Raw genomic sequence first — 144,179 nt, 5'->3', positions numbered from 1 at the left:
ATGATGGTAAACTACCTAGCAATAGACAGAAAAGAAAAACCATCGATCAAAATCAAACGGCACTTCGGCCCAATTCACAGCAGAAAAAAAACACAGCTGAAGAACCACAATCCCCATTGAACTCTGCTTTCTAATACTGATATGAACCATCCTGTACAGTCTCACTACAAAAACACATACAAGTAAAAGAACTAAAACACCCCTATGAGGGGGAAGGGTTACCTTGTCCTAGATTTTAACATGAACTCGAATTCGCTATTTCAAACAAAGAGTCTCAAAACATCCTATAAACGGGTGGCATCCTGACCTAAGTTGGGATGGTCACTATAGCTTACTATATGAAGCTAGGCCAAATGGTCAAAAGGGTACCTCGGCAAGATTACCTAATATACCTCTCACGCCTAACATCAAGAAGTGAAAGGAGGATCAAGCGTACAGTGGTATGTGTTTCCAACATGGTAGAGCCCATGACCAGTCAGCTTTTTGGCAAGCTTTTGGACAAGCTTCCGGCAAACCATCCAGGAATAGCAGATGGAAAAACACAGTGACTTATAGTAACAATGCAAATGCTATGCAAAGAACATATAGGTGTAGATAAAAGTCACATCATAAGTTCCAAGTCAAGTTCTCTAAATCCCCAGTAGAGTCACCAGAATCAGTCCGTCATCACCAAAGTGTCTCAGCTCGGGAACTTAGGTACGAGAGGGGAAGGTCATGAATTGAGCACCCCACTCGCCCGATCGAAGATCGCCCTTTACTAATCATGATGTGATTTTTGTGTACATTATATGCTCTTGTTCTGATTTATTAGACTAACATTATTATGTGTTGCACACAAGTATAGACTAATTTGCAAAAGTTAGAAAGTTTTGGTTTCATATTTGTTTGAAAATTGTTTTTGATACTCGACACTTGGAAAGGTGAGTCCGTGCATTAATCAATTTATCCCAATTTTAGCAATTAGCCTTCATCCACCGGTATTCAAACAGGTATATCATTTAAGCAAATAGCCTCATGGAAAGCATGCTTGATATGGCAACAATCACACTTATGCGGTATGCTAAAACAATAAGTGCTCACCTAGTACTCCAAGGCAAGCCAAATAAAGAAAACTAATTAGAAAACATGCATGTTCCTAAACAATGCAATATGACTAATGCAACGCACACATTCATGCAATTTTTTTGTAGGCTCAGCTATGAACATGGTATATGATCCAATTCAAGACAAGTGATAAATCACGTATTCAAGCAATGAAATCGATTTTGACATTGGTTAGTATGATGAGTCGAACCCAAATGTACATGAAATAAGTGTATGTGAACATGGTAATGCTAAGTAAACATGATGCTCTATACTACCATCATAAGCAGGTAAATAAAAGGGAGAAAGAAATGGGGGTTGGAAGACATACACCATTATTACATGTTTGCCCTCATGCAAGAGGGTGCGAATAAATGTCCGAGTGTTCGGATTAAGCTATCTATTACAAATTCGAATAAATGAATTAATTACTAATATCTAAGTTATCAACTAGCTATCTAAGTCATTATAACCAAGATGAACAATATAACTAACTAGCTGAGTTAACTAATTATGACAATTGCAAATACACAATGCTAACTATAATGATAATTAATGGATTACAACAATAATGGGAACATTAATTAACAACATTGATCTAAACAAGGATGCACAAGGATTGTATGCATAGCGTCCAAAAACTGCTCTGTCTGCCCAGACTTGCACTGTTTCACCTTCAGTCACTGCCTGTTATTTTCTGCAAAACACTCTGTTTACCAAACATTGGGAGCCGGCCGGCCCCAAATGAGCTCCGGCCGAACCCAAAAAGTGCCGGCCAACACCAAATTTTCTGCCAAAAGAGGTTTTGTGCTATGAGGTGAGAACAGTGCAAACAGAACCTTTCTAGGCCCTGTTTGTCCTCTCTGCTCTTCTCTGTCATGGAAATCCTCAAGAGAAGAACGAAGTCCTTTCCAAAACCATCAATGAGCAAGTCGACCGCTTGATGATTTCAGACATGATTTTGGACAAAAAACAATGAATGCAATGAACAATGACCACCCCTCCTTCCTATCATGAAGTGAGCTCAAAGAGGAGGTAAAGATGCTTCAAGGTTCATCAAAACATCATGAATTGACGTATGACGACCCTTGACACAATAGACTCGACATAACATTCGGCCAAACCTAGGCAATACGACTCATCTTCTTCATATTAGTTGGTTCATTTTAAGTCAATTTTCTTAGTCTTTTCCATTCTTTAATCAATTTGTCCAAAGTGATGTTTAAGTCCACTAAATGAGAAGCAATATCAAACAAGAAGCAACTCTAAGCATGAAAAAGGGACCATGCCATTGACGGTGAACCTCCGTAGAGATTAAATCATTGAGAATAGGTCTCTAGCTCATGCTTTGAATAACCATCAACTGGTTGAAATGACTCACAAACAAAAGAAGAAAAGAGGGAGGTTGCAAAAATGAATGCTAAAGTGATTATTAAAATGAAACTTTTGAAGCTAAGAAAGCTATTAACTCAAACAACTCGGTGTCTAAGGCCTAAACAACCGAAGCTATGAGGACTTACAATACAACAAGCAAAAATTCAAAGCATAAACTAATTTACTAAATTAGGACAGCCATAAACAGCCTCCAAACATTAAAAAAACAATGGCTAAAAGTGTGTTAAAAGTACACAAAAAGATAAACAAAAGCAAGGAGACACAAGCTAGTAAACAAAGACAAGGAGAGGTGGCCAATCCCTCCACCTTCTGAGACCTTAAACCATGTTTTCCAGCCCTTTTAAACCTCTAAAAATCAGTTTAAGAGCTAAAGAAAAGAGTGTAAAAATAAGGGCTTGAGCTATAAAATAAGGTGCAAGAGAAGGTGTTAACCTTCTTTACCCTTTGGTAGCTATCCAAACCCAAGTTTAAACACTTGAAAAGGACTCAAGACAACACAAAAACACAAGAAGTAGCTAACAAGCGATAGAAAAAGAAGGAAGAGAGGAGGTGGTAAGCTTATACCTCTCAAAGAAGCAAGCTCTTGTTTGTAACACAAACTTGGTTCAAGCACACTCTCCAGCTTGAATTGTGATGCACAAGCCTTAACCAAGGCTCTAAGGTTATGATCCAAGGTGGTATATGGTGTATGGATATTAGTCAAGAGAGATAGGTTTGCTCAAAGGTGACTTGTATAGGAAGAAGGAGCTCTCTCTTGTGTGTATAGGCTTTTTAGAAATTGTTCAACCCTTAAAATAGAGATATAACCTCGTTTTTATAGACTTTGAGCAAAATACATTGAAAATATCTTCAAAAATGGACAGTTGGCCCATTCCCGCCCAGAATAGTATTTCTCGCTATGGAGAGTCGGTCGGCTCCCAATAGCTACGGCCGGCTCCCAATGTGGTACGGCCGGCTCCCAAAATGTTCCCCTGTTCCACTATTTTAAACTCAGTGTAGGGTGACACAATGTTCAAAAATGAATTTTTGGGGTAAACACAGTAGAAATATGAAAGGTTTAGGATTGGTTTCGAAGCGCGAGCTTACGTTCCTCCGTTGAGAACTCGAATCACAATCAACATGACTTCATCATCGAGTGCACAGGACAAAGCGTTCAAGTCTTGCGGGCGGTCAAAAATGGAGTGTCTACACCCTTAAACTAATTATTACAACACCAAATGAATTTACTAAATTAACTAAATTAACTAGTTGTTGCAAATTCAAATAAACCCAACTAATTAATTACACATATTAATATTTAAAGCATTAATTTAAAGGACTTGAACGGGAAGTGAGGAGCCACATGCACACAACTGAGAACATCCTCCCAGAAACCCCTTTGTTTGCTGCCAGAAATTGCTCTGTTTGCAGTCAAAAAATTATTCTGTTTTGGGCTTAGGTTCTGCTCTGTTTTGCCACAAAAATGTCACTGCCTATACAAAAAGGTGGTTGGTCGGCCTTGGAAAGTGGTCTACCGTATAGAGTGGTGGCCGACTGACCACTACTTCTGGGAACTGCCTTACTGCTATAGAGTTGAAACAAAGCAAAAACATAGTGTTTCCAAGAGATGTTTATCCTATTTGCCCTTCCCTATCATGAAGATGATTAAGGGAGGAGTAGATTCAATTCACAAATTATCAATTGTCGCAAATTTGTTGCATGATGATCTATGAACCAATAGGACAAAAATTCAATAAAAGAAAAATGGAAGACCAACAACACCTCCCCCCTATCATGGAGTAACCTCAAGAAAAGAGGTGGACATTGTTTCATGAATCATTGAACATCACTAAATAGTATGCAATGGTTCAAGACGCAATAGGTTCAATATAACGTCTGATTGAACCCAACTCAATTTTATTACCTTTTTACCCTTTTTTACTCCAATTTTATTAGCCCCTTTTACATTACCTTTCCAATTCTTATCTTTTCTTTATTTTTCTCCAAAAGTGATAATTACGTCCACTAAGTCCAAAAGAGATACAGATAGCATCAAACAAGAGATTGAGCTTAGCATAAGAGAGATGTAATGCCTTGGTAAAGAACCTCCGAAGAGATTAAACCATTAAGCATGGAAGGTCTCTTTCTTATGCTTTGAACAACAATCTTTTGTTTTATTCAACTCTTTATCAAAATAAAAAAAGAACGGAGGGAGGTTGCAGAGATGATTATGCAAAGGTGATTACAATGGTATGAACATGTATTGAAAGCTGTAAAAAGGTGCAAGAAAAGACTATCAACTCAAATGGATTAAAAGCTATATCCATAAGGACTTACAATGACACATCCATAGTATTTAAAGCATAATTTAAGACACAAAACAATACTAAAACAACACAAAAACATTGCTGAAAATTGAGTTTTTGAGGTGGAAAAAGTGAGCAAAAGTGGGCTAAAGCCAAGGGGTTTCAAACAATCAACATGCCTAAGCAAGGGTGGCTAATCCCTTCTCTTTTTTGTGACTTAAAATCACATTTTTAAGCTTAAAAGCACTCTGAAAAATAGTGTGAAAAAGCAAAGAAAAGAGATAGTACAAAAGCTCAAAGATTATCCTTTAAAGAGAGGATGATCTTCTAGTTCACAAACCACAAGTTGAACACTCTCAAGAACTGAAAATTATGTTCAAAAATCTCAGTAAGAGGCCTCAAGTTTTGGCTTGGGAAGTGTATGGATAGTATATATATATATATATATTGCAAGAGAGAGAGGTAGTGTGTTAGAGAAGTTTTGGTTCTTGGAGAAATTTTCTAACCCTAAACCATGAGGGGAGGTCATGTATTTACAGAAAAAAGCTTTCTCGCGTCAGAAATATTTGTAATGAGACAGCTGGTCCAAGGTATGGTCATAGGGACAGCTAGCTGTCTCAAAATATCTATTGTCACTAAACATGGCCGGCTGGCCAATATTTTGTATGGCCTACTCATTAATTGGCCAGCCTATAATTTAATTGGCCCCGCTGCTCACTAAATGGTTAGGCTAAAAAAGGGTTTTGGTCCAAATCGAATTCTTTTGCTAAAGATTTGAACAATTTACATAATGTAACTTTCATTATCGAGTGTTCGGATTGAGGCACCCAAGTCTTAGAGGCGGTCAAAATGGGGTGGTTTGGACAATTTTAGGACCGAGTAAGATTCTATCCCTGACTTGTATCCAACAGACCGGTGATCTACATTTTTTTCCATATAAGGCTTCATACAGTGCCATGCAAATGCTGGAGTGGAAGTTGTTATTATGCGCATACTCTGCCAATGATAAGTAATCTTTCTAACTCCCTTGAAAATCTAAGGCACACATTCGAAGCGTATCTTTTAGAGTCTGTATGGTTCGTTCTGATTATCTTTCAGTTTGCGGATGGAATGCAGTACTAAATTTGAGTTCTGTCCCCAGTGGTGCTTGAAGGCTTTTCCAGAATCTAGATACAAATTTTGGATCTTTGTCCGACACAATAGACACTAGCACTCCATGTAAACGGACAATTTCATCAACATATATAGTGGCAAGTCTATAAGCATCATAAGTAGTCCTTACAGGAAGAAAATGTGCAGATTTAGTCAGTCTATCAACTATAACCCAGATAGAATTCAAACCTCTCAGGGTTCAAGGTAGTTCGACAATAAAGTCCATGGTTATGTGCTCCCATTTCCATTCCGAAATAGGGAGAGGTTAAAGTAGACTTGTCGATTTCTGATGTTCAGCTTTAACTTGCTGGCATTGAAGACATTTCGACACATGTTCTGTAATTTCCCATTTCATATTAGGCCACCAATAACTTTGTTTCAAATCCTGATACATCTTGTTATTACTCAGATGCATTGCAAACATGGACTTGTGAACTTCATTCAGAATTCTCTTCTTTAAATCAGAGATATTCGGAACACACAATCTGTTTTGGAATTTCAACACTTCATTCTCCACATTAAACCCTGGTCTCAGATTTGATTCAAATTCATCAATTACTTTCTTAAGGAACTCATTCATCCTCCCTTTGTTTCTGTTTGATCTCATCAGTAATTGCCGGTTTGGCTAAAATGGTGGCTGTCAATCCGCCATGTTCATGTAATACTACTTCAATCTCGAATTTCTCAAAATCCTTTAGTACTTCCTCTTGTTCAGTAAGCAACAAGTTAAGTTCCCCGCTGACTTTCTGCTCAAAGCGTCGGCTACTGTGTTAACTTTACCCGGGTGATACTGAATTTGAAGATCATAGTCTTTTATTAGTTTGAGCCATCTTCTCTGTCGCATGTTCAACTCTTTTTGGGTAAAGAAGTACTTCAAGCTTTTGTGATTGGTATAAACTTCACATTTTGCCCCATACAAGTAATGCCGCCAAATTTTCAAAGCAAACACAACCGCGACCAATTCTAGGTCATGTGTCGGGTAGTTCTTTTCATGTGGTCTCAACTATCTAGAGGCATAGGCAATTACTCTCCCATTCTACATTAACACACAACCCAAACCTTGTAAGAAGCATCACTAATTATCACAAAATTTTTCATACCTGAAGGCTATGTCAAAACTGGTGCAGTAATCAATCTAGTCTTTAGTTCTTAGAAAGTGGATTCCCTTTCATCATTCCATTCAAACGGTGGTCCCTTGTGTATAAGTTGGGTGAGTGGTACAACTATCTTGGAGAAGTTTTTTACAAACCGTCTGTAATACCTAGCTAAGCCTATGAAATTGCAGTCTTCCGTTACATTTGTCGGTGTAAGCCAGTTCACAATTGCCTCTATCTTTTGTGGGTCTACAGAAATCCCATCTCTGTTGATGACATACCCTAAGAAAATAACCTCATCCAACCAAAATTCACATTTCTATAGCCTAGCAAATAATTTATTTTCTCTAAGTGTTTACAGTTCTCAAATGTTGTTCGTGTTCCATTGTACTTTTTGAATATATCAGAATATCGTCAATAAAAATCACAACAAACTCATCAAGGTAGGATTTAAAAATACAGTTCATAAGATCCATAAACGCTGCAGATGCATTAGTCACCCCAAATGGCATAACCAGAAATTCATAATGTCCATACCTTGTTTTGAATGCGGTTTTCTCAACATCTTCTGCTTTCACATTTAACTGGTGGTACTCGGACCTCAAATCAATTTTTGAAAATACTTGTGATCCCTATAACTAATCAAACAAATCGTCAATATGGGGCAAAGGGTATTTGTTTTTGATCGTTACCTTGTTCAATTCTCGGTAGTCAATGCACAAACGTAAAGTCTCGTCTTGCTTCTTTACAAATAAAACAGGTGCGCCCCATGTCGAAGTGCTCGGTTAGATAAACCCTTTATCAACCAAGTCTTGCAACTGTTTTTTCAATTCTTTCATTTCAATGGTAGACATTCTATGAGGAGTTTTGGAGCTAGGCTAGGTGCCTGGTGGAATATCAATAGTAAATTCTATTTCTCTGTCAACCAATTCTCCTAGCAATTCATTTGGGAATACATCTGAAAATTCTCTAACAACGGGAATACTATCTATTTCAACATTCATAGATTGCTCAGTCAAGATACTACATAAGTAACCCTGACACCCCTTCCTAAGTAGTTTACATGCTTTCATTGCTGAAATTAGATAAGCTGGAGGCACTACACCATTACTAACAAATTCAAATTTATCATGTCCTAGCAGTCTAAACAGAACCCGTTTTGTTACACAGTCAATCGTAGCATAATACTTAGACAACCAGTCCATTCCCAGAATTACATCAAAGTGCCTAATATCCAATGGTAACAAATCTACACATAAGGTAACACTGCCAATATGAATATCACAAACACGGTTCACAAATGTACATAACACAGATTCCCCAGATGAAGCAGATACACACAATATCTATGGTAATGATTCTAGGGATCTATTCAATCTAGATGCATATATAGTAGACACAAAAGAATGTGTTGATCCAGAGTCAATTAACACAAAACTATCTTGATTACATATAGAAATAGTACCTGAGACAACGGCTTCTATGTTTCGCGTGTCACTTGGGACGAGTGCAAAGACTCTCTCTTGTCTCATTGTGTCTCTGGTAGTAGCAGGCCTCGTAGTATTCCCTGGATTTGGGATGGATCTGGTCGAACTAATTGCCGATTTTTCACTTCCCTGCTGTTTAATTTGAGTGCAATCCCTTGCCATATGTCCCATTTTACCACATTTAAAGCAAGCCCCGAAAATATGGTAACAAACCCCACGATGTTTCTTCCCATACTGATTACATGTTGGTGTTGTATCTCTGGTGGAGCCCGAAGTGCTTGAGGATCCCGTATTTCACTTTTTCGATGATCCCTTTTTTGAGAAAAAGCCCTGTCTCTTACTTTTCCAGTCAGTTGGTGGTTTACTCTAATTGGCCATATTGGTTTCTAACATTAAAGCTCAGTCTAGTACATCAACGTAAGTAGGCAGTTTCAATACATTCACCCTTTCCTGAATATCATTACGGAGACCGCCCTCAAATTTTCTTGCCTTCTTATAGTCGATGTCGACCATATGCGATGCGAACCTAACCAATTCTATAAACTTCACATCGTATTATGCCACAGTCATATTGCCTTGTTTAAGTCCCTCAAATTCAAACACTTTTCTATCACGGGCACATTGCGGAAAGTATTTGTTGTAGAAGATCTCCAAAAACTGTGCCCACTCAATACCTTTGTTATTCTAACGGATTAACATCCACCACCTCCTCGCTTCATCTTCAAGCTTGAATGTTGCCAACTATACTTTCTATGCTTCAAGGCATAGAAATACTTCAAATAGCTTTTCTATGCCGAGGACCTAAGCCTCAACCTTCAATGGATCCACTCCCCGTGGAATGTCGGCGGTTTCATCTTCTTAAACTCCTTGGTAAGAGCTATTATTCGGTAATCATTTTGCAAATCTTGCATAGGCTGTACCGAAGGTGAGGGTGGAGGTTGTTGTCGCTGTTGTTGCCTCAATGTTTTTACCATGTTTTGTATCAACCTGTCCATTCTATCCAGTCTAGCAGTAGAGGATTCCTTTATCTCCTAGGCTCTTGTTCTCTTCATTATCTGCTGAGACTTGCATTATATTTCATACAAAAATAATGTACACTATATCCATAGACAGAAAGAGCATGCATATACAGATAGACAACAGTTCATATATCATGTAGTCACATATTTAGCATATTCTTAATGCATTCAAGCATATATTTACTACATGAATGCAACTTAATTCTTTTCTAGACACTCTATTGCTCACTTGGACAAGTGTGTGAGTTATTAACTCGTGCTCTGATACCACCCTATCATGCCTTGAACCCGCCCCTATATATTAGGATCATAATCGGCCAGTAATCATGAGATTACCTATGGCCTCAGACAGTAATCAAATCATGATAAATAATAGGGGGCCACCGCGAAAGCACAATGTAAATCATTGTCCAATGAGCTTGTGCATAAATGGCATGGAACAAAAACTTAATAATAACTCACACATTCATACAAAACAATATCATACATGTCTAGGAACATTCATCACATAGTCTTCCAAGTCAAAAACTTATATACATAACGGTCATACGTGACCGACAACAGTAACCCAAGGACAAACACAAGATTAGGAATAAAGCCTCTTCTTTAAGGCATCTTGGGTTGACCTCTCAAAACTTGGTTTTCTCTCACATCACTGGAGCTGGGGCTAGACATCTCGCTGCTCACTTAAATACATATAAATAAAGAGTGAACTAATGCCCAGTGAATAATATGAAAGTAAAGAGGTTAATGAATGAGATTCATATTTAAATAAATCATACTTGTACTTAGTACATATGGAATGCAATTGCCATTCATAATGTACTTTAGAAAATCATAACGAAATGACCTCGGGTCCAATCCATTATACTTGGAACATGTTAAAGGGATGAAACGACCTTAGGTCCAAACATTTTTCATAACTGTTGATAACATATGTACTAAACGATCTCGAGTCCAAAATTTCCATATTCTTGTTCATGCGCATATTCACATTCAAGATTATGTTTACATTTAATGGATCCATACACAAATGACCATCTGGTTCTTCACATCATATGTACAAAACGACCTTAGGTCCATCATTTCCAAATTCATATTCACGCGCGTGTTTATAATCATGATCATGTTCATATTCAAAACGACCTTTGGTCTAATCAATTCTTTATTCAAAATGACCTTTGGTCCATTTAACACTTATACAAAATGACCTTCGGTCCATTTCATATGTAAGATGACCTTAGGTCTATCCTGTTAAATATTCTAAATGGCCTTAGGGCCATTCCGTGTCCTTATCAAATATACCAAACGGCCTTGGGCCCATTTCATATTCTCATAAAACATACCAAACGACCTTAGGCCCATTTTGTATTCATATAAAACGACCATCGGCCCAATCTTATAGGTTCGTGCTTATCAATCACTTTTTCAAGCTATTTATGAATTAGACAGTTAGAATACTCATTCATCATGTAAATTCATGAGTTCAAAAAGCTTAGCACATAGTTAGTCTTTCGAAAATAACATACATGAAAATATCTTTACAAAGATATTACTTGCAGTGTTTAGTTGGCCGATTCATCCTCAAAGTTGACCCTCGTAACACATACAGAAATTGGGTCATAATACAATTTTAATTCATTTATTTTTCTTAGGCTTCTTTCTAACTTTTTAGTTCATTTAGAATCCTCAATGTATGCCTAAGAATGCTAAAAAATGAAACAGAACAGAAATCGGAACATAATACAACTTTTCAAAGTTTCTTGAAACAGGGTACTTCGCTCGAGCGCAACCTTAGTCGCTCAAGCAAACCCCTCAGTCTGCAAAAGTACTGGATGCTCTCATTTTACGCTCGAGCCAACTTCTTGGTCACTCGAGCAAGGACTGAAAGTAAAAGGTGGTCACTCGAGGAATTTTTTTATCGCTTGAGCTAACCCACAATGTCTGCAAAAGTACTAGATGCTTGAAATGTACGCTCAAGCGACATTTCAATCGCTCAAGTGAACTGCACAAATTTTGGAATTTTCAGAATTTTGTTTAAAGTTCAAATTTACAATTCAAAGGCTCAAACCTTGCATGATTGGTACAAAATCATAGAAAAACATTATATAACATGAAAACATTCTCACTTCGAAACCAATTACTCAAAACTTCATGAATTTGACAAAATGAAACTCTCAATTTTCATGCATATGTGAATCTAACTTGAATTCTTGTTCTATAATTTTCAAAACATGAAATTGAGTTTCATAACCTCATGATTCATGAATGCATGTGTGTAGACACCCCATTTTTGATGGCCCTTTAAGACTTGGATGTTCTTGCAAGTACATCTAATGATGAGTCTATTTGCTCGCCAAGTAATCGAAGTCCTCAGCGGAACGCCATAGCTTTGAGCCTTTCAAACCCTGCATTCATTTTGTCTCATTTTTGGACCATATCTTGGTCTTTCAACCTTGCAATCTCTGGTGGCCTGCCGACCATCCCTGGATGCTTTCGGCCATCATTTCTTGTCTTCCAGCCATTGATGTGCCTTCCCAGCCATCAATGATGCCTTGCCAGCCATCACCAATATTTTCTGCAGATATTTTATGCCAACTGTGCCAACTGTTTGCACAGATGCTTGCATCTGTCCACATGTGGAGGGCTGGATCTCCTTGTATAGATTTTATGTTTTCTATATATAGGGATCCCCTCTCTCATGTTTTGAGGTTAGAAAATTTTAGACTCAAAATTTTCCTTTCTCTGTCTATAATTCTCTCTCTCTCTCTCTCTCTCTCTACAAATTCTCTACACTTTTGGCTACTTACACTACACTCTTGCCTATACTTCCTTAACCAAACTTGATCACCTTTGAGCGGAGGTTCCTTGGGGTCTTCTTGGAGCTTTTGAAGTTGGTTTTGGCTTGACTTGTTGCCTAGAATCACTCTTCTCTTGAAGAGGTATAATATTTGCTTTGTTAGCTTACTTTTCATGCTTGTTTTCCTATCTTTTTCTCCCTATTTTTGAGTTGTTTTTGGGTTATAAAAACTCTATTAAAGTGGGTTGAAATTTGTGATTTGAAGCCATTTTAAGGTAGGGGTGATTCACCCTTCTTTGTACCTTGTTTGTAAGGCTTTCCCACTTGTGTTTCCCACTTTCAAACTATCTTTTTTCAAGCTTTTAACCACTGAATCTCAGAGCTTTTTCAGTGGTGAAAATCATGTTTTGAAGTCCAAATTTGGAGGGATTAGCCTCCTCTCCTTGTGTCTTGTTTGATAGCCTAGTTGGTGCCATGCTTTAGCTTATTTTGCTAGCTTGTTGTAGCTTTATTCTAGCATGTTTTAGCCTCTGATTTAAGCTGTTTTAACTTTATTTTGGGTTGGTTGTTGCATTTGAGTCTTGTATTGCATAGTTATAGTGTAATAGTCCTCACAAGCTTAGTGTTTTAGGCCTTTAGACACCACTTGTTTGAGTTGATTGCATGTTTTTGGTGCTTTTCACACTTAATTTTAGCACCATTCATCTCTGCAATCTCCCTCATTTCTTGGCTTTTAATTTTTCATTGAAAGTAGTTTCAAGTCACTTCTTTTCCTAAGTGTGAAATTGAGGTTGCATACTTAATGGTTTAATCCCTTAGGGGGTTCATTACCAATGGTATGATACTTCTTTCATACCCAAAGCAACTTGTGTTTTGAGCTCTCTTTCCATTAGAGAAATTTAATTCACCTTCGAACTTAATTGGATTAAGGAATGGGTGGTAAGTTAAAAAGAGTAATTAAAACTTGGGATTAAAAGTGAGCAAGATAATAACTTGTGTGTTGTGTGTTCAATCGGACGTTAATTGAACACAAGGTAAATTGAGACATTTCATACTCAAAGTGATGAAATGTGTCAAGTTTCTTACGTCTCCATTGCTCTTGATCATACATGATAGGGTGATGGCTCTTATGTCTCTCACTTTGCATTTATTGAACTTGCACATCTTGAGTCACAAGACATCATGCAATGAAATTTCTTGAGTTGGTGGTTTGTGGCTTAAGTTCACAACTCCTTGGATTTGTTCATGAAATTGAGGGGTGAGTTGTGCAAACAATCTGTGGGAATACCCTCTTTTTGCTCTTTTTATCCTCTGTTGTAGCAAGATGAACCAGTGTATCAGGCCACTATCCATGGCCAGTAGGTGGCCGGCAGAGCACCATTGATTGCCGACAAGCCACTTTCATGGCCGGCAGGCTTTACCAGTGGGCGGCTAGCCACTGATGCAAACCTCAGCAGAATGTTGGTAAGGTGCAGTAAAATTGTTCTGGAAGTGTTCAATTGTGCAAACATAGGCTTTCAAGAGTGAAACAGAGGTCTTTTCGGGCAGAAACCGAGCATGCATATGCATATCTTTCATTTCCCGAGGCGGAGTAGCAAATTAGCTTAGTCCAGTTACTTGATTTAAGTATTAGTTGCAATTGTTTTGTAATTATTTAATTAGTTAGTTAACTAATTAGTTCATTTGTTGTTGTAATAATTAGTTAATTAGCTTAACTAGTTATTTATTTTGGTTTGTAATAATTAGCTTAATTTGCTTAGTCTAATTAGCTTAATTAGTTGCTTAATTAGCTTAGCTTTTATTCATTCAGACTCTCCTTCGTGAGAGCAAAATGTAATAATGTGTATGTCTTCCAACCCCACGTCTTTTAACTTGAGCAAACTAGTCTATACTTAATTAGCTTAGTCTATACTTCAACTTGAGCAAAAGAAACATGAAATTGAATTGTTCCAACTTGAGCAAACTAGTCTATACTTGTTCGTGCACATCACATAGTAAAGGTAGCCTAATAACCGGAACAAGAGCATAAAATGTTGATAAAAATAATATCATGATTAGTAGAGGCTGATATTTGATCGGGCGAGCGGGGGTGCTTAATTCATGACCTTCCTCTCTCGTACTTAAGTTCCCAAGCTGAGGCAACTATAATGATAACGGACACGTGGCCTTTGGCACTAGTCATGGGTTTCCTAAATTTCCCCAAAATAAATATTTAGGTGGCGACTTTATATCTGGAAAAAGCAGTCCAATTTTGGCATTTTGATCCCAAAATCGATTTTCCAAAAGATTTGTCGGATTTGGACTCTTTGGTGTTTATCAATTTCACATTGCACTTGTAAGATTAGATTCAGAACCGCGAGAATCCGAATTGTAGGGCTTTCTTTCAAACCTTCCGAAAGGGGGCACGAAAAAGGCGAGCTACAGTTTCTGGCGACTCTGTTGGGGACTTAGAGAACTTGACTCGAACTCATCATATGACATTTTATCTATACTTATGTGTTTCTTTGCATTTGCATATGCATTTGCATTGGTGCGCCTAAGTCACTGTGTTTGCCATATGCTATTCCTGGACGGTTTACTGGAGGCTCGCTTGGAAAAGCTTGTCAAAAGGTTGACCGGTCGCGGGCTCTGCCACAATGGGAACACAACCCTTGGATCTGGACTACCACTATATCGTTTGATCCTCCTTTCACTTCTCAGTGTTAGGTGTGAGAGGTATATTAGGTAGTCTTGCTAAGGTACCCCTTTTTTGATGAATCGGCCTAGTTGCATATCGAAAGCCATAAAGATTATTCCAAACTAGGACAGGTTGCTTACCCAAATGCAGGATTATGTGAAACCACTTTGCTTGAGTAGTTAAATTCTAGTTCCTGACGAAACTAGGATAGGGTAACCCAACCCCATCATAGGGGTGTTTTGGCTCTCACTTAACTGGTATGTGCTTTTAAAGTTAAACTCTATAGGAATGTATGTATTAGTTGCAAGTTTGGGTATCAGTTTTGGGGGTAGAAATCAGTGTTGAGTGCAGTTCTACAGCTTATGGTTACAACTGTGTCTTGTTCACATCTGAGCTAAGGAGCTATGCAGCTTTTGATTTTTTGCTTTCTTTTTGCTTTATTTCTTTTTACAAGATAGTTTCTCACAATTGCTTCGAACAGTTCAATTACCCCCCAAGCACTCTAGACTTGTGTAAGAAGACTTTACAGATCTGGGGATCTTGTTAGGGGATAGCCTGTGTTTGCTTCACTTCCATCGGTTACGAGACGGCGGAGGGTTAGGCATAATTCACCAGTCTAGCAGTCACCTTTTACTTCACCTACGCCCAGTCAAGCTCAGTCTTCTACTTCCACTCCAGTAAGACATTATTTGCTGGTTCTGATGGCTCAACATCCCCTGGTTAGCATGGAAGACTTACTTTGTCATCTCCAGCAAACCATTGAAACCATGCAGCAAGATGCTACCCACCAAGCTGAAGTTACAGCCCATCTAGCTGAGGTGATAAATAGGCTACAGCAACAGCAACCATAGCAAACAGCGGCTTCTGCTTCCCATGCACCTCCAGTGGGTATCCCATCACCCGGAATCACTACTAATGCTCAGAATGAAAATTAGTGCATTCTGGTAGACCCCATCCCACCGCAAGCCTCCAAGGTACCAGTGTACCAAACTGAGGTGCCGTTTGAATTCGAGGTTAACCCTATTGTACTAAAAGTCAACAAGCTGGAAAAACTTCTCAAGCGGGCACAGGGTGTGAACTCAATCCCTGACATCGTGGATGGATATACTGACTCCACAATAACTCTACCGAATAGATTCAAGATGCCACACATAGACTGGTTCGATGGCTCTGGGAATCCCATGGTCCATCTGCGGTTATTCTCAAACATCCTGAGGCCAATGGGCCTCACCAGACTTCAAAAGTTGTCACTTTTCGGCCGAACCTTGTCAGGGATAGCGGCTATCTAGTATGCAAAATCAGAAGGCTCTATGAAATGGAGTTTGGAGGAAATGACTAAGGCCTTCATCGCACAGTACTCCTACAATACCCAGATCGAGGTCACAACCCATGATCTTGAAACAACCCAACCGGAGCCAAATGAGGGCTTCTCGGACTTTGTGACCCGATGGAGGGCCAAGGCTTCGATGATGACTACCAGGCCGTCAGAAAAGGACCAAATCAGAATGGTGGTTTGCAATCTGCAAGGGAAATTACTGCAGAAGATGATTATCTTGCCATTGTTCACATTCACTGAGCTCTACGAAACAGGGGTTCAGATTGAAGATGCGATGAAATAGGGGTTGATCACTGATGAAAAGGAATAGCCTAAGAGGCCTTTCACACGTAGTTCTAATGCAACCACGAGTGGGAGCACAACTACACGGCCATCTGATGTGAATGTCGTCACCACGACACCCAAAACTACCAACCCTTTCGCCAATACAAATCGACAAACCTCAAACAGCCAGGCCCGATCTCAAAGGGTCTTTACCCCACTATATATGTCTTTATCTTAAGCCCTGAGGGTGCTAATCAAAAAGAGGCACCTTAAGCCGTTAGAACAACGCCCACTACCCAATCCCCTCCCACCTAAACACAACTCAGCCAAATATTGTGCCTTTCACCAGCAGCACAGTCATGACATTGACCAATGCTACAGGCTGCGTAATGAGATTCAAGATCTCATCGACAACAAGGTGATAGCACCACCCCAAAAGCCAAATGTAACCACCAACCCTCTTCCAGCCCACAACCAAGTTCCCCCATCTCAAAATCTAAATCTAATACATACACTAGCCATCCCATACGACCCCAGCGTATACATAACCCTTTCTCACCTACCCAAGCCGGCTGTGTTCATCCCTGAAAGCACGGACTTATGCATGATGAACACTTCCACTCTACAACTTGAACCCGTGGTGGCGACAATGGCAGAAGGAGAGAAGTTGGCCTTGGGAGAGAATGTCAGTCCATCGCCTAAGAGCTCTGCAGACTTAGTTGAGGAGATGTATGACTCGTGCTGTTATATTGTACTGGTTGACCAAGCCAAGCCTAAAGTGGCGCTGTCGACAGCAGAGGAGGTCAGTGTAGTTCGAAAGGATGGCCCAAGTCAAGGTCTAGATGATCTAGCAGAGCTGGAAGAAGACTTAGACAATCTGCAGTTCTACGACGAACAAGATCAGGGAGACATGCAGATTAACTGGTTTGATATGAATGGGTCGACAGACAACTCCGAGTGGCATAGTGACGAGCCTGACAAAGGGAAGGATAAAACTGAACCGAAACCTGAAGAAAAGGGAGTAAGAATAGCTGTAGTGACCAGAATGGCCGAGGACAAGGGGAAATTGCCAGAGAGCACTGGTATTAAGAATTTAGCTCAAGAATTGGGCACCGTGAGTACGGTAGAACTGAACAAGAAGTCGCATTAAAGCGGTTTGTGCAAGAAAGTGATCAATATAAACAAGAAGCTGGAAAAGCCCAACACCCTGCGGGGAATACTTCTAATGAAAGAATGATCAGACCGGAGCCAAACAATTGTTTGTCGGCTGCCAGAGGTGCATGGTAGGAGGATGATGATCTGTTTTGGCTCAAACTGACGAGGATTGGGGTGAAAACCTGCTAGACAACACCTGGTACTCTGAAGAGATAGACCATATGACTAGAAGTGGGCGGTACTTCAAGCCCCCACACTTGGACCAAGTTGAAGCCTCTGGAAAAGATAAAAAGATAGAGAAGCAGAGGGAAAAATAGTTGGAAGAAGAAGCGGTGCTGAAACAGTTGAAGAAGATCCAGGCCGATATTTCAATCTAGGGTCTGCTGATGGCTTCTCTCGTGCACCGATGGGCTGTGCTATCAACAATGGATAAAGCCAAATTGTCCATTGAAACTACTCTTGAACAGCTAGTCAGATTACTCTTCCCAGGAGGTGCTACACCAACTTTGACCTTCTCAGACAAGGAATTGCCACCAGAAGGCTCAGTACAACAACAAACCTCTGTACATATCAGTGGAGTGCAGAGAGAAGTGGGCGCCAGTGGTATTGGTCGATATTGGGTCAGCATCAACATCTGTCATCTCACACAGCCTATGCCATCGGTCTGAAACCAGCAGATTTCGTGCCTACAGCCTTGGTGATTCGGGCGTATGGCAATACCAATAGGGAGGTGATTGGCACAATACAAATCAGAGTTCAAGTGGGCCCAGCTCAACAAGATATCGAGTTTCATGTCCTGGATGTGCAGGCTACTTTCAATCTATGGGTAGGAAGGTCGTGGCTGCACCAAATAAAAGCTGTCTTCTCTACCCTCCACCAAATGCTAAAATATCCCCATGGGAAGAGGGTGGCTATTGTGTTCGGGAATTCATCTATACATCCTCCGCCAGAGGTAACTACGCCTATGTTGGAAATTGTTCATGGCAAGGAGGATGTTTTCCTTTTCTGGATTTACCCTAGCTGAGGCCCGGGTAGTGCAAACCATCTTGGCAGCTGATGAAGGCTTGTATGTCAGTGCCCAATCAATCTACTTCATGAACAAGCTTCAGCATGTGCTAGGAATGGGTTTAGGAAGAAGTGGCTGGAAAGGTGTTACTACATTGGTTGTTGTGCCACATAACCCACATGCCTTTGGTCTTGGCTATACGCTTACCAAAGAGAATTGGGTTAGGAAAAGGAAAGAGATGGCAGGCAGAACCAGAGCTAAGCATACTAGGGGGTGCTATGAGCTTGTGCACCGACCAATCCGGGGAACCCTGAATGGTCATTTTATTCGAGAAGGTGAAGATTTCCCATTCTGTGGTTTCCCTAAACCCTGATTCAACTCTGAGAAGCAGCATGTTCCTGGCTTTGAAATCTTCTTTGACTTGCAGCTGCAAGACAGTGATGCAGAGGAAAAGGTTGAACTGATTGCTAAAGCTGAACGGAGTACTGAAAGTGATTCTGACAGCAACAAGCTTGAAATAGGAACAACACTAGCATGTCTTCTTTCGGATCCTCTGACCTACTTAGAGAGCTTGGGGGATAACCTGATCGTTTCCATAATCGGGGATCAACTGGGGGTGAACCCTTCTAGTAGCATTTTGGATGCATCTGATGCACCATCCCTCGTTTGGTAGCTGGAGAAGGGCTACCTGTCTAGTAGTTCTAAGTTAGGTAGTGAACCAGAATTTGATTCCACAAAGTATGTGGAGTCAGAATCAGATTCTGGTGCTTCTAAGTCTGGGTCCAGTATTCCTGGGTTGATAACCCAGATGCCAAGGTTTTGTCCAGGTTGTCCTTTTCTTTTTCCTTTGAGTCGGTTGTAACCGTGGAACTAGATGAGCTTAACCTTGTGAATGAGAATGCCACTGCAGATTCTGAGTATTTCTCCGTACCGCTTGTTTATTGCATTGATCATGATTTTCAAAATTTTAATGAAAACGATTAGGAAGGAATTCTTCTGGTTTTGAAAAAATTTGATTAATCGGGAGGGCAAAACCCCTCGCTAATGAAATCACTGCTTTTAATGTGGGTACTGAGAAGGATTCGCGTCTGGTCCAAATCGGGTCCACGTTGTCTTCGGAGGAGCGCGACCGTTTAGTCGCTTTATTAAAATATTTCAAAGATGTTTTCGTGTGGTCCTACGAAGACATGCTTGGAATCAATCCTGAGATTATACAGCACCGGATCCCTCTCGACCCTGAGGCCCGACCCATCAAACAGAAGTTGAAGGGAATATGCCCAGATTGGGCTTTGAAGATTAAAGAGGTGGTCACCAAGTAGATAGACGCAGGGTTCTTGCTAGTAGCTGAGTATTCAACTTGGTTGGCCGATATCGTCCTGGTGCCGAAGAAAGATGACAGAACGGGTGTGTGTGGACTTCAGAGATCTAAATAGAGCTAGTCCGAAGGACGACTTTTCCTTACCGCATATTAATGAATTAGTGGACTTCACCGCAGGTCATGCGTTGCTCTCCTTCATGAACAGATTTTTTGGGTATAACCAGATTCTGATGGCGCCCAAGGACAGAGAGAAAACTGCTTTCACAACGCCGTAGGGAACTTACTACTGTAGGGTGATGCTATTTGGGCTGAATACCTATCAAAGGGTTGTAACCACTATTCTGCATGATATGATCCATAAAGAGGTCGAGGTGTACGTGGACAACATGATTATCAAGTCCAAGGAAAGAGAGGGCCACTACACTGCCTTGAAGAAATTCTTTCAACGGATCAGGGAATACAGACTGAGGTTGAATCTACAAAAGTGAACTTTCGGCGTGACAGCAGGGAAAATGCTGGGTTTTTTTATTACACAGAGGGGCATCGAAGTAGATACTTCTAAAATCAAGGCCATCGTAGAAATGCCACTACCAAGGACTAAAAAGGAGGTGCGAGACTTTCTGGGTAAAGTGCAATTCATAAGACGATTTATTTTACAGTTTATTTCAAAATTAACCTTGACTTGTGAACCACTTTTTGGTCTCCTAAAGAAAGGAAAGAAGTTCCAATGGGATGATCGGTGTCAATTCGCTTTCGAGCAGATCAAACAGTACCTTCAGAATCCACATGTATTGTCGTCGCCGGAGCCAGGGAAGCCTTTGATTTTGAATCTGTCAATAATGGACACAACGATGGGATGCATGCTTACTCAGGAACCTGAGGATAGGGTGGAGAAAGCCATCTAATACCTAAGCAAGAAAATGTTGGATTACGAGACCCGCTACACCCCCTGGAGAAAGCTTCCTTAGCCTTGGTATGGGCTACCAGGAAGTTGAGGCATTACTTGTTAGCTCACTCCGTAACTCTGGTTTCGAGATTAGATCCCATCAAATATCTCTTTGAGAAACCAACGGTTACGGGTAGGCTAGCTCGTTGCTTGCTTCTTCTCTCCGAATTTGATCTGAAGTATGTTACTCGCAAGTTGGTCAAGGGGAGAGCAGTAGCAAAGTTCCAAGTAGATTACCTAGTAGAAGGGGATGAAGCTATAGAATACCTGTTCCCAGATGAAGCTATTCTACAAGTCAAGGAAGAGATTTGGACAATGTACTTTGACGGAGCGTCTAACCAGTACTGTTATGGGATAGGGGTGTTGCTGATAACACCCGACAATTCCCATATACCCTTAGCCTACAAACTCTGGTTCAAAGTATCTAATAACAAAGCAGAATATGAGGCGTGTATAGCTGGTTTGGAAGCCGTCCTGGAACTAGGGGCAAAAAGGTTGGACGTCATCGAAGACTCGAACCTAGTTATTTCCCAAGCAAATGGAGACTGGAAGGTCAAAGAAGAAAGGCTGAAGATCTATCACCAGACCTTGGACGTTCTGATTCCTAGTTTTGAGAAGCTGATTTTCACGCATCTACTAAGAGAGAACAACAGGTTCGCTGATGCCTTATCAACTCTATCTTCTATGATAGACATCCCATTTGGTCCGGATACATCCGATCATCATTGAGCAGAGATGTACCCCGGCCTACGAGATTATTGCCGTAATAGATGAAGTTCAAGATCAAAACCCTTGGTATTATGATATCTGAAATTTCTTAGAAAAAGAGTTTATCCACCAGAGGGCAATACGGCGGATGGCTGTTCAATTTATCATTTGTAGAGGTAAACTGTACAAGAGATGTCATCTGGGAATGCACAAGTTGTGTGTCGAAGCAGAGGAATCAAAGCGCCTAATGGAGGCCATCCATGGAGGAAAGTACGGAGCGCACATGAATGAAGTAATGTTAGCTCGGAAGATTCGCAAGCAAGGTTACTACTGGTCTACTGTGGACGAGGATTGTATCGGTTTTGTTCAGCAATGCCACAAATGCCAAATCCATGCTAATCGTATGAATATCTCATCGTCGAAGTTGTACAACATGACTTCAGCATGGCCTTTCTCAGTCTGGGGAATCGACGTCATCGGTGCAAGCACACCGAAAGGGTCAAATGGGCATGAATACATTCTGGTGGCAATTGATTACTTTACAAAGTGGGTGGAAGCTCAGTCCTACGTAGTGTTAAAAGTAGCGTATGTGGCTAAGTTCATCCGAAACAACATCATTTGCCGTTATGGAGTCCCAAACGAGATCATTTCAGATAATGGTTCCAATTTCAAGAAAGAAGTGATCGACTTGTTGGAGTAATACAATGTGGCTTTTCATAAGTCATCTACTTACCGGCCGTAAACCAATGGAGCTGTTGAGGCTTCCAACAAGAACATCAAGCATATTCTGCCGAAAATGGTTAAGACCTACAGGGATTGGCCAGACAAATCGCCATTTGCACTCTGGGGCTATAGAACTTCAATCCGGGCGTCTACGGGGGCAACTCCTTTCTCTTTAGTTTATGGGATGGAAGCTATTCTGCCAATCGAAATAGAAGTCCCGTCACTGCGAGTTATGGTTGAGTGTTAAATAGCAGAGGCAGACTGGAAACAGAGCAGGTTCGAAGAACTAATGTTGTTTGATGAGAGAATGTTGAAAGCATTGTACCATGTTCAGGGTTATCAACGTAGGATTGTCAGGGCTTCTAACAAGAAAGTTAAGTCCAGGAATCTCAAGGAAGGGGATTTGGTGTTGAAAGACAACCGAGCTCCTATCCATGACCGTAGGGGCAAGTTTAGACCCAATTGGATTGGTCCTTACATCATCAAAACTATCTAGTCGGGTGGAGCTATTATTCTCATGGACCTGGATGGCCTAGAATTTTCTCAACCGATCAACATGGACAAGTTGAAGAAATACTCTCCCTAAGAGGCTCGCTAGGCCGAAAACCCGGAAGGGCGACCTAGGCAAAAGTTAGAGCACAAAAAATTGGAAATAAAGAAAAACTGAGCTCGCAAGGTTGAAAAACCTAAAGGGCGGCCTTGGCAAAAGTTAGAGTGCAAAAGGAGAAAGTTATTAGTTGAGTGAACCTGAACCGAACTACGTAAGGCCTGATTCCCATATTCGGGATACGTAAGCAACTTCACCATGAAGTTCGGCCATAAACACCTCCAGATCAGTTGTCATGTCCATCTGTTTGATCAAGTCATCTTTGTCTATTCTTTATCTGAATGTTCGGTTGTGATCTTCTCTGAGAACCAGTTACAGTGCTGGGCAGTGTTATTCAAACAAGGGGCAATTTGTGATCCTCGGATTCGAGGTTATACATCTCGAGGATAGATTCCGTGTATGTCAAGTACTGATCTTTATCGAAAATGGTTTTGAAAAGTTTTGATAAAAGTTGATTTTTGCTCAAATTTTACCTTTTACAACTTAGACTATTTTTGGACCAAAAGAAAAATTTTCAGTGCTCACAACTTTAATTTCATTGATTTCAATACAACGTTCTCCAACTCTTGATACAAATCAAAGTTGTTTTTATTACATCATAAAACTTGAAAAGTAAAGATCAAAACAATAAACTAGGGGCATAGATGAGTCAGGTGCTCCTGCATCCCCCGCTCGTGCTTGTGGAAGCTTCTGATGCTAAAGTGGGTCTGGTTTGTGCCTCATCATTGAGCCAAGTCAGGCATTCACCAGAAAGGGCGCAACTAAAACTCGGGGCAAGGGCCAAAAGCTCTCTCGTCCTCTAAGCAGTGAGGAACCTAGCCAAATGTGAACCTCGGATGGGGAATGAAACCGAGTACTTTACCCCCTCTTCTGGGCAGGTCTGATCATGTCCAAACTTACGTCTGAATCGGAATGGAAAGTAGAATATACAGTGTGTAAGGCCAATCAGCTGAATGCCAGGTTATCGAGTCATGTTGTAGCTCATTGTGGTCAGATTAAGCTAGGGGCAACGCCAAGCAATGTCACCAACAGACCTATTGCACATCCAGTGGCACCACCATCCTTCATTCGGGAAATCCACTAGCTGTCGGTGGAAAAAGTACGCTTGGGCTGAGTATGCGGGGCAAGAGTTCACTACCTTCAGCTTGTTCATTAGCCATATCTGGGGAGGGATGAAAGAAAAGAGAGATTAAAGAATAAAGAGATGTATGTTGAGAGAAAAGTGAGAAAAGGGCTTTGAGAGAAAAATAGAGCATGAATGTCGAGTGTGAGAAACACATATTAGAAAGGATGGGAAACATTACTTGAAGAAGTAATGGACTTCTTGCGAATTTGGTAGTCTCTCGCCGATGGAAGGCGTCTAAGCCCATCAAAGTCTTGGGCAACACCAAGCCAATGCAACTCCTGCCCTCTTTTAGGCCTTGTGCCACTTCAATTAGCCGAATACTAGACTCGCCAAATCTAGGGGCAAGAAGAAAATGAGCTAGCATACACAAACAAAGGGCGTGTTACCGAAAACCTCGCCAAAGAAGATTACCTCGGTCACCAACCTCAGAAAATCGACGAATCAGGCTGGGAATGTCTAGCTCTCCGTTGTGGACCATGGATCGAGCATCGTGTAGAGTGAACCCACACATCCATTCCAAAGCTTGGATGTGACCGAAACAAGGTGGAGGTATGATTCCCTCATCTTACCGGGATTCCATTAGTGCCTCAAATTCTTTGATTGTTGGGCATATCCCTTGTCCCCCCAAAGCTAAATACGTGTGTAATCGGGTTCCAACATCTAGCCGCGGCATGAAGGAACGGAAAACAAAGTGGAGAACGACTTAACGAAAAAAGTGTATTTATGCTGAAACCCCGAAAATTCACCTTTTCTGAGCCATCTAAACTTGCAATCCAATTCGAGAGTTTTTCAACAAGAAACGGCTTCATTTGTGACGAATTTGCAGCTGAAATGAAAAAACTATGAAGTTTAACCTTTTGTAGAAGACAAGGCAGTAAGTGGAAGCCAAGTGTCAACAATTTGGAGGTCCTGCACATTGATGGCCGGCAATCTGCATTGATGGCCAGCAAGAGGCATTGATGGCCGGCAGGCCACCTCTCATGGCCAGCATGTGGCCGGCAACCCCTGTTTGTGGCCGCCAGTCTCTCACTTTGACCTGCTGTCCACCTTTGTGCTGAACAGTGCTGAAAGCATGTGTTTTGTTCTACTTTTAGTCTGTTTTAAGGTCTTGTTTTGAGTCCTTTCGGCTTTAGCAAGTTTGTTATTTTTGTTCGTCTTTTGTTGTTGCGTTATTTTGCTTATTGAGTTATATGTTGTTCTGTTCATCGAGTTGTTGTCGTTTTGTTTATCAAGTTGTTGTTGTGTTGTTTATTGAGTTTGTATGTTGTATTTCACAGTTCAGTTGTTGGTCAGCTCATTACCGATTAAGAATGTTGTGCCAATATAAGTGTTCAGTTTTCATTATCAAATTCAATCTCATTTCCATATTAAGTGATGCTCATGATGCAAAATACAACACTTTTTCATAAAAACTGCTTTTCATTTCGATGATGGTTGTTTTTACAAAAGTACAGTACAAGTTTTTAAAGCAAATAAAACCTGTCTGAAACTATACAATGTGCTAAAACTATTATAAAAAAAAAAGAAACTAAGCAAAAATACAAAGATTAGCGCTGGTCACCTCAGACTCGAGAAGCCCTCTTCGTCCTCTTCCTCGGAGGAGAGGACTCTGGGGCACTGTCTCCGTCAGCACCGCTGTCTGAATCTCCCTCTGAACTAGAGTCCGAGCTGGTGCCATCTCCGCTCTCTACTCTAAAGCTCGCCTCGGCGTCGTCTCCACTCCTAGAACCCGAGCCAGTGTCATTACCTCCACTCTCATATGACTCTGAATGCTAACTCACTGCCTTTTCAAAGTCGCTCATCTCAGCATCATCATCACTCAAAATGGGCTCTAAAGGGCTGCTCTAGGCTCGGATGCCCCTATCTCTGCCTCGTCTACGTGCCGGAGCCTGTCTCTCTCTCCTCTTTGCTGCTGGAGGAGGTACTACTAGTGCAGGCACTGCAGTTGCCTGCCATCGGTATGGGTGGAATCTGAAAAGACAGTTGTCACCTATCAGTTATAGTATGCATATCAGATATAAGCATAGTATGCAGAATGAGTATATGTAGAAGTTAGATACAGTGTGTGAATACAATATGTGAGCGCGGTGTGTCAGATGCGGTCTATCGATGCAATGTATCGGTGCAGTTTGGGAAGTTTTCGGTTGAAATGTCAGTGTGTCAGTGGAAGTTTGATGCCTGAAGTGCAAACTGAAAAAATTACCTAAATACCGTAGAGACTGAGCAACGCCTCTCTCCTCTGTACCATCCCCATCAGGGAGGCTATCAGCTCAAGAGTGCCTCCCATGTACTCGATGGACTCCTATAAATGCAGTTTGAATGATCAGTATTTGCAAATGAATATATCTTAAATGGAGTATGGGGTGCAAATGCAAAATGTTGTTCATACTGGAGTCGGGCCTCAGACCCCGACAAGCTCATGACCAGCCACTGCGAGCTCAATCGGGACCTGGTAAGCATCCCCGGTGTGTCACCAGCAAGTCAGTGTAGTAGGAAGCTCTGGCCAATCAGCCCTCTGCCCCGCTCGGGAAGCCCCTCTACCACAGGCCCTGCTCGTCCGGGTCACTCTAGGTCTCGCTCTTGCTACAGGAGCTCTCGCCTCCTCAGCTCCACGAGCACCGGTCAGGGGCGGCATCAAGTGTGTCTGGATAAAAGCTGCATAATCGCCCTTCGCTCGAAAGAAGTCGACATCCAGGCCCACCATGAACTTGATGACCTCCTCAACGGATAGGCTATCTGTGGACCGCATGGATTCTGGCAGAGCCATCGGGACGATCGAGTCGAGCAAGTCCATAATCTGACGCACGAAACGCTCACCCAAGAACTAGGCCTGGCAGACTGGGCCCTCAAGCAGAATATGGTAGTGAGAGGTGGTCTAGGTCCTGGCATACTGGTCCCGGACCCCCTGGCATCAAGGCCCATGGCTGCCACTTGATCTGCAAACAGAAGTTATACAGATTATTAGTTGTTGTCAGTTGCTAAATGTGTGAAACAGAACAGTTTCAAGGCAAAAATGACTGTGTTTTGGATTACCTCATGGGCCACTACCATGTCGAAGTACTAACGGAAGAATGTGAACGGCTCACGGGTCCTACAACGGAGTCGACCGTCATATATCCACAAATAGAGGACTGTCAATGGAAGCTCCTCTATAGGCTCCAGGGCGAGAGTCGGAAAGTATACGTATACCCATAGATGTAGGGAAAATGCAGTGGTATGTGATCAGTACAGTATTGAGCAGATGCAGAAAGTGCAAAACAGAAAGCATAGTGTATAAACAATGTTTGAGCAGATGCAGAAATGCAAAGCAGAAAGCATACAGTGTTTAAGCAGATACAGAAATGCGAAGCAGAAAACATGTGTTGAAATAGATGTAAAGCAGAAACTGTAAAGAAACTATAAGGTACTAAAAGGAAGTTGAGATGTGTACCTCCCAGGCTCGCCAGTAACCTCCAATCAAGTCTCCCCGCAAATGAGAGGTAGAGCTCATGTATCTGTATAGCGTAGTGAGGTCGGCTCCGCCCCAGTCGTAAAAATGAACCCGAGGAAGGGTCACCAGGGCACTCAGCAAATGCAAGCCTACGATATTCCACCTGTTCGAAAATAAGGTGGTACCGAAGACGAACATCAGGAAGCCCCTGGCGTACTGCTCGATCTCCTCTATCGTCTCGGGCAAGGTCCATCTGAATCGCTCAGCGAACTAAGTATATCTGACCATCCTCGTCCGGTATATGGGTGGGTATGCCCCTAGCAGCTCGAACCAAGCCGTCTCTCACTCCTCCATATCTGTATCAAAAGGGATTGGATCGCCCCCTACGTCTAAGCCGATGATCATGGCAAAGTTGTAAGGAGTCATCATCATCTCCCTTGTGGTGGAAAAATGGAAGGAGTTGGTGATATCCCACCACCTCTTGATAAGTGCTCCTAGGAGGGAACGGCTCGCAGTGACCTGAGTCAAGCCAGAGCAGAAGAGGGCCAAAGCCTGCCTCGTCAATGATATCGCGAACTCCAGCTGGCAGCTCGTCATACCAGTCTCGAGCGATCGTAGCACCATAGCCTCTAAAGGCGCGAGACTCGCCTTGTGGCAGAGAACAAATGCAACAGATATAAGGCAGTGCATGAAATGCAGTCAGATACAAGGCAGTGTACAAAATACAGTCAAGTGAATCTGATAAAGGTAGTGCAGGAAATGCAAATAACTAAAGGCAGAAATGCATAAAAATAGAGTTTATACCTCAATGGCAATGGCTGACAAGTGAGAATCTGGCCCCCTCAACAGGAGGTCCTCCAATGCACCATGAGAAAACTCGATAAAACATCTGATGCCTCCGAAAGTGGGCAATATGTGTGTCTGAGGATGATATCTCTCCGGATCAAAAGGTCGTACCCTCAGCGGTAACGACTCTGGCTCGGCCTCGACCTCAGGTTTGAACTCTGCCTCTGTCCCTTCAATTAGGAATCTCATCCGCCATCTGAAAATGGGTGCAAAATGGGTGAAAAGTGAAGAAAAATGAAGAAATAAGGTAAACTTGGAAAAAGTCAACCCTATGAGAGAGAAAATGAAGGAAAAAGTCAAAGCCGAAAAAAGTGCATAGAACTCGAGAGAAACTCGAAGGGAATAAGCCTAGAATGGTGGAAATAAGAAAAGAAGCACCGAAATCAAATTTGTGTGGGGCATTGAAAAAAGCATAGAAAGTGCAAATCTAGAGAGAAGAAGTGTCTAGAGAGAGAGGGGGAAGATTTCGGACAAGAGGAAGTGAGGAAATGAGCCCTAGTGGCTCATATTTAAAGACTTGAGCCGAAAAGTCCCATTTGCCCCTACACTGCCATCGATGGCCGACAAGGTTCATTGGTGGCCGGCAAGGCTCACTAGTGGCCGGCGGCCTTCCCTTGTGGCCAGAGGTGGTTGGTGGCTTCCCTTGGGGTCCTAATGATGTTTTGTGTCTTTGCTTTCCAAGAATTGAAGGGATTGTTCACTATTTGGTTCAGATTGTCTCTATGGAAACTCAGAACCGTGTTTTCAATGCGCGATGGTTGTCACTTGTCAATATGAACGAGGTGTATCCTTTAAACATGTTGTAACTCTTTTGAGAGGTAAGTTGAAAGTTATCGTACATGGGTATGCATTCTTACGTTGTTGCATGAATATGCATCTCACTTCTTTGCATAGAACATGCATTTTATAAAACATGTATTTCACGCATCTTGCATACGCGTCTTGCATTCGCTCTTGAATCATGCATGGAATGTATATCCGCTTTTGAATCACGCATAGAATACGCTCCCGCTACGAATCACGCATAGAATATGCTTCTGCTTTTGTTTCTTGCATAGAACATGCCATTAACATTTTATCTCGGTTGTTTGTCTTGCATAGAACATGCATTCGTACTGTATCGCACTTGTTAAGTCTCTTTTCTACACACGCACAATATTGTATGTGCGGTTCATTCAAAGGAGCTCCAAGTAAAATCATTTGTGCCCTTCGAATCGCTTCCTTCCACTCTTCCCCCTCTCACGTGAGACGCGTTAGGATCCCTTCAGTTAAAAACAATCGGGTGCGTCCCGGTGTTCACACCATTCTTCCTCCTTTCGCGTGAGACGCGTTAGGATCCCTTCGGTTAAAAACATTCGGGTGCGTCCCGGTGTTCACACCATCCTTCAGTTAAAAATATTCGGGTCCATCCCAGTGTTCACACTAACCTTTTTGTTAAAAACATTCGGGTGCGTCCTGATGTTCACACCACTCTTCCTCCTCTCGCGTGACACACATTAGGATCACTTCGGTTAAAAACATTTGGGTGCATCCCGGTGTTCACACCAACCCTTCGGTTAAAAACATTCCAGTGTGTCCCGGTGTTCACACCAACCCTTCGGTTAAAAACATTCGGGTGTGTCCCGGTGTTCACACCAACCCTTCGGTTAAAAACATTTGGGTGCATCCCGGTGTTCACACCACTCTTTCTCCTCTCGCATGAGACGCGTTAGGATCGCTTCGGTTAAAAACATTCGGGTGCGTCCCGGTGTTCACACCACTCTTCCTCCTTTCACGTGAGACGCGTTATGATCGCTTCGGTTAAAAACATTCGGGTGTGTTCCGGTGTTCACACCAACCCCTTCGGTTAAAAATATTCGGGTGTGTCCCGGTATTCACACTAACCTTTCAGTTAAAAACATTCGGGTGCATCCCGGTGTTCACACCACTCTTCTTCCTCTCGCGTGAGACGCGTTAAGATTGTTTGTATCGATTAAAAACATTTGGGTGCGCTCGGTGTTCACATCATCCTTTTTCTCCTTCCGCGTGCAACGCATTAGGATCTCGATTGAGACCTCAGGTGCGCCCGATGGTTGTGTCGTTCTTCGCCTTTCCTGCGTAACACGTAATTAAGCCTGCATAATTTTCCTACATCCTTTCCGCATGAAATGTGGTTTGGCTCGTGATTCCCACACGTGGTGTGTTTATTTACTTCTTTTCATGATTAGAATTGTTGTACCTTGTTTCAGTTATGTGGCATTTCTTTGCATTGTATTTGCATTCAAATGTTTCATTGTATAGCCTCATCGCATGATCATAAATTATGTTCTTGCATCATACATATCATTTGCATTTTGCCCCAAAACTACGCTGGTTTGATTCCTTGCAAAGGGATACGTAGGCAGCTGTAGACGCGCCCGCGGGCCTCACTACAGTTCGGACTCAATTTGTGTCACGGTCCTTAATCTGAACCAAAGAGTCCAAATCCGGCAAATCGTTTTGAGAAACAAATTTTTGAAAAGAAGTGCCAAACATGGACTGCTTTGCCAGATACAGAGTCGCCACCTAAATATTTTTTATGGGGGAATTTAGGAAACCTTGACTCAGTGCCAAAGGCCACGTGTCCGTCATCACCAAAGTTGCCTCGGCTCGGGAGCTTGGGTACGATTGGGGAAGGTCAGCTATAAGCACCCCCTCTCGCCCGATCCGAAGATCGGCCTCTACTAACCACGATATCCATTTTTGAAAACGTTATGTGTTATTATTCCATTTATTAGCCTAGAATTACTATGTTATGCGCGCGGCAAACAAGTATAGACCAAATCGCCTAAATTGGAACAAAACATTGCATGTTTGTTTTGAAGATGGTTTGCTACTCGCAAGTAGGCTAAAATGCAGGTTTTGCCACCCTCGAGTGGGCTTTTGGAAAAGATGGTTTTGCCACTATCTAGTGGGCTTAAAACTCACAGTTTTAATGCATTATTCCAATTTAGGTAATTCAACCTTCATCCACAGGCATTCAAGCAGTTATATCACATAAGCAGCTAGCCTCATGGTAATCATGCTGTTATGGCAGCACTCACACGCATGCAGTATGCTAAAGCATAAATGCTTACCGAGTACTCCAAGCCAAAACAAAAACTAGTTAGTAATCATATGCATGATCCTAGTTTAAGATGGCTAATGCAACACATGCGAAATGCAACTAGAAATGGGCTCGGCTATTCTAAACATGGCTTGTGAAATGCTACAACTAACACGTATTCAATTTGGAATTGAAACACAATGCAGTTAGCATGATGTGCCGAGCCTGGTGCATGCAAGACAAATGTATGAATGCACGCATGCATAGCATAAGGTATGCTAATTTAAATATGCCCTAGTCTACCATCATAAGCGGGTAAGTAAAAGGGAGAAAGAAGTGGGGGTTGGAAGACATGCACACACGCACCCACACTTATTACAGATTTGCCCTCACTCGGAGGGATCGAAAGAATAATATAAGTTAATTAACCTACAAGATAATTAAATATTACAGACCAATTAATTAATTAAAAAATTAACTAATCTAATGAAAGCAGTAAACGGCCTCGGGAAGAGGACCCAATGCAATGTGCGCTCGGCTCCGCTCGGAAAGCCACTGCCATGCACAAGTTGCCTCTGCTTTGCCCTGCTATACTCCTCTGAAGACTGCCAAAATCCCAGGTATGCTCTCTGGATGCTGTGAAGAACCACCGGCTGAGGGGATTTGTCACCGGCCATGATAAATGATCGCTGGCCACTGTTTGAGATATCGACCATCCATTCTTTGCCAGTCGGCACTCAACACTGCCGGCCGGCCAAATCTGCCTGTTAAATCTGTTTTTGACAGCATTAGAGGGCAAAACATGGCATGGCAATGCATTTCAAGCAATGTATGCACCAATCACACCCCTTATCATAGTCATGACTCAAAGGGATATGACTCTCGATTCTCGGACCACCAATCGCACATTTCCATGCATGATGGCCCAAGGAACCAAGTATGCATCTTGATATGGGATGCAATGCACATAAACATATAAGGGAGCCTTCGACCTCTATCATAGCTTGATCAAGAGGTGAGGCATGCATGCTAATGTAATGCAACCTAGGCATGTGAACTAGGCATGCAACATGATCATGCGAGCAAGTAATGACGCTAGGCACACAACCTATGGAATCAATCATGCAAGGTATGGAATGACAAGCATACAAGATGTAATATGGGCATGTAAGTAGGCAAGGCATATGACAACGTGCTAGGCCACCTAAACATGCAATAACACACAAGCATGCAACAACACACAAGGTGAGCATGCATCAACATGCAAGGGAGGGACTTACACTAATTTAGGCAGCCCTCAAACAAGCCTAAAACAGTGGCCAATGCTATGAAAATGAGAGCCAACACACACACACACACATGCATGCGAATGGGCTAACACTTGAGCATCAAATAAGCAACCTTTAAGCACACTTGAAAGAAGACAAACATGGACATATGGCATGTATCATAAGCTCTAGAATTGCATGAAAGAGAGATGCCAAACCAAGTAGTCAAAACAAGCAAAGCATGCAAAAATGGTCAAAGTACTTAAGGCAAGCCAAGGATGCTTAAACCAAGGCTAAGTCAACCAAGCCTCGCAACGCTAAGGGGACTTAAAACAGGTCTAATGCAGACCTAAACAAAGCTAAAGATGCACCTAGATGGCATCTAAGTGGTTTAAATATGCAAGCATACAAAGAGGCACATTCATGGAGCATAAGGCAACAACCTTTTAACGCATTGAAGGGGCATCAAATGCACACACGTAGGCATGTTATAGGGACTGAAATAACATGGTAAGTGGTTCCGGACCACTGAAACAATGCAAGTAATGCATACTCATGGTTCATGCAATTAGGGCTCACAAGCCAAGAATACAAAGGGGCTATACTAAGCATGCCATGGTTGACCAAAGCGACCAAAAACCAAACTTCAACATGCTAAAACAAGCATAAAAGCTTCACAAAGCTAAGCCTAAAACATGCTTGAACAAGGGTCAAAGCCTAGATGCATGTTAAGGCTAAATGATGGCATTACAAGACATGTATGCAAAGCATGCAAGGTGTGTCCAAACCAACATGAAACAGAGGTAATACATGGCAAAATACTACCAAATAACAGTTAAGGCATGGTTAACATGAACCTAAACTAGGTGCTCACACATGAGGCAAAAATAGCCCTTTTCAAGGACAACAAGGAGAGGGGGTGGCCCTCTCCTTCCTAGGACCTCAAGGCACCATCCTCACCCCTGAAATCCCTCAAGATTTCAGTGGTGAGGAGGCCCAAACACAATGGTCCCGGAGCTCAACCGAAATGGCACAAAACAAAGGCCAAACAAGCCTTAAGAGGGGTCAAATAACCCCAAAGCTTAAAACACCCTCAACAAACTATTTAGAGCACTCAAAAACAAGACTTTTCTATGTTATATGTTAAGCTCAAAAATAGATGCAAGATAGGCTAAAAAAGCTTTGCAAAAAGGGGTAAAAAAGGGACAAAAGTCTTACCCTTGTAGCACAACAGCAAATCAGCAACTTTTGGACCAAGAAAAGGGTTCAAATCACCCCAAAAATCACCTTCAAGGACCTCAGCTCAAAAAAGGGAGTAGAGACCTAGGTGTTTGTATGCAAAAGTGCAAAGAAAATGCACTTTTGAGCACAAACAAACCCTAAACCTTAGAGAGAGAGGCAGAAAAATGTAGAGAGAGAGAGAGAGATTTTTTGCTCCTTTTTTGTTGTATATCTCCCCCTCTTTCTCTTGTATCTCTCCTCCTTTGAGAGAGCTTTATTGATATAGATATATCAATCTGCAGCCCCCTCAGAAGTCCCACGTCCAGGCATGGGCTGGTGTATGGCCTGGAATGACAACTGCCAGCTGTCTACAGAAATATCTGTTGAAAACCACATTTGGCCGGCCGGCCGCCCATCAAAGTGGCCGACCGGCAGTCAAATTGGCCGACCGGCCATCACATTTGGCCGATGGCAACAAGACACAGCCGGTGGCCTCAAGCCATGGCCGGTGGAGTGTGGGGATGTCTCACAAGGCATTCCCTACCCTCCAAAGCAAAACACAAGTGTTTGGTGCAAAACCAGACACAAAACGGTCGAGTCGAGAGATCCTGAGGCAAGGCGCGTAGCCGAGGCCTCCGGGAACTCAAGACGAACACAAACAAGGATGATCACCGAGTGTTCAAACGGTGACGTCCAAGTCTTGAGGACGGTCAAAAATGGGGTGTCTACAGTAGCCTGCGGGCACAACCATTTATTTCTGTCTTGATTGTTTCTCCAAGTCTTACGGCCTTGTCAAAATGAGTCGTCTCTGGGCATTGACATTCACTCACGTCATTTCATGACTCCGAGTTCTGTCAAAGAGGGGCAACTGTAGACACCCCATTTTTGACGGCCCTTCAAGACTTGGATGTTCTTGCAAGTACATCCGATAATGAGTCTGTTTGCTCGCCAAGTGCTTGAAGTCCTCAGCGGAACGCCACAATTTTAAGTCTTTCAAACCCTACATCCATTTCGTCTCATTTTTAGACCATGCCTTGGTTTTTCCATCCTGCAATCTCTGATGGCTTGCAGGCCATCCCTGGAGGCTATCGGCAATCATTTCTTGTCTACCGGCAATTGATGTGCCTTGTCGGCCATCATTGATGGCCAGCTGGCCAACCACCAGTGTTTTCTGCAGATATTTTATGCCAGCTGTGCCGCTGTTTGCACAGATGCTTGCATCTGTCCGCATGTGGAGGGCTGGATCTCCTTGTATAGATTTCATGTTTTCTATATACGAAGACCCCCTCTCTCATGTTTTGAGGTTAGAAAATTTTAGACTCAAAGTTTTCCTTTCTCTCTCTACAATTCTCTCTCTACAAATTCTCTACACTTTTGCCTACTTACACTACACTCTTGCCTATACTTCCTTAACCAAACTTGATCACCTTTGAGCTGAGGTTCCTTGGGGTCTTCTTGGAGCTTTTGAAGTTGGTTTTGGCTTGACTTGTTGCCTAGAATCACTCTTCTCTTGAAGAGGTATAATATTTGCTTTGTTAGCTTACTTTGCATACTTGTTTTCCTATCTTTTTCTCCCTGTTTTTGAGTTGTTTTTGGGTTATAAAAACTCTGTTAAAATGGGCTGAAATTTGTGGTTTGAAGCCATTTTAAGGTAGGGGTGATTCACTCTTCTTTGTATCTTGTTTGTAAGGCTTTCCCACTTGTGTTTCCCACTTTCAAACTATCTTTTTTCAAGCTTTTAACCACTGAATTTCAGTGCTTTTTCAGTAGTGAAAATCATGTTTTGAAGTCCAAATTTGGAGGGATTAGCCTCCTCTTCTTGTGTCTTGTTTGCTAGCCTAGTTGGTGCCATGCTTTAGCTTATTTTGCTAGCTTGTTATAGCTTTATTCCAGTATGTTTTAGCATCTGATTTAGGCTATTTTAACTCTGTTTTGGGTTGGTTGTTGCATTTGGGTCTTGTATTGCATAGTTGCAGTGTAACAGTCCTCACAAGCTTGGTATTTTAGGCCTTCAGACACCACTTGTTTGAGTTGATTGCATGTTTTTAGTGCTTTTCACAATTAATTTCAGCACTAATCATCTCTGCAACCTCCCTCCTTTCTTGGCTTTTAATTTTTCTTTGAAAGTAGTTTCAAGTCACTTGTTTGCCTAAGTGTGAAATTGAGGTTTCATACTTAATGGTTTAATCTCTTTGGGGGTTCATTACCAACGGTATGATACTTCTTTCATACCCAAAGCAACTTATGTTTTGAGCTCTCTTTCCATTAGAGGACTTTAATTCACATTTGGACTTAATTGGATTAAAGAATGGTTGGTAAGTTAAAAAGAGTAATTAAAACTTAAGATTAAAAGTGAGCAAGATAATAACTTGTACGTTGTGTGTTCAATCGGACGTTAATTGAACACAAGGAAAATTGGGACATTTCATACTCAAAGTGATGAAATGTGTCAAGTTTCTTAGGTCTCCATTGCCCTTGATCATACATGATAGCGTGATGGTTCTTGTGTGTCTCACTTTGCATTTATTGAACTTGCACATATTGAGTCGCAAGCCATCATGCAATGAAATTGCTTGAGTTGGTGGTTTGTGGCTTAAGTTCACAACTCCTTGGATTTGTTCATGAAAATGAGGGGTGAGTTGTGCAAACAATCTGTGGGAATACCTTTTTTTTGCTCTGTTTGGCCTCTATTGCAGCAAGATGAACCAATGCATCAGTGGCCGGCAGGTGGCCGGCAGGCTTTATTAGTGGGCGGCTGGCCACTGATGCAAACCTCAGCAGAATGTTGGTACGGTGCAGTAAAATTGTTCTGGAAGTGTTCAATTGTGCAAACAGAGGCTTTCGAGAGCGAAACAAAGGTCTTTTCGGGCGGAAACCGAGCATGCGTATGCATATCTTTCATTTCCCGAGGCGGAGCAGCAAATTATCTTAGTCTAGTTACTTAATTTAATTATTAGTTGCAATTGTTTTGTAATTATTTAATTAGTTAGTTAACTAATTAGTTCATTTGTTGTTGTAATAATTAGTTAATTAGTTTAGCTAGTTATTTATTTTGGCTTGTAATAATTACCTTAATTTGCTTAGCCTAATTAGCTTAATTAGTTGCTTAATTAGCTTAGCTTTTATTCATTCGGACTCTCCTTCATGAGAGCAAATTGTAATAATGTGTATGTCTTCCAACCCCACGTCTTTCTCTCTTTTATTTAATCTCTTTTGATGGTTAGATTAGGGACATATTTCAATTAGCATACCTTATGCTTGCATCCATTCATCTTGTCTTGCATGCACCAAGGCTCGGCGAACCATTCTAAACTACATTGTCATTTTAACACTTCGTTGAATACATGCTTAGACCGCATGTCTTGAATTGATCCATATGCCATATTAATAGCCGAGCCTATTTAAATTGCATATCGCATGTGTTGCATTAGACATTTTACATAGTTAGGAATCATGCATATTTTTCTAACTCATAACTTCTTAGCTTGGAGTACTAGGTGAGTTTTTAATGTTTTAGCATACTTGCATGAGTTTGAGTGATTGCCATGACTAGCATGCTTGCCATAAGGCTAAAGGCTTACTTGCTAAACTACTTGAATGCCTGTGGATGAAAGCTTGTTGTTTGAATTGGAACGATTCAATAAATGTGCGTTTAAGCCCACTATGTCTAGTGGCAAATTCACAGTTTTAAGCCCATTTTGTTGAGTGGAAAATTCACAAACTTTAAGCCCACTTGTAGTGGCAAATTCAAACCTTTTTCACAAAACAAACATAAAATTGAATTGTTCCAACTTGAGCAAACTAGTCTATACTTGTTCGTGCGCATCACATAGTAAAGCTAATCTAATAACCGGAATAAGAGCATATAATATTGATAAAAATCATATCATGATTAGTAGAGGCTGATCTTTGATTGGGCGAGCGGGGGTGCTCAATTCATGACCTTTCCCTCTCGTACCTAAGTTCCCGAGCCAAGGCAACTTTGGTGATGACGGACACGTGGCCTTTGGCACGAGTCATGGGTTTCCTAAATTTTCCCAAAATAAATATTTAGGTGGAGACTCTGTATCAAGCAAAGCAATCCAGTTTTGGCATTTTGATCCCAAAATCTATTTTCCAAAAGATTTGCCGGATTTGGACTCTTTGGTGTTTATCAATTTCACATTGCACTTGTGAGATTAGATTCAGAACCGCGGGAGTTCGAACTGTAGGGCTTTGTTTCAAACCTTGTGTTGAAATAACTCCCAATTCAACATGATTATCATGGTTTATAGTGATGAAAAATCATAGCAAATTATACATGCATGCATATATTGATTCTAATCTCAACATATTCAACTCAATTCTTACATTTGTTAACATGTACTTCTTGAATTCACATAGTTATGAACTTAAACTCATGAATCAAGGTTCAATCTCTCACCTTTAAACTTTAATGAACCTAGGTATAACAGATTTTTGTGTTTAGCTTTAAAATTCTTCAACCACTAAGTCAATTCTTTAAGAATTTGATCCCTTTCTTCTCTAAATTGAACTCTCTCTCTCTCTATATATATATATATAGGTTTCTCTCAGATTTGTGCAAGGTTAAGAGCTCAAACTTCTTGAGCCAAAGCACTAACTCTACCATTATATAGTGGATGATTAGTTTAAGCTAATTAACTAGGAATTAGTCTAATTAATCAAGGCCCATTTATTGAATTTAATCTAATTAATTTGATCCGAAACAAATTTTAATTAAATTTCACCATAGGGTTTAAAAATTATGCTAATCACAATGATATAGTTAATTACGATTTCTGTCACCTCTACGACCCTCAACTTTTCAAAGTTTCTTAAAACAAGGTACTTCGCTCAAGCGCAACCTTGGTTGCTCGAGCGAACCCCTCAATTTACAAAAGTACTGGATGCTCTCATTTTACGCTCGAGCCAACTTCTTGGTCACTCGAACCAAGATTGAAAGTAAAGGGTGGTCACTCGAGCAGTTTTTTGATCGCTTAAGCTAACCCCCAATGTTTGCAAAAGTACTTGGAGCTTCAAATGTATGCTCGAGCGACACTTCCATCGCTCGAGCGAACTGCATGGATTTTGGAATTCTGTTTGAAGTTCAAATTTACAATTCAAAGGCTCAAACCTTGCATGCTTGGTATAAAATCATGGAAAAACATTGTATAACATGAAAGCATTCTCACTTTGAAACCAATTCTCAAAACTTCATGAATTTGACAAAATAAAACTCTCAATTTTCATGCATATGTGAATCTAACTTGAATTCTTGTTCTATAATTTTCAAAACATGAAATTGAGCTTCTTAACCTCATGATTCATGAATGCATGTGTTGAACAACTCCCAATTCAACATGATTATCATGGTTTATACTCAATGATGAAAAATCATAGCAAATTATACATGTATGCATATATTGATTCTAATCTCAACATATTCAACTCAATTCTTACATTTGTTAACATGTACTTCTTGAATTCAAATAGTTATGAACTTAAACTCATGAATCAAGGTTCAATCTCTCACATTTGAACTTTAATGAGCCTAGGTATAGTAGATTCTTATGTTTAGCTTTGAAATTCTTCAACCACTAAGTCAATTCTTTAAGAATTTGATCCCTTTATTCTCTAAATTGAACTCTCTCTCTCTCTCTATATATATATATATATAGGCTTCTCTCAGATTTGTGCAAGGTTAAGAGCTCAAACTTCTTGAGCCAAAGCACTAACTCTACCATTATATAGTGGATGATTAGTTTAAGCTAAATCATTAGGAATTAGTCTAATTAATCAAGGCCCATTTATTGAATTTATTTGATTTGAAACAAATTTTAATTAAATTTCACCGCAGGCCCTAAAAATTATGCTAATCACAATGATACAGTCAATTTCGACTTATATCGCCTCTATAGCCCTCAATTGCAGATTATAACAAAATATCGTACAGATATCTCTACAATGGATAGATATATTCAAAGACACACATAACCACATGATTAGCATCCAAATCCACATTAAACACATAATCACAAGTATAATTAAAGATTAACGACATAATATAGAACAGGATTGTCACATTGAGACTCTTACCTTGGAAGGACTAGTGCTTATTTACTGCCCTTTATCAGTTGTGGTTTTTAAAATTTAAAATGCATTGATTATCATCTCTTGGAAAGGAAGACGCAAATGTTTTGGCATAGCATTACACATGCATATCCATGTTCATATCGAATAATTACATACTCTGTTAAATGTATTCCTACTGGGCAATTTTGCTCATTCCTACCATAACAAAATTTCAAGACTTGATGGTGTGCCTACGCGTAATCAAGGAAATGGTGGAAATTTTTTTGAATGGAGTACGAAGGCTTATCTGGTGTTGTTAAATATGGAAGCTCTGAGCTAATATGTTTTGGGATTGAATGTCCATCTTTTGTGTAATCAAGGGACTTGCCTTCAAATTTGAACGCCATTATGGTACTTTACTTTCGTATCTCTCTAACTCCTTGAATTGTATTTGTAATTGAATGTATACTCTCATAACAATTATGTACAAAATTTTGAAATAGTTTAATAGGAAAGAGATATCTTTTATATCATAGATAGTTATTCTTGAAGAGTTCTATTGATTATTTTACATTGATAAGAATTGTATATTATATCATGGAATTAAATTATCAGGGCGTTGTGGAGAGGGGAGAGAAAAAAGAAAAAGAGAGAGTCTAGATATATATATATATATATATTAATGAATAGTAAGAGAAATGAGGGAAGAGGCAACAAAAGAGCTAAAAAGCATGAAAATCGAGGCTATTTACGCCCCTGGCCGAACGTGCGGCGCCCCTCTTCTGCACGTGCAGTTTACTACAAGCCCCAAACCCCAACTGCTCGCCCTTACTGCACTGCGGCTCAACTTCCCACACGTGCGGTCCTCATTCTATACGTGTGGCTATAGCTCCCACACGTGACGAACTACGCCTAAAAATCCACACTCTCTGCTACATTAATCTAAACGTGCAAGCCTTCTTTGCTGCATCTGCAGGAACAACTACTAAGAAAATTTTTTTCTTAAGGTGTTTCCAAACTCCCTAGTTTCGTTCTTACATCCAAAACTCAAAAATTTGGTTGGCCAAAAATTAAAAGAGACGAGACAGAGTACAAATCGTAATTGTTAGGACAAAACATTATATACAAAACTCCGAAACTGAAATAAATAGTCCGAAAGAGTATAATCAACTCGGGTCTAAGGCCTGGGACATCACAATAACACCCCAATTTTTCATAAAACCAAATTGAATAAATCAAACCCGTAATCATTAGTTATCTCAAATCGAATTGAATTAATATGCAAAAGCCAATAATCTTATCAAGAATCAACAACAATCATAAGCAAAATAATTGTCTTTTCCTTTTTTTGTTTCATTTCATTATAGTTTGAGATTTACAAAAGAGATTAAAAGATTATAGATTCACAATTTTCGAGGAATGAATCTATGGCATGTGATACAAATGTTACATAAATATCCAAATTTAAATTTCCTAAAGGGTTACAATTTACAACGTTTGGAACCCTATTTGTGATTTCTCAAGTCTTAAAACGGGTTGTAACCACTTGTACGGATAATTGTTACACCTTTGGGTCCTCATTTCGATGGATGATGTTTGTTTGGGATTGGTTTAGTTGATGTTTAAAATACACTGGTTTCAATAAAATTCATTTTGAGTGATAGAGTATAAAATTAGAGCCTAGAATTTGCGCCCAATATGAGACCTTCGAAGGAGCCACAACACGTGCAACCACAGTGGCAGCACGAGCGTCCACCACTTGAGCAGCAGTGAGCTCCACTCAAGTGGTGGATGTTTAGATGTCTTCTGCTTGAGCTTCGTACGAGCAGTAGGCACAAGCGGCCAGATACCTCAACCTTAAATTTTGGAATATTTCTCTATCAGCTAACCTACTTCTCTTTTTGAACCATATCTCATATCTCTCTCTCTCTCTAAAACACTTTTTTTCTCTCAACTTTCTCTACAAAACTCTCATATTCTTCTCTTTTCTTTTAAATCTATCAAGATCTATGAAATTTTACTACTAGTTCTTAGGGCCAAAGTGAAAAGCCCAGTAAGGAGAGATATTTGGAAATAATATTTTTATTATTATTTCTTCATTTGAAATAAAGATTGTTTTTCGGCGACGTTGGTTGTTGGGGTTTTTGCTTTGTTCACCTTCTGTGGACTTGCCTTTTTCCGCACCCCATCTTTCAAAAAGGGTTTGAAAAGAAGGCCTCACAGTTCAGACTCTCGTGGTTCTGAATCTAATCTCACAGAGTGCAATGTGAGGGGTTGTTTGGGGTGCCCTAAATAAATGTACTTTTTGTCTTTTTGGACTAAAAAGTTGAGGGAAAAAATATGGATGTTTGGGTTAACTTTTTGACTTTTTATGGAAAAATGTGTAATAAAAAATTGTAAAAATTGGTTTGTAGAGGAAAATTAGAATTAGGAGTTGTGCAGCCGTAATTGTTGACTTTTGGTGAATAGTGTTAACTTTTTAACTTTTTGAGTAACTTTTTGACTTTTTGACTTTTTTTGCGTATCCCAAACTTGGCCTAATAATCACCAAAGAGTCCAAATCTGGAAAGCTTTTTTGGAAAATCAATTTTAAATCAAATAATGTCAAAATTGGACTGCTTTGCCAGATACAGAGTCGCCACCTAAATATTTTATTTTTGGAAAATTTAGGAAACCCTAACTCGTGCCAAAGGCCATGTGTCTGTCATCATCAAAGTTGCCTCGGCTCGAGAACTTAGGTACGAGAGGGAAAGGTCCTGAAATGAGCACCCCCGCTCGCCCGATCAAAGATCAGCCTCTACTAATCATGATATGATGTTTTATAAACATTATGCGTTCTTATTCCGGTTATTAATCTAACCTTACTATGTGACGCACACAAGCAAGTATAGAGTAGTCGCAAGACTTTGAACAATTCAACTCATATTTGTTTGCGAAAATTGTTTGAATTTGCCACCCTAAAGTGGGCTTAAAGATGCGGATTTGCCACCAAACATAGTGGGATTAAAACTTACATTCGTTGAATCATTCCAATTCAAACAACAAGCCTTTATCCACCGGCATTCATGCAGTTTAGCATTTAAGCACATAGCCTCATGGCAAGCATGCTATCATGGCAACATGGCAATCACACTCATGCAAGTATGCTAAAGCATAAAACTCACCGAGTACTCCAAGCCAAAACAAAAACTAGTTAGAAAGATGCATGATCCTAACTATACAAGATGCCTAATGCAACACATGCAATATGCAATTAATAGGCTCGGCTACTAATATGGCATATGAATTGATTCGAACAACATGCGATAAAACACATATTCAAATAAGATATTAAAATTACAATGCAGTTTGAATGATGAGCCAAGCCTCGGTGCATGCAAGACAAATGAATGGATGTAATCATGCAAGCATAAGGTATGCTAATTAAAATGTGTCCCTAATCTAACCATCAAAAGCGATTAAATAAAAGGGAGAAAGACGCGGGGTTGGAAAACATGCACACACGCACACACACTTATTACAACATTACGTCCTCGCGAAGGAGAGTCCAAATGAATAAGCTAGCTAACTAGCTACGCGGATTAAGCTAACTATTACAACAATTGAAACGAATTAACTAACTTATTCTAAACTAATTAAATATTACAAACCGGAAGTAATTAACTAAACAAAGCTAATTACGTACAAAGAAAGTAAATGAAGTAACTAGCTACCACTAATTAACTATGCAAAGCAACTAAATGGCCTCAGGAACGAGGAATGCATGCTCGGTTCTTCCATCCAAAAAAGCCACCGTTTTGTTACTGCAAGCCTCTGTTTGCACATTTTGAACACTAAAAAGGCCTGTCCACTTCCAGAACACTTCTGCTCCACCGCAGGAACACACTGTGCAATTTTCATTGGTGGCTGACAGGGGGCCTGTCGGCTACCAATGGTGGCCGGTCGGCTACCACTGGTGACAAAAACTCCTCCTTTTGCTGCAACAGAGAGCATACATGGCAAAGTAGTGTATTTTCACAGGTTTGTATGTACTATTTACACTCCTTATCATCACACAAGCTCAAAGGAGTGTAACTCTTGGCCCTCAAACCATCAACCATGCATGATGGCTGAGGAACCATGCTTGTACAATTTAATGAATGCACAAACAGGACTAAAACAACCACTACCCTATCATGCATGATCAAGGGTGACGGTGACCAAGGAAAGTGGTGCATTTCATCACTTCGAGTATGAAATGTCCCATTTTCCTCATGTTTGAATTAACATCCGATCCGAACATATGCAATGCAATACAAAAGATGTTTATGTTGCTTCTTTTACTTGTTCATTTTTTATTTACTCATTTTAGATTACCAATCCATTCTTTAATTGATTAGTCCAAAAGTGGGTGTCCTCTAATGGAAAAAGGCTTAAACCACAAGTGCCTTGGGCATGAAAGAGACCTCATGCCGTTGATAATGAACCCCCAAAGGGATTAAACCATTAATCATGAATGTCTCAATTTCACACTTAAGCCAACAAAAAGTTTAAAGCCACTTTCAAAGTAAATGCAAGAGTGAAGAATAGAGGGAGATTGCAAACATTTCAGTACTAAAATGGAGTGCAAAGTAACCATAAAACATGCTTTCAACTCAAAAGAATGATGATAAAAGCATTAAAACACTAGGCTAGTGAAGAAATTAACACTACAACCATGCCATACAAGGCTCAAAGAACTTAACCAGCCTAAAACAGAGCAAAAACAAGCCAAAACAGTAGCAAAAACATACTGGACTAAAGCCAAGTTAGGCTAGAAAAACATGCTAACATGTAAGGGAACTAGGCATGCAAGCAAGACAACAGGGAGAGGATGCTAACCCCTCCAATTTTGGACTTCAAAAGAAGGTTTTTGTCACTGAAAAAACTCTAACTTTCAGTTGTTAAAAGGCCCAAAAAGTTTGTTTTAAAGGTGATGAATAATAGCACAAAAAGCTTAACAAGTTAAGGAGCAAAAAGAAAGCACAACCCCCTAACTCACAAAGGCTCAAACCACCACTTTTATGCCTCAAAAATAGAGTTTTTTACACTTCAAAAAAAGCCTGAAAACAGTTGAAAAAGATGGCAAGGCAAGTATGCACAATAAGCTTAAATGAGGTAAGTTCTATACCTTTGAAGCAAAGTGCAATTTAGCCACAAATCCAAGCTCAAACCTCCTTCCAAGGCTCAAACAAAGCTCCAAGGGACCTTAGCTCAAAGGTGAGAGTGTTTGGTTAAGCGTTGATGTGCAAAAGTGTAAAGAAAACTAACTACAAAGCACAAACTATCAAGTGAGAGAGAGAAAGCTAGAGAGAGAGAAATTTTGGTCCCAAAATGTCTAACCCTCCAAAATGGGGGAGGACACCCCCTATATATAGAAAATCAAAGCTTGAACTTGTATACATCTTACCATACACGTGTATGAAGATGCAGCTCAGTGAGCAACAACTGGCACAGCTGGCAACAAATATCCAGAAATATCTGGAAAAAGAGATTGGTGGCCGTTGGCCACCAGTGGTAGCCGACCAGCCACCACTAGTGGCCGACCGGCCACATCCATAGCCGACAGAGGCTTCCCATGGCCGACAACCTTGGGAGGTGGCCGATAGGCCACCAACAGGTCCAGACTCCAAGTTTTGGTCCAAAACAAGGCAAAAAAAGAACAAGGTTCAAAAGCTCAAAGACAGGGTATTCCGCCGAGAACTTCGGGCGCTCAAAACGAACACAAAACAAACAAAAACATCGAGTGCACAAATGATGACGTCTAAGTCTTGAGGACGGTCAAAAATAGGGTGTCTACACCTTCTTTGCTTGAGATATGGATTTCTTAGTGATTTGCATGTTATTTATCTTTGTTATGCATTAATTTTGGTAGCTTGAGACTTTGAAAAGACTAGGGTTTGATTTTATATGTATAATGCATAAAATTTGGGATAAACTCTCTAGCTTTGTTTAAAAATTCAAACTTACACTTGTATGCTTAATTGGTGACTTAAAAAGGATGGAAAATTATGTTTTGAGAGGGAAGCCCAAATGTTTTTATAAAACCTAGAAAATGTTGGAATGAAATTGGTGGATGGAAATTGATGAGAATTTGGAGAGATTATTTAATAGTGGATGTGTTTGGAATTGTTGAGATCATTGGAAAATATGCCTATTTTGGATATTGTTGAGATCATTGAATTATGCTCTATTTAGAGATAATTGTTTTGGCTATTGGTGGAGGATATCATTACTATGTGATAGAAATTCATGTGATCTAGGCAAAATGAAAACAATTGTAACTCATGCATCTCATTGAACATTACATTACCTGACATTGAAATCATACAATTATATTGTAAGAACATTTTGGAAATGTGTTGAGAAAAGGTAAATATCATGTTGAATTAAGTTGGCTATTGGTCCATGGTGAAAGTCCTAAGACTTGTGCGATGTAGGTTCCAAGTTCCTTCAGGTTAGAAGCAGTTAAAGTGGTTAGGTAGTTCTCAAAGAGACTATTGGCAGACACATACCTAGAGAATACCAGAGTTGTATTTACCGTCCCGTGTTCTTTGATTTGAAAATGACTGAAATCATGGTTTTCAAATTATTGCATTGCATAAGTGTTTCAAATGTGAAAATTATACTTTGGTATGGCATTTATGCGTTCACCATACGATATCAATAAACATCATGCATGTTATTAAGTTATTCTCTACTGGGTGTCAATGTTCATCCCTATGTGGTCAAATTTCAGGCGTTGATAGCATGTCTTTACCAACGTGATGGCCTAGAAGGATTTTTGGAGCTTAAGGAATCTTTTTTTTATGAATGAATGAATGTCCCTTTTGTTAAATATATTTGTAGCATTCTTTAGTGAGACCTTTCCTTGAGGGGATATAATACCATGACCCTTTGATTATTCGATTTATAGATATCTCTAATGTTTGATCCAAGTGGTCCCTTTGTTAGACCTGAATGGTCCCTTTGTATTGATCTAGATGGTCCATTTGAATAGACCCAAGTGGTCCCTTTGATTTTTGCTTGGAAGGCCCCTTTATTTTGCTTTATTGGATGTTACCATGTATCATGCTTCAATAATGAATTTCGTTTATAAGCAAAGGTTTTGTTATGAATTCGATACATGATTCGTTTTGAGAATACAAGTTATGTTTTGTGATGTGATTGGATTTCATTCATTAACCACTTTATATTGATATTACTCATTGGGTTTTAGCTCACCACCTTCCCCTATATGTATATAAGTGATCATTTGAATGATCAACCTTAGAGTACACCTTGGGGGTCTACGATTTTGAGAAGCCAACCGTAGAGTGCCTCTGTGTTGAGGCTTTTGTTTTGGAGTTTGTTTTGGACCAAGCTTTTGTCAAGCTTTGTTTTGTTGAGTCATTATGTTTGAACCTGTGTTCGTATAAGGTTTGAACTTATAGTAAATATTGTAAGATATGATGCTATGCTTTATGGGTGCTTGTGATTTATCATATAAGTACAACATAATGTACTTGTTTAATTTCTAATTTGCTTTCTCTCCAGGCCCTGTTAATTAACAAATAAATATTTTGTATTTTGATTAAGAGGTCGAAAGTAATCTAAGATTACTAGCCGATTATATCCCTAATCTCTAAGTGCTGGTTGGGGTCATGACAATTACATTAATTAAAGTTAACTTCATTGTGATTTTATGTCCGACATCATATTTTTGGAAATAATTTACATACACATATAGCATCCAATTTGATATTGATTGATTAAAATAATAGAACTCAGTACTTTTTTTTTTGGTTAAGTTTTTAGAAAAATAAATTGATAAATGTCAAATGATATATAGTGTAGAGTATAATTTTAAAGAATAATGATTCATCAAAAATGATTGTATATAGTTAAGACACCTATTAATGTTTCTTGAATAATTTTTAAATAAAAATTTTGAATTTATAGTATTACTAATAATGCACTTTCATGAGCTTTGCCAGAAAAGGTATGCAAAAATAATTTGGCTGGAATAAAATTTTTGCGGTTATTATGATGTGTCACATTATTAATCAAAACCCTTTTGAGAGCATAAATTATCAAGGTTATAGATATTTTGTGCCTAATTCTTTTTGAGGACACTGCTTATGATTTGAATTTGTAATTTTTTATACATCAATGTGAATAACTCTTACAATTTTACTGATATAAGTATAAATCCTACCTTCGAGTCACCTCGTCTTAAGTACTTTTTTATACAATAAAATACTTAAATATTGTCATATAAAAATATTATAATAGATGATAATCAAATATAACTTGAAACTTAATTAAAGACCTAATACACCACTTTAGACATAACCAAAAACATATAGCAAAGACCTTTTTGATTAATAACCAAAATAATACACCATGAGTTCTAATCAAATTATAATTTGTATATTATAAAAATTTTCGTTTATTTTATTTTATTTTATTTTTAACAAAAAAATATTTTGATACAAGTGGAATTCATGATTTTTGATAAATTTGATTAACACAAATGAGCACTTAATTTCAGGTTGAGAATACATTTTTTTTTTTTTTTGAACTTTGAAAGAAATTATTTTTATGAGATTATTTTACATAGGATTACACACAATGACAACAATTTTTATCAGTCATTAGCAAATTTGTTTGTATTTGACTTTCAATTGTTAAAATTTTCAACACATAAAATATTAAGACTCAAAATCAATTTTCTATTTTAAAAATAAATTCACATGCATCACACGGGTTATCTACTAGTATATATATAAGTAGTGTTTTTTCTTTTTTTATGTGGCACATTCTAAGGGCTTACTGTAGACCATCCGAACTCTCTCCGCGCGCCCCCCTTCTCGGAGAGGACGCGAATTGGGTTCTAGCTACTACAGTTCGGACTCCTATCACGGTTCTGAATCTAATCTCACAAAATGCAATGCAAGACTAATAAATCACCAAAGAGTCCAAATCTGGCAAATCGTTTTGGAAAATCGATTTTAATCAAAAAGCACCAAACATGGACTGCTTTGCCAGATTTCAGAGTCACCACCTAAATATTTTGTTTTGAGAAATTTAGGAAACCCTGACTCGTGCCTAAGGTCACATGTCCGTCATCACCAAAGTTGCTTCGGCTTGGGGACTTGGGTACGAGGGGGGAAGGTCATGAAATGAGCACCCCTGCTCGCCCGATCAAAGGATCGGCCTCTACTAATCTTGATATGTTGTTTTGAAAACACATGTGTTCTTGTTTGATTATTTAGCTAACTTACTACGTGATGCGCACAACATACAAGTATAGACTAGATCGCCTAAATTGGAACAAAACAATTCGATGCTTGTTTTCGAAAATGGTTTGAATTTGCCACCCTCAAGTGGGCTTAGAAATGCGGATTTGCCACCAAACACGGTGGGCTTAAAACATGATGATTTGCCACTCTAAGTGGGCTTAAAACTCACATTTTGATGAATTGTTCCAATTCAAGTAATGAAGCCTTCATCCACAGGCATTCATGCAGTTATAGCAATTAAGCAAATAGCCTTATGGCAAGCATGCTATCATGGCAGTCACTTACACACATGCAAGGATGCTAAAGCGAAAACACTTACAGTGTACTCTGAGCCAAAATAGAAAACTAGTTAAAAATCAATGCATGATCCTAACTATGTTAAAATGCCTAAGATGGCATATGAATGCAAAATGCAAAATGCAAAATGCAACTAAGTAGGCTCGGCTACCTAAGATGGCATATGAATGCGACATTTGATACATGTATTCAAATAGGTATTGAAAGACAATGCAGTTCGAATGATGCGCCGAGCCCAGTGCATGCAAAACAAATGAATGATGCATGCATGCAAGCATAAGGTATGCTAATTGAAAATGATCCCTAATCTAACCATCGAAAGCAGATAAATAAAAGGGAGAAAGAAATGGGGTTGGAAGACATTCACACACGCACACGCACACGCACACTTATTACAATATTTGCCCTCTCAATGGAGGGTCCGAATGAAAGAAGGCTAACTAGCTACGCTAATTAAGCTAACTATTACAAACCAACTAATTAACTAACTATTCTAGCTAATTAATTACAACACAATTGAATAACTAGCTAATCTAAGCTAATTAGTTACAAACCGAATTAATTAATTAAACACTTAACTAATTAATTACAAAAATGACTAAGCTAATTAGCTAATTAGCTAAGCAATTTAAATGAACGGCCTCGGGAAGCGAGGGATGCATGCATACTCGGTTGCTCTGCTTTCTCCCGAAAATCCATTACTTTGCCACCGGTTGCCTCTGTTTGCATTCGCCTTGATTCCTAAACATCGAACCAATCTCCAGGCTATTTCTGCTCCAGAACCAGAACAACTTCTGACCACCTCTGAGCCTAAGAACTGTCGGCCACTTAAGGAGGCGGTAGGCCACTTGCTTCTGCATTCTCCAATTTTGCTGCAAACAAAGTACAATAGGGGCAAAGCAAGGTATTTGCAGGGTATGTGTGTACAACCACCCTCCTTATCATTTTTCAAGCTCAAAGGAGCGTGGTACTTAGCTCTCGGGCCACCAACCGAGCATCGCAATGCACGATGGCCGAGAAGCCAAGTGTGTACAAGTCAATAAATGCACAAATAGACTCGATAAGCCTCCACCCTATCATATACGATCAAGGATGTCGGTGACTAAGAAATGAGGCACGTTTCATCACTTTGAGTATGAAACGCCCCTCGTTTCTCATGTTTGGATTAACATCCGATCCAAACACGTGCAATGCAACACAAACATGTTATCTTGGCATGTTTTACTTTGATTCATTTTTTTACTCGTTTTAGATTACCGATTAAGTCCTTTAACCGGTTAAGTCCAAAAAGTGAGGAGTCCTCTAATTGGAAAGACGAACCAAGCCACAAGCGCCTTGAGCATGAAAGAAGCATCATGCCGTTGGTTAGTAGAAACCCTCAAGAGAAGGCTAAAACCATTAGGCATGAACGCTTCAATTTCGTGCTCGAACCAACAAAGGGCTTAAGACCACTTTCGAAAGTGATGTAACAAATAAAAGATGGAATGCAATGGCACATATTCCAGCACTCAAATAGGATGCTAAATGACATCAAAGCATGAAAATGATGCATGCAAGACATGCTCGGAGTCGAAAGCATTGAAGCAAGCAAAAAGCATAACACTATAGGCATACAATACTAAGCCTAAATGACTAAACCAACCCTGGATAGAGGTTAAACATGCCAAAACAGTGGCCTAAAATGAGTTGAGATGGTAGCATGAAAAGCAAGAAAAAACATGCTCATGTATTGGCTCATAAACAAGGCATAAGGCTCAACTCTCAAACATAATTAAAGAGTGATATATGCGAGAGTATGACAGTGATATATGCTTTGAAATCACATGAGAAATTGTGCTATATCATGCAAACATCACAAGCAAAACATGCTAGAGGCCCTAAAACTCAAAGCTAGTTAAGGCACTTGCACTATAGTTATGCAATACATGAGCCATATGACCAAAACAACCCAAAATAGTCCTAAAATAGCCTAAATGGAGTTCTAAAACATGCTTGAAACAAGTCAAGAAAGGCTAGACTTAGAGGCCAAAACAATAGCACATTGTAGGCAATTTAGCACAATTGCACTACAAGCATACAAAGTAGAGCTCGAGTGATCAAACCGGCTCAAAATAGACCTTAAACATGCCAAAATATTAGCAAAATGTGCTGGAGCTAAGCCAACACAAGCTAGATCGATAGGCTAAATCATCAAATATGCTAGGCTAGTAAGTATGGTTGCACTACAAGTACCAAAATCAAGCCACAAGTGACCCAACCAGCTAAAAACAGAGTTAAAGCTGGTCAAAATATAACCTAAAACATGCTTAAACTAAGCTTCAAAAAGGTAGAAATACATGCTCATTTGGTAGGCCATCAACACATGCAAACAAGACAAGAGGAGAGGGGACCACCCCCTTTCATTTTAGACCTCAAAACCACCTTTCCACCACTGAAATTCCTCTGGAATTCAGTGGTTAAAGGGCCAAAAAAAAGATGGTTTTAAAGGCTTTGAAAGATGGTACAAAGCTTAGCAAATAAGCTACAAGAGAGGGTGGGCCACCCCTAACTCCAAAAGGACCTCAAACCACCATTTTAAACACTTCAAAATAGAGGTTTTTGTAGTTGACAAGTAGGCCTAAAACAGCATGCAAAGGTGGCCAAGAGAATGTACAAAAATAAGCTTAAAAGGGGAAGAAGCTTACCCTTAAAGCACAGCAGCAAAGCAGCCCCAATTCTGAGCTAAAACCACATTTTGGAGCTCAAACAAAGTCCCAAGTTACCTTAACCCAAAGATGATCAACTTTGGTTAAGGAAGTGTATGCAAATATGTAGGGAATTCTCACTTTCAAGCCTAAAACAAGAGGAGAGAGAGAGAATTCTAGAGAGAGGGAAGAATTTGCTCACAAATCTTCTCGAGATAGAGGATTTTTAGAGAGAGAGGCTCTCAAAATTGCTAACCCGTTCTAAGCTCTCCAAAATGAGTGATATGGCTCCATATATAGCAAAAATGGAGCATTGGTCGAAATATCTGAGTTTGGAAATATCTGGAGCAGTGTATAACAGCGGGAGAAGAAAGATTTGAAAAAAAAATGAGTTTTGGACAAAAGTGGCCGGTAGGCTACTTCAACTGGCCGGTCGGCTATCTCAACTGGCCGACAGTAAAAATCTGCTCAGCAGGTCAAACTTCAAATGGGCATAACTCCTTCATTTAGACTCCTTTTCAGGTCATTCTTGTGTCCAAATTGAAGTCCCAGAAGTATGCTTTCCAATGGTGGTAGCCCCACTTCAAAATTCCAACTGTGCAAAAAGTTATGTTCCTTTTAGTGAAGCCGCTTAGTTTCGATCATTCCCGGATTCATGCTGAACTTCTTCCAAACTAGTTTTCTTCTCTCCTCTACTATTTTCTTCAACTCCAAACCCCTAAACAAGGTGTTTTGAAATATTTTTCAAAGATTTCACCTCTCTTTCATTCATTTCTACTTTGTCCTTGCTCGGTTTATCGAAAAGCGCAACATTTAATAAAATGCAAGCCTCGGAACATCGTAGAAACTTCTTTTCAAAAATATTTTGAAAGAGATGGTTTCAAGGTCTAAAATCTTTGGTCAAAATAGTTTTAGTTCAAAAATGGGGTGTAAGGTCGGATTTGACTCTCTATTTGCCGAAGAAATCGAACCCTTGCACTGCACAACTTTCATCACCAAATAAACGATCAGTAGTGCCCAAGTCTTAAAGACGGTCAAAACTGGGGTGTCTACACTAACTTTTTTTTTTAAAAAAAAAAAGTCACATTAGCTTATTTACATATAAAGTTCTACAAATTATACTAACTTTACCTATTTTAAATGAACTTTATTTGATAAATACTTATTTTTCATATATTTCCACCGTAAATTGAGATAACTCATAAACCTAATACAATCATGTTTTTCTTCTTAATTCTTTCAAGGGTATTAGGATTTTTTTTAATGCTAAATTGCCTTCTTTTATCATTATTATTTATTTTCTCGTGTATTATTCTATAGCTAATACCTATTCTATATTATGAATTTGTCGTTTAAATTTGTAGTGATTTTATATATGTAATTATACTTCATTTCCTACATTATTTTGTATAATCACAACTCACAGGAGGAAAAATTTGTACAATAATGATATTCTCGAAGAACCTCTAAAGTTTGGATTTACTACTTGAGTTACTTTTTCAATTGTTGAACAGTAAGTTTTTTTATGTTTTGATATCATATTCCATGAATGTTTTCATTATTATTTTTTTAGTTCCGTTTGTTTAGAAAGAAATAGATGATAGAAAGTAAAAATGGTAAAAAGTAAAGTGAAATAAAGGAAAAAGAAATGAAAATTTATTTTCTTGCATGCATTTGAATAGATAGAAAATTTTGCAAAAAAAATGATGGGAAGAAAATGTAATTACCGCATAACAAGGAGTTATAGAGAGAAGTATGGACAAAGAGGGAAACAAAGGCCTCGTTTGGTGTAGCTGTTAAAACAAATTATAGATTATAGCTTAACATATTATATATTATGACTTTAATCAGAAGCTGTTAATCTGTTTGGTGTAACTGTTGAATTATAAATTTAAGTTGCTAAGTAGTGTTTGTTAAATAAGTTGTGAAGTAGTTTTTTCAATTAACTTTTACTTTTGTTATTCACTACTTGTCTACGTTTCTCATAAAAAATAATAATAATAATAATCTATAATCCATTTGAGTCTTTTTCTATTTTTTGTAAAAAAAATAAAAAAAAATCTAAGAGCATAATCGTAAATTAATATGTCTACAGTAGAAGCTGATAATCAAAAGTAAGGGGTGAGCAGCTTCTCAGAATCAGTTATTTTGACTTAAAATAAGTTGTTAGAATCAGAAGCTGCTTGAAATAAGTTTAAGCAAACAATCTAAAATAGCTTTTCACAAGCTAAAAGCTATAAGTTAGTTAAAAAAAATCCAAACAAACACCCCCAAAATAAGCACTATCAAGTTTTGTGAGAAAAAATAAATCTCCTTGTGTATTTTGCGAGAAATAGTAAGCCTAACTTATAAACAAATTTGAGTTGTATAGAAAACTTTAGTTTTCATTATTTTCTAAGATTCTCTATCGAAACAAACACATAAAAAAATTATTATTTTTCTTTTTCTTTTACTTTTCAGTATTCTCTGTCTAACCAGATTGAATATTTGGGTTTAGATGTTATTATGTAATTCTTTCTTCGTTAGTCGTTGTTCAATTTCTTTTATATAGTTTATATTTTAATTTAATTAAGAGTATTTGTTTTATATTCTTATAATTTAATATATATCATATACAATTATTATATGATAATCCAATTACAACATATTTATATTTAATTTTTTCATTAAATTTTTTATAGTTTCTATTTCTACATATTTTTATTTTCCAAATGAATATAAAAAAAACTAAATAGTTAGAATTACTTTTAATTTATGTTACTAATTCTTCTTATAATTGAATTATTATTTTTAATATCAAAATTAGTATTTATTTTACTATTTTATAATTTAATATATATCATAAAAATTATTATATGATAATTATATTTTTATAATATGATATAATTAAAATTATCACAACACACAAATAATTTAACTAAAATTAATATATATAAGTATTTAAGTAACATTTTTATAAAACGATAACGTCAATATTATAAAAATAAATAATTAAAATTAAAATTATAATTATAATTTAATTTTAATTTTAAATTAAAATTATTCTTTTATAACACACATTGTACCATCATTTTTTTAAATAAATAAAAATAAATAATATGTGTATTGTACAGGTTAACTACTAATTGAAATATAATAATATTTTATTGACTAATTGGGATATAAGAACTTGAAAAATAATTTTCTAATAAATTTTTCAAATAAATATAAGAATAAATTTGCTTAATAAAAAATGCATATCTTCATTGTTTTAAGAGTTTTGTGGTTGCAGTGATTGACAAATAAGTTTTAAAATTGAATTTATTGCCGCGTCCCCTTTTTTACTCTTATTTAAATTATTTAAATATATCATTTATAATATTTAATATGTTAATATTAATCAAGTTCGAGTTTGGTTTGAAATTCGATAATAATTTTTTAACTATAATTTTTATTATTTAAATATATAAATATAAATAATATATACATTTTTTGTAAATATATTATTTATTTAATTATTTATACATATTTTTAATATATAAATAATACATTATAAATAATACATTAATCATATAATTTAAATAAATAATAAATAAATTAAAGTTTAAACTTGACTTGTTTAAAAGTCTAGTGTTATTTATTTAACAAATCAACTCAATTCATTTATAGGGGAAAAATTCATTTCTTATAAAATTTAAGGGGGATTTATTAAAAAATTATTTTTTAAGTGTTTGTATCCTAATTAGTTCATAAGATATTCTTATATTCTAATAAGTCCTATTATTTAGACATTTGATCTACCAAATCATAATTATCATATTTAAGGTATTTTATGGATATTTCTATCCTTACTAATATTTTTTGAACGGTTAACAATTTGGTGATGTGAACATTTATATTTTACAATGTGAATATTCACATTGATGGTGTGAACATTCATATCACGAAACATTCACAATGTAAATATAAATATTATTAAAGATATTTTGGTAACTATGTCACCCATAAAACTTATTAGAATATGAAAAAATAATGTGGACTAAATAAAATATAAATACGTAAAAATTAATTTATGAAAAAGTGTCCCAAAATTTAAACATGCAACTTCACTCTAGAAATAATGTCACGTGTTAGATGTCAAGAAAATGTAAATTTGTAATTCGAAAAAATAAATTTTAAAAGAATTTTAAATTAAAAATTATTAATTAAAAATTTAAAAGAATTTTAAATTAAAAATTTAATAAATAAGCAATAAAGTGCGCACGTGTGGCAACTTTCCAAGTTTTGAACATAACTCGTGCTGGCGCCTATATATGTGTACACGCGCGCACACACAGATACATACAGATTGCTTAAATCCCAAGTACCTCTCTCTCTCTCTCTCTCTCTCTCTCTCCGGCAGAGCCCAGTACAGTCGAACCGTTCGATTCTCTCTCGAATCCCCCTAGGGTTCCTCACACCTTCTCTGATACTCATCACCCAATGGTATGTGAATTCTAGTTACTGATTCTCTTGCGTATCCATTTTATCTTTTATATATATATGTGTGTGTGTATATGTATGTATGTGGTTTGGGTGAATATTTTTGAACTATTAGAGTGAGATCATTCTGGTTTTGGCCTGAAATGCATTGCTGGAGTTAAACACCCCTAACAATATAGTCCATACTTTGATGAATTATTGCTCGAGTGAATGATCGATTTCTGCAATAAGTTGATTGTTGATCATGCTTGTAGAAGTAACTATATTGGGAAATAATCAATTGGAGGAATGATATTTATATTATTTATTGATGAAGAGATGAGCCTAGCGCTTTATTTGGACTAGAAATTGTTGCAAACACAAATGTGTGTACGTAATACACACCTCAAGGAGATTTCTTGCTCTTTTGTACACCTTAATGGGTTTGAAACTGTCAGAGGTTTAGGGGCATGTCGGTTTAAAAATGCCAGATTTAACTATTCTTATGGTTTTTTTTTTTTTGAAAACAAAAAGAGCATGACATAGCTCCACCAAATTGAGTTGTTTGTTTTATATAATAGTATATATTTGCTTTGATTAGTAATCCGGTTAACTGTTACATACACCTTTAAAATGCAGCCAAAAGAAAAAAAAAAAAAAAAAAAAAAAAGTAACTAAGAAAGAAAGAAAAAAATACTTGCTTAAAGTATGTGCCCTCGTCAGAGAATGTTGGAGCTTTTTCAAGGGTTTTCTTTTCAATTAGGTTGTTCCCCTCTCTATTGATGATACCCTCATTCTTGCGCTGATATTATAAATTTATTTTATTTAATTGTTTGCTAAAAGGTTCTTTAGATTGTATATATGGATTTCAGGAAAAAATTGACTTGTTTTTCTTTTAGGTTGGGAACTAGGTGTAAGGGCTGGCTGAGGATTTGATGGTTAACACCAACTCAACGCTTCCTGAACGTGAACCTAGCATGGAAGCCAGCAATTGGAGATCACAACTACCCCAAGCAGCTCGGCGGAGGGTTGTTAGTAAGATGTAAGTAATTAGTAACATCTAAAGCTTGCGAAAATTGTCTAAAAATATGTTAGTTTATGTAAATGATGTAGGACAAGTGCGGTGAACAATCTCCTAGTAGTGAACCAAAACTAATATGATACAACCAAATAGTAGGCTTATGGGCTGATTTTAGTTGGTTTTTGAGGCTGAACAGGTGGTAAAAATATAGCATCTGTTACGGCTTATATGGATTAATCAAAGAGCAAGGGTTTGGGAATGCAAAAAAAGGATTCTGGGGCCTGTTTAGGGGCTGTTCTGGGCTGTGAACAGTACTCTTAAATTTTAGCCTTGGTTTGTGATCTTTTGCAACCTAAAGCTGATTGGTTGAGTTGAGAAATTATGATGCGTAAGGGATGAATACGGGTCTAGAGGCTACAAGTGCAGAAAAACTAAAAAGAACGAGAAGAAAAAACGATCTAGGAATCATTCCTAAAACTAGGCATAACACTTATATTCCTAGAGGCATCACACCTAACGTTGAAGTTGCATCACAAAACTGGCATGAAAGGTTCAAAATCTTTATCAAACTTTCTACAACTCAACTCTCTTGAATTGGAAATGTCACATGATTTTATTGTATATAGAGTTCGGAAATCATTTACTTAATAGGATTCTAATGCCCTATTTGGAAACTAAGAGTTTTGACTTTTAAAACGTATCTAGATTTAAATAAGATTCATAAGTAAAACCCAATTATATATCATGACCCCTATGATGATCCAAGGCTACCCCTACAGTATATTCAGTGATCAAGCCAATTACCAAAATATCCGTTACTTACAAAACAAAACACTAGAAAACATATAAAACATATTAGTTTGTTTATAAGCTAAATAACAATAAAATAAGACCTTGCTAAGACTAGAAACATGACTATGCACGGTTCATATAGCTCCTACCTTGAAAGCATGCCCACATCTGTTTTTAGCTGCTTGCTTAAATTTACTTTACGTTGTTCTTCTTGTGGACTATACATCATTATCCGAACCTTTGATTTAAAGTGTTAAAGTATAAGAATCCACAAGCTTTGCATTTGCATCCATGTCTGGGTATGAAAAACTTTAACTTGATACTCCTTTTCATTTGTCTGAGGTAGCATGAACAAAAAGGAATTTAGTTGGAATGACAAAATTAATTGGCGTAGAAAACACATTCTTGGGTTGAACCAAATCTTGCTGTTAGATCAGTGAGAATCGAGAGTTTGTCAAGGAAAAAACTAAAATGAGTGAACATTTGAGTCTTGGTGAAGTAAGCTGCAAAGAGGAGACAAAAGGTTGCTCAATGGTACCTAACCGAGGATGGCATTGGTGAACAAAATGACAGTTAATCTCAATATGCTTCATGCGCTCATCGTAGACAGAGTTATGAGCTATCTTGGTGACACTCTTATTATCACAATACATAGTAGGAGTTGATTGGGAAACACCCAAATTATAATGGAGCTAATAAAGCCAATCAATTTCAACAATGGCATGAGCCATAGCACATACCCATCCTCAACAGTAGAATGAGCAATAACAGGTTGTTTCTTACTTTTCCAAGAGATAAGAAAATCATCAAGAAAATCGCAAAAGCTAGTAGTGGACTTGTGATCGGTAGCCCTATCAACATCAACATGACGCCATGGATAAGTCTTAAGATCAACCTTGTCCAAACAACCACCCATGTCTGGCTCTCCATCAATGGAACTCTTAGGCTCTCTATCACGGGAAATCTCAGGCTCCCTCTCATCACAAATAATCTCTTTGAGTAGAAAGGAAAAAAGATGACTCATGCCGATATGACATCTCTTCTTCGATACGCTTTCCCTAAAGAGACGACTGTGGGGAAGAAAAAAAAGGACTTACATCCATGAAAGGTGACATCCATACTAACATATAACTGGCAGGTTGCAGGATCATAACATTCGTAGTCTTTTTGAGTAGCAGAGTAACCAATAAAGGCACACATCCTTAGGATCAAGCTTCCTATGAATTTTGGATGCAAATGTACAAAACAAACACACCCAAAGACCTTTGGGGGAGGAGAAGAAGTGAGAGAAGTCACCAAAAGAAGTTAAGAGGAATTTGGAACTATAGGACACTGGAGGGCATACGATTGTTAAGATAAGCAATGGTAAGAACAACATTACCCTAAAAGGATTTAGGAACATTTATTGTAAACGAGAGCGAGCAACTTCAAGGAGATAGCCATTCTTGGGTTCTGCAACTGTATTCTAGTCACAGGAGTGCCAACACAACTAGTTTGATAAAGAATGCCATGTTTCTCAAGGTATACCCAAAAAACTCTATCAATATATTCAATTCCATTATTACCGTGAAATTTTTTGATTTTAGCATCAAAGAGATTAGTCACCATCTTATAAAAGATTTGAAAGCAAGAGAAAACCTCACTCTTAGGCCGAAGTAAATAAATCCAAGTCACACGGGAATAAGAATCAATAAATGTGATATCACTAATACCCAAAAAGAGAAACCATAGGAGAAGCCCCCACACATCAGTATGAATCGGGATAAAAGGAAAAAACACTTCTTCTATTAATTGAAAGATATTAAGTACGTTTATGCTTGGAAAGTTCAAAAGCATCGCAAACAAAATTAATCCTAGGACAATTTCGAACTAATGAAGGAAAAAGATTTTCTAAAATGCCAAATGAAGAGTGACCCAAATGATGATGCCACTGATGGAGGAGGTTCAATGAGAAGCCAGTAGTAGTCTAAAGAGACATCAGCCAGAACGTATAGTCCACTATGTGCTTTACCACTACCAATTGTTTTTCCCGTAGCCAATTATTGAAAAACACAATGAGTAGGAAAAAAAAGTCACAGAGCAATTCAGAGAAGTAGTAAGGCTACTAACATAGAGCAAGTTAGTGGAAAAAAAGGGAACATGAAGAACAAATGAAAGAGAAATCAATGAGGAGCAATGAACAAAACACTTTTTGGATATACAGGATAAAGATTCATCATCCACTCTAATGTTATCCCTCCTAGAACAAGGAGAAGAAGAATAGAAAAGACTAGAGGAACCTGTCATGTGGTTAGTGACATCACCAAAATCAATAATCTAAGATGTCGACAAGGATGTACCAAGTGTGGTCAAGCCTAGACATCAAACACTTGAGAGTGCGTAGCTCTTCCTGAGAAAGGGTACCGGTGTCACTAGAAGTACTGGTAGTGATCTCTGATACATGTGCTTGGGGATGAACCGCACCACCATGATCACGCCGCTGAGTAGGACGTCCATTTAATTTCCAACAGTGCCTCCTATCGTTCTTTTCCACAATAATCACACTTTAATAGATCCCGATCAACAAGGGTACCCTTGCTGCCAAACTTAGACTGACTAGATTTGTTGTCTCATCATGAATTAGGAGTAACAACCAAAGCATACTAATCTTGACTAGATGTATGCACCATGGCACTATGTTGACTCTCCTCTTGATGAACAAGAGCGTAAGCGTCTCGTAAAGTGGGAAAAGGAGAACTACCCAACACTTGAACTCAAATATGATCATACTCCAAATTTAGACCAACAAAAAGTCATAATCTCGCTCCTCTATCAGTTTTTGGAACAAAGTGCATCCTTCGAACAGACAACTTGAAAGCTTTGGTAATAATCAAGTTCTTGCTACAAGTCACTTAACTCAGCATAGTACTCTTCAAGAGATCGATCCTTTTGATCCAAGAACCAGATTTTCTTCCCTAACTCATATACCTATGCGTCATTACCCTTGTGAGAGTACATTTATGCTATAGCTATCCAAATCTTATAAGTAATATCCAATAATACAAAAGTCCGACTAATTGTAGGTTACATGGAGTTAATCAACTGTTAGTCAACCAAGTCATAACCAAAACATTCTTAGAATGCCATTGAGTATGCAAGGGTCCATCTTCAGTAAGTTCCGTGAGTACATCGGTAATATAGCTAGTTTAATGATGCACAATGGTTGCCAGACTACAAGAGTGATACCAAATCTAGTAGTTTTTACCATCAAGCTTAATTAATGGGACTAATTTGAAGAGAGGGGCTACTATCTCCAAGAGTCACAACACAACTCAACTCACTCTCTTTGTTGCGCTTGGATGCCTGGCTGCCTTCAACCATGTTATTAGAGAAATAGCACAAAAAACCACTAGGGAGATATCACATGCCAACAACTCCCGAAAGTAGCAATACCAGGAGATCTGAAACCAAAAACAAACTTAACAATAGTAACTCACCTCTAGAAATTAGAGGCAGAGCAAGGCCACACAAGAACTAACAATCAGGAAAGACAGAGAGGCAGATGAACTCAGCTAATCTGTACCCAACACAGGTAAAATCACTGAAACCCCTAGAAAATTTTAAAAAAAAGACATCAAGGCCCTTTACTAATCCAGTTAGCACCCATGGCAGAGAGAACAAACAGAAAGTGTAGCCATAGCTGGCTTGATCAAGAATTTCTAGAACAATTACCAATTTAGAAAAAAAAAAAAAAAAGAAGGGAAAAGAGATCAGATAATGAGTAAAAAAATAACATAAAATTATAGGTAAGATGCCCATCTCTATCGATCGTGGTAGAAATATTTATTATTTTTTTTATTATTTTATACATATATATTTTTGACGACTACAATAGAAAAAAACAAAAAAAAAGAAGAGAAGAATGCGAATGAAAAAGTAAAGGTGAAGAAAGATCTTCAAGTAGGAAGGTGAAGCTCTAATACCATGTTAAGTTTACAAAACAGAGGAGAGAGAGAGAGAAGGTTACATAATATATGGATAACAAAAAGAGACTACCCAAAATCAAGGTTCTCCTCTTAGACTGATATATTTATATTAGTAGACACAAATTACATAAGTACTGTAAGTACCCTTGGACTCAAATAACCATAATACGAAACACTAGGGTTATTCACAGATTTGATTCACTTGAAAAAATTGACCAGCCCAAACTGACTTGACCAGAAACGGACTTTTTCGTGAAATCTGACGCTCGACTGTGGTTCCAAAGCATCAGATTCTTTGGGAAGTGGTCAGTAGAGGTTCTTTTAAAAAAAATTTGGTAGAAACCGAACAAACTGATGTATAAATAAATACACTAACAAATAAGATGCGCCTTTACATTATTAGTTGTACAAATTGCACAACAATTGCTCCTGCCATTATTCAATTGTAGTACCTGATGATTTTAGAGAGTAACCAGCTTAGGGAATGATTAGGATATCATCCGCTATTTATATTAATAAAGATTAATAATTACAAGGGTGCCCTAAGGCATAGGAAAATTACAAACTAATAACCCAAATAATAATATAATATGCTAACACTCCTCAAGTTGGTACGAAGATATCTCTCATGCCCAGCTTGCCTAATATGTCATGAAATGGCTTATTCCCAACCCCCTTGGTGAGAATGTCAGCAAGTTATTCACCAGACTGCACAAAAGGAGTACAAATGGTACCACTAGTGAGTTTCTCCTTAATGAAGTGGCGATCAATCTTAACATGTTTTGTCCTGTCATGTTGAATCGGATTGTGAGCGATGTTGATAGCGGCCTTATTATCACAGTATAACCGCATGGAGTCCGTCTGATCAATACCTAGATCACTCAACAATAACTTGATCCATATAAGCTCACACACGCCTTGTGCCATAGCTCTAAACTCAGCTTCTGCACTTGACCTGGCAACCACATTCTGTTTCTTACTCCTCCAAGTAACTAGGTTGCCTCCAACAAAGGTGCAATACCTTGAAGTCGATCTCCTATCAGTTACTGATCCAGCTCAGTTAGCATCTGTATAGGCTTCCACACGAAGATGATCATACTTTGAAAAATAAAGACCTTTACCAGGAGCAGACTTCAAGTACCTCAAGATTCTTATGACAGCCTCGAAGTGAATCTGATGAGGAGCATGCATAAATTGACTAACCACACTGACAGCAACAGCAATATCAGGATGAGAGTGAGATAGGTAAATGAGCTTACCCACTAATCGCTGATAGCTCCCCCTATCAACAGCTTCTCCTCCATCATCCCCCAATTTCTGATTGGGTTCCAGTGGAGTGTCACATGCCTTGCAGCCCAGCATCCTAGTTTCCTTCAACAGGTCAAGCACATATTTTCGCTGTGAGATAAATATCCCATCCTTGGAGCGAGCAATTTCAATTCCCAGAAAATACTTCAAGCTTCCCAAGTCTTTGATTTCAAACTCACTAGCTAAATATTTCTTCAACAGAGGTATTTCCTCACCATCATCGCCTGTAAGAACTATGTCATTTACATAAACAATAAGTGCTGTAGTCTTACCACGTGAGGAATGTTTCACAAACAATGTGTGATCTGCTTGACTCTGTTTGAAGCCATATTTAAGCATAGCCTGAGTGAATCTCTCAAACCAAGCCTTTGGAGACTGTTTGAGACCATATAATGATTTATGAAGTTTACATCCTTTGCCTTCTGTCTGATGATCCTTAAAATCAGGAAGAATGTCCATATATACCTCTTCTTCGAGGTCACCATGGAGAAAGGCATTCTTGACATCAAACTGATTAAGTGGCCAATCAAGATTAGCTGCTAGAGAGAGAAGTACTCTAATTGAATTCATCTTAGCCACGGGTGCAAAGGTCTCTTGATAATCAATGCCATATGTCTGAGTGAACCTTTTTGCCACAATTCTTACCTTGTAACGCTCAATAGAACCATCTGTTTTGTGTTTCACAGTATACACCTATTTGCATCCCACAGGTCATTTGTCCATAGGTAACTCAGTCATTTCCACAATAATGGCCAGTTTTCACTCAGATGTAGCAAGAGCATCCTGAAAATGGTTAGGAATGCTAACAGAGGAAATATTTGACACAAAAGCTCTATATGAGGATGACAAATGAGAGTAGGACACAAAATATGATATAGGATGTTGAGTACAAGATCTCACACCCTTCCTTTTGGCAATAGGAACATCAAGATCAATGGACTTAAGAGATTCAAAATTACCTAGACTCTCATCAGAAGCAGGAGATGGCAGTGGAAGAGCAGAAGTGCTCCCTTGTATCCAGTTAACTTTATGTCTGTCTTTTCCCGGACATAAACTTGCCCTTCCCTATCCTTGGTGACATTGGGTTCTCTAGTCCCAGTAGAAGAGGTTGGTGCAAGAACAACTGGTTCCACCATAGGAATCACAGGGCTCACTTCACACCAAGGCTCCCTCGGAAATGAGGACTGTGACACCGGAGAGGACAAGAAATAGGACTGGGACTCAAAGAAAGTAACATCCATGGACACAAACCACTTACAAGAAGGAGGGTGGTAACACTTATACCCCTTTTGAGTAGGAGAGTAACCAAGGAAAACACATTTGAGGGAGCGAGGGTCCAACTTTCCACGAGTCGGAGAGTGATTATGAACAAAACAGACACAACCAAATATTTTGGGAGGAATAGAAAACAAGGACTGGGAACCTAGGAGGATTTGAAGGGGAGCTTGTTTTTGCAAGACCTGGGTAGGAAGACGATTAATAAGATGTGCAGCAGTGAGAACAGCGTTGCCCCAATAGGGCCGAGGCACACTCATAGAAAAACACATGCACCGAGCCATATCAAGAAGATGACGATTCTTGTGTTGCGCCACCCCATTTTGTTAAGGGGTATTGGTGCAAGAGGTCTGATGGATAATGCCGTGAGTAGAAAAATATTGTCCTAACACAGAATCTATGTATTCCTCTCCATTATCAGAACAAAATAGTTTGACAGTGGCCCCAAATTGAGTACAAATCATCTTATGAAAATTGCGAAACACAGAGAAAACCTCACTCTTGTCTTTCATGAGATACACCTAAGTAGTATGAGAAAAATCATCAATAAATGTAACAAACCATTGATGACCTTTCATAGACATAACACGAGAGGGACCCCAAATATCAGAATGTATTAATGAAAAAGGAACTAAACTATTATTAAAACTGGGAGCAAAAGAAACTCTGTGTTGTTTTTCATGTTGACAAGACTCACAAAGAAACTCAGACACATTATTACTTGCGAAACCAGATGGAAATAAATGCTTAAGTAAATAAAAAGAAGGATGCCCAAGGCACCGATGCTACAGCCATAAATCATCTTGGGTAGTAGAACGCGTGGTGGAAGAATAAGCAAGATTGTTCGGTTGATTCAGGAAGGTCTTGAAAAAGACAATGATCAGGAAAAAACGTCACACTACAATTCAAATCTTGGGTAAGACGACTCAAGGATAACAGATTAACAGAAAAATTGGGAAGATGGAGAACAGAAGATAGAGGTATGGTAGGAGTGACATGGACTAAACCTTTCCCAGAAATGGAAGAAACAGTACCATCTGCAATCCTAATTTTGTCTTGACCTGAAGAGGGCTTATAGGCAGAGAAAAGATCAGAGGAGCCAGACATATGATCTGAGGCACTAGAATCAATAATCCAAGGCAAAGACTTATGAGACAGGAAAACACAAGGAGAAGAGGCTAAGTTACCTGAGCGGGCAAATGATGAGGAAGATGTATTGAGAGCAGTAGAAGACCGGCGGTCTAGCAATTGATGCAGAACATCCTCAAGCTCAGGAGTAGTTATGCCAAAGAGAGCATCAGAAGCTTGGCCAACAAAAGCAGAATTAGAATCTGTAGAAATTTAATGTATAAAGAGAAATAGAGAATTGAGAAATAGAGAATTGTATTATTGATTGATGAATTGATTGTTGTATTACAAGATTGATTAATTACAATTCCTATACAATCTATATATAGAAGAAAATGTGGTAGTAGGTGTAGTGGAGGTGATAGTGGGTTAGGTGAAGTGGAGTGTGTGGTGAAGTGGAGGTAGGTGAAGTGGAGTGTGTAGTGGAGTAGGTGAAGGTAAAGATGGGAAATTCTAACAGCCCCCCGCAAACTCAAGGAGGAGAGAAACTAACCAACTTGAGTTTGGAGAGAGTAACAAAACAAGAAAATACATAAAAATAAAAAAGGATAGGAGACACTGTATGGTCGTGTCAGACCGTTGGTGAAGACACTGTATTGGGTGTCATAACGTTGTAGAGGACACTGTATGGTGGTGTCAGACCGATGTAGAAGACAGTTTATGGGGTCATGTCGGACCGTTGTAGAAGACAGTTTATGGGGTCATGTCGGACCGTTGTAGAAGACAGTTTATGGGGTCATGTCGGACCGTTGTAGAAGACAGTTTATGGGGTCATGTCGGACCGTTGTAGAAGACAATGTTGTGACAGTTTACGGAGTCTTGCTGGACCCTTGTAGAAACTAACCGGAATCAATGTCGGGACAGTTTACAGAGTCTTGTCGGACCCTTGTAGAAACTAACCGGAATCTATGTCGGGACAGTTTACAGAGTCTTGTCGGACCCATAAAGGAGCTAACCGGAATCAATGTCGGGACAGTTTACAGAGTCTTGTCGGACCCATAAAGGAGCTAACCGGAATCAATGTCGGGACAGTTTACAGAGTCTTGTCGGACCCCTGAAAAAGTTGCACCCTCAAAAGGTGTGCCCAAAGTTGTCAAAAAGGCGTGCCATCAAAAGGCGTGCCCAATTCATCAAAAGGTGTGCCATCAAAAGGCGTGTCCATTTTATCAAAAGATGTGCCATCAAAAGGCGTGCCAGTGTGTCGGGCGGCAAGAGGCGCGCGATGCGCGTGGCTGCCTCGGCTATTTAACCATGACAGAGCCTGAGGCCGAGGCAGAAGCAAAAAAACTGCGAAATCCTCTGTAAAACTCTTCGTTGTGCTGAGAGAGAGAGGCTGTAACACTGTTGTGCTGAGAGAGAAACTCTGTAATACGCTGTAACACTTTGTTGCCCAGAAAAATGGCCTCGTCCTCGTCTTCCCGTGGACTGCTCACCCTCTTTCCCGACCTCAACGAGTCAACGAGAGAGAGAACTGGTGCGGTGGCACTGGAACCTCAACCAAACACCGCTGGGTATACTCCGTTGAACTTTCCGATGCGGTCTGTGGAGCAAAGAATGGCAGTGCTGTCGGATGTGGAGGCCAATCAGTATACTTTGAAGGTATGTGTGGAAAGCATGACGGCGGTCACAAACTTGTCGAACCGGCTGCAGAGTAGGACAAATGAGGTGCAGCAGTTAAACTCCCAGCTGGCTCTGCTCCAACGCATGTATAAGGATGCGCGAGCAGAGATAAGTGTGCTAAAGGCGGAAAACAAGGAGCTGAAGCGGAAGGCCACCGTGATGTTCCGATTTGGAGGTCCGCCATATGCTGCAGTGGAGGAGCAGGGTGTAGTGATCATGCCCAGTGGAGTGGGAAACACGGAGGCAACACCGGCAAGGGCCGCCCAGGACGGAGGCAAGAAGAAAAGACCGGCGGCAGAATAGAGAAGAAAAATCCCACTGTTCCGAGTTGTGTTGGTTTGTTTTTTTTTTTATTTTTATTTTTATTTTTATTTTTATTTTGTGTGTTGTAGAAATGTGCTCGGGGTTGATCCCCGAGATGAATAAAATGACAAGGTTGGGGAATGGTGTTGGTGTTATTTTGTAGTGTTGTTGTGTGTAATAATAAAAATAAAATAAAATAAAACAATGGATAAAGAAAATAGATAAAAATAGTTGTGGATGGGTGATATGAAAAACATCAGTGAGATGTTGTTTTGCTCTTTTTTTTTTTTTTTTTTTTTTTTTTTTTTTTTTTTTTTTTTCGGTGGAAGAAAAAAAAAATAATAAGAAGATAATGGAAAACGGGGGATGCTCACGAACAATGGTAGGGATATGGGAAATATAGTATAAGAAAATATATATAGATATATATATATATTAAAATAAAAGAAAAGTGGGAAAGAAGGTGGAGGAATATTAAAATAAAAGAAAAGTGAGAAGTGGGATTTCAAATGGGCAAAAGGAAGAGAGAGAGAGAGAGAGAATTAATTTCTTCAACTAGAAAATCTGAATGAATCAGAGAGAGAGAGATTGAGTGGGTGCATGATGATGATGTTGGGTCCATGGAGAGAGAGAGAGATGTTGCCCTCCTTGATGTTGGGTCCAAGTTTGATCTTTGATTAGTCTAGAAGCAAGAAAACAGCATATTTTGGGGCCTGGGCTGCAATTTTCTCCAAAGACACAAACATTATAGTAGCCTGTTCAACAACAAAACCACACTCAAGACTGCCCAGCAGTGCACAGATGAACAGAAGCTGCAGCCAAATAACAATAGCAGAAGCTGCAACCAAATAACAACACCATACCAAAATGAGCACTCTAACGGATAAACATCCTCAATACCGCTGTCCACTGCACTCTAGCAGATGAGCAGCATAAACTTCCCCCTGCTGTCGAAACCAGATTAGCATCATCGACACTGCTAACCTCTGCACTCTGTTACAGCCTGCTGTAGTGGTGTGACAAAAATCGCCCTTGTAACAGCCACTGCAATTATGTAACAGCCTGTTACTGAGTTTGATCTGGCCATTTCAATATGGAGAACAGATCCAGTCTGCGGGTCGAATTTGACACCATTCAAGGAATGCAGAGCTGCCATTGCTGATGGATGATTAACAAAGGTGGCAACAGCAAAGAAAGCTAATTAAGAGGGACTTTGTAATAGCTAGTGATGGCAGGTATGTGTAGAAAATACGCGGAATAGGTTGAAGTCCGGCGGGCAGCTAAGGTGAGGTTGCCGCCCGCCGGGGAAGCGAAAATACTAGGTTCTAAACCTGCTCTGATACCATGTAGAAATTTAATGTATAAAGAGAAATAGAGAATTGAGAAATAGAGAATTGTATTATTGATTGATGAATTGATTGTTGTATTACAAGATTGATTAATTACAATTCCTATACAATCTATATATAGAAGAAAATGTGGTAGTAGGTGTAGTGGAGGTGATAGTGGGTTAGGTGAAGTGGAGTGTGTGGTGAAGTGGAGGTAGGTGAAGTGGAGTGTGTAGTGGAGTAGGTGAAGGTAAAGATGGGAAATTCTAACAGAATCAAGTGTATCAACGGCACTAGACTGATGAGCCCGGGAATAGGAGCCACGTCCTCTAGACTGGCCTGACCGACCTCCTCTAGAACCAGATCGATCACCTCGACCCCCGGATGGAGTCCCATGAAGCTTCTAACACGTCGCATGAGTATGCCGCGGCTTCTTACAATAATCACAGAATATAGACTCCTTAGCGGCAGACGGAGGGATGGGAGGAGTCAGGCTGAGGCCATCTCGAGGGGTAGACAGTAATGCTGAGTGGTCAGTAGAGACAAGGGACATCATAGCAGACCGGCGACTCTTCTCATTCCTTACATAGGCAAATGCCTCCTGAAATGAAGGAAGAGTTTCCATACCTAGAACTCGACTCCTAACCGGATCATACTCCACATCCTCCACATTTAGGCCAGCCAGAAATTTAAAGACTCGTTCCTGTGCGATGAACTTCTGGTACCCAACATAATCAACAGTGCAAACAAGCTTATAGTCCTACAGGTGATCAAGGCGTTTCCAGCCGTTGGTGAGGAAAGTGAAGTATTGAAGAACAGTTTGCTCCCCCTGAATAGAGTTCTCAATAGAGTGGCGTAACTCAAATGCCTGTGAGAAATTTCCTTTGCGGGAATAGGTGGCAACCACAACATCCCAAACATCCTGGGCAGCGTCCATAGACAAGTAGCCCTCACTAATTTCTAGAACCATCGAATGAATAAGCCAACCCATAATCAAAGAGTTGGTAATCTCCCATTGGTCATAACCCGGGTCAGTGATGCTAGGTGTCTGTATCCTGCCATCAACATACTCCATCTTCCCTCTGCTCTTCAAAAATATAGTCAAACTCTGAGACCATGCTAGATAGTTCTGACCATTAAATAGAGAGGTGGTGATTTTCAGACTAGGGTTGGGGTTATCAGGCATGGTTGTAGGTATAATGGGACTCTCACTCTTAGGTGTTTGAGAGGTAGTGGACACACTAGTGGAATCTGTCATGGATACTATACTACCGAACTCACAACAGAACTAGTGGCAATTACAAACCTGGAAGGTGGTGGTGGAAGAACAGACACAATGACCACTATAAAGGCATAACAAAATTAAGAAAACATAAAAGTTTTTTTTTTATTTTTGAAAGAGTTCAGTGTTGTGTTTAAGATCAAACAGAGGCACTACACGACATATGAGATGTAAAACCAAACAGAGGTGATACCAGAAATTGACGAAGTGATGAGTGACGACTGAAGAATACCAAAGATGACTGAAGATGAGTGGCGAAGTGATGAGCGACGACTGAAGTTGTTCAAGAGACGACGGCATACGGGAAGTCAACTGAGGCAGAGGGGCTACCAAGAGTAGTCGACACCAGCGGATGATCAACCCAGGTAAGATTCGAACCCTAGAGTGATCTTTGTTGCTGAGTTTGACCAACAAGGTTGAGCCGAAACCCTAGACAGGCATCAACCCACCCGAACCTACGTGGGTCCTTCCCGGCTTGAGCCGAAGCCCCTCAGGGTGAAGTCAGCTTGAGGCGACAGAGAGAGAGGAACTGGCTCCGGTGGTAGCTGGTGGCTGGTTTGTAACAGGAACAGTATGGGTAGATAGGTCTAGGTGTTAGGGTTTTGCTCTGATACCATGATGATTTTAGAGAGTAACCAGCTTAGGGAATGATTAGGATATCATCCCCTATTTATATTAATAAAGATTAATAATTATAAGGGAGCCCGAAGGCATAGAATAATTACAAACTAATAACCCAAATAATAATATAATATGCTAACAGTACCTAGATTATAATTATCAATACCACTCTTTCTCTCTACCTGGGGAAACGTTGGCTCATCAATTCAGCCTTATCAAAGACCCACTTTCTCTCTGTTATCACCATATTCTCTCTGTTATTACTTACCCAAGAAATATTCTCTCTTATCACAACTCTCTCTTCCCATCTCAAACTTTGAATAGAGGGGTACAACTCGATGTTTGCCAGCTCTTGTCGGATTACACTACATCTGCTGTTTTGTCTTCTTATGATGACTTGGTTCAACTTGCAGTTTGCTTATATTTTTTGGGTTGGACTGTATGTTTTTTTTAATTTTATTTTATTACAGTTCCCTCTGTCTCATCCTTTTACCTTCTTCAATCTTTATCCCCATGATCTTCCTTTTTCCGGTTGCAGTATATATATCTCTTTCTTAGTTGTGGAAAATTTTGGATTTTTCTTTATTTGTTTGTTCTGACTGACACCAATCGATGTCGACTGTGAAACTGAATGGTGTCTATGGACAGTTTCGATCCATTGATAGGTCAACATTGGTTGCAAATATGTTGAATCTGATTCTGTTCGGATGGCGAATCAAGGTCAAAACGACCTGGTCCAACCTGTGCACAACTCTACCTAGCACAGACCAATAACATGTGTGAGGAGATTACTTCATACCATAAGGAGCATGGCACGTATGACAAACATAACCAGTGGAATGAGAGCCACGAAGGAGGACAAATATAAACTTCTTCATTAAGATAGCTATTAAGAATGGCATTCTTGACATCTAACTAAATAAGTAGCATGGACTATAACAATAACAATCAAGTATGCATAATGGTCATCTCAATTACAAGAGCAAATGTCTCCTTCTAATCAAATCCCAAATTCCCGAGAGAAACCCTTCACAACTAATCTAGTCTTATAACACTTGACAGAACCATCAAAGTGGGTTTTAAATTTGTAAACCACTTACACCCAATAAGATTCTTACCTCTAGGCAATGAAACCAACTCCTAAGTATGACTTTTTTCAAGAGCAGTCAATTCATCTTGCATTTCATGAACTAAATTGGGATCAATACATGCTTCTTTGTAAGACTACGGCTGGAAATAATCATATATAGAAGAAATAAAGGCACAATAAGAAGTAGAAAAGCAAGTGTTAGAGAAACTATGTTTTCTTGGGGAAGTGATTCTGTATAGGATACTGCTATTTAGTATGATCAGTGCGCATAGAATCATAAAGAGGAGCATTCAGTTGTGAGATACATATTGAGGTGGTGGAACCTTTCTGCAAGAATAGACCAATGGAAAAGAAGTGGAACTTGAAGAACTAGACTTGGGAGATGCCCCAAAGCCTCCTATTCTCTGGAGTTCAATTAAAAACGACTAAATCCACTACCAGTCAATCACTTAGCACATCATAATAAACTTAAAGACTGCAACTAAATCAAAATCATATAATTTGAATGGTTACATTACTGGTGTTCATATAGGTAGTTGTGATTTGTATTTTTAAAGGCTACATGTGATAATTTTTTTGTTATTGTTTTTTAGGTAGGCTTCTTATCCTTCATTTGTAACTTTTTATCTTTTCGTGCTCAGCTAGAATCTTGCTTCTTTGACAAAAAATGGGACTCTTATGTGGTATAATTTATTTTTTTGTTTTTTTTATGTCATACTAACCCACCCCCTTGAAATTCCACAAATTACTTTAAATATGTTTTTAATGCCACATAAACATTGATTTATTACATGTGTAGAACGGACATGTTAATCCAATATTTACCAGCTTTTGTGCCAAAAGAAGTACCAAATGTCGAGATGGTTGTTGAAAATTTTGAGAAGAAGATATTCACCATTGCCTCAAGCCAGGTATATTCATATGATTACATGTTTTTTTATGTATTCAGTAGCTACTTTTCCCTTGTTTCTTTGTTGATGTTATCCTTTCATGATTGAAAATTTGAGGAAGAGAGGTAAAGTCATGATGGAATGATGTCGGTTGTGTAAGAATGCAGGGGAATGCATGAATCTGCTTTTCTTGTGTCTAATAGCCAAGGATTTGGTTGGCTTGGAAATAGAAATGTTTTGAAAACATTTTGAATGAGTTTCCAAAACATAAGAGAACTGATAAGAGAATTTGGGATTGTATGAAAATGTTTGTAAAAAACTAGAGCTATATAATTGTTAATACATTCCCAATAATTAAATAATTGAACATGTTGAGCTTCATGAATATTAGAACCGTATTAACAAAAATTTTGAAGATTTAGATAGGGAAGGGGCTCAGTATAGTAAGAAAAACATAATAAAATAAAATAAGAAAAGAAGAGAAATAATTTTCTTCTTTCATCTTTTTCTCTCTGTTTGTCTTCTTCTCCTTTCTAATTTATCAAATTCTCTAATAAATTTAATATTTTGATTTGTTCTTAAATATTTTCTTTTGACAAAAAGAGACAAATAAAAATAACCAATTCTTTCTTTTTCTCTCTATTTGTCCTCTTCTCCTTTCTAATTTATCAAATTCTCTAATAAATTTAATATTGTTCTCAAATATTTTCTTTTGATGAAAAGAGAGAAATACAACTAACCGTTGTTGGATATTCCTATTAGGTGCTGCTGATACAACTCACTGTTTCATTATATTCACCAAAACACTGTTTTGGTGGAAACATTAGAATTTTAGTATTCCACTAATGCTTTGTTTCGGTTTCCTAGGAAATGGAAACATTTTGGCCATTTCTATGGAAAGGAAACAGAATTTTAGTCCTTGCTAGTTACAAGAGAGGTTTGGATTATGGTGTTCCCCTCTTTTCTCTTTGTTCTTCTTTCTTTTTCTCCTCAAGATTGGCTCTAATTAATCAAGGTTAGCGTCTAATCTTGATTAACTTATTTAATCTTGCTCAAGTCTAATTAATCCTACTTGATTACCACCAATTTTGATTAAGTTTTGGTACATTAAATAGGAATACTCAACACATTAAACCAAATTATTAAGCACCTTGATTAGGGATTTGAGCACCTCATGACATCCCAAATTCTAGTGTGTGTAGTTGAGTGAAAGGAATTAATTAACAGACTTTCCCTTGTTTGCTAGGGAGGACGAAAGAAGGGATGAGAAGTAGGGTGGGGAAGCTTTCTACTTGGGCCCACTATTTTTGTACATGCCCAAATATGAGCAGAAGCAGTGAAGGAAATAGTGTAGTGAATTTACAATTTTTTCCCCATCAAAACTTTACATCTATTTATAACACTACTCTTATTAGAACATCTTTATTTTATATCTGGTGCCTTCTTCTCTACCTTTGTCTCCTTTTCATTCTTCTCTTCTTGTTATTATTGTTATGTTTTTAGGATTAATTACACCTTACACCTGTGAAATTGACCCTGAAAACACATTATCTTCTTTTAGTTTAGAAATGTATACATAACCCCTTGTTGTCTGGGGTGAAGTGAAAAGTTTAACTCTATTAACAATTTTCTGAAAATTCGATTGTTGCCCTTAATTTTTTCTCTAATTTTCTTCTCTATGCCATCATAATTTGAGAACTGAACTCTATCTGTTTTTTTTTTTTTTTTTTTTTTTCTTTCCATTTTTTTTCCTTGTTTTTCTTCTTTTCTTCCTCACACCCACCCAACCATCCTCACATTCTCTCTCCCCCTTTACTAGACCCAAACGGTGGCTTGGCATCTTACTTCCTCAAGCACTCCTAATCCCCCATCTATACATATCGTATATATATAAACAACATATTAATTTTTATTAGAGGATCATTTCCAAAGCAGCACCTCTGGATTGGCTCCACTAAAACACTATTCCAGGCCAGGTGCTCTCTCTCTCCCTCCCCCTCCTTACATTCACACATGGTGGCTACAATCACCATAGCAAGGAGAAAAGTGTGAGATTATTTTTAATAATTATGTAGTAAATTGGGAGGAGTTAAATGAGCTGGTGAAGGTGAGAGTAGCAGGGTGGATAAAAAGCAGAAGTTGATTGTCATTGCTTCTCTCTGAATGATTTTATTAACATTGAGGCAGTGAGGAGTTTAAAATTAACAAAAAGGTGTTTCATTAATTTATGTTGTTACCTTGGTAATTTGATGCAAGTATGGCAACATTTGTGACATGAGGATGCTTCAGCTGGGGTGTGCCGAGTTGGAGTTCTTTTTATAATTTTAGTTAATAATGTAGAAAGCGATGGAATTAGGGTTGGAGATAGAGAAGGTGAGACAGAGAAGAGAGAATTATAAGAATAGGTATTTGGGTTTTGTTTCATTACCTTGTACCTCATCTATATTTATATTAGAATAGAATATATGACAAGGACAATAGTACCCTCACTAATAACAATTAATAAAAATAAAATAAAATAGCACCTATTCTAACACTCCTCCCTCAAGTTGGAGCATATAGATCAAACATGTCCAGCTTGGTAGATAGCGGCTGAAAAGATGGCTGAGGTAAAGGTTTGGTGAGAATGTCACCCAACTAATCATCATATTGAACATATGGAGTCACAAGTTGCTTGTGAAGTAACAAATCCTGAATAAAGTGGCAGTTAACTTCAATATACTTTGTGCGCTCATGGAACATTGGATTATTCGCAATAAAGGTTGCCACTTGATTATCACAACACGGCCATAGGAGATGGAACAAAGATATCAAAATCGTGGAGGGAGCTAACCCATAACATCTCAGAAGTAATATGAGCCATAGCTCGATATTCAACATCAGCACTTGAACACACATGTTTTGTACTGTGCCAAGTAACAAATTTATGGCAAACAAATATACAATAGCCAAAAGTAAAACGGCGATTAATACGACTACCAGCCCAATCAGAATCGCTAAAGCTAGTAACAAACAAGGAAGAGGATGGCCAATAGAGGAGACCTTTGCCAAGAATACTCTTCAGATATTGCAAAATATGATACACAACCTCAAAGTGAAGATGACGCGCATGCATAAACTGACTAACTAGATTGACTGCATAAGTAATGTCAGGGTGAGTAATTGTGAGATATATCAACTTGTCCACAAGGCGACAATAATGACCGACATCAAGAAATAAGTCACCATGTTCACCATCAAGTTTGACAGAGGAGTCCACGTGAGTATCAACGGGCTGAGCACGTAAAAGACTAGTCTCAGAAAGAAGATTACCGAAGTCCTTAGCATGGAATTTGGTACTCAAATATTGTTCTAATTGTTTTCAGTTAGCATACCAGCAGAGTCGCTACCATAGATAATAATATCATCCACATAAACAACTAGAACAATGGTACCAGTGGAAGAGTGCTGAACAAAAACAGAGTGGTTAGAGATAGAGCTCTAAAAACCATAGGCAAGAACAATTGCACTAAAACGATCAAACCAAGCTCAAGGTGACTGCTTCAACCCACATAGAGCCTTCTACAATCGATACACAAGATGTTCACTCCCAAAAACAAAACCAGGTGGCTAATCTATATAGACCTCCTCCTGTAAGTTGCCATGAAGAAAGGCATTCTTGATATCCAATTGATAAGGGCCATGACTGACTAATAGCAACATAAAGCAAGATCCGAACATTATTAAGACGAGCCATAGGTGAAAAGGTCTCGAGATAATTAACATCATAGGTTTGGGTGTGGCCTCTGGCCTCCAAACGAGCATTAAGTTGCTCAACAGAACCATTAAGGAGATATTTAATAGTATAGACCCATTGATAACCAACACTGGGTGTCCAAGGAGAGGAAGAGTAGTAAGCTCCTAAGTTTGATTTTGATGAAGTATGAAGTGCATTCATTTCCTCATCCATAGCATATTTCCACCCAAACATGGACGAGGCCTGCTAATAAGAAGAAGGAAGAGTAATAGAGGACAACCTATAAGAAAATGAATAGAAGTAAGGAGAACCTGAGCATATAAGACAAAAGCGATCAATAGGATGTTGAGTGCAATCACGCGCAAAGCAATAGTTAAGTCATTATAACCCGGGGACGGAAGAGGTGGAGTAAGAACCTCTGACGAAGAGGAAGAACTAGCTTGACCATAAGAAACAATGTGCTGAGAGAAGGACCGTTGATAAACCTGCAAAGGAGAAACAGAAATTGGTTCTAGTGAGACTAAAGGAGGAGGTGAAGATGAAGAAGACACAAGGGGAACCAGAAGAGTAATAGTGTGTGAGGGACCATAACACTTTCGTTCATGAGAACAAACAAGATCATAAGATAATTAGGAACCAGAAGACAAAAAGAAGGGAGTGTACACAAAGAAAGTGACATCAACGCTAACCAAATAATGACGTGACTTAGGATGATAACAACGGTAACCATTCTGAGTGTCAGAATACCCTAGGAAAAACACACTTCCTGGCCTGAGGACACAACTTATCAAGCCTTGGATCAAGGAAATGAGCAAAAGCCACAGCTGAAAACACATGGGTAAAGAGGAAACGGTGTCCAACCATGATAGAGCCAAAAAAAAAGGAGATCGATTTTGTAAAACTACAGAAGGCATACAATTAACTAGCAAACAAGCAGTGAGCACGAAATCACCCCAGAAGTGTTTGAGAAATTGTATGTTAAACAATAAAGTATGAGCAAAATTCAACAAGTGGCGATGTTTGTGTTCAACAACACTGTTTTGCTAAGAGGTGCGTGGACAATTAGTCTGATGAATGATGCCACACTCATCACAACATGTTTGGACAATAGATTGCATGTATTCTTGAGCATTATCAGATCGAATAATTTTAATACTATTACCAAACTGAGTAAAAGTTTCATTAAAAATAACCAAGCCATCAGAGAATAATTGTCCACAAAAAATAACAAAATAGAAAAAACCATTTTAGTAGAAGTATGAGAAGGACCCCATATGTTCGTATGGACTACATCGAAGGATGTAGCGTCACAACTAACACTATGACTAGGAAAAGAACTACGGTGATGCTTTCCAAAATAACAAGCTTTGTACTTAAGTTTATACACAAGACTCAAACTAGGAACTTCCAACCGAAGCTTGGCCAGCGATGGATGACATAACAAAAATGCCATTGAAGAGGTGAAATAGTGGCAGTCAAAGCTGAGGAAGACCAAAGAGACGAGCGATCAACGTCCAAATAGTATAACCCATCTTTTTCATGCCTCGAACCAATCTTTTTCTTGGTCTTGAGGTCTTACAAGATACAAAAAGAAGGACAAAAGGTTACTAAACAATGCAAAGCTTTGGTCAATTGACTAATAGAAAGTAAATTGCAAGGAAAATGAGGAACATAAAGACTAGAGGGTAAAGAAAGAGCCTATGTGGGACTGAGAGTTCCCATCCCACTGACGGGCTAAGAGGACCCATCAGCAAGAACAATGGTATGAGTGACCAGATGTTAATCAGTGAAAAGGGAAGCATTACTAGACATATGAGAGCTAGTGCTAGAGTCAAGGAGCCAAGGTTGAGAAGATTGAGTCACACATGCAAGATTACTTGAATTGGCTAAGGTCACGGTGGAGGATGGAGGCAAAGCAACACGAAAAGACTGAACAAGACCAGAAAGTTCACTTAGCTGATTAGTGAGGGCACCATTAGAATCAGATGGAGGTGCATCATGGCTAGTGGAGGTGGAAGCTGGCTGAACCGGCTGAGAAATGGCACCGGGATTAGTAACTTGATGGACATAATTATGCTTGTAATACTTTTGCCAACAATATGGTTTAGTATGGCCTGTGGCACCACAATAACCACACTTCTGATCACCCTAGGACATGGAGCCATTATGACGAGCATAACCACCACGAGAGTTGCCTCCATGAGAGGCACTAGTAAAACCACCACGAAAACTAGGATGTCGATCACTAGTACGAAAACCACCACGAGAACCACCATGCCCACAACCTCCACGATGGGAAACAAAAGCATATGAGGTCAAGGATGGAGGCGTAGAGCTAGACACAGGTGAACTCTATCCCTACGAAGAACGTAAGAACCAAGATAGGGATTAGTGGCGGTAGGCAAAGTTTCACAAGCAAGAATCCGATCCTTAAGACCCCGCAAGTTAGAATCCAAGTTAGTGAGCAGTGGTGCAATCATAAATTCCTTCCAATGGCGCTTTTGTTGCACCAAGTCAAAAGTAAACGGGCGATGCTGCAATAACTATTCCTACAAATTCTAAGTGTACTATAATATTTAGACAAGGGACGTCTAGATTTTTTAGTAGCAAAGATGCACTCATGTAACTAATAGACATGAGAAACATTACTCTGGTGAGAGAAGGATTCGACAAGTGAATCCCTAATTTGCTTAGAGATTTCACAAAACTCAACAGTAGTCGCAAGATGAGGATCTAAACTATGCTACAGCCAACCCATCACAATGGAATCGTCACTGAGCCAATCACTGAAAGACTTATCATCTGTCAGAGGAGGAGATGCAGTGAGAAACTTCAATTTCTTCCCACGCAGAAAAACTTTCACAGCATGTGACCAAGCCAAATAATTTTATCCATCTAATTTCTTTGTAGTGATCGATTTGGGCAAATCATCAATCCTTGAGAATCGGAGATTTTGATTCACCAATGAATAAAGAACCAACAGGAAATACCCAATCAAACAAGAAAGAAAAAAACACCAATGAACCAATTCCAGCAGCAAATACCAATTCTCGCAGTCACTCTAGAAGCAGAAAGCACCAACTGAACCCTAGAAGGAACCAAATCAACCAACAAAACCTAAGAAAGGATGCTAGGGACTGTAAGTTTTCTGAATGAAACTGTATATTAGACTAAATGAATTAATCAAAGAATACATCACTTATATAGAACTCTAATTTCTAAGCCTAAAAGAATACATACTGATATAGAACTCTAAGCCTAAATAATACATACTGATATAATTCCTAAGCCTAAAAGAATACATATTGATATAGAACTCTAAGACTAAAAAGAAAAAGGAGAAACCTAATATAGACAATATTCAAACTCAAGGTGTTTTAGCCAAAACATTGAGAGTGCCAAGAAGAAACCGAAACCGAAACCGAGCAGTGGTGTGAGTTTTGGTGAAGAAGTTAGCAAGTTGCAGAGTCGAAGAGACAAAAGGAAGCGAGATAAAGCCAGACTGCAGATGCTGACGGCCGAAGTGACAATCAATCTCAATGTGCTTTGTCTGTTCATGGAAGACAGTGTTATGAACAATTTGAATAGCACTTCGGTTGTCACAATAGAGAGAGGTTAGGGAAGATTGTGGGATGCCCAAGTCAAATAAGAGACCACGAAGCCAGACAATTTCAGTAGTAGCATGAGCCATAGCACGATACTCAGTTTCGGCAGTAGAACGGGCAACAACAGTTTGTTTGTTACTTTTTTAAGAAATCAGGGAATCACCAAGAAACATACAGAAACCAGAAGTGGATTTACGATCGTTAATATCACCAGCCCAATCGACATCATCATAGGCCACCAAGTCTAAGGAAGCAGTAGAAGAGAATAGCAAGCCCTGAAAGATAGTACTGCGGAGATAGCAAAGGATCCGAATCAAAATAGCCCAATGTGTAGAGCGAGGAGCAGAAACAAACTGACTAACCACATGGACAACATAGGCAAGATTAGGGCGAGTAACTGTCAGATAGACTAATGTCAGATAGACTAAGTAACCCATAGGCTCACGACATAACTTAGGATCGTCCAGAAGAACACCATCAGTAGTGTTGAGCTTCACATTAAGCTCAACGGGGGTATCAGAAAGCTTAGTGTCAGTAAGATCGGCACGATGGATAACCTCATTGGCATACTTGGCCTGGGACAGAAAGTAAAGCTTGGGAGACAAAGCCACCTTAATACCAAGAAAATATCGCAATTGTCCTAGATCTTTCATTTTAAAAGTGCGGAAAAGATGATGATTGACCTCAGAGATAGCAGAAGAGTCAGAATCAGAGCCAGTGATGATCATGTCATCCATATATAATAGTAAGGCAACAAAACTAGTAGAGGTGTGGAGGAGAAACAATACGGAGTCATGGGCACAAGGATGAAACCCAAGCGCAGTAACAGTTGTCTGAAAGCGATCATACCAAGCACAATGAGATTGCTTCAAATCATACAGAGCACGCCCAAGACGACAAACCTGACCAGAGGAATGGTGAAGGCCAGAGGGAGGACGTATATAAGCCTCCTCAGTGAGATGGACATTAAGAAAAGCATTCTTAACATCCATCTGATAAAGAGGCCAATAATGAACAGTAGCAACAGAGATCAAAGTACGGACAGTAGTCATCTTGGCAACAAGGGTAAAGGTCTCCTCATAATCAATACCATATTCTTGTGAGAAACCTTTAGCAACTAAACAAGCTTTATAACGCTCGAGAGAACCGTCAGAATGAGTCTTGACTTTATAGACTCATTTGCAACCAATCAGATTCTTGCCAGCAGACAGAGGAACTAGCTCCCAAGTACTAGTCTTTTGTAATACAGACAACTCATCCTCCACAGCTTGAATCCAATTAGGATCCTGACAGGCCTCCTTGTAAGACTAAGGTTTTGAAAAAAGAGTGAATAGCAGACAAAACCGTACAATATGAAGGAGAAAAACATATTTTAGCAAAATCAAGTTTGTCTACCTGTTTACAGATGCGAAGGGGATACTTATGGTTAGCCAGATCAGGATAGGTAGAAGCAGGAGGATCAACAGCAGGGGCAGAGATAACTGGTGGAGGGAGAGCTTTGAGACGAGAATAGACTAACAACGGAGGAGGAGAATGAGCAGGCGGGGGAAGAGGTGGAGAGGATAGAACAGACTCATAGGGTACAGTGGAGAGGGACTCGAAGGTGTAGTAGGAGGAGAAGAAGGAACAAGGTCATAGGGAACAATAGAGATGTATTCATCAGCAGGGACTTCAGAAGGAAATGGATCAATATGAACCAAATCTTCTTTAGAAACTAGAGCAGTGAGAGGAGGAAGTTGAAAGTAAGCTAAACGCTCCAGGAAGGCAATATAGTGAGAGACATAAAGGCGGCTAGAAACAGGATTGTAACAGCGATAGCCTTTCTGAGTAAGACTGTATCCCAAAAAGTCACACAGGACAGATCGGGCACTAAATTTTATCCTATCTTTTCGGGAAAGGAGGACAAAACATGCAGACCCAAAAACACGAAGGAGAGAGTAATTGGGGAGTTGGGAAAATAGAGCCTCATAAGGGGAATAACTAAAGAGTAAGGGGGTAGGTATACGATTAAGAAGAAAAGTAGCTATAAGAACAGCTTCCCCCTAAAAGGGAGCCGGAACGGAGGTAGAAAGGAGAGATCTAGCTGTCTCAAGGAGATGATGGTGTTTACGCTCAGCATGACCATTTTGGGTGGATGTGTTGGTACAGGAAGTTTGGTGATTGGTACCCAATTTGGCTAGATACTCATAGAACTCAGTTTTAAAATACTTCCCACCTAAGTCAGACTGTAACAATTTAATGGTAGATCCAAACTGTGTAGTGATCATAGACTGAAAGTTACGGTATATTTGGTAGAAGTCAGATTTATGAGTCATAAGATAAACCCAAGTATAGCGGATGCAATCATAAACAAAAGACATAGTATACAGAACCCCCTTTAGTAAGAACAAGAGAGGGTTCCCAGACATCAGTATGCACAAGAGAAAAAGGAGAAACCGAAATAGACCTACTTTTATTAAATGGTAAAGCTGACATTATGGCATGTTTATACCCCCGACATTCATCAATTTGACTAGGAGAAACTTTACGCAATAACCCTAACTGAGCTAAAGACCGTAAGCAGTCAATAGACAAATAATCAAGGCGAGAATGCCATAAGTAAACTGACTCGACTGAGAATCTAATTGAAACGAGGATAGTGCAGTTGGAGAGGTGGATAAGGAGAGATGCAAGCTTTTTACCACATAGGAATCTCCAACTCTACAGCCAGTCTCAATCTGCTTCTTGGACACCCGATCTTGCACACAACAGATAGCAGAGGAAAAGATAACATTAAAATCAGAAGTATTAAGTTGACTGATAGATAATAAATTGACAGATAACCGAGGGACATAAAGAACAAAGGGAATAGTAACAACATACATGGCAGAGGGCAAGATAGACCCAATAGACAGAACAGATATACCAGACCCATTAGTAGTATTAATAGTAATAGGAACGGGTGAGGGAATACAGTTGTGAAGTAAGGAAAGGTGCGGAGTCATATGATGAGCGGCACAATAATCAAAAAGCTAGATAGAAGAAGGGATACCTGAAAAAGACCCAAGCAAACCTGAATGAAGAGAAGTAAGAGCGGAGGCAAATGGGGATGACTGAGAGGTGGACAGAATATGCTGAAGTTGTACAATCTGAGCACTCAAGGAAGCCAAGTCAGGATCAGGAGCTCGAGCAGATGCAATATAAGCGGTAGGAGGTCGGAAAGTACCCGAAGTAGGATCGTAGAACTGTGTCTGAGAAGACGGACCAGGCTGACATCCCTTCTTGGGACAGTTATTCTTCCAATGACCCCTCTAATGGCAGAAAGCACACTTATTTGGACCTAATGGTCCTTTCTTGGGTTTCGTAGTGGCCTGAAGCTGATGAGGAGTTGGAGTCGATAATAAAGGAGGCTTAGCAGGAGCCAAGATGACAGAGGGAGACAGAGTCTGACTGATCGTCATAAAACAGGTTTCCTCAGAGAGGAGCTCACGAATAATAGCATCCACAGAGGGAAGAGGAGACTGGTGAAGGATGCCACCTCAGATAGCCTCATATCAAGGGGAGAAAGGTGTTAAGAACTGCAGTAAACGACCCTACTCCTGAAGCTCAATATAAGCATCCAGTATCTTGAGACTAGGTGCTCCATAAGAGCCAACTGATCCCAGAGACCTGTCATCTCAATATTAAAGTCCTGAATAGATTGATTCCGCTGACGAGCACTCCGAATAGCTGTTTCCAACTCATACCGCTTGGCAAAGTTGGACTGTTGATAAATACTCTGTAAGTAATCCCACTCCTCTTTGGCAGTGCTGTGTTTAGAGAATATCATTCCGATACGGTCATCCATAGAATTATGAAACCAAGTTAAAACTTGGGCATTATCACAATCCTACGTGTCACAGGAAGTTAGATATTCTTCTTGTGTTGGATCCGATGGACGAGAAACAAAACCAGAAACATATCCCCATTTTTTTCGACTGAGAAGAAATTTTTTAATAACACTAGACCAATAAGGATAGTTGTCATCAGTAAGTTTGCATTTAATAGCCTGAATTTTATTTTCCGACATTGTGATGAACCAGAAGGAAAAGAGAAGGAAACTAATGGGGCAAAGTGTGATAACCAACAAAAATAAATAATCTGAGAGGTTAAAGAATAATAAATAAAAATTGGAGAGCCAATTGACAATATATCATTAACCCAGTGTTTAGTAGAGAGAACCAGACTCAGACAAATGAGAGTAAGAGACAAAGAGAGACAACGAACCAGAGCAGACAGAGTGAGAGACAAGGCAGCTAGATGTCGCGATGACCCAACCTTGCGAGTCGAGAGATGGCGACGACCCAACTTTATGAGTCCAGCGACAGCCTGATGTCACGATTTTGAAGCCAGAGTGAACCAGAGAGATCGCGACTCAGAGCACCGAGAGAGATCACAAACCAATTGCTAGGGTTTTCGCGAATTGGTCACGAGGAGACGAAGCAACCAGATGGATCTCTTGAACCAACCGAAGCAGACGACCCAACCAGACGGATCGAACGAATCAGATGAATCAAACGACTCAATGATTTACAATGAACAGAAGTGACGAACATATGAGATGAACCAATATGCTGAATCACAACGAATCAGTGTGGGTAATCTTAAGCGGACCAAAGATCATAACCAAAGAAACTCTGATACCATGTGAGTTTTCTGAATGAATTAAACCAAGAATACATCACTTATATTGAACTCTAATTCCTAAGCCTAAAAGAATACATACTGATATAGAACTCTAAGGCTACAAGGAAAAAGGAGAAACCTAGTATAGGCAATATTCTCACAGGGACAGGTCACTAGGGGAGAAATCATCGATTACAGTCAATTTCAAATAGTTGTAAGCTAATTCGACACTGCCTCTCATGCTAAATCAATCAAAAACAACAAAGGAGCAGCAACAGGTTTCGAAGAGCACCATTCAGTGGGCGCTCACAGAAGCTATTCTAATGAAAAAATCAATCGGGTAGGTGGTCAAACACCAAATAGAAAAAATAAGTCCAAAAAACTTGAAAATATTAAAAAATTTGAAAAATTCCCATCAAACTATTTCAATTTTTTTTTAAGAAAAATCAACATAGTCCTCAGAAGTTGGAAACGAATCAACTGGTATATTTGTCGCACCTCCACGTTTGTATGGTTGCTGATGTCATGATGACGTCATTGTACACAGGATGACATCAGTGCACGTAGTTACCATGTGATGATATCCAAAGTTGTCCCAGATCTTCTACACTAGAATCGGATCCTTTGATACCAAGTTAGATTGTAGAAAGCTATGGAATTAGGGTTAGAGATAAAGAAGGTGAGATAGAGAGAAGAGAGAATTATAGGAATAATATTAGGGTTGTACATCTGTGGTAGATTTCCTTTTTTTGTTGATTTGGGGGAAACGAAAGAGAAAGAAATCAGATCATTCGAAGAACGTTGAGCTGCCGAATGGCAACAGACAACTTTCCTAAAGGAATCGTCCATCAAATAAAGGAAAGGTGCATATTAGTGGGTTCTACCCTAATGGGGTAATACCACCAAGTAGGCCTTGACCCTATCGGGAAGTCACTAGTGCACATTCAACCTTTCTTCTGTAGACAAGGTAGCTTTGGTAGTTTTATAATGGGAATTAAAGCTCCCAAAAATTGTAGCCATTGATTTTCCTACATTCACCTAAAAATGTACCAGGCCCCAAGGGAACACCATGACCTCCCCTTGCTCAATCACCTTAGCGAAAGCCTGGTTTGTTGAATCCACAAAGCCCGAATAAACTCTGCCTTGTTGTTTTCGAGGAGCTGGGTAGAAGGAAGAAAAACCTGCGCAAACATCGCTGATGATGTAGAAAGCTGTTTTTCTTTTTATAGAGAGAGAGTAAAGCGGGCTTCTATGGGTGATTCCGTAACTGCAGGCAGTCCAGACCTGACTTAATGATGGCCGCGCATGAGATCAGACGAGACCACTTCGATTATGAGTCGGGGGTTGCGAACATAGTGGCCCTAAAATACCTTTTGCTCTATCTTAAAAAAAAAACTTCCATTTTAGAGCACTTTCTCATTGATTTATTGAGATAAGTGTTATCACAATAGAAAAAGTGGTTCTTGCTGGGAGAGTAGCGTCAGAGACATCTTTATCTAAGGAAGAGGCTTCGTCGTCCGGCTTCTCATAAATGATGTTAGGATCGGCTGGCTCATCCTCGGAATCTGAAAATAAAACAGAGACAGAACGGATTTATATTAGAATAGAATATATGACAAGGACAATAGTACCCTCACTTATAACAATTAATAACAATAAAATAAAGTAGCATCTATTCTAACAGTTTTCAACTGTTATAAGCTTGTGTTCGTGAAAGCTGCTTCTTGGATGTTGTTTAATTGCAGTGGCTGGTTGTCTCATCTCACGAACAGTTGTTGTTCTTGATATGTGGGGGCTTCAACGGGTGAGGGAGAGATAAGAAAAATAAAGAGTAAGAAAGAAGAGAAGACAATTGAAGAATAAAAAATGGAGAGGAGAAAAGGTGATTGGTGAGTGAGATTGCAGCTGGTTGCAGCGTGAGGAAGAAGGGGGAGGAGGAAAGAGAAAAGTAAAGAAAAAAATGGAGGGGTAAAATTGTCATTGAACACTCTAAATTTGTCATACACACTCAATCCCGCTCGTGTGTTTGCCAATTTTGATGGAATCCGTCGATTGTGCACTCCAAGGTTGTGTACATTTTTAAATGTCATGGGGTAATATGTTTTCAGATTAAGCATAGGGGTTAAAGTGTAACTAACCCTTGTTTTTATTGCTGAATAGCCACATCACATGTCACACTCCAAACTTGTTTTGACTAGCTCTCTATACTTGATGGGAATTTACTGTCTACCTTCTCATGAATTCATGCATTGTTCATGCTTTCCTTTTTATTTGTTTTCCCACAATTTATCGTATCACTCACATGTGAGGTATGTTTATTAATGACCTTGTTTTCTGCTTGCAAAGATTGTATGCCATAAAATACAGCATGTGCTCTCTGTCTTTCTGGTTGTAGATCATTTTGTCATTTGTTCTATGTTAGTACAAAAATCCTTGCTGAGGACCTGCTTAGTAATTTATTTTGAGCTTGAGTTTTCATCAAAAATAATATTTTTCACTTTTTTACTTTAAGGAGGAGTATGTGTCCATGATATGTTCAAAGTTGCTGTCACTAAAGACAAAAGCCCAGCGGACCCTGGTTAGTTCTTCACCATCAGGACCTGCCTATACCGTTGAAAATTCTGCACATCAAGGTAGTTATTAAAATTGAGAAGGTGCTTTTATGTGTGGCAATAGGAAGTCCGTGCCTACTCCATCATCTCTTCTTATTTTATCATATACATGAATATTTCTTTCTCAATAAGCATTTTCATTTTCTCAAATTCGTTCTTGCCTTTTCTTTTATTTAATCTCAATTCTTCTCAATTTCAGAATAATCTCAGTCTGAATTCTGAAAACATTAAAATGTTTCAAGTGACTAAAGTTTTTAGTTGCAACATGTTAACTAATTGCTTCTTAACTTATTTTTTCTCTTGGTTGTTTGTGTAAATAGCATCTGACAAGCCTCTGGCCCGGCTGTGTGGTCAAAGACAATCACCCTCTAATCCATTGGCCAGTCATCCTGAAGCATCTAAGCAGCTGTTATTCCAGGAATTTCAAAATTGTATTGCTTCTATTGTACAAAGTTCTGCCAATTCAACATTGACAGTGACTACTGCCACTAATTCTACTAGGATTCCTATGACCAACGTTAACAAGAATCCAAACTTGGAGACGGCTATTTCACAGAGGCAGGTGCAGGGAAGGCAATGTGTGCTTTCGGTTGTTCCTCAACCAGATCAGCAGCATGTTCAGAATGCAGAGAAATATCCTTACAAGCAGAAATTAGAAGATCAGCTTCTGAAGCAGAGCTTCAATCAGGGAAATATCATTCACTCAGATATGCAAACTGAGATCCAGCAAGGGGAACAGAAGCACATTATCTCATCACCATCACAGCAATCTGTCATTGTAGCATCTTCTGTTATGCAGCCTTCTGTGATGCAATCAGCCCCATCACGTCGTCTTCAGCAGAATCCAGAGTCTTCTGTTCAACTGCCAATGCAATCTGGACTACAGCAACATCCGCAGTCAATCGCCGAAAAGCAACAGCTGCAACAGAGTCCTGTTATGCATCAAGGAACGCACAAGCTGCAGCAACCGATATTGCCATTACAGGATCAACAGCAGCAGCAGTTGCCAAATGCTACTAACATGCACGATCAGTTGAATGGCCATCAAAATGCTGTCTCTGACATGCAGCACCAGCAGCAATTATTTGGCCAGAACAACCATTCAAGTAGAAATCTGCAACACTTGAGCAAACAAAGTAATGCTTCTAGTTTGAATGGACAATCTAGCAACTCTAGCATGCACAACGATCAGGACAACAAACATATGTGGTTACAAGCTGAGATTGAATTGCAGCAGCAAACCCAGCAGACAAATTCAGCTTTACTACCAACTGAAGGGCAGTCACAACCACCGAAACAGCAATTGACGTCTCAGATACAGGCGCAGCTGGCAAAGTCATTACAGCAAGATATGCAGCAAACTCTTCAAACATCAGGGTCCTTGCGTCAGCCACATCTGTTTGAGCAGCAAAAACTGTCATCTGAAATCCAAAGTAGCATTCCAGTTGTGTCATCAAGTATGTTTCTTGCAATTTGCTGTATGTTTATATTTACTAAATTATTGGTGCCCTTCTCATATGTCCATCACATAGAAGTGTAGATCTATTTATTTGTCTTGAGTCATGACTACTAATAGCATCTGTGCTAGACATTTGTTGTTGCCTTTAGTAGTTTGTCAAAGGTAGATGACAGACGATGGGTCAAACACTTGCCTTTTAGTGGCAAGGAAAACTGAACTGGCATTTTGACATTTTACTCTTATTTATGTCATGCTTGATGTATAGGTGTTTGGTTGTATGTTTTGTACATAGGCTGCACTCCCTTGGGTGCTCCTTTGAATATAATACTTGCGCTCCGTTATTAATAAATAAATAAATAAATCATTATCATATTTTACTGTCAGCACGCCAATTCTGTCAAAGATATTGTTTTCTCTAATCTCCATAAGGTTACCCTACTCTTCTAAACCTAACTCTTCTATATCATTATCATATTTTCACAAAGTAAATTTTCCTCTTTAATTTCCTTGACCATTAGCAAGACCCTCATATTCTCACGCTTGATATACTTTAACATATGAATATATTCTCATGCATGATATACTTTAACGTATGAGTACTCTTTGTTTTTTTTTCCGTCATTTTGTTGATTGAGGATTGTAACGCTCCAAGTCTTAGTGTCTGCTGCTTTTGGGTGTACATTTTATAAAAGCCGTTCTTTCTTTTGAGCATGGTTTGGCTTAACACATGATAGCCTTATATTTTAGTGGAACGACATGTATAATGTTTGGCTGTGATTTTACCATGCTTTAATAGGTATTGGTTTTTGTGATATTGCTTGTCTTTTTGTATAATTTTGTAGACACATTTTATTGACTAATGCATGTGTACTTGGTTTTAGTGGCTCTAGATTATACTTCCCAGGCAAGACACACGAGTGGAGATGATTGGAAAGAGGAACTCCACGGAAAGGTATTATCTAGTAATATTATCTGCATTTTCTCTCTAAACCGTCACTTCCTCTTGGGCCTCACCGCTAGCCAGTCGCCTCCAGTGGCCATGGTAGCCGGCTGGCCTCTGTCTCAATGTGTTGTGTTATTACCCTTCAATAAGTTAGAATCCCTCTCAGTATCCCCCCTTTTTTCCTCTCTTCTTGGCTGGTTTCCCTAGATCTAGTTATGATAATTTTAGAGAATACCAAGATTAGGGAATGATTGTGATATCATCCTCTTTTTATATTAATGAAGATTAATAATTACAAGGGAGACCTAAGGCATAGAATTACTACATTCAAATAATAAACCAACTAATAATACGCTATTCTAACACTCTCCCTTAAGCTGGTGCGAAGATATCTCATACCCAGCTTGCCGAGAGTGGCATCCAATGGCTTACTCCCAACTCCCTTGGTGAGAATGTCAGCGAGTTGTTCACTAGACTGTACAAATGGAGTACATATTGTGCCACTAGTGAGTTTTTCCTTAATGAAGTGGCGATTAATCTCAATATGCTTTGTCCTGTTATGTTGAAACGGATTGTGAGCGATGTTGATGACAGCCTTATTATCACCGTATAACTGCATGAAGTCCGTCTGATCAATGCCTAGATTACTGAACAATAACTTGATCCATAAGAGCGTACACCCCCTTGTGCTATTGCTCTAAACTCAGCTTCTGCACTGGACCTGGCAACCACATTCTGTTTCTTACTCCTCCAAGTAATTAGGTTGCCTCCAACAAAGGTGCAATACCCTAACGTCGATCTCCTATCAGTTACTGATTCAGCCCAGTCAACATCTGTATAGGCTTCCATATGAAGATGATCATGCTTTGAAAAATAAAGACCCTTATCAGGAGCAGACTTCAAGTACCAAAATTCTTATGACAGTCTTGAAGTGAATTTGATGAGGAGCATGCATAAACTAGCTAACCATACTGACAGCAACAACAATATTAGGACGGGAGTGAGATAGGTAGATGAGCTTACCCACTAATCGCTGATAGCTCCCCTTATCAACAGTAGCGCCTCCTTCATCATCCCTCAGTTTCTGATTGGATTCTAGTGGAGTGTCACAGGCTTTGCAACCAAGCATCCCAGTTTCTTTTAACAGGTCAAGCATATACTTCCTCTGCGAGATAAATATCCCATCCTTGGAGCAAGCAACTTTAATTTCCAGAAAATACTTCAAACTCTCCAAGTCTTTGATTTCAAACTCACTTGCTAAGTATTTCTTCAACGGAGGGATTTCCTCACTATCATCACCTGTAAGAACTATGTCATCCACATAAACAATGAGAGTTGTAGTCTTACCATGTGATGAATGTTTCACAACCAAGGTGTGATCTGCCTGATTCTGTTTGAAGCCATATTTAAGCATAGCCTGAGTGAATCTCTCAAACCATGCCCTTGGAGACCATTTGAGACTGTTTGAGACCATATAATGACTTCCGAAGCCGGCATATTTTACCCTATGTCTGATGATCCTCAAAACCAGGAGGAATATCCATATATACCTCTTCTTCTAGGTCATCATGGAAAAAGGCATTCTTTACATCAAACTGATGAAGTGGCCAATCTAGATTAGCTGCTAGAGAGAAGTACTCTGACTGAATTCATTTTAACCACAGGTGCAAAGGTCTCTTGATGGTCAACGCCATATGTCTAAGTAAATCCTTTTGCCACAAGTCAAGCCTTGTAACGCTCAATAGAACCGTCTGCTTTGTGTTTCATAGTATACACCCATTTGCATCCCACAGGTTGTTTGCCCTTAGGTTACTCAGTCAATTCCCAAGTGCAATTCTTCCAAAGTGCTTTCATTTCCTTAATCATGGCAAGTTTCCATTTAGAGGTAGCAAGAGCATCCTGAAAATGGTTAGGAATGCTAACAGAGGAAATATTTGACACAAAACTCTATATGAGGACGACAAATGAGAGTAGGACACAAAATTTGAGATAGGATGTTGAGTACAAGATCTCACACATTTTCTCTTGGCAATAGGAACATCAAGATCAATAGGAGTATCGAGATCAATGGACTCAAGAGATCCAAAGTTACCTGGACTCTCATCAGAAGCAGGAGATGTCAATGGGTGAGCAGAAGTGGTCTCCTATATCCAATTACCTTTATGTCTGTCTTTGTTCCTAACATAAACTTGCCCTTTCCTATCCTTGATGACATTGGAATCTGTAGTCCCAGTAAGAGGTGGTGGTGCGAGAACAATTGGTTCCACCATTGGAATCATAGGCATCACTTCACACTAAGGCTCCTCCTGAAGGGAGGACTGTGACATCGGAGAGGACAAGAAATAAGACTGGGAGTCAAAGAAGGTGACATCCATGGACACAAACCACTTACGAGAAGGAGGGTGATAACACTTATACCCCTTTTGAGTAGGAGAGTACCCAAGGAAAACACATTTGACGGAACGAGGTTCCAACTTACCACGAGTAGGACAGTGATTGTAGACAAAACAAACATAACCAAATATTTTGGGAGGAATTGAAAACAAGGACTTGAAACCTAGAAGGACTTTAAGGGGAGCTTGTTTTTGCAAGACCTGGGTAGGAAGACGATTAATAAGATGGACAGCGGTGAGAACAGAGTTGCCCCAATAGGACTGAGGTACACTCATAGAAAAACACACGCATCGAGCCATGTCAAGAAGATGACGATTCTTGCGTTCCGCCACTGTGCGCCATCCCATTTTGTTGAGGGGTATTAGTGCAAGAGATTTGATGAATAATGCCATGAGTAGAAAAATATTGCCCTAACCCAGAATCTATGTATTCACCCCCATTATCAGAACGAAAGATTTTGACAGTGGCCCCAAACTGAATACAAATCATCTTATGAAAAGCACGGAACACATAGAAAACCTCACTCTTGTCTTTTAGGAGATACAACCAAGTAGTACGAGAAAAATCATCAATACATGTAACAAACCGTCGATGAGCTTTTATAGACATAACACGAGATGTACCCTAGACATCAGAATGTATTAATGAAAATGGAGCTAAACTTTTATTAAAACTGCGAGCAAAATAGGCTCTGTGTTGTTTTTCAAGTTGACAAGACTCACAAAGAAATTCAGACATATTATTGTTTGCAAAAACAAATGGAAATAAATTCTTAAGTAAATAAAAAGAAGGATGCCCAAGACACCGATGCCACAATCATAAATCATCTTTGGTAGGAGGACTCGTGGTGAAAGAATGAGCAAGCATGTCCGGTTGATCCAAGAAGTGGAGACCATTTTTTGCACTACCACTGCCAATCGTCTTTCTCGTGACAAGGTCCTGAAAAAGACAATGATCAGAAAAAAAAATCAGACTACAATTCAAATCCTTTGTAATACGACTCAAGGATAACATGTTAACAAAAAAATTGAGAACATGGAGAACAGAAGTGAGAGGTATGGTAGGAGTGACATGGGCTAAACCTTTCCCAGAAATAGAAGAAACAATACCATCTGCCATCCTAACTTTGTCTTGACCTGAAGAGGGCTTATAGGCAGATCAAAGGTTAGAGGATCTAGATATATGATCTAAGGCACCAGAAACAATAATCGAGGGTAAAGACTTATGAGAAAAGAAAACACGAGGAGAAGAGACTAAGTTACCTGAGCAGGCAAACGATGAGGAAGATGTACTGAGAGTAGTAGAAGACCAGCGGTCCAGCAAGTGAGGCAAAACATCCTCAAGCTCATGAGTAGTCATGCCAGAGAGACTATCAGAAGCCTGGCCAATGGAAGCGGAAGTAGAATCAAGTGTATCAACGGCACTAGACTGATGAGCTTGTGGATGAGAGCCACGTCCTCTAGACTGGCCTGACCGACCTTCTCTAGAACCAGACCGATGCCCTCGACCCCTGGATGGAGTCCCATGAAGCTTCCAACACGTCTCACGAGTATGCTGAGGCTTGTGATAGTAATCATAGAATACAGACCCCTTTGGCGTCAGACGGAGAAATGGAAGTCAAGCTGAGGCCATCTCGAGGGGTAGACAGTAAGGCTGAATGGTTAGTAGAGACAGGTGACATCATAGCAGACCGGTGACTTTCCTCATTTTGTACATAGGCGAATGCCGCCTGAAGTGAAGGAAGAGTGTCCATATCTAGAACCCGACTCTGAACTGGATCATACTCTACATTGAGACCGGCCAGAAACTTGAAGACCCTTTCCTATGCAATGAACTTCTTGTACTCGACTGAATCAGTAGTGCAAACAGGCTTATAGTCCTACAAGTGATCAAGGCGTTTCTAGCTGTTGGTGAGGAAGGTGAAGTACTGAAGAACAGCCTGCTCCCCCTGAACAAAGCTCTCAATAGAATGGCACAACTCAAATGCCTGTGAGAAATTTCCTTTGCGGGAATAGATGGCAACCACAGCATCCCAAATATCCTGGGCAGTCTCCATAGACAAGTAGCCCTCACCAATAGCTGGGATCATAGAATGAATAAACCAACCTATAATCAAAGAGTTGGTAATCTCTCATTGGTCATAACCCGGGTCAATGGTGCGGGGTGCTTGTATCCTACCATCAACATACCCCATCTTCCCTCTGCTCTGCAAAAAAATAGTCAAACTCTGTGACCACGCAGATAATTCTGACCATTAAATGGAGAGGTGGTGATTTTAAGATAGGGTTGGGGTTATCAATCATAGTAGTAGGTAGAATGGAACTCTCACTCCTAGGTGTCTAAGAAGTAGTGGACACGGGTGGAATCTACCATGGATATTGTATTATCGAACCCTCAACAAAACTAGTGCCAATCACAAAACTCGAAAGATGGTGGTGGAAGGAAAGACACAACTACCACTATGAAAGCATAAAGAATTAAGAACTCATTGAGAGATTTTTTTTTTTTTTTTTAACTAAAAAAAAAAAAAGAAACGAAGAATCTTGGTACAGAAACTAGTGTTCAATGACAGAAACTAGTGTTTAAAGAAACAGAGAGACCAGAGGCTGTCACATGAAACAAAAAGACCAAAGTGAGACGATCAGATAGACAATACTAGAAGCTGTCGCATGAAGCCAGAAAAGGCATAAGGCTGTTGGCTGAGGCAGAGAGAGTGTCCGTGGTAGTCAGCCAAGCGAGGCAAGCCTTCACCAGTGGTTGGCTGGGCTAGGAGGCCTATCAAAAAAGACCAATGAGAGACCAGGATGCCTGTGGTAAGGATTTCGACCAACCCAGGTGAGTTTCGAACCCTAGGGTGATCTTCGGTGTTGATTTTAACCAACCAATGTGAGTTTTGAACCCTAGACAGACATCAATCCACCCCGAAACAACCTGGGTCCTTCTCGGCTTGAGTTGAAACCCCTCTGGATGGAGTCGACTTGAGCTGGCTACGTGGGTTGTCTCCGGTTGATGGCTGGTGGTTCCGGTGGGTAACAGGACCTGTATGGGTAGATGGGTTTAGGTTTTAGAATTGGGCTCCGATACCATAATAATTTTAGAGAATACCAAGATTAGGGAATGATTGTGATATTATCCCCTTTTTATGTTAATGAAGATTAATAATTACAAGGGAGCCTTAAGGCATAGAATAATTACAATCGAATAATAACCCAACTAATAATATGTTATTCTAACAGTTATCAGCCTCGGGTGTTCGTGGTGTTCGGCCATGGATGGTGGTCGTGTTTAGCTATGAATGGGTGGTGTTTTGGCCTTTGGAGTCTACTAGCTTTAGGTGTTGTTTGGGTCTATGTTACACGGACTCGGCACTTTGGGGTGAAGTACTCGTGTCGACACGACATGACACGGGTGCGGGGGTGGGGTCTATGTCGGATTTGCCTCTTCTCTCTCGGACACAACTAATTAAAAAGGAAGAAGAAGGTTGAGATACTTACATTGATGTATGGGTTCAAGATCTTGATTTGTGGCTTTCAATCTTCTTCTCTATCTCAATCTCCTTTTCTTTCTCTACCACGATCTCCTCTCCCTTAATATCTCTCTCGATCGTGCTGTTTGTGTGTGAGAGAAGAGAAGAGAAGAGATAGACTCCATCTCATGTTGTTGTGCATGTGAGAGAGAAGTGAAGAGAAGGTTTGATTGGCTGTTGCTGTTTGTTTGTATCAAACCCTAATGGGCTAGACCAAATAAATAAATAAAAAGCTTGGCCTATTGGCTGGTTTGTATCATAAGAAACCATGATGGGTTGGATCCAAATAAATAAATAAAATATTTGGGCCTATTTATAAACTCTGTTCAACAATAACATGGATCCTATTTATAAAAAAAATTGTTAGGTCAACTTTTTTTTAACTCATCTTCATATAATAAATATATTTAAAAAATAATTATTTAATTCATCTTTATATAACAAATATATTTTAAAAATAACTATTTAACGTATCCCGGTACCCGTATCCACATTTGGATCCACATCCACGTATCCTCAATTTTTTGTTTTGAAGTGTCCGACTCCCAAATACGCACCCACACCCGATACCCACACCCAAGTCCGTGTAACGTAGGTTTGGGTGTTAGATGGGTGGTCATTGTAAACATCCATGGTGGGGTCTTTTCCGGTGTTTTTCGGCTATGGATGGACAGGGTTTGGCCATGGGAGGTGTTTAGCCATGGTAGATTTTTGGCCATGGGTGGGTGGTGTTCGTGTTCAACCATGGATGGGTGGTGCTCAACCATGGGTGTTTCTTGGGGTTTCACAAGGTGCTTCTTGGATGTTTCGGCTGTGGGAGGTTTCGGCTAGGGTGTTTATTAGGTGTTTTGGCCACGGCCATATGAGGTGATTGACCGTGGGAGCATTTCTTAGGGGCCTTTTCAGGTGGTGCTCGGCCATGGGAGGTGATCGACGTTCCTCTTCTGGACTTAGCGAAGGTGAAGCCACAGCGGAGGTGGAGCAGCAGGAATAGGGGGTGCGTATGGAGGTGGGTGACAAGTAATGGTGTGGGGATTTGAAATTTTGGGGGGATTCAAAGTATTAGGGTGTAGTGCAGTTAAAATCTTAACATTTTTATTTTTATTTTTTTAAATTATAAAAATCGTAAGGCCAAGAGGTTGGTTGTGTAGATGCGAGCAATAATAGTAGGGGGTAGTTTGTACTTTCCAAATCTCTCTTAGTGCATTTCATTTCCTGTACCTTTAATTTCATGTTTTTAATTTAATTTTCGCTTTGTTGATAAAAAAATATATTATCTACCATTGTATTGAATTCACTTTCAACAGGCATTGTGTCATCATTTTTGTATATTTTCATCATGTGAATGATATAGATATATATATTGGTAGGTATGTATTTTATTACCAAGAAAGAGAATATTACAATAAAGCTCAATGCTTATCCCATAGGGTAGCACATCCTTTGTAAGAGGGATGACCAGATGACATGCCTAGCCTAAAACTTCTTTTACACTAGAGAGACTAAGCAAAACAAGCATGCCAAAGCCATTTGATACTGTAACTTTGAATACATTGTGGTTAGTTTTCATGATCATTTGAATGATTACCCCCTCTATCTCATATTTTTTTTTCCTCCATAAAAATCCAACTTTCAAGGGGACAAACATTTTAAGTATGAACATTGTAAACTATTAATTTCCATAACTATACCTTTATTTCACACTATTGGCTGCATTCACACATATTAAAAAAAAAATGAAAAAGAAGTATAATATTATAAATTACAGGATTTAAGTAAGATTTGGAGAGAAGAAACGAGAATAAGTAGAATATATTGAGAGAGATAGAGTGATCGATGTGAGACAAAAGAGAAGAGTGTAGCTTAGAGATCTCTACCTCCTACAATCATATTTATGTTAAAGTGCTCAAATTACAAAAATAACACATAACATAACAGTCCGTTTTGTCTCAAGTTGGTACATATATATCGCATGCCCAACTTACAATGTAGTGAAAAACCTTACTACTAAGCCCTTTAGTGAACATATCAGCTAACGGGTCTTTCAGTAAAGCTTGTTTTTCAAAACTAAATCAAATCCTAAATATAATAGGACTCAAACAAGGCAAGTAGACTATATTTTGGTGCAATTTGGAAAACATAGTGTCCTGATTTGATTCTACATACAATGTACTTAAACCTGAGAGTGTAATGAAGCGATCAACTTCTTCAAATCCTGACGGAATATGAGAAATCTCTTGTTTAATATTCAACCAAAGAATGTACAGAAATATCTAGGAAAAAAACTAAGGTATAAAAGTAAACTCTCCTAAGACCTAATCCCCATAAATTGGGGATATTAACATTCTAATTATAGGACATATACACATCTGTAAGACACATTTTTCCTGTCTACTTAGCTGTCAAATCTTCACAGCCTATTCATACCATAATTACCGATTCTAACACTCCCCCTCAAGCTAGTGAGTGGATATTCTCCATTCCTCGCTTGCTAACAATAGATTGAAACACAGAACCATTCAATCCTTTAGTTAACACATCTGCAAGTTGACCCTTGGTTGACACAAATGGGGTACAAATCAGTCCGCTTTCCAACTTCTCCTTTATAAAATGCCTGACAACTTCCACATGCTTGGTGCGTTCATGTTGCATAGGGTTATGTGCAATATTAATTGCTAACTTGTTATCACAATATAGCTTCATTGGTCCTTTCCACGCAATCTTGAAGTCTACCAAAATTATTTTCAGGGTTAGAAGCTCACAAACTCCCAATGCATAGCTCTCAACTCAGTTTCTGTGGTTAACCTTGCAACTGCATTTTTGTTTCTTGCTTCTCCACGTTACAAGGTTGCCTCCAAGGATTGTGCAATAGCCTAAAGTCGATCTTCTGTCATCAACTGATCCGCAATAATCTACATCTGTGTATGCTTCTAATATTAATTCATTGCCTCTTCTAAATAATACTCCCTCAGCTGGAGTACCTTTTAATTACTGTGGAATTCGATGTGCTGCTTGAAGATGTACTTCTTTTGGGTTGTGCATAAATCGTCTCACTACTCCTACAGCATAGGCTATGTCTGGTCTGGTATGAGAAAGATAGATTAGTTTGCCTACTAATCTCTGATAGGATTCTCTATGCGCCACCGCATTTTCAGGAGCTTCAAAGAGCTTGTGATTCTGTTCAATGGGTGTGTCCACTGGTTTACACCCTAGTTTCCCAGTCTCATTTAATAAATTCAGTACATACTTCTGTTGGGATATAAAGATCCCATGTCGAGAGTGAGCCACTTCAATGTGGGGGAAGTATTTTAACTTGCCGAGTTCTTTGACCTCAAACTCTTGCAATCAAGGTTCTGAAACGCGGTTGCGGTCGCCGTAACGGTGGCAATGGCTCGGTTGCGGTTGTGGGGTGTAAAGGTCGTAACGTAACGGATCCAGTAACTGAAATCGTGAATTTTTTTATTTTTTGCACAATTTGAAAAAAACTTACCGATGGGCATATTTTTTTCCATGATCATATTTATGGGATTTAAAATAAATATTGATCAATTTTTATAAATTTTTAAGTATAATCTAATATATTTCATATTTTTAAATCACTATAAACTGAGTCTTACATTTTATTTTAATAATTAATGATTTTATATTATACAAAAAATCAATCACTAACTATTATATATAAGATAAACAATAGCCAAAGTATGAGAATAAATAAGAGCCTAAATATATATATATATATATATACATATTTTAACCAAGCCAAATAGATAATGGCCACACTTAATATTATTATTATTATTATTTTCAAACAATATATAGATAGACACACACAAAGAAAATGGTTGAGTGATAGCAGCTGAATAGAATAGCATAGGTCTTGCAATTTCAACAAATCAATAACATGTTCTTCATCTTCCCTCTTCTCTCTCTATCTCTTGTTCCTCCATCTTCTCTCTTTATCTTCCCTCTTCTCTCTATCCCTCTTTCCGCATTTTCAACTTTTTTTTTGTGTGTGTTTTCGAAAGAAACAGTTTGGAACCGTTACGTAACGGTGCGTAACAGACCGTTATGGCTGTTATGACACCGTTACGACCGTTACGGTAGCCGCTACAGCCGACACACCTGTGAATCTCAATCACGGGTGGTGGTAACCACCACAACCGTTACGTAACGGCGTTACGTAACGGTTGCGGCCGCTTTTTAAAACCTTGCTTGCAATAAACACTTTTTTAACACCTCCATTCCTTGCAAGTCATCTCCTATTACTATTATATCATCCACATAGACTCATAGAGCTATAACTGCCCCTGAAGCAAAATGTTTGACAAACAATGTGTGATCATCCTGACTTTGTTTGTAACCCAAAGCTTTCATTACTCTAGCAAACTTGCCAAACCAAGCCTTGAGAGACTGTTTTAAGCCATAAAGTGCCTTTTTTAACTTACACACCTTATGTTTTTCTGACTCATATCCTGGAGGAACCTCCATATAGATTTCTTCATCAAGATCACCATATAAAAAGGCATTCTTTACGTCAAATTGCTGCAAACTCCAACCACGATAAGCTGCTAAAAATAATAGGATTCTTGCAGTATTCATTTTTGCAACAGAAGCAAATGTTTTAAGATAATCTATACCATAGTTTTGAGTATACCCCTTGGCTACTAACCTTGCCTTATATCATTCAAGTGATCCGTCTGTCTTGTATTTCAAAATGAAGACCCATTTACATCCCACTAGCTTTTTTCCTTGAGGCAATTCCACCAAGTCCCATGTTTTGTTCTTCTCAAGTCCACCATTTCAACCTTCATTGCTTCCTTCCACTCTTTACTTTCCAATGCTTCAGAGACAGTTTTTGGGATAGTAATAGCATTGAGGTGGATAAGAGCATCTCCAATGGTTTTTGCTATAATGCCATTGCTATTGCTATAATTTGGCAATGAATAGTGCTATTTTGCCAAATTATATCAATAGTGCTCCAATGATCATTTGCTATTTTGACAAATCTCAACCAACTTTCCCTCCAAGTTTGTAGGTGTTGTTTGGATATAGATTTTTTGTGATTTTATTTTTGTTTATTTTGTCTTTTGTGACCTTTTTTTAACTGTTTGTAAAAAAAAAATTATATATTTATATTATTCCTGACTAGACAAATAAAAAAATTGAAAAATTGGAAAATTGGAAAAAAAAATTTAAATATAATTTATCCCACCCAAAAACATATCACTACATATTTAATAAATTATACATTGCAAAAATAATATTACATTGAGTTGTAGAAAATATTGAAAAAAAAAATTTGAAATTTCATTACAAAATAAAAAAATGATATTGCAAATAAAGACTAAATAAATGACATTGCAAAATTTAAAAATACATTATCCAGTAATTATTCATCAGGAGGTAGGGGGAAATAGTAATTTGGGCTGCTGACATTTGAGGACCACTTGGCGAAAATCTCATTTTTTCGCATTATGTAACACGCTTTCATCTAAGAGTCAAAATGAGAAATGTCCGTAGTCATTATCATATGTTTTTCCTTTTTCATCTCATGTTCTTGTCTTCTGATCTCAAAGTCATGTTTTTCCATCTCAAGTTCTTTTAGCTCCTGCAGTGCTTGAATCTTTTTTTCTTCTCTTTTATCTTTTTTCTTTTCCTTTTCAACAAGGTATTGGTTAAATGTGTCCAATTGTATGCTCATTTTTTGGACTTCAGCTTGAACGACTTGATTTCTCCAAAATAATTCTTTTGCAGCTTTCCTACCCATAGGCCTTTTACCTTTTGCGGAGACATTGCCCTCACCAACAGTTGGATTGTTACCAACACTTGGACTGGTGTCATCTTCAAGAGAAATGCAGTTATCCATAGGGGAATCGAGGGCTGAATTAGGGGAAAACGATGTATGTATCCTTGACTTCACCATGTTCGTAGGAGTTACATCTTGCCACCTGATATTGTTTTGCAAGATTGGCCAATAATGTTCAAAAGCAAAATGTTTGTTTTTATCTTGATGGTATAACAATTTTGCTTGAAGCATCTATATCAATAAAATATTAAATTAATTAATTAGTTAATTTTTATATAAGACAAAAAAAAAAAAAAAAAAAAAAAAACTAACATAATAAATGAAAATGAAATCTTACTATATCAACTTGTGACTCCCACCTTGGATGTAGATTTTTGACTTGCGCTAGACACCCACAAAATTTGTTGCAACATTTCATGATTACACCCCATGGAAATGAGATAAAAACTTGTGTTCTTGAGTGATCATTCTGCAGGGAGCAATAATTTTCAAAAATTCTTTTCCAAAAATGAGCATGCGATTGCAAATTTTCAACAATTGGGTTTTCAGTAATGTGACGCGAAGCTCTACAAATTGCCACATCTTCTTGAGTATGCAATGATTTTTCTCTCTTTGTTTTTGATGAACCTTCCTTATTGATTGACCGAAAAAACTAAAAACAAATTGAGGGTTTGAAAGTAATTTTGAAAGTTTGTTGTCAAATGCAATTGAGATAAAGAGAGGAGAAAAGAAATATAAAATTTGAAATATTTGCTGTGAAATGAAATTGAAATTGAGGTTTCTATTTATAGAAATACAAAATATGACCGTTAGGAAAAAACATGACCGTTAATTTATAGCTGGCTTTTTTTTTTATTTTTTATTTTTTATTTTTTAAGGCAAAAAGAGCACAACGACTCTTTTGCCTTCCCAAGATAGATCACCACCGTCCACACAAACTATTTCCAACGGTTGAGATGAATATCGAGAATCATCCAACCCTTTTCCTCTCCCTCGCTCTCACTCCTCTCTCTCTCTCTCTCTCTCTCACTCATTCCCAGAATCATTGTCCACCATCTACCCCCCACCCACTCTCTCACTCTCGCTCCTCTCTGTCTCTACCTCTCTTTCAGTCTTAGAATGGAAGAGACGATCACTAGATCTCCTCTCCCTCACTGTCACTCTATCTCTCATCTCTCTGTCTTCAATCGGTGACGGTACAAGATCATTTTCAGTTTCGAAGAGACGATCGGCGACCATCTACCCCCCACCCCGCTCTCTCTCTCTCACTTCTTTCTGTTTCTCTGTCTCTCTCAGTCTTAGAATGGAAGACACGATCACCAGATCTGCCTCTCCCTCATTATCACTCTATCTCTCATCTCTCTGTCTTTAATCAATGACGGTACAAGATCATTTTCAGTTTCGATCGGCGACGGTAAAAGGTATTTATTATTTTCAGTTTAGTTAATTATTTTAGTTATGAAATTGGTTGTTGCGTTCATGAAATTGTTGAATCTGACATTTGTTCAATTTGTTTGAGAAATTTTTTTTAAAAAAAAATTGAATTTGTTGAATTTGTTTGAATTCGACCAAATTAAAAAAGGATTTGTTGAATTTGTTTGAATTTGCTGAATTTGGGTGAATTAAAAAAAAAAAAAAAAGTATTCAAATTTTTTTTTGGTGAATTCTGAAGCATAAAAATGGTGAAACAGTTGCTGGGAGGGAGGGAGGGAGGAAAGGAAGGAGGAAAACAGTTGGTTTGGCTGAGTTGGCACAATTGGCAATTGCTATATTCAACCATTGGAGCATCATTTTTCAACCTAGTTGCTATATTATAGCAATGGCAGCTCCAATGGCAAACCATTGGAGATGCTCTAAGAAAACTTTTATGTCCACTAGATAGCTTTTCAGAGGACATAAAGTGAGACAACGGATATACGGGCTGCGGAGTACACTTCCTAACACCTTTTCTAATCGCAATGGGGAAATCAACATCAACAACTGGCACATTACTTGTATAATCTTCAAAATTAGGAATTACATCAACATTATTAGTACCAGAGTTTGGTTTTGAATCAGGAACTTGCATTAGTTGAACAAGTGGTTCTTTCCTCCTTGAATATACTTGCAACGGGCAAATAGCACTTTGAAACTTTGAATCTGTTTATCTTTTTTCGCTGGGATCGGAATACTTGGGTCTGACTCATTTGGTAAAGGAATAGAGATAGATGATGGTGGATTTTGATGTTGTGAGGAGAAGGATGAAAGATCAAGTAAAAACAAATCTCTGTCCTTATCCGCCATGAATGATGTCTCCCCTTAAAGATAAGGATTCGGAAAGTAATTCTCAGTTGCAACAAATGTTACATCTGTAGAGACAAAGAATCGTTTTGTTAGAGGATGATAACACTTATACCCTTTCTGTGTAGAAGAATATCCAACAAAAACGCACTTAAGAGCCCTTGGATCAAGTTTTCCACGGTTATTTGAATGAATATGAACAAATGACACACGCCCAAAGACCCTAGGAACCAGGTAATTTGTTGTTTTGAAGTTAGGGAAAAATTTCAAAAATAGTTCCATGGGGCTGTTATAATCAAGAACTCAAGTGGGTAATGGATTAATCAGATGTGTAGCTGTTAACACAGTTTCTCCCCAATAATTTTTTGGAACATTTTTGTGGAAAAGAAAGGCTCGGGTAACAGCTAGAAGATGGCCATTTTTCCGTTCTGCCACACCATTTTGTTGTGGTGCGTTGACACACGAAGACTCATGAATGACTCCCTTTTCGTCAAAGAATGGTGACAACACTTGATTAAAATAATCCCTAGCATTATCATACCGAACTCTTTTTATCTCAACCCCAAATTGGTTTTTCACCATGTGAAATTTTTTTTGGAAGGTTGAACTGACATCTAATTTATTTTTTAAGAGAAAAATCCATGATACATGAGTACAATCGTCAATAAATGAGACAAACTAGCGAGCCCCAGAAATATTATGAATGGTAGAAGGTCCCCAAATATCACTGTGAATTAGAGTATACGGTATGGAAGCTCTCGTATTACTTATTTGAAAGGAAACACGCTTATGTTTTGCAAGTTCATAAACGTCACAATGAAATATACGTAGATCAACTCCTTTAAACAAACCAGGAAACATTACTAAGAATATTGAAAGGAGGATGCCCAAGACGAAGATGATATAGCCATATTTTATGTTTATTGGAAAGAGAAGACTCAGAAAGTAGAGACAATGGAATCGGATCCTTAGTGCTATTTTGCCCATCAGGTTCTTCAAGAAAGTAGAGCCCATTCTTCTCCCTAGCAAGTCCAATCATCATCCCCGTGCTCTGGTCCTGAAATTTGAAAAGTGCAGAAGAAAATGTCACCATACAGTTCAAATCCTTTGTAGGGTTGTGAATTGAAACTAGATTGGTAGACAATTTCGGCATATGCAGAACATTTTTTAAAATGAAGTTCTGATTTATAACTACATCTCCTCGACCAGCAACTGTAACCAGTGTTCCATCAGCAGTAACAATTTTCTTATTACTAGGACAAGGATTGTAAGAGACAAACCCATGACGAGATTGGGTCATATGATCCTTAGCCCCGGAATCCACTACCCAAGTTCCTTTTGAGGTTGACACATTAAATGCATATGGTTGAGAATTACCTGAAAGAGCCAAGGAAAAAGAACCTGCACCACTCGTAGGTTTCTTTAATGTTCCCAAAAAGTATCTCAACCTCTCAATCTCTTCTCTATTGAACTCGAATTGCTCCTGAGAGAATTCTCCTTCTCCTGCTGATTGTGTCAAGGTCAAATGTGCTTGTACTAGCTCTCCTCCTTGATTACATTTTGCAGTCCAAGGAGTATTTTTAGTATTTGAGGGCTTACCATAGAGTTTCCAGCACCTCTCCCTGCTATGTTGCGGCTTCTTACGGTAGGTACACACCATAAAGAGTCTTTATTACCTGCTCTTGATCCTTCTGACAGCCCATTATTCCCACCCACTCCACTGGAATAGGCATTTGACTGTTGCTGGTCTGATTTCACAGCTATGGGATTTGCAGCTTTTGTAACTAAAGCTGAACCATCTGCTGGTTGAGGCTGCTCGTCCTTCTTCTCCACGAATTATGGCAATTGTTTCATTGAGTGAAGGAATTTTTTCCTTTCCCAATACATGCACTCGGACAGGATCGAACTCAACGTTTAATCCGGCAAGAAAGGTGTAAATTCTCTCTTTTTCCATAAAACGTTTAAGGGCTGCATCATCGCTACACTTCATCTCAATACACTAATAATAGTCCAACTCCTGCCATAAGCTATGTAAAATCTGGGCATATTTAGCGATCGAGCGGTTACCTTGTTTGGTAGATGAGATTTTTGTCTTAATCTCATACATTTGTGCAGCATCTTGGACTTTAGAATAGGTCTGCCTGCAGGCCTCCTAAATCTCCCTTGATGTTGTCAAAAACATGCAAGTATTGCTAACTTCTGGCATCATCGAATTCCATAACTAGGACATCACCATCGAGTCTTCTTCATCCCACGCAGTGAACTTCGGATCTTCTGGTTTTGCTCCCATCCCAAGAAGATGACTCAGTTTGCCCTTCCCTTTCAAAAAGGTTTGAACAAACTGAGACCACTTCAAATAGTTTTGGCCATTAAGACGTAAACTAGGTTGAATATTCTGCAATTCTCCAACAGAACTATTTGAAGTAGTGTTGTTTGCAGCCATTGAAGAGACTGCAGATTTACTGGATCCTGAAACGTCAGACATAGTTGAAATCGAAGGGAGAAAAGATTTCTGGGTTCATGTGGGAATATTAGCTTATGAATGAACGGAAATTAAGGCTGTCGGCAAGAGTTTCAGGCAATGAAGGCCTGGAAAATACATAAAAGGTTTCTGCACAGATTGGAAAAAAAATCAACTACGATGAAAGCTGAAAAATTGAAAAACAAGAAGCGTAACTTGGCTCTGATACCATGACAGAATATGAAAATCTCTTGTTTAATATTCAACCAAAGAATGTACATAAATATATAAGAAAAAACTAAGGTATAAAAGGAAACACTCCTCAGACCTAATCCCCATAAATCAGGGATATTAACATTCTAATTGCAGGACATATACACAGTTGTAATACACATTGTTACCATCTACTTAGCTGTCAAATCTTCACAGCCTATTCATGCCATAATTACCGATTCTAACAATTCCAATTCTTTAGCTTCAACACCCAAACACTCAGCCTAGTCTACCAAACCCATTACAACCCATCTCAATTATACAATCTATGTTTTGTCATACAGAATTGGCAATCTAATCTAAATCTTATAACAATAACAATAACCAGTAATGCGCTGTTCATCAGTTTTGATTAACCTGAAGTCACTTTATGGATTTTTGTGCATTGAGTTTCCATTTCTATGCATGGTTAAAAGTCAGTGTTCACCAAGTGAAGAGTTGACGCTTATAATATTAACTGTGTTCATGTTTTCTTCACAGATTAAAACTATGAAGGATTTATATTTACCTGAACTGGAAGAACTGAAAGAAAAGATTTCCATAAAATTACACCAGGTACTTTAACATTATTGCCTCTGTATTTCACTGTCTTCCCAAACAAGTACAGATATGTTTTACTTCTTTCTCATTTCTGACAACTCTGATTGTTGACCATATTTAAATTTGAAAAACATTTCTCTTTATGTTATTCAGATTGATACCATTCCACAACACCCAAAGATGGCTGATTATGAGAAGCTTAAATTAGCAGAGAGTTTAAGGAAGAAAGCCTTTGTTTTCCTACACATGCCCAAATCTGAGATCTCACCAGATGTGAAAAGAAAGTTGGGTGGGTATGAGAAATTGATAAATAATCTTCTCCGACTACATAAATCCCCAAGGTCCATTTCCTCATTGCGGCAAGAACAATTTCCCACCCGTGATGTGCAATCCTTGCAGCAGCCTTTGCAGCCACAATTTCAAAATGCTAAACTGCAGTCAACTGGAAACCTAACTAATCCCCATTTGCAATCAATGAACTCACATCACAATGAAACAGCTATGGAAAAGAACAATGTGACAAGCTTGACAAATGCTTCAACAATTTCATCTGAGGTACCAACTTCACAGCAGAACATGATGACTTTACAACAGCTTAGTGCCAATTCTAATTCAGAACAAGAAAATTTGGTTAGTTTATTGTCAAAAAATCCTGCTGAAAGCTCACAAAGTTGCAGCTCATTGTCACAAAGTGGAGGTAATATGCCAGGGAAGAACATTAATCACCTTGAAATGAATTCTAGCAAGCTTCAGAACAAGTGTCTCAAACAACTTAATGAGCCACAAATGATAAAGGCTCAGCAGGCAAAGCAACAGTTTCAACAACGACAAATGACAAAGCAATTAATGCAAAATAAAGAGCACATAGAGCTTCAGCACCACCGGCAGCCTGCGATGTTACTGGCACAACAGAGTCCACAGCTTTATCAGATGAATGAAGTAAACAGCATGAAAGTGAGACAAGGAATGGGTGTTAAAGCAGGGAATTGTCTGCAACACCATTCTGTAGGCAAGCTCTCAGTGAATAACCCTTGTTTCGTGAAGCCTGAAGCTCTATCCCCTATGTCTTTACCTCAACTCCTTCAGACAGCATCCCCTCAAATTCCACAACATTGTTCCCCACTGAGTGACCAGAAAATTTTGCAAACATCTTTTAGAAATTCTGGGAATCGTTTGCAATCGTCAAATTCAATGTCCGTTGCTCCTCCTTCAACTTCGTTGGGTCCATTACCCATTAAAGGAGATTTCAATAGACTTACTTCTGTTGTTTCCTCAATCACAAATTCTGCAAATAATGAACTAAAAGAAACATCTGATGCACTAGCTCTGGACACATCCTTTGTGATTTCCACTCCTGGGCTTTCACCCTCACTCTTGCTTGCAGAGAGTGATCTGGATCAAAATCATAATCATGTTTCAACAACAGAATTTTGTGAGCCAAGTGTTACTGAGGAGCCTATTCAGCAATTAATTAAAGTGGTTAGTCTACACTGTTGTGAGTTTCCCATGATGCATTTTATTTTTTCTTGCATGATATACAGTATCTTCATATGAATGATACTTTTATTTCATTGTTAATTATAGGTGAGATCAATGTCTTACGAAGCATTAAGTTCTTCTGTTAGTGACATGGAGTCAATTGTGAGAATGGTTGAGAGGACAGCAGGATCAATACCAGGTAATGGATCTCGATCTGCAGTTGGTGAGGATTTGGTGCCGGTAACTAATTTTCGTTTACAAGGAGCAAAGCTAGATGGGAATTCTATGACAATGAAAATGAGGCGCTATGCAAGAGCAATGCCATCAAACACTGTTGCATCAGGCTGCATAACTGATAGTTGCAAGCAGTTCACAGATCCTAAGACATGTGATGAGTCGTCAACTGCAACATTGCATAACAAGAGGCCTAGGGTTGAGGTATAGTACATTCTGTGAGAATTTTTTTGACATAATGAGAAGCTATTGATGATTCGTTCTCTTCTTTTTCTTTTTTTCACAATCATTATACATCAGGTGTACTAATCAAACAATTCTGACATATGTACTGAAGCTATCATATTTGTTATCATCGGTACATCCTGAATGTTGTCATTTTTCCTACCTCAGTTGTGTTTTTCATCATGAAAGTTATTCATCTACTATCACAACGGAGATCCATAGCCTCAGTTGTAGCATTTTAATTTTGTCTATTAGATTTACTCCCTTCTCATGTACTGCTTTCTTCTAGTCATCTCATTTCAACAATTGCTTTGAAATGATCTTTAACATACTGATTTTATGGATACACTTTTTGATAGCTTGATATTCAATGATGAAGTTGTTGGAATGTACCCCACATCGCCTGGAGTTCCTCCATCTATACTAGTTATGAGGCTCTAGTTTCCCTCTCATTAATACCTGAGTTTTAGGGAGAAGTGTGGGTTGGGCTTTTCAATTTAGTAGCAAAGCCAAAGCATAGAAACCCTAGTTCTCTACCCAGCCACTGTCTCATCTTCTTCCTTCCTCCTTGAGTGCCGACAATCCCTTCTTCTCCTTAAAACCCAAGTATTAAGGAGAGGAAAACTGAAACCTTATAACCAACACAGATGGGGCAACTTCAGGCAATGTGGTGTGGGACATGGCACACCAATTATAGGCCCAACCACGCTTTGATACCAAATTGAAAAGTCCAGCCCACACTTCTCCTTAAAACCCAGGTATTAAGGAAAGGGAAACTAGAGCTTTATAACTAGCACAAATGAGGCAACTCCAAGCGATGTGAGACACATTCCAACACACCCTTTTGAACCACAACATATAGTAGCCGGACAAACGGCACACCAATTACAGGCCCAACCAAGCTCTGATACCAAATTGAAAAGTCCAGCCCACACTTTTCCTTAAAACTCAAGTATTAAGGAGAGGGAAATTAGAACCTTATAACTAGCACAAATGGGGCGACTCCAGGCGATGTGGAACACATTTCAACACATCCTTTTGAACCTCAACATATAGTAGCCAGACAAATGGCACACCAATTACAGGCCCAACCAAGCTCTAATACCAAATTGAAAAGCCCAACCCACACTTTTCCTTAAAACCCAGGTGTTAAGGAGAGGGAAATTGGAGCCTTATAACTAGCATAGATGGGGCAACTCCAGGCGATGTGGGACACATTCCAACAGAAGTTTATACATTTTTTTCTTTCAAATTGTTCCTCCATTTGAAACCATTTGTTTTTAGAAGCTGAAATCTATGATAGAATAAGCCTCAATTTTGTCTGTTAAAACTAAAACTAGATAGCACAAATAGTTGGCTTAGTCATGCCCCAACTCATTGAGCTTGGCAATCACATATAACCATTTGATTTTATACTTTCTCATTTAAATTTTTTCAACATGTTGCACTTAATCTACGAGTAGAGTACATATACACCTAGACACATAGGAAACCTAATCTAGATTATCAACATTTGCAATCAATTTATTCCTCTTAGATTGAAACATCCATAGCTTGACCTCAAACCACTGTCACAACAAATATAGGCCTGCACCATCTTTTATCCAGTGGAAACTGTCACACCCCAATTTTTGGACATGACTGGTCTTGAACCACGTAGACTTAGCCCATGGAACATGAAAGCCTAATCCAATGCCTCACATTGACAAACACAAGAAATAGCTATTAAGTAGGGTTATAACATTAAGTCTGGACAAACCCAATTAAGGGAAAGGGCACAAGCAACCCATACATTTCGAAAATATATATATATATATATATTGTACAACTGATACGATAAGGTAAAGTTTACATATATGAAAAGTATGAACATAATAAATAACGAATGATCCTAAGGTCACACGAGAATAGGTCCTCACACTGCCAGAGTCCTATATACTCCACTACATGCTTACTTGGAATTGTGAAGAGTGGGGTGAGTTCACGACTCAGTGAATGATGATGACATGCAATAGTAAATCTAGCTTTAAAATAGGAATAAGGTATAGATTAAACATACGATAACAACTACATAGCTATTAACAAGAATCAATATAAGTCAACTACTTTTATCATCAGACATAAAGTGTAGGATAAAGATGAGATCCAAGTATACCAATGATTACCATCTCAATGTACAATCCACATAGCAATAATATCGTGGGGGTCATGAGGACCATAGTCATAATAGTATTTGCTAACTGTTTTCTCAGGGGATTTATAGCCCACTAAATCCAGTATTGCACTTAGAGTTATGATGGGATGCTGCCCAAAGTCTTTTTCCTTAGACAATCTAGTTAGGGTCATTTGCATACAAAAGAATGTTCTTTTAGCCATTGAACACAAGTTACCAAACCTCATCTAGGTCTCTTCCCTAATGGCAAGTGTTGCTTCACACAGAAGGATATTCCTTGGAATTCCTCGTATAATGTATACATCATGAACATAGTTGTCAAATTGGAATTCGAATCGTGAATCGTAAAAATTGGGTCACTTTTTCTAAATTACTTGAAAAAATATATCTACACACTTGGATGTTAAATACATCTTATGAATATAAAATATTTAGACTTAAATCAATGAAATAATTGTTTTGAATGATGATCATGTAGTTTAATAGGTAAGAAGTTAACAACTCTTTTGGTCCCAAGCCTGGGTAAAGGAGGAGGGTTGTGTATTAGGTAGCTGACAGCCAACATATAAAAAAGCCGCTCGAATCCCTTATAACAATGAATTCTACCTTGAATCGATTAAATGCTAGGTCGTTCCCCTAAAGTAATGCGTTGCTCCTGCCTCTGGATGTTTCGAAAAGTGAGCAAGGGGCGTTGCATCGATGCTTGGGTGTGGTGAAAAATGGGCAAAGGTTTTCGCATTTTTCTGGCAAGCGCAGGTAAAGAAGCTAGTCCAAGACTATAGGTTTAAGGTAGCCACATGGAATATCGGAACTTTAACTATGGAATTGATAGATGCTATGATTAGGAGTTAGCATAGCATGCATACAAGAAACTAAGTGGACGGATGAGAAAGCTAGGGAAATTGAGGATATTGGGTTTAAACTGTATTATAGTGGCAAGGATAGACACAGAAATAGGGTAGGAATAATAGTTGCCAAGGGTCTTGTGGAAAATGTAGTGGCGGTCATTAGTAAAGGTGATAGGATTATGCTAGTTAAATTTGTTATTGGAGAGAATATAGTGAATGTTATTAGTGCATACGCCCCCCAAGTAGGATTTGTTAGAATAAGGAAATTATATTCACACAATTTATTCTGTTTTGTTTTATTCCTTGATTGATGTAATGGATTGTAATGAGTTGGCCCATAATTCATGCCTTGTGGCACTTCTGTAATTATGCTTTGTTCTTAATATAAAAGGGATGAGGTCTCACTCATTCCCTATCTCTTCCTCTTCTCTAAACTTACATGGTAGTAAAGCCGTAATAGGAGGAACCTAACACCAATCATAGCCACCTTGCTTCCACTGAAGGCCACCCAAACCCAAACCCAAACCCAAACCCAAATCCAAATCAAACCCAAACCCTAGACTGCCCTTGTCTGTGTCAGTCAAACCCCACCCAGCTCAGTCGAAGGTCAGTCGGCTCTCTACCAGGGCAGCCGAAGCCTCCTTTGCTCTCCTCCAGGCCTGTCGATTGCCCTAGCCTGTCCTTTTAGGTTTGTCGGCACTCAGGAGGCTCTCAAGTCTGCTTCCAGTCAACCTAGTTTGTCGACTAGTGTCTCCTGGTTGGTCGACTTGTGTCTAACGAATGGACTGAACTCTTGTTGTGGTATATACATCTATAAAACCTTCTTCTCTGTTCTCTTTCTCTTAAAAAAAAAAATATATATATATATATATAGAACACCCATAAGACCAACAAAATTGGAGATGATGTGATTCATAGAATCAAAGTAAGTTGACTTAAGTGGAGAAGTGCATCTGGCATATTATGTGATCGACAAATACCAACAAAATTGAAAGGCAAATTTTTATAGAACTATAAGACTAGAATGGGGAAAAATATATGAATTATAGAAACAGTTAAAAGATATGAATATATTTAATTTAACTGAGTATGTAGCTTTTGATAGAGAAGAACGGGAAAAAAAATATTAATGTAGCCAACCTTAATTGATTGGGACACAAAAGGTTAGTTTTGTTTGGATATATATATGTGTATATTATAAGTGTAGATAGCAGAGTTTTGGTTACATAGATTTCTCGGGCAAAAAGAGACCCCATGTTAATATGTTTGTTGATCAACTTCCATCTTAATAATCATGAAAATTTCATCAGAATTTCATTTTTTAATTTTTTCAATACAAGAACCAATACATCATATTGCAGGTAAATTGGACGCTATTGAAAGAAATAAGGGAGATAAACCAGCAATTGATAGACACTGTCGTTGATATCAGTGAAGTTAATTCAACAGGAGCAACATCTGTAACTGAAGGTGGTGAAGGAACCATTGTCAAGTGCTCTTTTAATGCTATCACCATCAATCCTAACATGAAAACTGAACCTGCTTCAGCTCCAGTGGTACATTTTCAAGCATTTGTCTACCTATAAATTGATCATCAATTGTATGTTTCGTCATCTGAATTACTTTGTGCTTTGTGGATATTCAGTCACCTATACTGCCCTTACGATTGCTTGTTCCAAGAAATTATCCAGCTTGTTCCCCTGTCCTCCTAGACAAGTTGCCAGCAGAAGTCAGGTAAGAGAATGGGCTATTATGATTTCACTTCATATTCAAGTCATTCTTGTCATTTCTTTATAAAACTTTATGCAGCACCTAATGTAGTTCTCCAATTACCACACGACTTTTTTTTTTTTGGGTGAATAACCACACGACTTTTTATTTTCACTAAAATTGCAATTTGATTTTTATTAGATTTGAAGTGAAAATTTTTAGGTGAAACTGTTGAAAATGATGAAAAATAAAAGGGGGGGGGGGGGGGAAAGAAGAGAAAAGAGGGAGTAGAAACATTTGAGATGAAGAGGAAAGAACGAATAATTAGGGTCCTGCCTTCATCATTTATATGTATACTGGCTTAGTCTATACTCAACATGAATAATTAGGGTCCTGCCATTATCCTTTATATGTGTACTAGCTTAGTCTATACTCAACATGAATAGTAAAATAATTAAGGCGTACATAGGCCGTCCTAAATATTTTAAAATCAAAAGATGCACTTATAATTACCTTTTCACAATAATTAACAGAGCAGTGGCCACTAGTAAGTGGTTAAAACCTGGTCTACAAACGTTGATGTTTTGGGTTCATCCTGAGGAAAACCACTTTGTTTGTGCAAATTATGCTAAATGTTAGGTCTGTGCCCAATCAATCCCTTCTAAACCCCCACCCAATACTATTTTTTTTTTTTAATAATTAAAAGAATGGTTTTTGATGATTTTTTTTTTTAATTAGTCATACAATAAGCAAAACACATTTTTAGGTGTCCTAACAACACGGATACTCCAAAAATAGTGTCGTACAAGTACCGGGTACTTATCAGGTGCGGGTACCGGGTACTAAGTACGCCAAATACATTCCTGGTACGGCAAATACATTTGGATACATCGTGGAGAGACAAACAAAGAACTGAATAGAAGGAGAAGTAAACAACCAAACAAAGAGGAAGAAACCAAACGGAGAAATAATACCAAATGCTTACAGAGAGACTTAAACCCATGACCTCTCAACCAGAGCTCTAATACCATGATAATTAAGAAAAGAGAAAGCAACGATAGTATTATTAAGCATAGAAAATAAGGTTACAAAGTGAGATATATATATATATATATATATCTCAGCTAAACAAACCCTAAAAATACTAAAGACTAAACTACCCTTAATAATAAATAATAATAATAAAATACATATATGCTTATTCCTTATACACAGCTTGAAGTTGTTGGCCATCAAACCACACCGTCAATACCTACGTACATGGGGAAAAGGGGTGAGCCAAAGCCCATGAATAGTGATATATTGAAACTATTTGAAGGCAAACAAGGATTTCTCCTAACAAATTGTCATAGGTTATAAAAAGCTTATAGAAGCTTAACTTGCATTTGAATCATAACATGTCATGCATTTCTAATTCCAATCATTGTATTAATGTCCAGCAGAGGGTATTAAACATAACTGGGCCAACTCCAGCTATGTCAAAACCACAGTAACTCTCTTTTTCTTCTAACCAACTAATCATATAATTAGCTTAATTAATCAAGGTAAATACTAATGATGTTAGGTTAAGTCTCTAATCTTGTTTAACCTAATTAATTATGAGTATTCTTAATCATGATTAGGCTCGCAAAGCATACTTAATTATCACTAATCTCAATTAGGTTTCCACTTAACATGTGAAAGTGTCATGCCCATTAGACCAAAGTAATCAAACACTTTGATTAACAGTTGGCAATTGTTAAAAAAAGAAAAAAAGAGCACTGTTTCGGTCGACCGGCCGGACGTCTGGGGGATGACCCCAAATTTTCCCACCTTGGAAAGAGTTTTCAAAAGTAGGTGTGGAATTAATTTTTGAAAACTCTAAACAAACAAGACACTCAAAATAAGGGATGGAAATATGTTTGGAGAATAGAACCAAACACAGCCCTAAGTTTCTCGAATTTTCATTAGAGGTGCAACTCGGGCGGGTTCGATTTAGTTAGGAAGTTGTCCAAGCCTAACCCAAGTTGTGCTGAGACCCGCCCAAGCCCGAATTGTAACCCGAGGTTGTCTGCCCAAGCCCGATCCGAGTTAAACCCGAGTTGCCCAAATTGTAAATGAATTTTTCTTTTTTTGCAGCTACATTATTAAATTATTAAAATTTGACTCTATTTACAATTTTTTTTTTAATAGAAAATCATTAATACCATCAAAACAAATAATTTATAGAATGTAAGAGAGATGCCACTATAGTAGTCCTTACAATTAATGAGTGAAAATAAAAAGAAAAAAAGTAAGATTTTATGTTATTTGTATATATAATATATATTAAATATGATTTAATAATATAAATTACTTTAATATCATGTAATGGCTAATAATTCATCCACCCAAAAAAATGGCTAATAATTTATATGTATATTTAATAGTTATATATATATATATAATTCGGGCTTTGGGTTGCTCGGGTTGTTTGACGTCTTTGCCCAAGTCCACCCAAATTTAATTCGGGCTTTTGAATTTTTGCCCAAGCCCGTACCAAATTTGAAAATATTTTGTCCAAGCCCTAAAAAAATTCGGGCTGGACTCGGGTTGCTCAGGTTGAACCCGCCCAAGTTGCACTCCTAATTTTCATTTCAAATCCATTTCCAAAGCAAAATCAACCAATTACAAGGTTTTAATTAGACGACAAAAATGAATCTTACCTCAAATTTAAGCCAAAAAAAGTAGGAATCAAAAACCAGATTTTCCATTTTGTTCTTTATTTCCTCTTGGTCTAGTTTATCTCAAGACCAAAATTTTCTCGCTTCTCTTTATGTGCTCTTGTTTCTAACCCTTTGAGAGACACTTGTCTCTCTTTTATATATATAGATATATGCCAGGTGGCATTCCTAGATGAAGTGTTTGCCTACCTCTAACCAACTAATCATATAATTAGCTTAATTAATCAAGATAAATACTAATGACGATAGGTTAAGTCTCTAATCTTGTTTAACCTAATTAATTATGAGTAGTCTTAATCATGATTACGCTTGCAAAGCATACTTAATTATCACTAGTCTCAATTAGGTTTCCACATAACATGTGAAAATGTCATGCCCATTAGACCAAAGTAATCTAACACCTTGATTAAAGAATTAACATGTGAAAATGTCATGCCCATTAGACCAAAGTAATCAAACACCTTGATTAAAGAATTGAAGACATATATGAACATATTATGCTCAAAAGATAATCTCTCAATCTTGCATGGTGCAAGATCGAGAGATTCAAAACATATAAGAAACATAGAATAGCAAATCATATATCTTAAGTAAATTGATATGACCCCTTTTAGCATTTCATATGACAAAGAAAACAAATTTAACTCTAGGCTTTTTATTATTAAAATAAAAGATTTGATTATGCCATGCAATAGCACCTAGGGTGTTACATAACATGTTGAAAACACTTGAAGCATTGCATGTATAGCTAGCTAGTCTTTACTCTCAATTTTTGGAAGTTCTTATACCATTCTTATTTTCCTAGGTTTTGCGAGATGTATTCTCTTTTATACAATCAAAGTCACAACTTAGCATATCTGTAGGATTTTCTAAAACCATTCCAAAATATCAAATCTGTTACTCAGGTTTCTCCCAACCTTATTTTGACGCTGCTGCTCAGCAAAAGATGTATCATTTTCTTGTAACTCTATTTTTCTTCCTTTTAGTATTGTTTCATGTTGTACTTCACTCTGATATAGATTTGGTAATTGACAGTACGGGGAGTGAAGATTTATCGGTAAAAGCAAAGTCAAAGCTGAGTATCATTCTTCGAAATGTGTTGCAACCTATGTCGCTTGGTGAGATAGCAAAGAATTGGGATGTTTGTGCCCGTGCAGTCATATCTGAATATGCTGAGCAGAATGGCGGAGGGACCTTCAGTTCAAGATATGGGACCTGGAAAAACTACCTCGGTGCTGCTTGATCAGTCATCGCTTTAATTGGCAAGAAATGTTGTTATTGATCAAAATTTCATGAAAGGAAACATGTATATAGGTTATTCAATCTTTGTAGAAATTTTTTTTTTTTTTTTTTCCCTACTTCTTTGAGAAAGCAGAATCTGACATGCTCATGACTCAAATTATAATCCAAATCTGAAGAATTTATGTAAAAGCTAAGTCTATGGTGGTTATCATGTTTGCAAATTATGTGGTCATAATAAGTTGCCATGGGTATTCACAACCCAACCTAGGAGGCAAATTCAGAGCTTCAAATGAAGCCAGTTAATTTTATATGCATATATATATATATATATATATATCAAATTTGAATGAATCTTTTACGTAGAACAACAATGATTCATCACACTAAAAATATCACCACTAATAGCACTTAATGCATTAAAAAAGTAAAAAAAAAAAAAAATACAACTCCAAGACCAAAACATCACATCATTAATGGCGGGACTCACTGCCACCTAATTAGTGGGAGCACTAATTAGTGCTCCCAAGCATTTTTCTACGTAGAAAATAATGCCGTGCCCCATCTAATGCCTGAACCTCCATACATCTTGATCTAAATCTGAATAATACTGCTGCCACGTTGCCACACTTTAAAACCCAATTTCTAGTAATTAACAAATGACATGAAAAGGAAAAGAAAAGAAAACAGAGAAATCGGAGAATGGGAGAAAGTAATTCCTAAATGTACAGATAATTTTTTTTTTAATTCAATCTGTAATTCCTTTATGTACAAAAAATATTACATTATGCCACTGTATATGTTATATATATACTTGGTGAGAAAGTTGCGTGTACCAATACTTCTGATTTGAATTTTTTATTTTTATTTTTATTTTATGCAGAGGTACAAACAATATACTCCCTCCGTTGCAAAATATTAGGTAATATTTGGTAGAATTTTAAAATTATGATTTGAAAAGAGAATTTGTTTGGTTATGAGTTTAGAAAAGAGTTTTGAATTGAATTTTAAATTGAGCGTTGAATTTCTAAATAGATTTTAAGATTAAAAAAAAAAAAAGTTGTTTGATTATGAGTTTTAAAAAGGATTTTCAAAACTTAATTAAAAAATTCATAACCAAACACACAACTTAAAACTCTATTAAAAATTTTATTCAAAACTCCTAACTAAACTCTTTTTAAAATTTAATTTTAAAAAATAACTATTGAAAAAAATTATTTAAATTTTTTTTCACATAACAGTTACAAAAAAAAAAAAAAAAAAAAAAAATTATTTCAGTCAATTGGCCAAATGTCTGGGAGATGTCCGAGAGGACAATCGAGTACACTCAAAAATTCAAAACCTATCCGGGCGGACGACCAGATAGATCAAATTTCAAAATTCAAAATTCAAGTACTCTCTCTGCCACCCATATTTTGGAAACTTCTCAAACGTGGGTGCAGAATTAATTTTTGAAAATTATATCCAAACATAGCACTCAAAATAGTCTCAAAATATTAATTCCTTTTCAAAAATCAAGGACAAATAATATGATTTTCTATTTTATTATTCTTTTAAATTCATTAACAATACAAAAAGTACAATTATAACAATTAATATTCGTAATAAAAATGTACTGTCAAAGGGTAATTTTAGAAAATTAATATTTTTAAGGTACAATAATTGTACTATAAAAAATGGTTGAATTTTCCAAAAGGACTATTATTTTGAGACGGATGGAGCATAAAAATTTTATGTGCTTGTAATATTTTGTATGGTTTTACTTGTTAATTTGAATTCAAAAAAAAAATCATAGAAGTTGAAATAGTTGTAGTGAAATTTTATTTAAAATATACTGCAATAATTGAGGTATGATTTACTTATGTTTTATGTTAATACTGAACACATATTACACTTACAAATTATTTTATTAACGGAGTTTGAAATAGGAATGTACTATATATATTTACAATTTCATCCTAATTTATATATTTGAACATAATCTTTAAAAAAAAAAAAATTACTGAATTTTTTTTTGGGCAAATGAAGAATGTTTTAATTATAATTAAATTAAAATTATGAATTTTAAACCTTCCATGTTGATAACTAACTGATTATAAAGTAAAGGGTGAACCCATTTTAAGATATAATTAACACTTTCATAATAATTTAAAAACTACCACATGTACTTGTTAAGTTACATGGCAACATATTATATAATAAGGTATTATCAAATGCACTTAGTTAAGCTACATGGTAACATAAGGTATTATCAAACATATAACTCCCGCCGTCCCAAAATATTAATCCATTATTCCATTTTTCATTGTCTCAAAATATTAGTTCCTCTTCAAAAATCAAGTATAAAAATAATATAAATTTTCTAGTTTGCCCTTTTTTTAAATTCACAAATAATATAAAAAGTATAATTATGACATTGATATTCCCAAAAAAATGTACTATCAAAAGGTAATTTTGAAAAATTAACTTTTTAAAAGTGCAATAATTGTACTACTAAAAAAAGTTGGATTCTCCAAAAGGAACCATTATTTTGGGACGGAGGGAGTACTAGTCCAATCTAATATATATATATATATATATACATAGACATATATTATTAACTTACAATAATTAAAAAGTTAACAAAGTGGCTAAGCCCTACAACCACTCCACTACTACTTACAATCCTCATAATAAGGGAGAAATAAACGTGAGACCTCACAACAATGAAGTAGTGAAGTAGTTGGGTAACTAGTAATAGTGTGGAACTCGAGACTTCACACCACAATCACTAGGCCAAATACCCCGATTACATATTATATAAGGTAATACCACATAGCAATAACAACGTGATATTACCGTTATATTTATTTATTGGGATATATTATACTTTGCCCCTTTTATGTTAAGTCATTTTTCAACTTTGGTCCTTATACTTTTCTTTTTTTCTTTTTTTTTCACTGTGACTTTTCATGTTGGAAGTTTTTTCAAATTTACTCCAAAAGCTAACTTATGTCCAAAATTAGACAAAAAATGACACATTAACAATCACGTGGCATAAAATATTTTACTATATTATAATCACACCTCTAACACAAATCTAAATCTCAATATAATAATATATTTTTTATGTTATATGACAGTTAATGTGGTATTTTTTGTCTAATTGCAAAAATTAGTTTTAGGAGTAAATTGATAAAATTTTGAAATATAAAGAACCAAAAATAAACTCTAAAAGCCAAAGTTAGAAAATAGCAAAACAATGCTCAAGGAGTGGCAAATGTGGAAGTGTGACAACACTATATACTCTGAAATCATGTAAGAAATGATGCCAAATCATCCAAACAACACAAGCATGGCATGCTAGAAGGTTCAAAACTTGAAACTAGCATAGGCACTTGCACTATAACTATGCAATACATGAACCATATGGCCAAGATAACCCAAAACAGTCCTACAGCATGTCAAAATGATGCTAAAATATGCATGGAGCAAAGCCAAAACAAGCTAGCATGAAGGGCATGAAGCATAGAATATGCAAGGCCAATAAGGAGGATTACACTACACCTACCAAAACCAAGCGTGAGATGGCTTCACCAACAAAAATCAGAGTTGTATCATGACAAAATAACACCCAAAACACATTGATATGACAACCCAAAAGCTTAGGCATGATGGCATACACATTGGCTCATATTTAAGGCATAAAGCACAACCTCTCCAATGCATTGAAAGAGTGACACATGCGAGTGTATGACCATACTATATGCATTGAAATCACATATAAAATGATGCCAAATCATGAATAGCCCAAGTAATGCATGCTAATGTTTTGGAAACTCAAAGCTAGTGAGCTAGAATGCACTATGACTATACAAAGCAAGACATGCATGACCAAAACAACATAAATCAGAGTTTAAGCATGCTAAAACATGGCCAAAAGCTTGCTGGAGTTGAGCCCAAAACATGCTAGAATGATGGTCAAAAGCAAGATACATGTTAAGCTAGTGAATGGAAATGCACTACAAATGCAAGGAGCATGCAAAAGGCTATCAAACCAAACCAAAATAGAGCTGAGGCATGGCAAAACAATACCAAAAACATGCTGAGATATGGCCAAAATGGGCTAGCAAGACATGCTAAAACATAAGGCATACAAGGCTAGTTTGTGAGGATTACACTACAAGTGTAAATAGCATGCAAAGGGTGACCAAACCAAGCCAAAATAGAGGTATGCCATACTGAAATAAGGCCAAAAATAGGCTGAGATGCAGCCAACATATGCTAGATAAACATGCTCAAACATGAGGCCAACAAAGCAAGTCACCAAGATACAAGGAGAGGAGATGACCCCCTCCTATTTGGGACCTCAAAACTACCTTTCCACCACTGAAATTCCTCTGAGTTTCAGTGGTGAGAAAGCCAAACAAAGGTGGTCCCAATAGCTTAAAAGGATAGCACAAAAACAAGGCCAAACAAGGCACAAGAGGTTGAGATTATGCTTAATTGGTGAGTCAATGCATGAGCATGCATTTTCTAACCTTTCATGCCATCTTTTAAGAGTGTTTTGGCCATTGCCTTGGCATGCATGGAGTCTATTTGGGGTTAGTTTAGTCCATTGTGCATTGCATTATATAGCCTTAGTGTTGTGTGCCTCAATGCTCAAGGACTTTGTTTTGACATGCTCATGTTGCATTGCATTGTATTTCCATGTTGTTGCCTTGCAGGGTGTTTAGAATGAAAGTTAATCCACACACGAGGAATGAGGGACGTTTCATACTTGAAGTGATGAAACGTGCCTCATTTCTCGATCACCGACGCTCTTGATCATGCATGATAGAGTGTAAGGCCCTTATGTGTTATTTGTGCATTCATGGACATTGAATTGTGCAAACTTGGCTTCTCGGCCATCTTGCATTGCGATGCTCGGTTGGTGGCCCGAGAGTCGAGAACTACACCCCCTTGAGCTTGAGAAATAATAGGGAGAGTGGTTGTACATACATATCTTGCAAATACATTGCCATGCCCCTTCTTGTTCTCTGTTACAGCAAACTGGAAGTGTGCAGAATTTTTTGGTCGGCAGACCAATAAAAGTGGCTGGTCGACCATGTTTTCTGGTCTGCAGCGAAGGTAAGTGGTCGGCAGGTGGTTGGCAACACCAATAAGTGGTCGGCTATGCTCCTGGAGGTTCCCAAGATGAAGTAGAAGCTATCTGGAGCTTTATGCAGAGTTCTGAGAACAATTGCAAACAGAGGCAAGTTGGGGCATCGCGATGGATTTCCGAACGAGGCGATCGAGCATGCATACACTCCTCGCCCCGAGACTCCTCTTTTACTACTTTACTTAGCTTCTTTGCTTAGCTAGCTAATGCTTTGGTTTTGTACTTAAGTAGTTAATGTACTTAGCTATTCAATTTGTGTTGTAATAACTAATCAGTTAACTAGGATTAGTTAATTAGCTGTGACTTGTAATAATTAGTTTAATTAGCTTAGATTAGCTAGTTAGCTTATTATTCGGACCCTCCATCGAGAGGGCGAATTTTGTAATAAGTGTGCGTGTGTGTGATGCATGTCTTCCAACCCCACGTCTTTCCCCCTTTTATTTACCAGCTTTTGATGGTTAATTTTAGGGTTCAATCAGCATACTTATGCTTCGCATGTTTGCATTCATTCATTTGTATTGCATGCATCGGGCTCGGCGCATCATACTAACGGCATTGTATTTCAATACTAATTTGAATACGTGTTATCTAGTTGCATTCACATGACATCTTAGAATAGCCGGGCCTATCTTAGTTGCATTTTGCATGTGTTGCATTAGGCATCTTAACATAGTTAGGATCATGCATTGATTACTAACTACCTTCTATTTTGGCTCGAAGTACTAGGTAAGTGTTTATGCTTTAGCATCGTTGCATGCGTGTAAGTGTTGCCATGTTTAGCATGCTTGCCATGAGGCTAACTGCTTAAGTGTTTAAACTGCATGAATGCCTATGGATGAAGGCTTGATTGCTTGAATTGGAATAACTCGATGATTGTGAGTTTTAAGCCCACTTGAAGTGGCAAAATCATATTTTTCTAAGCCCACTTGAGGGTGGCAAATCTGCGTCTTAGCCTACTTGCGAGTAGCACTTTCAAAGCACTTTCAAAAACAAACATGAGTTGTTTTGTTCCAATCCGCGTGATTGAGTCTATACTTGTATGTTGTGCTCATCACATAGTAAGCTAGCTAATAAACCGGAATAAGAACACATGTGTTTTCAAAAACAACATATCTTTTTAGTAGAGGCCGATCTTTAATCGGGCGAGCGGGGGTGCTCATTTCATGACCTTCCCCCCTCGTACTCAAGTTCTCGAGCCGAGGCAACTTTGGTGATGATGGACATGTGGCCTTGGGCACGAGTCAGGGTTTCCTAAATTTCCCAAAACAAAATATTTAGGTGGCGACTCTGAAATCTGGCAAAGCAGTCCATGTTTGGCACTTCTTGATTAAAATTGATTTTCCAAAACGATTTGCCGGATTTGGACTCTTTGGTGATTTATCAGTCTTGCATTGCACTTTGCGAGATTAGATTCAGAACCGTGACAGGAGTCCGAACTGTAATAGCTAAGGACTACAATTCGCGCCCTCGTGCGCAGAGTGAAGTTCGGGCAGTCTACACAAACATGAAAGGATTAAGATCATAAACTCCTATGCATAGACACAATTTGGGTTGGATTCGCATTTAAACACTCACATCCTCATTGAAATATAAGAGCGAATAAAATTATAACTAAATAGAATTTTGTCAAACGGGATTACCAATTACAAAAACCTAACAAATGATATATATTTAAAGTTGATGTTGTGTGACTATACTCAAAATGCATCAACTCTATACATTTTATTTTTCAGGGTATTAACAATTTACTAAAAATCTATTCTTACATAAAAAATAATAGTAAAACCGGACATCTTTTCATAAACATAACTTACCGTTGAATTTGTTAGGATCAAACACACCCAGAAAAATATCTCACACACACAGAGAACACAATATTTACGTGGTTCGGCCCAATGCCTACATCCACGGACAGAAAAGAGAATTTTCACTAAAATGGAGCAAAAATACAAATACAGAGGAGGAGATGAAACTCACTCAACTCACAGCTCTCACTCTCAATTTCTGATGATACAAACCCCTCCTCACTCATCTCAATTTATAACCAAGAGAGGAGGAGTAGGTGAAGTGCTAGCCATAATTGGCCAAGGTGGTGCCACCCCCACTATCTTCCATTAGTGAGTTAGTGTTGCCCTCCACCACCTTCTTTTACCACCTAGTGCCACCCACACTATGTGGATGGTGGGCTCTTTACCATGTGGGTAGTGGATGGAGCCAACAATTCTCCCCCTCCACGCCCACATGGACAACTGACTTTTCAGCTTGGACTGCCAAGACACAGCTCCCCCTGATTGGATGCCCTGTACCCCCTGCTCGGGATACCCTTGCATTACCGTGCAACTCCTTGCATGATGAACACGGGAGCAACTAGAAAACTTCAGAGTTTGACACATCAATATCCTCAATTTTCCTTGCTCGGAGCTTATTTCTAAACAACCAGCCTTTGCTTTCTGCACTTCAGAACAACTTCCCAGCGATCTCATACGCCCGTTGTCTGTGCTGCAATCCCTGATGTTCGGTTCTGTCTCACTTGTACGTCCGTTCTGATGTTTGACAGTTAGCCCTTCTGCCAAGACAACTTCAACCGGTCTGTACAAGTTACCACTATGCAACTCCGTGCATAGTGCTTGCACCCCCTTATTGGAGTGCATTGCAAAGCTCACTTTGCGACTTGAGATTGCATCCCTCCCTTCCATGCATCTTTTGAGAGCTTGCAAAATGTCTCTAACACGGAAGCAAAAGAAACTCTCTTCTTAACTGGCATAGTCTCTACAGACTTAGTTTCTTTGCTCTGAACTTTTTTCAAGATTGGCTTCACTGGCTCAGATCTGTGCACCTTTGAACTGCCTCATTGCGTTCCCGTGCATCGTTTTCGCCATTCCTGATGAAAGCCTTGCTCAATCATACGCTTTGGTTGCGTATGTTCTCTCTTTGTACCCTTCGACTGGCATTTGACAACACTCATCTTTGTCAAAACTTCTCCTTCCAGTCTATACAGTTTGTTGCACAATTTGCCTTGCAACATTTCTCTATCACCTTTGTGTACATGAAGAACCCCGCCACTAGATGAGAAACAATTTCCTTTTAGATCTAGCATACTCAGGGAGATTAGATTCCTCCGTACTCCTAGCACATGTCAGACCTCAGATAAAATTACTTTTCTTCCAGCCTTAGTAAGGAACCGCACTGTCCCTATGCCGACAACTCTGTTCACTGTGTTGTTGGCCATCCGGATAGTGCTACCGCTGACTCTTCGATAAGTGGAGAAAAGCTTCTTATCCGCACATATGTGAAACGTACACCCTGAATCCAAAATCCAGCCGGGTGTCTCCAACTCTGACGAGATTGTAAGCAACACCTCTTCATCGTCAGAGGAATGCACTGCAACTGCTGTAGTTGAGGGACCTCCGTGTCCCTTAGCCTTCTCTTTGGCTTGTTTGTCCGCCTTTTTCTCTGGGCAATCTCTTATTACGTGATCCTCTTGATCACAGTAAAAACACCTCCTCATGTTGTCCTGTCTGGACTGTGAACGCCCTCTGCTTTTACTTCTTCCTCTACCTCTGCCCCTTTCTCTATCTCTGCCTCTACTTTCTGTGACAAGGGCATGGGACTGCTCTCCTTCCATCTCTCTCTTCCTTGCCTCCTCGTTGAATAAGGCGTCTGTGACCATCCCCATGGTCAGCTTCCCTTCGGGTGCAGAATTACTGAGAGAAACCACCAAAATCTCCCAGTTGTCTGGTAAGGAACTGAGTAATAATAATGCTTGCATCTCATCCTCCAACTCCATTTTGATTGATGCAAGCTGGTTCACAAGGCTGTGGAATTCACTGGTGTGTTCAGCAACAGACACACCACTCTTCAGCTTCAGGTTTATAAGCCTTCTCATTATCAAGGCTTTGTTCTGTGTGGTCTTGGACTGGTACATGCCCTCCAATTTCATCCATAGGGCATAGGCGTCTGTCTCTTGGGCAACATGGTGGAACACATTGTGGTCAATCCACTGTCTGATTTGACCGACAGTCTTCCGGTTAGTTTTTATCCAGTCCCCATCCTTGTCTCCATCTGGTTTGACCCCCTTTAGCGCTATAGGGTCAAACAAATCTCTACAATACAGGACGTCCTCCATCCGCGGCTTCCATATCGCATAATTAGAAGCGTTCAACCGAATCATCGGCCCTGAAGCTGATGTGGATTCCTCCATCATCCAGAAAGTAATCTCTGTTTGAAAAACAGGCTTTGCTGTGAAGTCCGGACTGCTCAAATTAGCCGGAAAAGCACTTCGGATTGCCAAAATAAAAAATTGCAAATTTTTGAAAGCTTATTTGCAAAATCTGACCGTACGGATGTGTCCGAAATATTCCAAATAGTTTGAAAACACTATTGGCTCACCCAAATCGGACCTCAAATGGCTTAGATCAAGCCAAAACAATTTTAACGGTTCAGATCGGCAGAATCTGGTGCGCCTGAGAAGCACCAGATTATTTCTCCGGATCGGCTGGCGTCGGGCTGACGTCAGCGGCTCAGTCAGCGGCTCGGTCAGCGGCTGAAGACTCGGCTCGGCTGAAGACTCGGCTGGCGCGCGCGTGTTGATGGCGCGTGTATGGCACGCGCTGCTCCTTCAGTCGTCGTCCTCCTTTCGCCGCACGTGGGGCACGTGGGTGAGATTGGGACCACGCGCCGGTGGCCTGAACGGCGCGTGTGGGCCCGTGTCGAGACTGGGACTCACGCTCCAACTTCCAGGGGCGCGTGAGGGAGCGTCCGGCCTCCGTTGGGTGTCTTCTTTATATTTCTGGACTCCTCTCGTCGAGCCCTTGCTCCTGGTATGCTCAAAATCTGATTTCGAGCAATACGATTTCTAGGCAGTTTCAAAACAACACTCTGTTTTTCCGAAAAACGTACAACTTAGCTCTGATACCACTTTGTTAGGATCAAACACACCCAGAAAAATATCTCACACACACAGAGAACACAATATTTGCGTGGTTCGGCCCAATGCCTACATCCACGGACAAAAAAGAGAATTTTCACTAAAATGGAGCAAAAATACAAATACAGAGGAGGAGATGAAACTCACTCAACTCACAGCTCTCACTCTCAATTTCTGATGATACAAACCCCTCCTCACTCATCTCAATTTATAACCAAGAGAGGAGGAGTAGGTGAAGTGCTAGCCATAATTGGCCAAGGTGGTGCCACCCCCACTATCTTCCATTAGTGAGTTAGTGTTGCCCTCCACCACCTTCTTTTACCACCTAGTGCCACCCACACTATGTGGATGGTGGGCTCTTTACCATGTGGGTAGTGGATGGAGCCAACAGAATTAAGACACAAAATAAAATAAAAAATAAAAATAAAAAGAAAGAAAGAAAAAGAGAGAGAGAGCTGGTTTTAAACTCTGTCAAGATTAGGCAAAAGTAATTGTATATAATATTTATTTTATTGAAGCAATAACATAAATATATTATAATTATTTATTTGTAATTTAAAAACTTTAAATTGAAAGAAATTATTAAAAATGAATGATAAATATTGATAAGATAAGAGTTATTTTCTTTAACATAAGTTTTAATCAAGTTTTTAAATCGAGTACTCCAATCAATATTTCTATAAGAACCACCTAGTGCTATGTCATTGTAAATGGGTAGTCACTAAGGCACTATTTAGCATTTTCTACAAAAGTATTTTTTTTTTCTTTTTTTTTTTAATCTTTTTTGAGTTATATCATTTTTTTATTTTTTTACATATTTTTCGTAAAAAATTAAAAAATATACTTATTTAGCATTCCAAACACCCTCTAAAAAGCACAAAGGAAAAGGCAGAATAATAATGTAATAAAAAAATAAAGTCAATCCATACTGTCTTTGTTCCGGTTTTAATTGAGTACCCTGCTAGTGAATTCTCCGAATTAGCTGGTTCATAAGACCGAATATCAAGTTATCAAATATATATATATATATATATATATAATATAACTAGAAGATAACGGGCTTATTTGGTGCAATTTTTTCAAAAATTGAAATTTGTTAATCAAAAAGTCAATTATGCGCAGCCTTTTCTTCCGGAGTTGGAATTAAGTCAATTTTGTGTATAAATTTAAATCTCGAAACTAAACTTTCCAATATGTAGTTCTGGCCATACATCATGATTTAAAGTGTGAAGAGAGAAATGAGTGAAAGAATGCATACTACTTAAAAAAAACAAAAAAAAAAAATTGAATTTGGGTTTTTTATTTGGAGGGCACTGTTTAGATTTGTGAGACTCACTACGGGTCTCATTCAAATGATCAAAATTGTTTATTTTGAGCACTTCATGTATATCAGACACATAAAAAAATTAGATCAATTTGATAATCGTAATCTATTCAAGTTATTGTGTTTGTCACACACTAAAAATGAATGGTCTATTTTTTAAAATGCAATTGTCATCTATTTTTTTGGTGACAAACACGATAAATTAAATATGATACGATTATCAAATAAATCTAAATTTTTGTATGGATGATATGCATGAAGTGCTTAACAAAATGAATGGTTCGGATTACTGAAACGAAACCCGTGATAAACTCCACAAACCTGACAACACCCTCCAATCTAAATTATGGATCGAAGAGAATCCACCCCCAAAAATATTTACAATCACTTGATTGTTTGTAATCAATTTGTTTTTTTTTAAATTTATTCAAATTATTTTTATTTCATAGATTATAAACAGAAATTATACCATATACTCCAACACAAAATTTTAAAAATAAAATAAAATAATTTATGAACAGCTTCATAAAGTACAACAAACCATCATTCCATTTCTATGTTTCTACACACTTGGAAGGAAAATGAGCTTACCAATGATAATACCCGTATTTGACTTATCTTCGCCCAAATGGTGCCATGTCATTGTAATCAATATGTAGTCAACCAAAAACATAGCAGGCAGTAACACTTCTATACATGTTAGGTTTGGTCGAGAAATTTAAGAAGGGATTTCGAAAGAAAAATAGAAAAGATAGGTAAAATATAAATAAAATATACCTAAATTTTATCTAGTTTCACACATATTTTCCCTTGTTCTTTCTAAATTCCTCTCCAAATCTCTCAACCAAACACAGCGTAAGAAAAATGAGGTTACCAATGATAATAATTTTTGATCTGTTGCACCAAGGAAGCCAAGGATGTTGTGAGCACCCGACTGCGTACAATTGCAATAAGTTCTATGAAATAAAAAATAAAAATAAAAATAAAAATAAAAAATGACAACAGTTGCCATCCAGAAAACAAAGTAAAACAATTTTTTATATATTAAAAATCATATTGACATAATTTAAATATTAGAGATCAAAATTACACAAAACTCATATTGAGAACCAAAAATCTAATTAACCCCCTTTTTTCTCTTCTCGGTGTGCGCTTAAAAGAGCAAGGTTACCAACCAATCTTGTTTACAATTTTACTTGTCAACACAATATTATTAGTATAATGTGTCTCACCATTAATATATAATTTTAATGGAGTGCTGACACTAGACTGATTGTGACACATAATATAATACAAATAAATGGTTATTGTAGTAGGACTATGATTCTATCTATTACATGATTGTAATGAAAGATATCCATTATATTTTTGAAATAACCACATCAATTGAATTTTTCCTAATTTAAAGTAAAAATAAATTTACATGGAAAGCAATGGGTAAGTAAGCTAGCTTGGTCTGGTAAGGTGGCAAACCAATATTGGTCAATATGACTGAGTCATGATCAATGTTGGTTAAGTGTTTTTTTGGTGTATAACAAAATAATTTGAAACAAATCAAATAAATTAATTAAATAACTCACAGAATTTATTTACTAAAACAATTTAACAATAAAAATGATCAAGTCAAGTGTGTGACACTCTGTCCTTAAGACAGATTTGCCCTGCTTCAGTGCTTACGGATAAATGGCGTCTATCTCCCAGGATACAATAGTCTTACACAGATTGTAGTAGCACTCCAAACAATACATAAGGCGAACCAAAACCTGTGTTCTATACTCTCAGAAATTTCTCTAAAAAACTAGTATGAAGAATAATGCAAAGAGAGAGCAAAAACAGGAAGAGAAATGAATTTTTTGGATGATCAAATCTGCTAGAAAGAATATGAATTTATAGGCAAACTGGTGTTGAACAAATCCGAATAGGTACAAATTCAAACTAAACAGATACAAATTAAAACTGAACAGGTATGAATTTGAATTGAACCTGTTGAAACAGGTTTGAATCTGTCTGGGAAGAATAAAATCTGTTCAGGTGAAATCTGTTAAAATAGGTTGAAAAAACAGTTAAATCTGCTTGGACTAGTTTGGAAAAGACACACTAGTTGGGAGCAAAAAATTTGAACTCAAATTGGTGCAAAATTCAAATTTTTCCTGCAAGAATTTTTTTGAAAAAACTCAAATAAATTTCGTTCAAAAAATTAATGTTAGGACCCAACCCACAACCTAGCTGAACGGTAGCGGCGCGAGTGTAGTGGTTTGAGTCAAAGCTCACTTTGTCCATAACTCCACTCTTCTACAAACTTGGGGTGCCCCTTAGGGCCCAACCCAAGTGTCTTCACCTAGAACTTATATACATACACAAGCTCTCTTAAAATTTCAATGTGGGACAACCATTCTAAGGTAACCCACGTTTGATTCTTTAATTTCCCTTTCCACGAACCCGAAAACGACGTCAACTTCTCATTCACTCATAAATAGTTTTGACGAACTGTTTGCACCGTGTGACTTGCTATGCGGCAAGAAACACATTACCTCTTTGGACCCACCCCAAAAGACGTGTGGGACCCACTCAAATTTAGTCTCAAAGTTGACCCAAAAGAAACCTATAAAAACCATATTTTTCCAACAGTAAGAGCCCCTACTATAAGGTTAACGTACGTATAGAAAGATACAGACATTGACGACCAGACTCTCACTCTCAAACTCTTTGCTTCAACACTATTTTCTTTATATATATTTTACTACTTAGGTGTGCGTACTGAATACCACACTAGATGATTGTTGATTGAAGCTCCGCACCCGATTGGACTATCTAGGAATTAAGACCCTGCAACAAAAAGTACCGTTAGAGCTGCCCGATTGGGTTTAAACGGATAACCTCTCCGATGTGAGAGTAAGTGGACGGAAAAGATAAGAGAATCTCTCTAGGTGTTGAGAGAGGTAAGTGTAAAGTGAATTGGGTTGTGTTTAGGTGAGTGTAGTTCCGCTCGACTTAGTTACCTTCAATGTAAAGTCAGTGGAGTTTATATAGAACACCTTACTTGTTGCTCAAGATGGTTTCATGAAGCTTTGGTGCTACCAGGCTCTCTTTAACGTTGCTCAAGGTGGGGGACCGTCAGGTAGTTGACAATGGATGCATATGCTTATTATAACCATGCTCATAACAGATCATATTCCCTTAACCAACTATTTCTGTGATTCTAGGGGGAGGGGACCAGGTAAGGTGGCAACCTGCACATGCACGTATTCACATCTTCCATGTTTCTCTGAGAGGTTCCTTCGGCTCAATACCATTGTGCCTCGGCTCGGCTCAATACCATTGTGCCTCGGCTCGGCCTTGTACGAGACTGCTTATAGAGATGGACTGGCCCATTTAGATACCTTTGTGTGGTCTCGGCCCATTAGTTTAGTGTATGGACTAAGCTCTGCAGCCCGGCCCAGCCCAGCATCACGGTTGGACTGGCCTTTCCACTGCGAGTTGGGCCCAAATGCTTGAGGACTCTGGGTAGACTGTGCATTATGGAGATGGGCTCTATTGGTTAGCCCACACATTCGTTTGATCCACTTGGACTTGGGCTTAATGGATTGGGTAGCCCAAGTTTGGATTAGACCCGTTTATATTATTCCCCTTCATTTGCCCCCTTGCTCCAAGGTTCCCCTTGGGGGGAGCTATTGTTCAACACCCCTATCGTCGCATCACTTTGGATCTGCTCTAGTTCGGCCTTGGTGGCGGTTCAATCCTAACACACGCACTTTGCATATGTCCTTTCATGGCGACACGTGGTAGCACAATACTGGTGTGTAGAGATAGTGCGCCGATTCCATACATAGGGGCATGATTGTGTGCCTTTGCTTCATTTGAGGTAATAAATGCTTTAGGGCTGTCAATTCAAACCCTTTCGTCTGTCTCCAAGTTTCAAAATCCAAAAAACCCTTATATTCTTTTACCTTGGTTCCGACGGTGCTCTGCCCAAACGCTTATTACCATTGTTGTGGATTTTGAACTCTGTCATTCCAGTTCAAAAGATCTTCTCACTTTGCTATTTCTTCATCAAATCACTGTAAGTTCTCCTAAAATTCATCTTTTCTATTGTTTTTCCATTTACGTCGCCACTGTTGGCCCTTATGCCATTGTTTCCGGTGTTTGGTAGTATTTTTGTATTTCTTGCTTAGTTTTAGTTCTGCCCTTGCCCTCCTAGGTCTAGCTAATGGGAAAATTTCGTGCATTAGTGGATACCTCCGAGGCGATGGCCTTGTTCCGTCATTACTACAGTATTCCTAACGCTGTTACCCTTACGTTGGCTAAGGTCAACGCCAAGCGTATAGGTAAGAAAAACACTACTGCCTTCCTCATTGCTGCTATCGTTGAAGGAGGGGTTCGGTTCCCACTGGACCCATTAGTCCGTCGCTTTCTGCACCAAGTCCAACTTACCCCAATGCAAGTGTCTGTAAACATATTCCAAGTTGTTAGTGGTGTCTCTATTCTAAACAAGCGATTAGGCCTGAATCTCAACATCTGGGATATTTGGGTTATTACACCATTTCTCACAACAAAGACTACAATACCGATTACCTTCGTGTTCGTTCTACTAATTGTCACATTGTCACCGGTTTACCTGACTTCGATAAGCACAATGATGATTTCTTGTAAGTTGGTGGGAACTAGGAGTTCCCTACTGGGATTGAGTTCCAATCTGAGAGGATGCCCCAAAAAGATGGCTACCCAGTTCTGAATCCTGTGCCCTAGTGTTTCTGTACTTCTATTTTTTATTTGACTTCTATTTCGTTTGAGTGTTGTGCTAATGTTATTCCCCATCTCTGCAGAGTCTTCCCGTTACCAACGTAAACCAAACCACGAGAATGTTGAAGCAATCAAGGCCGTTTTGAGATACAAAAAGAGGTCTGTCCCCGAACTATTGGACTATCAAGCAACTTATCGAACCATAATCCCAGAAAAGGCAAGGATTTTGTATCCCTGCTTGATTCTGATACTTAGACTGACACACCTCCTGCCCCTTTAGTTATAAACCACCGCCACAATCGGAGTTTATCTGCTGAGAGGACTCCTTCTCCTGCCCCCAGTTTCATAGGGAGAGGATCCATGTCTAAGAGAAGGGTATTGGTGGACTAGAGGCAGAAGTTTTTGGCTCTTCTTCTATCATGGAGATTCCTTTGGCAAGGCAAAACCGAAGAGTCTAATGGATGTGAAACTGGAGATGGGGCCTTTGGTCCTTCTACCGCTACTACTGACTCTATTGCCTCAATTGCTAAAAGGGCCAAAAAGAGGAAGAGAGAGACTGGAAAAGCCATAGTTGGTGAGGCTTTTGGGGAGCCTATTGTGGGTAAGTCCCTTAAAAAATGAGAGTTGCCCATATTGCATCAAGGCAGGCCCATTTCCATTTCTGATTCAGTTGTTGATTTTGGAGATTTTGCTTTTGATTTGACCAAGACTTTGTTGATGCCGGTGGCTATGGCAGATCATAACGATCCTCACGATATCCCAATTCTGAAGGGTACCCTTCAAATGATGACTGCTGTGAGTGTTGTTTTACTTCATTTTATGTTCTTATTAGTCTGCACTGTCTCTTTTCTTTTAATACCTTGTCGTTTGCTGCAGTGTATCCAGAGAATGCATCTATCCATCACTCGAGCTGAAGCATTGAAGAGGGTCATGCTGGAGGCCGCCATGAGTGCTGAGAGGTTGATAATGAATTCAAAGACGGAGAACGAAGGCCGTAGGACCGCAGAGAGGGAGGTATTTTGTCTAAACAAGGTTGTCGCTTCTACTGAGAAGTCCAAGGAGGCTGCTATTGGGGTTCAAGCCCAGCTTGAGGGAAAAGTGGTTGAGCTAGAGGCAGTTATAGCAGTGATGGCTACTAAGCGCTCAACTTTGGAGGCCAAGCACTTGCAGCAGGACTGGGATGAAACTGGAGCTACTTTTAAGGAAGAAGTGTTACTACTGCGTGACAAGCTCTTTCTCAAATGTTGGACAAGTGCCCTGGCTGCTGCTAAGGTTTCTAAAGAGTCCTCTCTATTCCAGGATGTTCCTATTCCCTCAAAGTCCTTGGATTTGAAGACTATTACGACATCTGGTACTCCTTCATCAAAGATTTCTCCAGGCACTAATTCTGCAAACAAGACTCTAGAGAGTGATGTTGGCAATGAAATAGTGAATACTAAATGGAGTAAGAACCCAGAGACCGAAGCTGCGGGAGATGTGGTCAAGGTGGCTCCTGTTTACCAAGAAGTTGGAGCTACCTCTACTTTTCCTCCCCAAGATGACATAGACAAGATTGTGAACATTACCCTTGAAATTCCTCATGTTGATGAGAGTTAAAGTGGTTTTCTGAAAAGACTTGAAGTTTTTTACATTTTTTGCTTTCTCTTCTTCTTGTTTTCTGATACACGAGAGCTCGGTCTTCCTGACGAGTTACCCCCTAATGCTTGTTTAAGGCAATTGTTCTTCTTCTCTTTTTTGTTTAGTGCTTTTTATAAGGCCAACTATGCCTTTGTTGAATGATGGAACTTTTTCCTTTTAACTTTTGCAATCTATTGCTTTCTTGTTTCAATGCTTGTGTTATCTGTACTATTTGCACCCGCCCGAGCGCTATTGGGACCTTAGGGCCGAATAGATGCTTGGTCTGGTTATTCGGTAAGCTGCATGGTTGTGCTTTTCTTGTAATAAAAGGAGAGTGTCTTACTTAGGTCCAAGTTGATACCAAAAAAAACAATTGTTTGCCCCTACCTAGAGCTAAGTAAGGTTGGTACTAAAGATCTCACTCTTTGGCTGAACATTGATAGCAGGAGTGTATTTGAATGGGACAAAAGATACAAAGAAGTGATGGCTTACTTAGGTTCAGGTTGGTTCCAAAAACAATTGTTTGCCCCCACCTAGAGCTGAATAAGACTAACGCTAAGAGTTTGGCCCTGAAAGAATTTATCCAAGTCTGTGCCAACTCTATCATGCAGCAGTACTGAAGTGTTGATGTGTTTATACTTAAGAAATTCTGTGATTTTCAAAAGAGAAATGATCATTGAAAAACTAGTTAGTGCGGTTTCCACCAAGCAATTCCACTTGGTTGAGTTCCATTTTGGTTGCCAAACATAATTCCACCATGCAATTCCACTTGGCATGCTTGAGTGCAAACCAAAACTAAATTCTGTTCAATCACTCCGAAACGAAGTCCGTTTAGTTGAAACCAAAGCTAATTCCGTTTGATAAATATCAATGCTAAGTCTGTTTGGTAAATACCAAAGCTAATTCCATTTAGTAAATACCAAAGCTAATTCTGTTTGGTAAACACCAAAGCTAATTACTTTTATTTGGAAATATGCCCCCAGAGCTTGGACTATTTAAGCAATAATCTATTCTGACCATAAAGCTGTACAGGTGCTAGAAACAAAAGTTCAAAGAAGTGGGGAGATATTCTCATTAATCAAAAGATGAATGCTTTTACGCTTGATGGATGACTTGGGGGTATTCTACTGATAATACTTCTTGAGATTTGCTACATTCTAGGGCCAAGGTATGGCTTTGCCCTTGAGATCCTCCAAGTAGTATACTTCATTCCAAGCTACGACTATGACCTTGTAAGGACCCTCCCAGTTAGGTCCTAACTTCCCTTCGCCAGGCACCGTCTTATGGTCCATTACTTTCCTCAGAACCAACTCTGCAGAAGTAAATTGCCTTAGGAAAACTTTCCTATCGAAACTCTTGATAAGCTGCTGCTGATAAGCTACAAGTCTAATTAGTGCTGCTTCTCATCATCCTTCTGCCATGTCCAGCACCTGTGCAATAGCTTCCTCATTACTGGCATCTTCAAATAATTCTGATCGGAGGGTTAGGAGACCGACTTCCAGTGGAATAACAACCTCCATTCCATAGGTCAAGGAATAAGGTGTTTCCCCTATTGAGCATCGTGTTGTGTGGTTCGATAGGCCCATAACACATGGGGCAACTCTTCAACCCACTTCCCTTTTGCATTCTCAAGCCGCTTCTTTACTCCATTAATGATGGTTTTGTTTGATGACTCTGCTTATCTATTACTCTGCAGGTAGCCTAGAGAGGAGTTCGATATTCAATTCTAAGATTAGCACAGAACTTCCTGAAAACCTTTCCGTCAAACTACGTTCCATTGTCAGTAATCAGTACTCGTGGGATGCCAGAACGTACCACGACATTCCTCATAACAAACTGCTTTGTATCTGCTTCTTTGATGCTTGCCAGTGCTTTAACTTCCACCCACTTGGTGAAATAGCAACGCATTGTCTGTTCCCAATCCCTCGTGCCAAAGGTCTAACGATGTCCAAGCCCCACTGAGCGAAAGGCTATGGGCTAGTAAGCGGAGTAAGATTTTTGGTTGGCTGATGAATCAGTGAAGCAAACCTCTGACACTTATCACACTTCTGAACGTACTACTATGCGTCTTGCTGCATCTGTGGCCACCAGTACCATGAGTAAAGGCACGGTGCGCCAGTGACCTTCAACCAATGTGGCTTCCACAAATCTCATCGTGAATTTCATAGAGAACATTTTCGCCTAGATTTGGATACACACATACCAGATAAGGGCCAAGGTAGGAGCGTCGGTATAATTTCCTAGATGGTGAAATCCAAAATTGGGCTGATCCATGTCGAATTTTATTGGCCTCTTTCTTATCTTCAGGGAGAGTGCTAGATCTTAGAAAAACAAGTGTTGGATCCATCCAGCATGGTTCCATGTTAGTGTAAAGGACTGGATCTGGAGATGCAATGATCAGTTCTAGCATAAACTCAACCCAAACTTTTCTATCATCTTGACTATCCACTAATGAGCCAAGGCAGGTGAGAGCATCAGCATGACTGTTTGTGTCCCGATTGATTCGTTCCACTAGTGTGGATTGAAATTTCTTAAGTAAATCTCTTGCCTTGTCTACATACATAGTCATTCTTTCATCTCTTGCTTCATAGACCCTAGTGAGTTGGTTAACAACCAACTAAGAATCACTGAAAACCAGTAGTTGATCTACACTGAAGTACTCAACACTACGCAACCCAGCCAGTAGTGCTTCATATTCTGCCTCGTTATTAGAGGCCTTCCATCCAAGCTTCAGAGCTTGCTCCCAGATAAATCCTTCTGGAGATATGAGTACTACCCCTGCCCCCAAGCCTCTATTATTGGATGATCCGTCAACATAGAGCTGCCAGATGTCACCAATGAAGAGTTTCCATGCTTCAAAAGCACATTGTTCTCCTAGTTCAATGGTGCGTGACACCTGTACCGAGCTGGAGTTCTGATGTTCGACGCTCTAGGCTGGGGTGAATTCGGCGACAAAATCCTCCAAGACCTAGGCCTTGATTGCAGTTCCGGGCTAATACCGAATGTCAAACTCACCAAGCTCAACTGCCCATTTTGCCGTTCGGCTTGAGAAATCGGCTTGGCCGAAGACGGATCTGAGGGGGAACTCAGTGAGGACATTAATGGTGTGACCCTAGAAGTAATGTTGTAGCTTCCTCGAGGAAATGAGCAGGGCGTAAGTCATATTTTCCAAAGGTAGGTACCGTATCTCAGAATCTAGTAAAGTTTTGCTGATGTAGTTCACCGGTCTCTGTTCATTTTCAACTTCGCGAATCAATTCTGGCTTACCGCATGATCTGAAACTACCAGCTACAGGTACAGTTCTTTCCTTGGTTCTGGAGTGGAAAGGAGATGTGGTGTGTTGAGATATTTCTTAAGGTCTTGCAACACTTCGATACATTTGGGACCCCATTCGAATGTAGCCTTTTTCTCAATAGCTGAAAGAAGGGCTTCATTCGATCCAAAGACTTGCTAATGAATCGGTTCAAGGCTGCCGTCATTCCAACCAACTTCTGTAGTTCTTTGGCCTTTGTCAGTATTTCTATTTCCTGCATTGCTTTGATTTTATCCGGATTTGCTTCAATTCTTCTGTGAGTTACCATGTATCCCAAGAACTTCCATATTCCTACTCTAAAAAACGCATTTCGAGGCATTAAGGTGAAGTTGATGGGTTTTCAAGATGCCAAAAACTTCCCTTAGATCTGTGAGGTGGTTTGTAGTAAGCCTGCTTTTCACCACGATCGAGCTGCTCTCTGAACATCCGAGTTATCATCCGCATGCGAGACAAACAAATGTGTAGAACCAGAATTAATCAGTACATAGGCATTTTGAGCACAGATAGGGATTATACCTGACACCACTGTTTCGGTATTCTGTACATCTCCAGGTACGAGTGCAAACACCCTTCCTTGCTTTATTGTCTCATTTCCAGCATTACCTCTGGTATTTGTTCTAGTATTGGCCCTTGTTGCAGGAACAGATCCTACTGAACTTGCTGCTGGGTGGTTAACATTGTCAAACCTCATTGGACAGTCTCTAATCATGTGACTGGTTTTGCCACATCGGAAACATGCACCTGAAGCATGTTGACATATGCCTTTGTGCTTCCTTCCACATTCTGAACAGACTGGTACAGACCCGCTACTCTGACTTAAACTACTTGAAGATCCAGTATTTTGCTTTTTGTTCATGGAGAAAGAATGACCCTTTCGAAAATTAGATCAAGGCCTCTTACTTTTCCATTCTGTTGTTGGTGTTTTGGCTTGATTCATTGCTGCTATTGTGGCCTCTGCCATTATTGCTCTATCCAAAACTTCCACATAGGTAGGCAATTTCAATACGCCTACTCGGTCAAGCACTTCTAAATCCAGTCCACCTTCAAATTTTCGCGCTTTCTTGTAATCAATATCCACCATATGTGGAGCAAACCGAACTAGTTCGGTGAATTTGGCTTCATACTCAGCCACAGACATTCTACCCTGCTTAGGTTCTTGAAACTCTGAAACCTTCCAATCCCTGAAACATTAGGGAAAAAATTTATCATAGAAGATTGTATTAAATTGTGCCCACGTCATATACCCATTACTGCTTCGGATTAGTAACCACTACCTCCGGGCTTTATCTTTCAGAGTATAGGTGGCTAGGAGAACTTTCTAGACTTCTGTACAAAGAAACACTTCAAATAGCTTCTCCATTTCAAGTAACCAGGTTTCAACTTTTAGCGGTTCATTGCCTTCTAAGAAAGTCGGTGGTTTCATCTTCAAGAACTTCTGAGTTAAACTTATGAGATCATTGTTGTCCGATTCAGCTTGCACCGGCGGAGACGGAGGAGGTAAAGGTTGTTGCCTCTGTTGTTGTGCCATTGCCTCAGTTAAAGCTGTTAAAATTTGTTCCATTCGACTCATACGAGCCTCAGAAGACTCACTTATATCATTTCCTCTTGCATTATCCATGCCGCTATATACACACCAGGTAATAATTAACATGGGAATAATCCTATTCACTTCCTTTAATTTCATTTGTTCAGATTCAAATTCGGTTCTCATATTCATAAGGATTACCACTCACTCACACATGCTAATGATATGTCCCTGCTTCATTCTAGGACATCCTAAGCTCATATGGACTCGTGCGTGCGGTATAACTCATGCTCTAATACCACTCTGTCACGACCTGAACCCGCCCCTATGGGTTTAGCGACATAACCGGCCAGTAATCCTTGGATTACCGAAGGCCTTTTAGCTTAATAACATATAGTCAGGGGCTGCGAAAGTAAATACGTAAAATATACATAGTCCATTGAGCTGCGCAGACATACATAAGACTGATAATCTTAAACTTATAAACATACAAGTGATGTCATAGGTGTAGTATTTACACATCACTATCAAGTGCATACGAAGGAGAACTTGCTCATAAAACAAAAGAAACAGTCTTGCATATTTACATAACACGGCCACAAAAACTTGACTTGAACTGGAACCTCCTCATGAGGCGCAAAGGGTGGTTGACCAACAAAAATACCCCAGGCATCAACTCAAGCCTGATCACGAACCTACTCACCTACATACATAATAAATAACTAGTGAGCGGAGGCCTAGTGAATAATAACAGAGTAAAGGGGTATATGAATGATGTCTCATTATCATAGCCAAAAGAAACAATTTACATTCATATTCTTATCCTGAGCATGTAAACAAAAGTCAAAGTTCATACTTAATCTTTTGTGTACATTTTATCAGTACTAGCAGATCTCACACAGAGTGACTTCAATTTTTCTTGTCAGTTCTATAGAAGAACCTCCAGCCGAGTGAGGATAACTTGTCAGTCCTATATAGGGACCTCCAGACTGGGAACTTGTATACTTGTCAGGTCCACTTAGGAACCTCCAGCCGGGTACAGATAGCTTGTCAGTTCCATAGGAACCTCCGGTCCGGGAACTTATAGCATACTTGAATCATAACATTATGTCACTTATAACGTACTTGAATCGTGGCATACATCACTTTCAACATCCTTGAATCATAGCATAACATCATAAATGCTTGTTAGTGTCGGACAATCATTCATAGTATAAAATATGGCATTTCTTTCAACAAATCTTACTTCATATTTAGAAAATACATAAAGTTGAACATAGCTTTACTAAGTTATTACTCACAGACAATAGGTGTCGCAAGTAGGCAATTCAGCTTCCTTGTGGCGCTTGACCTACATAGTTATAAAACGAACATGGTTCGAATTACACACCCAAAAATGTTGACTTGGTCCTTTCTTGTTCTGGTGTGTACCTACACTATTATCCTCATTATGGGGTCTTAATCATGGCCTAGGAATTCCTAGGATGGAATGAGGATGCAAAAATGCACTTGAAAACATTTTTCAAATTTTGCTGAAAATAGGGTCCACGCTCGAGCGTGGCTTTCCCCGCTCGAGCGGACATGCAAGATATGAGGGTTCGCTCGAGCGTGACTTTTCCCGCTCAAGAGAACTGTAAACTTTGGAAAAAGTACTAGTTGTATGCTTTTCACGCTCGACGGACGATCGATCCCCGCTTGAGCGTGAGACCTAGACCTACGCTTGAGCGTGAATTCCCTCGCTCGAGCGGACTGAAAAACATAAGAACTTCTGGGTATATGCATTTCACTCTCGAGCATGACTCACGTCGCTCGAGCAGAAGTGCACGTACTCAGAGTGCACGCTCGAGCGTAAAGTCCCCCGCTCGAGCATGAATCAAATTTCTGGAATTTCCAGATTTGATTTTCAAGCTCAAACTCAACCTTTAAAGCATCAAACCTCACTTTTCTGGGCCAAAACTTGAGAAAATACATGACAACCCTTAAAACAACATGAATTAAAGATCATTTCAAGAAATCATGGCTCAATGACTTGCCAATTGTGCAAAATTCAACTTGAGACTCAAGAATAATCCATGAACATAACATGCATGCAATTCTTTGAACCAAAGCTTCTCAAAACATGATCAAATGCTACAAAACAACATGAAACTCAATGATTTCTCAAAATTAAGATGAATTCAAGACATGCATGAGGGAATTCTTGAAAGTCAACTTCAAAATGCTATGAAACATGCATGCATACATGATATGATTTATGTTCTTTCATTCTTTTGTTCATCCTAAATTACTCAACATAATCCTCAAGAATTCATGTTTTAACATCGCAATTACATAGTCTAGGTTTTGAATTCATACCTCAACCTTTCAATGAAGCTCTAATTGGTGAATTCTCTAAGGTTCCAACCCAATCTCCTTGAACTCCCTAGCAACTCTCCTTTCCTCTTGCTTTTGATTTCAATTCTCCTTCCCTCTCTCTCCCACTCACGTTTTTTGTAGAATAGGCTCAAAGGTGTATGCAAGTGGATAAGAAGAGGTGAGTGGACTCATAAAGAGATCGTGTTTAATTAGTTAAAGTCATAGGCAATTGAGTGGGATTAAATTAATCTTATTTAATTGTTCCGAAATGAATTTTAATTGAACCTATTATAAAATTCTAAAAATTCTAATTAACATATAAATCAAATCAATTTCTGTATCGAATGCCGATAAGGCCTTCACTTTGCAATTCGAAACTAAAACATGTACAAATCTATCTACACTGAACAGATAGAGACACAAAAATAATGCAATGCACATGTAATTAACTCATGATCTCTTCTTAATTACTTGTTAGGCATACTTAAGCATGAATTAACGTTAATTAAGGGCTGGGGTTGTTACAGCAAGCAAATTCTGGATTCAGCCCAGGTGTATCATATGCTGACCACGCGAATACGTCCATATTTTTCCTCAACAAATCCAACAACTGAAGTTTTTCATCAGCGCCTAGCGAGGTATCGATAAGAAAGTACCTTTCTAGGTCACCCTCTTTTACCAAAACTTTCTCCAGATTCTCTACAATCTTCTCAGTTAGGGTTCTCCCAACGTCTTCCAAGACAGGCCGTTCTACTACTTCAACCGTTTGAACCAAATTACAAAGTTGTTTGGCCATTATAGCTACCATAAAATAATGCTTTGATGCAACTTGGTCCCCCGAGATCTACTCTGCTTCGTGCTCCGTTGGGAAATGGATAAGCTGGTGGTAGGTTGAGGGGATTACTTTCATTTGGTGAATCC

At 38.7% G+C, this 144,179-nt stretch overlaps 2 protein-coding genes across 4 annotated transcripts; one reads left to right on the top strand and one right to left on the bottom strand.

Annotated features, from left to right (window-relative positions):
- Positions 1-56,683: 56,683 nt before the first annotated feature.
- On the top strand, positions 56,684-118,509 carry LOC114300967 (mediator of RNA polymerase II transcription subunit 15a). Of its 3 annotated transcripts, none has more exons than XM_028245847.2 (12): positions 56,684-56,829; positions 57,705-57,847; positions 73,338-73,449; positions 87,926-88,046; positions 88,346-89,482; positions 90,366-90,436; positions 107,648-107,722; positions 107,861-109,186; positions 109,292-109,624; positions 114,028-114,222; positions 114,312-114,400; positions 118,114-118,509. In XM_028245847.2, exons 2-12 carry the CDS (start codon positions 57,741-57,743, stop codon positions 118,319-118,321), a joined length of 3,774 nt encoding a protein of 1,257 aa, XP_028101648.2. In that variant the 5' UTR covers positions 56,684-56,829; positions 57,705-57,740; the 3' UTR covers positions 118,322-118,509. The 3 variants fall into 3 exon arrangements, with proteins under 3 accessions (XP_028101648.2, XP_082771607.1, XP_028101649.2); XM_028245848.2 differs by lacking the exon at positions 56,684-56,829 and adding an exon at positions 57,485-57,568; XM_082915481.1 differs by lacking the exon at positions 73,338-73,449.
- A 19,681-nt stretch (positions 118,510-138,190) lies between these two features.
- On the bottom strand, positions 138,191-138,634 carry LOC145818974 (uncharacterized). The gene has a single exon (XM_082912948.1). The coding sequence runs from the start codon at positions 138,632-138,634 to the stop codon at positions 138,191-138,193; it is 444 nt and encodes a 147-aa protein (XP_082769074.1).
- Positions 138,635-144,179: the final 5,545 nt, after the last annotated feature.

The sequence above is a fragment of the Camellia sinensis genome, chromosome 2 (genome assembly GCF_055761805.1).
Source record: "Camellia sinensis isolate YWXY chromosome 2, ASM5576180v1, whole genome shotgun sequence".
NCBI classification, from domain to species: Eukaryota; Viridiplantae; Streptophyta; class Magnoliopsida; order Ericales; family Theaceae; genus Camellia; species Camellia sinensis.
The sequence above is the reverse complement of the archived record's forward strand: the minus strand, read 5'-3'. Positions and strand labels throughout refer to the sequence as shown.

Bases quoted from the DNA above. Each gene is read 5' to 3' on its own strand.
- LOC114300967 (XM_028245847.2), top strand. From the start codon at position 57,741: ATGGTTAACACCAACTCAACGCTTCCTGAACGTGAACCTAGCATGGAA. The intron at 107,723-107,860 runs GTACTTTAACAT...TATGTTATTCAG, and splicing joins TTTCCATAAAATTACACCAG to ATTGATACCATTCCACAACA. The intron at 114,223-114,311 runs GTACATTTTCAA...GTGGATATTCAG, and splicing joins AACCTGCTTCAGCTCCAGTG to TCACCTATACTGCCCTTACG.
- LOC145818974 (XM_082912948.1), bottom strand. From the start codon at position 138,634: ATGACTATGTATGTAGACAAGGCAAGAGATTTACTTAAGAAATTTCAA.